General features: G+C 38.3%; 4 non-coding genes and 1 pseudogene across 4 annotated transcripts; 2 read left to right on the top strand and 3 right to left on the bottom strand.

The window, feature by feature from the left end:
- Nucleotides 1-23112: 23112 nt before the first annotated feature.
- On the bottom strand, nucleotides 23113-23223 carry LOC148695745 (small nucleolar RNA R71). The gene has a single exon (XR_015964947.1). It is a non-coding gene; the product is annotated as a small nucleolar RNA R71 (small nucleolar RNA).
- A 17262-nt stretch (nucleotides 23224-40485) lies between these two features.
- On the top strand, nucleotides 40486-40596 carry LOC148695744 (small nucleolar RNA R71). Its single transcript, XR_015964953.1, has one exon. It is a non-coding gene; the product is annotated as a small nucleolar RNA R71 (small nucleolar RNA).
- Nucleotides 40597-49037: 8441 nt separating this feature from the next.
- LOC148695743 (small nucleolar RNA R71) lies at nucleotides 49038-49148 on the bottom strand. The gene has a single exon (XR_015964956.1). It is a non-coding gene; the product is annotated as a small nucleolar RNA R71 (small nucleolar RNA).
- Nucleotides 49149-51031: 1883 nt separating this feature from the next.
- LOC148695742 (uncharacterized) lies at nucleotides 51032-106951 on the bottom strand (annotated as a pseudogene).
- An 11360-nt stretch (nucleotides 106952-118311) lies between these two features.
- LOC148695741 (small nucleolar RNA R71) lies at nucleotides 118312-118422 on the top strand. The gene has a single exon (XR_015964955.1). It is a non-coding gene; the product is annotated as a small nucleolar RNA R71 (small nucleolar RNA).
- Nucleotides 118423-144179: the final 25757 nt, after the last annotated feature.

Here is a 144179-nt window from a genome sequence, read left to right as displayed (position 1 = left end):
TGGGTTAGAAATGCATGTGGGTGAATGTTTGAATGATTAAAGGGGAAACATGACAGCTAGGTTGGTTGGTGGCTGCCATGGAGGTGTGGAATGATGGAATTGCACAAGGGGAATGCATGTGCACGGTTTTGGTGTGGAGAAATGATTATGGATGCATGTGTTGAATGATTTCTTGGTGAGGGATGTGGAGTGGCAGGAATGATGAAAGAATAAAGGGTGCATGTGGGTTAATTAATTAAAGGGAGTGCATGTGCAATGTTGTTGTTGGTGCAATGATGGAGGAACAAGTGCATGTGGCTGAAATGTGGAAGGTGTGTGGCTACTTCAAGTAGGAATCCTTGTGACATCAACTCTTCAATTTCGTCCATTCCTTTTGCTCCAAGTATAAGTTATCCCTTCCAAGTCCAATTTTGCTCCAAAATGCTCCAAAATGCATCTTTTTGCTTCCTTAGCCACATGAACCTAAAAACACACGAAAATGGCTTAAACGCCAAAAACAACTATGAATTAACAATATAAATGCACGAAAACAAGCTAAGTAAGTCGCCTAAATATGCTCCTATCAAATTCCCCCACACTTAGCTTTTGCTAGTCCTCGAGCAAAACAAAACAAAAGAAACCAAAAACAAAATAAAACGAACAAAACACAACCTACACCTTCCAACAATCGTCTCAGGGATTTCCAATGCACATGACATGTTAAAAATCATTATTCCCCCAGATTTTGGTTATCTTTACACTTAAGTACATACTTAATCATAGTCACCACATACTAATTCACAATTAAGCATTTAAAACTATATTTTGAATGTAGTAACATGCCTTAGAGAATTTGCTCAATTCCTTACAAGATATGCACTCAATTTTCACTCAGATTTTCTGACTACACACCCTAAACTAGTTATATGTGAGAAGATTGATGTAAACATAAAAACGAACACTCACATATATGTATTTCAAAGGAAGCAATTTCTGGAGTTAATAAGCATGTTTAGATATGATCTCATGAATGGAATGCTACTACTTAGATGCGAGAACCAGTGACACCATAAGCTCATATAAATTTGAAACTCCACATTTTGAAACACATAACACTCAAGATAGAAGTCAAAGGGTTGTAACGGGGCTAGGGTATTGGCTAACAATGAAAGGTGAAGGATAAACAAACATTCTTAAAGCAATAGTGAGCAAAGTATTGAATTAGGCACTTAGAATTCCCTTAAGAACGCAGAAGTCAACTTTGAACACCCAAGGGAAAGTCACACAAAACTTAGGGCCATATTCAACTTTTTGGACCCTTTCTTCAACCATCAACGCTCGTGAGTTCATTCTTACTTATTTTCACTCCTTTTTTTTTTTTCTTTTCGTCTTCTTTTTCTTTTGAATCTCAAAACATACATATAAACGTAAGAACAAACTTTTACTCCCCCACACTCATTTTCTTGCATAATGTAACTCAAAAGGAATTCATTTAAGTCATGCTCACTATACTTTAAGAACAAGGGTATAGGAAAGTCCTACTCTAGGCTAGGTAAGGGGTGATGTGGGTTAACAAAGAATAAAGGCTAAACGAGGCTCAACGGGGTTAAAACTTACAACAAATATGAAATATGGGAAGTAAGGCTATTTGGTTATGGTGGCAACTACACAACTTCATCTTGATATATGTTATGCAATTCAATGTCATGCTTTGAATGAAACGGATATAAGTTCTAGCATTTAGTTCTATCATGATACAATTGCATTCTAAGTAGCAACCAAGCAAGGAATAATGAGATCATGCAACAACTTTAGAAAACAAAGAATCACAGAAAATAACTCTCCAAAGAAGGTAATGGCTCGAGTCTCACAGGGTTGTAGCGTTTGTTTGAGTTCCTTCCTTCAAGCATGTTACAAAAACGAATTTTTTCTTTTATGATTGCATGTGAAGTCATACATTATAACCATAACCAAGCATATACCAAGAGTAAATCAAACTTTTCTCTATGTTTATAACTTTTTTTAACAGTCATGCAATTACAAACCAAATCCTTATCATTGTGTTGGAAGGTACCCTAAGACACAAACACACAAAAACGACTCAAAACACTCTTTTTAGGCTTTTTAAAACATGTTTTTCAAATTTTTATGTGATTTTCGGAGTTATAAAAACAAAACATACTAAAACACTCTAAAACAACTTAAAAACACCTTAAAACAGCAAGGAACAACATTTGAAGTTATGGGTGATAAAATCCCACGAATTTGCATCAAATATACTTGGTTACCCCCCCACACTTAAATCTAACATTGTCCTCAATGTTTTAAGCATAGATTCACACAAAACATAAGTAAACACACAAAAAGCAATTTAAACATACTAAACATGGCAGAATGTAATTAACAAAGAGAAGAGTTTAGGGACGCAAATCTGGTTATGGAGTGTAAATTCCCTCTTCTCCTTGGTAATTGCATTGAGGCTTTGATCATAGTGATTGCATTTAGGTGTTTCTTTGATTTCAATGTTAATTTCAATACTCTTTGTTTTGTACGTATGAGGAATGGAAGAGAAGAGTGCCTAAACGTTCATACAATTCAAGTTTGAGTTGTTGGAATGTTTAGGTGTTTCTTTGATTTCAAAGTTATGAGGAAATTCGAAATATATGTTTATGCTTGCATTTTGATTTGATTACTTCTAATTGCGTTTCATAAGTTGTGATTCAATTTGTTTAACCGTTTGATTGATAACTTATTTATGTATGTTTATTGAGAGTGCACGCTTAATTTTCATGCATGAATATGACGCTAGAATATAAGTGAGTTTCACCTAATAGTTACGAACTTATATTCACAAGTAGTGGAGGTTGCTTATAAACAATCGCGTTAAACGAATTCTTGGCATAAGTTTCATGCGTATTCCATAGTAACGAATGCCTCGTCAACACTTATAATTTTCATAGAGCGTAATGATTCTTGCTTGTATCTCTATTATGCAATCATGTAGGGGACTTGTGGGGAATGTTTTGAATTGTTGTATGCGCTAACCCATCCAATTCAATAACGTTAGGAAGATTTGAAGGTTAATTAGTGCATCACGGTTAACTTGGGGTGTTGAGAATTCATGGTTTATTGAAATGCAATTGGAAATCATTTTATTATGCAAGTGTAACATGTGTGGAGAAGAACCTTCTAGCTAGCATTCATCCATTCATTTTCATCGCATTCATATTTACATTCTGTCTAGTTTTTTAAACTTGTTTCGTTTTTTCAATTTTCGTCAAATTAAAATCCCCCTTTACTTTATTGTCTAATTTAGTTAGAAAGTGTCTTAGTTTGTGTTTATAAGAGTTTTGAGTCATTTTGTTACACAAATTCGTCCAGATTTGTGTTTGTGCTCAAATCTGCCCAGAAAGTGGTTTTTAGGCAGATTTGAGTGTGTTTGTGTTGTTTTGAGTCTTTTGGTTTGTTTTAGTGTTTTAAAGTTTAGTTTTGCATTCTTTGAGTCTAGTATAGTGTTTTATATTGTTATTTTACGTTTGAATCAAGCCATAATCTTAAATTCGTCCAACATTGGGTTTAAGGTCAGAAACTGCCTAGTTAGTGTTTTTAGGCAGTTTTGAGTCTTTTGAACTTGTTTTGAGTCCTTTGAGTCTTTGTGAACGTTTTTAACTTTGTTTTTATGTTTTTGAGTCAAATCCAAGTGATTAACAATCCCTCCTAATCCCCGGTCCAGAACGATCCCTACTTATACTTATACTACAATTGTCAAAAAGAGGGTTTAATTTGTGTGCGTATAAATCTCGCATCACTGCATGTTTGAATGATTAAAGGATGCATGTGGGTTGGAAATGCATGTGTAAGCATGTGTTGGCTGAATTAAAGAATGTGAGGGAATGATGAAAGGGGAAACATGACAGCTAGGTTGGTTGAATGATTATGAGTGCATGTGGCTGATTTATGAAGGGAATGCATGTGATTTAAAGGGTGGGAGTGCATGTGATTTGGTTGGAATGATTGGAATGCAATCTGAAATGGGAGATGGAATGGCTGAATGTGGTGCAATGATAATGTCTTGTGGCTGAATGGATTAAAGAATGAGAGTGCATGTAGGTGGAAATGCATGTGGGTTAAAGAGTGAATGCATGTGCAATGACAGCTAGGTTGAATTAATTAAAGGGATTGCATGTGCAAGGTTTTGGTGTGAATGATTGAATGTGCATGTGGCTGCAAGGTGTGAATGATTATGGTTGCATGTGGCTGCAATGGATTAGGAATCCTTCAATTTCGTCCATTCCTTTTGCTCCAAACATAAGCTATCCATTCCAAGTCCAATTTTGCTCCAAAATGCATCTTTTTGCTTCCTTAGCCATATGAACCTAAAAACACACGAAAATGGCTTAAACTACTAAAACAACTATGAATTAACAATATGAATGCACGAAAACAAGCTAAGTAAGTCGCCTAAATATGCTCCTATCAGGTTAACAAAGAACATGGGCTAAACAAGGCTCAACGGGGTTAAAACTTACAACATATACGAAATATGGGAAGTAAGGCTATTTGGCTATGGTGGCAACTACACAACTTCATCTTGATATATGTTATGCAATTCAATGTCATGCTTTGAATGAAACGGATATAAGTTCTAGCATTTAGTTCTATCATGATACAATTGCATTCTAAGTAGCAGCCAAGCAAGGAATAATGAGATCATGCAACAACTTTAGAAAACAAAGAATCACAGAAAATAACTCTCCAAAGAAGGTAATGGCTCGAGTCTCATAGGGTTGTAGCGTTTGTTTGAGTTCCTTCCTTCAAGCATGTTACAAAAACGAATTTTTCTTTTATGATTGCATGTGAAGTTGATGCGAGATTTATACGCACACAAATTAAACCCTCTTTTTGTTAATTGTAGTAAGTATGTAAGTAGGGATCGTTCTTAACCGGGGATTAGGAGGGATTGCAAATCACTTGGAAACTGACTCAAAAACGTAAAATAAAGTTTAAAACACTAAACTAGACTCAAAGAATGCGAAACTAAATGCTTGAAACACTAAAACAAACCAAAAGACTCAAATATCACCCAAAACACTCAAAACTGCCTTAAAACACTTTCTGGGCAGTTTTGAGCACTTTGGTGAATTTGGACGAAATTGTGAAACAAATTGAATCAAAACACTTATAAACACAAACTAATACACTTTCTAACTAAATTGGACATTAAAGTAAAGGGGGATTTAGGATTTGACGAAAATTGAAATAACGAAACAAGTTAATAAACTAGACAGAATGTAAATACGAAATTGATGAAATGGAATGAATGGATGATAGAATAGCTAAGGGGTTCATCTCCATACATGTTACTGATGCGAGATTTATACGCACACAAATTAAACCCTCTTTTCGTCAAATTGTAGTATATGTATAAGTAGGGATCGTTCTGGACCGGGGATTAGGAGGGATTGTTAATCACTTGGATTTGACTCAAAAACGTAAAAACGTAATATAAAACACTAAACTAGACTCAAAGAATGTAAAACTAAACTTTAAAACACTAAAACAAACCAAAAGACTCAAAACAACACAAACACACTCAAATCTGCCTAAAAACCACTTTCTGGGCAGATTTGAGTACAAACACAAATTTGGACGAAATTGGGAAATAAATTTAATCAAAATTCTTAAAAACACAAACTAAGATACTTTCTAACTAATTTGACATTAAAGTAAAGGGGGATTGAGTTTTATACGAAATTAAGCTAAAATGTACAGATTGTAAATTAAAGCAAAATGTAAATGTGAATGTGATAGAATGAATGGAATGAAGGCTAGCTAAGGGGTTCATCTCCATACATTTTATACTTGCACAATAAAACGATTTCCAATTGCATTTCAATAAATCATTAATTCTCAACACTCCAAGTTAACCGTGATGCACTAATTAACCTTCAAATCTTCCTAACGTTATTGAATTGGATGATTGCATACGACAACCCAAAACATTCCCCACAAGTCCCCTACATGATTGCATAATAGAGATACAAGCAAGAATCATTACGCTCTATGAAAATTATAAGTGTTGACGGGGCATTCGTTACTATGATTGCATGAAACATATGCCAAGAATTCGTTTAACGCGATTGTTTATAAGCAACCTCCACTACTTGTGAATATAAGTTCGTAACTATTAGGTGAAACTCACTTATATTCTAGCGTCATATTCATGCATGAAAATTAAGCGCGCATTCTCAATAAACATACATAAATAAGTTATCAATCAAACAGTTAAACAAATTGAATCCACAACTTATGAAACGCAATTAGAAGTAATCAAATCAAAATGCAAGCATAAACATATATTTCGAATCCCCCCCTAGCCAATGGGGGGTTTAGTTCCTCATACTTTGAAATCAAAGAAACACCTAAACATTCCAACAACTCAAACTTGAATTGTATGAACGTTTAGGCACTCTTCTCTTCCATTCCTCATATGTACAAAACAAAGATAATTGAATTTAAACATTGAAATCAAAGAAACACCTAAACATTCCAACAACTCAAACTTGAATTGTATGAATGTTTAGGCACTCTTCTCTTCCTCGTTGTTGTAGCACAAGGTCTAAGGATAGTTTGATGGTGTGAATGGTTTGGGGAGTGATGGAAATGGAAGAGGAGTGGTGTTTGGATTTGTAGGGGAAGTGTATGAATGGAATGGATGGACTTTGTGAAGGGCACGGCCCCAAGGGACCAGTTTCTGTTGTGAATGAATTGTGTATGAATGAGTGTGAATGAATGAGTATTTATAGGTGAAATGGGGGGGAACATGACAGCTAGGTTGCATGTGCACATGTTGGTTGAATGATTATGAGTGCATGTGGCTGAAATGTTAGAGGAACAAGTGCATGTGGCTGCATTGTGGTGCAATGATGGAGGAACAATCTGAAAATGCAAGGTATGGCTGGAATGATTGTGTTTGTTTGAATGTGCATGTGATTAAATTAAAGGATGCAAAGTAAATAAATAATGAATGCATGTGTTGAATTATGAAGATGCATGTGCAATGAAGTGGAATGACAATCTGAAATGGGATAGGTACCCACGGCAATGATGATTTCTGGTGGTGTTTTGGGTGCATGTGGAATGAATGATTTCTTGGTGAGTGGATGCATGTGTTGATTAAAGGGGGAATGCAAAGGAAAAGCTAGAAATGCATGTGGAGTGGCTGCAAGGTGAATGAATAATGAAATGGGAAAGCATGTGCAAGGTTTTGGTGTGAATGATTGAATGTGCATGTGGCTGCAATGGAGGAGGAATCCTTCAATTTCGTCCATCCTCTTGGCTCCAAGCATATGATATCCATTCCAATCTCTAATTTGCTCCAAAAGGCTCCAAAAGGCATCCTTTTGCATACTTTGCCCTTAGAACCTGAAAACACACAAAAGAAGCATAAAGGACTAAAATAACGAAAGAAACATAACGTAAATGCACGAGAACAAGCCATTTAAGTCGCATGAATATGCTCCTATCAAATACCCCCACACTTATCTTTTGCTAGTCCTCGAGCAAAACAAAACAACAAAAGAACACGAAACTAGACAAAACGAACAAAACACAACCTACACCTTCCAACAATCGTCTCACGGATTTCCAATGCACATGACAAGTTAAAAATCATTAGTCCCATAGATTTTTGTCATCTTCACACTTAAGTACATTCTTACTCATAGTCACCACATATTATTTCACAATTAAGCATTTAAAACTATGTTTTGAATGTAGTAACATGCCTTAGAGAATTTGCTCAAATCCTTACAAGATATGCACTCGTTTTTCACACAGATTTTCTGACTACACACCCTACACTAGGTATATGTGAGAAGATTGATGTAAACATGTAGACGAACACTCACATATGTTATAACAAGGAAAGCATTTTCTGGAATTATTAACATGTATATATATGATCTCATGAATGGAATGCCACTACTTAGAACAAGAACCAGTGATTCCATAAGCTCATATCAATTCCAAACTCCACATTTTGAAACACATAATGATCAAGATTGAAGCATACGGGTTGAAACGGGGCTAAGGGTGTTTGGCTAACAAAGAAGGGATATGGAAAACAAAGGTTCTTAAAGAAATAGCGAGCAAAGCATTTGAATTAACGTAGAATTCACTTTTGAATGAAAACTCAATCTTTTGAACAACAAGGGGGAACAAACTCTTTTTCCTTTCTTTCTTTTCTTTTCTGTTTTTCTTTTTCATATGTTTTTCACAATTTTTTTTTTCTTTTTCTTTTGACTCTCAAAACATACATAAACACTTAAGAACAAAACATTCTCTCCCCCACACTCATTTTCTTTCATAATGTACTCAAAAGGAATTCATTTAAGTCGTGCTCACTATCTTTTAAGAACAAGGGTGTAGACTGTCCTATACTAGGCTAGGTGAGGATAATGTTGTTAAACAAAGAATAAAGGCTAAACAAGGCTCAACGGGGTTAAAACTTACAACAAATACGAAATATGGGAAGTAAGGCTATTTGGCTATGGTAGCAACTACACAACTTCATCTTGATATATGTTATGCAATTCAATGTCATGCTTTGAATGAAACGGATATAAGTTCTAGCATTTAGTTCTATCATGATACAATTGCATTCTAAGTAGCAACCAAGCAAGGAATAATGAGATCATGCAACAACTTTAGAAAACAAAGAATCACAGAAAATAACTCTCCAAAGAAGGTAATGGCTCGAGTCTCACAGGGTTGTAGCGTTTGTTTGAGTTCCTTCCTTCAAGCATGTTACAAAAACGAATTTTTCTTTTATGATTGCATGTGAAGTCATACATTATAACCATATCCAAGCATATACCAAGAGTAAATCAAACTTTTCTCTATGTTTATAACTCTTTTTAACAGTCATGCAATTACAAACCAAATCCTTATCATTGTGTTGGAAGGTACCCTAAGACACAAACACACAAAAACGACTCAAAACACTCTTTTTAGGCTTTTTAAAACATGTTTTTCAACTTTTTATGTGATTTTCGAAGTTATAAAACAAAACATACTAAAAACACTCTAAGACAACTTAAAAACACCTTAAAACAGCAAGGAACAACATTTGAAGTAATGGGTGATAAAATCCCACGAATTTGCATTAAATATACTTAGTTACCCCCCCCACACTTAAATCAAACATTGTCCTCAATGTTTTAAGCATAGATTCACACAAAACATAAGTAAACACACAAAAAGCAACTAAACATACTAAACATGGCAGAATGTCACTTAACAAAGAGAAGAGTTTAGGGACGCAAATCTGGTTATGGAGTGTAAATTCCATCTTCTCCTTGGTAATTGCATTGAGGCATTGATCTTGGTGATTCCACAGGCTTTCTCTTGAACTGGTTTCTGCCCATCGTTGATTTTCCTTTGTGCTACTCTTGAACTGGGCAGCAGGATTCTTTTGGGTCTCCTCCATTTGTTGATTTTCCTTTGTGCTACTGGGCTGGAGGATTCTTTTGGTCTTCCCCGAAGGTCTGAGCTTACCCCTTTGGTCTGTTTCTTTGTTCAATCTTTCCAATTCGTATTGAAAAGGGTTGGAGGATAACTCAGCCTGTGTTTGTCTCCACATGCTTCAATGTATCATTTTCACTTGCCTTACTCGCTCCCCTTTGCAGAAGTGGTCCCTTCTCCAGAAGTTTATCAACCGTTGAAGATGACTACTCGAGAGCAACGCTAGGTAAGCAATCAGGAATAGATTCCAGGCAGTTGGCTCCAGATCGGAAGACTGACTCCAAGTGCCGGCTGATTGCTTCTTTTACTTTGCCATGCGAGTAAGAACAAGGACAAAGAAAAAGACAGGGAAAGAGCATGATATGAGATACTTTTGCTTTTGACCTTGATGATATGAGATACCTTTGCTTTTGAAGAAGCGGTGAATGAATCAGCATACTTCAATCCGCCGTTTCCTCCTGGGTCATCTGTACTCCAGGCACCTGGTATCATCTTTGGGGAAGAAGAAAGAATTGAGTATTTCGAAAGGCTTTGCTGGGAGTGCGCCCTCAGAGGTGAGGGAAAGTTGGGCATTTTCTTCAGGTTTGCCTTGCCATAAAAGACGAAGGTCGACATATATAGAGATAATATCAAGTGGTGGTACTGTTCTTTTACCCTTGTCGACAAATGTCTCTTCAATATCAGAACGACGCCTCTTCGATTTTTGAGCAGGCGCCCCTTCGATTTCTGAACGACGCCTCTTCTCTTTCTGAACGACATGTGGTAGTGCAGATGCGGCTCCTTTTGACAAAGCTGCACGCGTTTTCTGAAAAGCAGAGAAAGCGTCGCCGAACTTTGCGCTTGTCGGCTAAAGACGTGTAGTTGCGATGATGGCCTCCACGTGTTTTCAGCTTTGTCAGAAATCTTTTGACAAAGTTGAACGCGTTTTCTGAAAAGCCGAGAACGCGTCGCCTAAATTACACCGGAAATTCCGGTTTTTTTGAATTGGTGGACGCGTCGCCTTGGCTTCTTATAGAGCTATCGATCACCACAACAAACACACTCTGAAGAATTCCCATTCTTGAAAATCGACTCCGACCCTTTGAAAATTTACTCCATCAACCCTTATCTTTGAACACCTTTGAAAAATGGCAAACTCATCGAACCTTAGCTTGGAATTGAGCCTTAGCAGTGATACGGGCGCGCCGCGTCAAGGTAACGTATGGCGCCCTTCTTTCTTATCTTCTAACGGTCTTCTTACAGGTGAAGACTCCGTGATGCAGGACGCCATAACAGCTACAATAGTAGCTAGGAACCTCCTCACTCCAAAAGATAGTAGGCTGCTGTCAGGACGGTCCGATGAGTTGGCCGTTCAAGAGTCCCTCGCACTTAGTGTTCAGTGTGCGAGTTCTGTGTCCAACATGGGCCAACGCCTGCTTGCCCGCTCCCGTCAGGTGGAATCATTGATGGCAGAGGTGGAAAGTCTTAAGCAAGAGATCCAGCAGCTTAAGTACGAGAATAGAAGTTTGCACGTGCTTGCCAACAACTATTCGACGGGCATGAAGAGGAAGCTTGATGAGCTGCAAGAGTCTGAAGGTCGGATTCACAGTGACCGTCAAAGGTTTTCGTCTTTCCTCCAGAGGCACCTTTTTCCTGGCTCATCCAGCGCTTGGCCAAGTATTGAGGCCTGGAATGCTTTAGCTCCGATGCCTCCCGCTCCGATGCCTTCCGCTCCGATGCCTTCCGCTTCGATGCCTTCCACTTCGATGCCTTCCACTTCAAAGCCTTCCGCTTCGATGCCTTCCGCTACTATGCCTTCCGCTCCGATGCCTCGTAGTGGGGCTTCACGTAAACAACCTTTGTGAAGCTCCATCTGCTTTATTTTTCTTTTTATCTCTATTTTTTTATTTTTATTTTTTTTATTTTTTTTTATTTTTATTTTATTCAAATCAAACGGCCTGGAATTGGTCTTTGAATGGGCGGTGATACTTGAAATGATCCGGTAATAGTTTAAATTCTAGGGTGGATGCCTGAATCATTAACGACATATTAGTATAAAAGAAAATTGAAATTCGGGGAGGCGTCTTACCTTTGTGTTCCGACAAGAACTTAAGAATAAACACCCCTTCGAAAGTTATGACTTGTCCCGTGTCATAAAATCCAACTTCCTTGGGAATTGTGGTTGCAAATATGTCCTCTTTGATACCTTCATGAAATTCCCTATTTTGCACCTTTGGAAGGGGTTCCAAGATGTCTTTTTCACCTTCTTCTTCCTTGGAAGTCATGAATCTGCAAGGAATAGGGATATTTGTTGGAACGGGGTTAAAAATAATGAAATTTGGAACAACCATACCTGAATTAGATGGCATAGGAGCAATAGGTGCCTCCGGTCAAGGTGTTTCCACCCTTTCCGTGGGTTGGGTGTATTCCTCTTCCTTGTGATTTGATTTTGATGGTTGAGGGTCCGTTCCAACCTCTTTGTCACTTCTCAACATGATTTCCTTGGCAGTTTCAAATTCTCCCTTCGGATTTGCAATGGTTGAACTAGGGAGTTCGCCTTGGTCTCGAAACTGTCCTACGAACTCCGCGATCTGCCCAATTTGCATTTCCAAGTGGTCCAACCTTTTGTCTTGATTTTGGCCCTCCTTGACTTGATTTTGTGAGCCCTGCACCAAACAAATTAATTCATTAAGCTTTTGATTATAATCTATTGACGAACTTGAGTTTGGTTGGGCATATTGAATATGAGGTGGCTGCCAATATCCTTCTTGTTGAACATTTTGAGGTTCCCACCACATAGAAGTTGAATGATCACTCCAATCCGAATTGTAAGTATTGGAAAACACGTTATTCCTTGATTGAAGATCAAATATATCAATGCTTTGCATTTGGGACCTTTCCATGAGCTGTGACAAAAGAGAAGCATTATCAAGTGCCATGTTGTGCTTCTTTAGGACAAAACACAAATAAAAAAGTAAAACTAAAATACATAACAGAAACTAAAACTAAAACTAATAAGAAAACGAAAATAACAATCCAAAGGATTAGCAAAGTTGCTAATCCCCGGCAACGGCGCCAAAATTTGATGCGAGATTTATACGCACACAAATTAAACCCTCTTTTCGTCAAATTGTAGTATATGTATAAGTAGGGATCGTTCTGGACCGGGGATTAGGAGGGATTGTTAATCACTTGGATTTGACTCAAAAACGTAAAAACGTAATATAAAACACTAAACTAGACTCAAAGAATGTAAAACTAAACTTTAAAACACTAAAACAAACCAAAAGACTCAAAACAACACAAACACACTCAAATCTGCCTAAAAACCACTTTCTGGGCAGATTTGAGTACAAACACAAATTTGGACGAAATTGGGAAATAAATTTAATCAAAACTCTTAAAAACACAAACTAAGATACTTTCTAACTAATTTGACATTAAAGTAAAGGGGGATTGAGTTTTATACGAAATTAAGCTAAAATGTACAGATTGTAAATTAAAGCAAAATGTAAATGTGAATGTGATAGAATGAATGGAATGAAGGCTAGCTAAGGGGTTCATCTCCATACATTTTATACTTGCACAATAAAACGATTTCCAATTGCATTTCAATAAATCATTAATTCTCAACACTCCAAGTTAACCGTGATGCACTAATTAACCTTCAAATCTTCCTAACGTTATTGAATTGGATGATTGCATACGACAACCCAAAACATTCCCCACAAGTCCCCTACATGATTGCATAATAGAGATACAAGCAAGAATCATTACGCTCTATGAAAATTATAAGTGTTAACGGGGCATTCGTTACTATGATTGCATGAAACTTATGCCAAGAATTCGTTTAACGCGATTGTTTATAAGCAACCTCCACTACTTGTGAATATAAGTTCGTAACTATTAGGTGAAACTCACTTATATTCTAGCGTCATATTCATGCATGAAAATTAAGCGCGCATTCTCAATAAACATACATAAATAAGTTATCAATCAAACAGTTAAACAAATTGAATCCACAACTTATGAAACGCAATTAGAAGTAATCAAATCAAAATGCAAGCATAAACATATATTTCGAATCCCCCCCTAGCCAATGGGGGGTTTAGTTCCTCATACTTTGAAATCAAAGAAACACCTAAACATTCCAACAACTCAAACTTGAATTGTATGAACGTTTAGGCACTCTTCTCTTCCATTCCTCATATGTACAAAACAAAGATAATTGAATTTAAACATTGAAATCAAAGAAACACCTAAACATTCCAACAACTCAAACTTGAATTGTATGAATGTTTAGGCACTCTTCTCTTCCTCGTTGTTGTAGCACAAGGTCTAAGGATAGTTTGATGGTGTGAATGGTTTGGGGAGTGATGGAAATGGAAGAGGAGTGGTGTTTGGATTTGTAGGGGAAGTGTATGAATGGAATGGATGGACTTTGTGAAGGGCACGGCCCCAAGGGACCAGTTTCTGTTGTGAATGAATTGTGTATGAATGAGTGTGAATGAATGAGTATTTATAGGTGAAATGGGGGGGAACATGACAGCTAGGTTGCATGTGCACATGTTGGTTGAATGATTATGAGTGCATGTGGCTGAAATGTTAGAGGAACAAGTGCATGTGGCTGCATTGTGGTGCAATGATGGAGGAACAATCTGAAAATGCAAGGTATGGCTGGAATGATTGTGTTTGTTTGAATGTGCATGTGATTAAATTAAAGGATGCAAAGTAAATAAATAATGAATGCATGTGTTGAATTATGAAGATGCATGTGCAATGAAGTGGAATGACAATCTGAAATGGGATAGGTACCCACGGCAATGATGATTTCTGGTGGTGTTTTGGGTGCATGTGGAATGAATGATTTCTTGGTGAGTGGATGCATGTGTTGATTAAAGGGGGAATGCAAAGGAAAAGCTAGAAATGCATGTGGAGTGGCTGCAAGGTGAATGAATAATGAAATGGGAAAGCATGTGCAAGGTTTTGGTGTGAATGATTGAATGTGCATGTGGCTGCAATGGAGGAGGAATCCTTCAATTTCGTCCATCCTCTTGGCTCCAAGCATATGATATCCATTCCAATCTCTAATTTGCTCCAAAAGGCTCCAAAAGGCATCCTTTTGCATACTTTGCCCTTAGAACCTGAAAACACACAAAAGAAGCATAAAGGACTAAAATAACTAAAGAAACATAACGTAAATGCACGAGAACAAGCCATTTAAGTCGCATGAATATGCTCCTATCAGTTACACTTGCATAATAAAACGATTTCCAATTGCATTTCAATAAACCATTAATTCTCAACGCTCCAAGTTAATTAGGTCCGCTTAAATTAACTTTCAAATCTTCCTAACGTTATTGAATTGGATGATTGCATACGACAACCCAAAACATTCCCCACAAGTCCTCTACATGATTGCATAATAGAGATACAAGCAAGAATCATTACGCTCTATGAAAATTATAAGTGTTGACGAGGCATTCGTTACTATGGAATACGCATGAAACTTATGCCAAGAATTCGTTTAACGCGATTGTTTATAAGCAACCTCCACTACTTGCGAATATAAGTTCGTAACTATTAGGTGAAACTTACTTATATTCTAGCGTCATATTCATGCATGAAAATTAAGCGCGCATTCTCAATAAACATACATAAATAAGTTATCAATCAAACGGTTAAACAAATTGAATCCACAACTTATGAAACGCAATTAGAAGTAATCAAATCAAAATGCAAGCATAAACATATATTTCGAATCCCCCCCTAGCCAAAGGGGGTTTAGTTGAATTTAAACATTGGAATCAAAGAAACACCTAAACATTCCAACAACTCAAACTTGAATTGTATGAACGTTTAGGCCCTCTTCTCTTCCATTCCTCATTCGTACAAAACAAAGAGTATTGAAATTAAACATTGAAATCAAAGAAACACCTAAACATTCCAACAACTCAAACTTGAATTGTATGAACGTTTAGGCCCTCTTATCTTCCTCTTCGTTGTAGCACAAGGTCTAAGGATAGTTTGATGGTGTGAATGGTTTGGGGAGTGGTTGGAGTGGCTGCAATGGAGGAGAAAAGTGTTTTGGTGGCTGCTGTAAGGGTGTGGAGAGGTTTTGACGAATTTCTGGAATATGGAAGAGTGAATGCATGTGGCTGCAAGGTGTGAATGATTATGGGCACATGTGGCTGCAATGGATTAGGAATCCTTCAATTTCGTCCATTCCTTTTGCTCCAAACATAAGCTATCCATTCCAATTCCAATTTTGCTCCAAAATGCATCTTTTTGCTTCCTTAGCCATATGAACCTAAAACACACACGAAAATGGCTTAAACTACTAAAACAACTATGAATTAACAATATAAATGCACGAAAACAAGCCAAGTAAGTCGCCTAAATATGCTCCTATCAAATTCCCCCACACTTAGCTTTTGCTCGTCCTCGAGCAAAACAGAAAATCAAAACAAACAAAACGACACTAAACAAGTAAAACACAACCTAAACCTTCCAACAATCGTCTCAGGGATTTCCAATGCACATGACATGTTAAAAATCATTATTCCCACAGATTTTAGCCATCTTTACACTTAAGTACATTCTTACTCATAGTCACCACATACTAGTTCGCATTTAATCAATTAAAACACATTTCGAATGTAGTAACATGCCTTAGAGAATTTCCTCAATTCCTCACTAGAATGCACTCTATTTTCACACAGATTTTCTAGCTTCACACCCTACACTAGGTATATGTGAGAAGATTGATGTAAATATGAATTCTAACACTCACATATGTTATATCAAAGAAAGCATTTTCTGGAGTTAATAAGCATGTTTAGGTATGATCTCATGAATGGAATGCTACTACTTAGAAGCGAGAACCAGTGACACCATAAGCTCATACCAAGTTCAAACTCCACAAATTGAAACACATAACACTCAAGATAGAAGTCAAAGGGTTGTAACGGGGCTAGGGTATTGGCTAACAAAGAAGGGATATGGAAAACAAAGGTTCTTAAAGAAATAGCGAGCAAAGCATTTGAATCATCTTAGAATTCACTTTTGAATGAAAACTCAACTTTTGAACAAAAAGGGAGAACAAGCTCTTTTTTCTTTCTTTCTTTCTTTTCTTTTCTGTTTTTCTTTTTCATATGTTTTTCACAATTTTTTTTTTCTTTTGACTCTCAAAACATACATAAACACTTAAGAACAAAACATTCTCTCCCCCACACTCATTTTCTTTCATAATGTACTCAAAAGGAATTCATTTAAGTCATGCTCACTATCTTTTAAGAACAAGGGTGTGGATTGTCCTAAACTAGGCTAGGTGAGGATAATATGGGTTAACAAAGAATAAAGGCTAAACAAAGCTCAACGGGGGTAAAACTTACAACATATACGAAATATGGGAAGTGAGGCCATTTGGCTATGGTGGCAACTACACAACTTCATCTTGATATATGTTATGCAGTTCAATGTCATGCTTTGAATGAAACGGATATAAGTTCTAGCATTTAGTTCTATCATGATACAATTGCATTCTAAGTAGCAACCAAGCAAGGAATAATGAGATCATGCAACAACTTTAGAAAACAAAGAATCACAGATTATAACTCTCCAAAGAAGGTAATGGCTCGAGTCTCACAGGGTTGTAGCATTTGTTTGAGTTCCTTCCTTCAAGCATGTTACAAAAACTAATTTTTCTTTTATGATTGCATGTGAAGTCATACATTATAACCATAACCAAGCATATACCAAGAGTAAATCAAACTTTTCTCTATGTTTATAACTCTTTTTAACAGTCATGCAATTACAAACCAAATCCTTATCATTGTTAGGCTTTTCAAAAACACAAAAACGACTCAAAACACAAAAACACAAAAACGACTCAAAACACTCTTTTTAGGCTTTTCAAAACATGTTTTTCAAATTTTTATGTGATTTTCGGAGTTATTAAATCAAAACATACTAAAACACTCTAAAACAACTTAAAAACACCTTAAAACAGCAAGGAACAACATTTGAAGTTATGGGTGATAAAATCCCACGAATTTGTATCAAAAACAGCTTGTTTACCCCCCCCCCCCCCCCCCACACTTAAACCAAACATTGTCCTCAATGTTTCAAACTTAGATTAACACAAAAACAATCAACTAACACAACTAGCAAACATAACACAAATGGCAAAGTAATAGCAATAAAGAGATAGGTTAGGGACACAAATCTGGGTTTTGAGTGAAAGTTCCTTCTTCTCGTGTTTCAACACATGGGTTGCCTCCCAAGAAGCGCTTGCTTTAACGTCTTCCAGCCGGACGGTACCTAATCACTCCAGATTGTAGCCCACGGCACCCAAGGGAAGCTCTTCCACAACATGCTCCACAAAGTTCTCATAGTATGGCTTCAATCTATGTCCGTTCACCTTGAACTCGTGGCCACTTTTTAAGCTTTGGACTTGGACTGCACCATGAGGAAAAACATTAGTAACAACAAGAGGTCTAATCCATTTAGAACGTAACTTACCAGGGAATAACCGAAGTCTTGAATCAAAAAGCAACACTTTCTGCCCCTTGGAGAACGTTTTGGTACGAAGCATCTTATCATGATAAGTCTTCGTCTTGTCCTTGTAGATGCGAGCATTCTCGTAAGCCTCGTTCCTAATCTCCTCAAGTTCATCTAATTGGAGCTTCCTATGAACTCCAGCAGCGTCTATGTCCAAATTGATGGTTTTCACAGCCCAATGTGCCTTGTGCTCTAACTCAACGGGCAAATGACATGGCTTACCATATATAAGCCGAAAAGGTGACATGCCAAGGGGAGTTTTGTAAGCCGTACGATAGGCCCACAATGCATCGTCCAAGCGCAAACTCCAATCTCTTCTTGAGGGTCCCACGGTTTTCTCTAGGACTTGTTTGATCTCCCTATTTGAAACCTCCGCTTGCCCATTAGTTTGAGGGTGATAAGGTGTGGAAACCTTATGAGTAACGTTGTACTTCTTGAGCAAAGCTTCAATGGTGCGGTTACGAAAGTGAGAACCCCCATCACTAATTAAAACTCGTGGCATCCCAAACCTAGCAAAAATATTAGATTTCACAAAATCTGCAACAACCTTAGAATCGTTAGTACGGGTGGCTTTGGCTTCCACTGATAGGAGCATATTTATGCGCCTTAGTTAGCTAGTTCTTATGCATTTTTGTTATGTTTTCTTCGTTAAAGTAGTCTTTTAAGCTACTTTCATGTGTTTTCAGGTTTAAAGGACATATTACATGAAATGATGCAATTTGGAGCTTTTGGAGCAAAACTGAGCTGGAATGTGGTGTATGCAAATGGAGCACGAGGAATGGACGAGGTTGAAGGTCAAGGGAGCTTAAGAAATGAAGAAATGAAAGTGAAGAGCAAAGAAGTCGGAATTGGCAACCAAAGTTTCTAAAGTTGGAAGTTTCTATTTTTGGAGGTTTCCATTTTCGTGAGTTTCTATTCTTGGCTTTGGGCTTTTAGATGACCTAAACCCTAAATCCTTGTGGACCCTAAGCCCATGCCGCACCTAAACCCTAATCCTAGCCCACTTAATCAGCCGCACCCTAGGGCCTAATCATTTAATTTCTGCCAAGTTAAACCCTAATCCATCTACCCTAAGCCCATGCCGCACCTAATGTTCTAGAAACCCTATTTTCTGGTGGATTTCCAACCCTTGCCGCACCCAAACCCTAGCCCATTTGTCTAACCTGATTTCTTTAGGGTTTGGCTGCCTATATATATATGTTTTACCACCTTGCCGCAGAGACTACCCTCTCCACAAATCAGAAATTCGTCAAAATATATTCAGCCCCCTTGCCGCAGCCTTCCTCCACCAATCTGCCATATTTTCACCCTTTGCCGCAACCCCCATGTCCCCTAAGCACTACCATATCATTCCTTACCTACTCATCCATCTAAATAACCCCTAGAACCTGTCCTAGTTCTTGTGCCGCAGACAAGAGGAGAAGAGAAAGCTTGGGACGTTCATGCCATTCTATTGAGGATTGCTGGAACGTTTTAGGTGTTGTCTTTCCGTTGAATTCCATGTTTAATTTTGATATTCTTTGTGTTGTGAGTATGAGGAACTAAACCCCCCTTGGTTAGGGGGGAATTCGAAACCATGTGCATGCTTGCAGTATGATTTGATTACATTCAGTTGTTATTTCATAAGTTATGGATTCAATTCGTTCATCTATTTGATTGATAACTTATTTGTGTATGTTGATTGAGAGTGCACGCTTAGTTCTCATGCATGAATATGATGCTAGATTATGAGGGAGTTTCACCTAATAGTTACAATCTTATAATCATAAGTAGTGAAGGTTGCTTGAAAACAATCGCGTTGAATGAATTCTTAGCATAAGTTTCATGCAATTCATAGTAACGAATGCTTCATCAATGCTTATGTTTTTCATAGAACTTAATGATTCTTGCTTGTATCTCTATTATGCAATTCATATAGGGAACTTGTAGGGAATGTTTTGAGTTGTCGTATGCAATCATCCAACTTAATAACTTGTGGAAAAACTGAGGGTTAATTAGTGCAATTCACGGTTAATCTGGGGCGTTGAGTATTTATAATTTATTGGAAGAACAACTGAAAATCGTTTTGTTTGCAAGTGTGACATGTGTGGAGAAGAACCTCCAAACTAGCCTTTTATCCATCCTTTTTATCCAAAAAAAACATTCTACAATCTGTTTAGTTTAAAGTTTCTGTTTTATGTTAAATTTTCGTCCAAAACAAATCCCCCTTTAATTTGAAGTCTTAGATTAGTTAGAAAGTGTTTTGATTTGTGTTTCTAAGTATTTTGATTCAAGTTTTCACCCAATTTCGTCCAAATTAGTGTAGGTGCTCAAAACTGCCCAGAAAGTGGTTTTTAGGCAGTTTTGAGTCTTCTAGTTGCTGTTTTGGGTTTTAGGTTTGTTTAAGTGTTTTAACTTTTAGTTTTGCATTCTTTGAGTCGAGTTTAGTGTTTTAAACTTTGTTTTTGAGTTTTTAAGTCAGTTTCCAAGTGTTTAGCAATCCCTCCTAATCCCCGGTCTAGAACGATCCCTACTTACATCTTTACTACAATTTGACAAAAAGAGGGTTTAATTTGTGTGCTTAATTATTTCGCATCATCCACCCATTTGGAAACATAATCGACAGCTAGCAAGATATAAGTGATAGGAGCATATTTAGGCGACTTACTTAGCTTGTTTTCGTGCATCTATGTTGTTAATTCATAGTTGTTTTAGTAGTTTAAGCCATTTTCGTGTGTTTTTAGGTTCATATGGCTAAGGAAGCAAAAAGATGCATTTTGGAGCATTTTGGAGTAAAATTGGGCTTGGAATGGATAGCATATGCTTGGAGCCAAAGTGTTGGACGAATTTGAAAGCCTTGTATGCACTTTGGACATAAAACAAAGGGCCTAGCCCAATCAAACAATCCTTTGAGCCATGCAAAACCTCTAGCCCAATCAACAACCCTTAGCCACATGCATTTCCACCTTCCTACTTCATCATTTCATCATTCCACCACCATTCACACACACATGCACTTACTCTTTCATCATTGCACCACCATTCACACACACATGCACTTACTCTTTCATCATTGCACCACCAATTCAACACATGCATTTCCACCTTCCTACTTCATCATTTCATCATTGCCCCACCATTCACACACACATGCACTTACTCTTTCATCATTGCACCACCATTCACACACACATGCACTTACTCTTTCATCATTGCATCACAAATTCAACACATGCATTCACACACCAACAACCTAGCTCTTTTTCCATCATTATTTCATCCACATGCACTCTCAATCATAACAACCACATTCACTCTTAAACAATCACCCACATATTCTCCCATTCCCCCTATAAAAACCCATGCATTCATACACAAAAATCACATCTCATTTTCATACACAAGACACCACAAACACATCCAATCTTCCCCTTTGCCGCAAGCTCCCATTCCATTTCTACACAATCTCTTCTCGGCTTCATTCCATTCCATACACTCTCCCATTTGCAGAAACCATTCAACCTTAGCCGCTCCACCTTCATTTACAACACACTTGGAGCATCAACATCGAAGGCAACTCTTAAGGGATTTCAACATCAGTTTTGCTTCAAGGGTTCTTTCTTCTTAATCCTATGTTCACTCATGTTATATATTTTTATGTCAAACCTTTTGTAAACATGAAGTGTAACTAATCTCTCTCTAGGGATTCGATGTAGCCTTGCAAGATTGCCATGTAGTTAATTCAGAATTCTCATTTAATTTATCTATTTCTTGTTTCATTCTCCGATTTAATTGTGACTTAGTGTGTTGATTTTAATGCTTGATCATCATTTGAATTAACCACAGGTTGTTTAGCCAAGATTAAAGCACACATCATGCATAAGCTTGGTGGATATGTGAATGAATGAAGGGAATGTTTTGCAAACATCCTGCTGAGTGTTCCCTTTGGTTTTGTGAAAGTTTCTTGTGCACTACATATTCTTGATTAGGAACCAAAGTTGCACATCACAATTAGGCTCATGATTAGAGACATTTGATCAAATCCACACATCATATGGTTGATCATATCTAAGTGAAACAAACTCAAGAAATAGGTAGATGACTGAGTATAAACTGATTTAACAAACATGGCCTTGGGTTAGCAATGGTAAAATCGAATCCCTAGCTTCATCTCCATTGGTACTATCTCATTTTATTAGTTGTTGATTCATTTATTTGTGTTTACTTCATTTCCTTATGCTTTCAAGTTACAACAACAAATCTGCCTACATTGATTAGTTTTATTTCTCTAGTAAAAAGTTCTTGCAAAACAAGTGATTATATAGGTCCAATTAGTCCCTGTGGATTCGACACCCTTACTTGTGCCATTATACTAAACATATTCTAGCACGAAGAAGGAAAACCTCAATTAAAATGGCGCCGTTGCCGAGGACTGATTTCAGTCCCTTATAATTGCTTGTTTTGATATTAAACCTTGTTCTTTTCATTTTAAGTAGATTTCTGATTTTTATTCAAACTTGTTTTATCTTGTTTCAGGTAGTATATGTCAAATAGACTTGCTGAATTAGGCCAAAGAATTGAACGGTTAAAGGGCAACACTTTGGAAAGCTTTGTGCCAACAAGTTCCTCCATTGTCCGTGAAGAAGAGGAAGGGAAACCGTCTAGTCCAACAAGTGAAGGATCGGAGCACTTTAATTGGGAAAGAGAAGAAGAGATGGCGGGCGACCAAGATGATCTTCGAGCTTTGGAGGATTTTGCTCAACCAATCATACCAAATTCACCTTCATGCATCTTGCTGCCCACAGAAGCTAGAAACTATGATCTTAAATCTTCACATTTCCATATGTTTCCTTCTTTTTATGGCTTACCTAATGAAGATCCTTTAGCTCATATTAAAGAATTTTACAATGTTGTGAGTGGTTTACCTTTACAGGGAGTAAGTGAAGCAAATCTGAGGATGAGAGTGTTCCCTTACACCTTGAAAGATAGGGCCAAGGGTTGGTTAATGACTCTAGTACCTGGTTCACTCACCACATGGGATGCCGTGGCTAAGAAGTTTTTGGAAAAGTTCTTTTCCACTCAAAAGACAGCCACATTAAGGGGACAAATCTTCAACTTCAAACAAGATGATGGAGAACCTTTCAATGAGTGTTGGGAGCGCTTTAAAGGCCTTTTGTTGCAATGTCCACACCATGGGTTACCTCTTCACTTACAAATGCAAATTTTCTACGATGGACTAACCCAAACATGTCAATCAACTGTTGATAATGCAGCAGGTGGAGCTTTGAAGAAAAAGAATGCTCAAGAGTCATATAACATTTATGAGATGTTGGGATCTAATGCTCAACACAAAGATGTAAGGGGTAAGAGAGTTGGAGTATATGAAATAAGCTCTAATCATGATCTTTCTTTGCAGGTAGCTAACCTAGAAAAGAAGCTTGAATCCGTGCTCAACATGGTGCCAAAAGCAAGTGAAGTGTGTGCCATTTGCAACATACCAAGCCACCTTACTCATCAATGTCCATCTAGGGAGGCTTACCCCGAGTATGTCCAAGAGCAAGTGAACCTCATGAATTCTTACAATCAAAGGCCAAGGAATGATGTGTATTCTAATACATATAACCCAAGTTGGAGAGATCATCCCAATCTTTCGTGGAAGAACAACAATCAATTCCAAAACTTCCAACCAAAACCTACTCTTGAGGATACGGTTAAATTGTTAGCCCAAAATACCTTGCAATTCCAACAAACCACCAATAACACTCTCCAACAACATTCGGCGGCTCTAACCAAAATGGAGACACAATTGGGGCAGATTGCAGATGCCTTGAGCCAAAGAGAGGTTGGAAAGTTTCCAAGCCAACCTGTGATACTCCAAAGGAACCAAGAGCAAGCCAAAGCAATCACTACACTTAAAAGTGGTAAGGTTATCAATAATATAGTTGGTAATGAAGTTACTAATGAATCTGATCATGTGAATGCAGGGGTTACTCAAGGAGAAAATGAGAAACCAAATGAGGAACCAAGCCATGCTACTCCCTCGTTTGAAGCACCAAATCTTCACAAGGCCGAGAAACCTTACACTCCACCAATACCATTCCCTGGAAGACTTGCCAAGAGCAAGCAGGATAAGTCATTTAAGGAGATTTTTGATATTCTAAGTAAGGTGAATGTTAACTTACCTTTGCTTGATGTCATTAGGAACATGCCAGCTTATGGGAAGTTCTTCAAAGAGTTAAACAACTACAAAAGGAAGTATGGACCACATGAGAAGGTAGTGGTGTCCGAGAATGTAAGTGTCGTGTTGCAAAGAAAACTTCCACCAAAGCTCAAGGATCCAGGAAGTTTTTCTATCAACATCACCATAGGAGAAAAGAAGGTAGAGAAGGCGATGCTTGACTTAGGTGCTAGCATCAACTTAATGCCTTATTCCGTATACCTTCAACTAGGTTTGGGGGAATTGAAAGCCACCACCATCTCATTACAACTTGCGGATAGATCCGTGAAATATCCAAGAGGTATAGTAGAGGATATTCTAGTTCAAATTGATAAACTAATCTTGCCTGCGGATTTTGTAGTGTTGGACATGGAAGAAGCTCCTATACATGACCGAGAATTGCCTATTTTGCTTGGGAGACCGTTTATGGCCACGGCCAAGACCATCATTGATGTGCAAAATGGACTCCTCACTATGACAGTGCTAGGAGAGACCCTTCAATTCAAAGTGTTTGCGTCTCTTTCACATCCTTCTTCATCTCTTGATTGTTATGCCATTGATGTGCTTGATTCGCTTGTTTTCTCTAAGTTCTTGCAGGCACAATCTAATGAACCATTACAAACTGTTTTGAGTCAATCTCAAGATGAGTTTGATGAAGAAGATGCACTCATGGAAGAGGTAGCGGCCTTGGAAGCATTAGCACCGTATCCTTTGAATATTTTACCTCTTTTAGAGCCTTTAGAACCATCGAGGTCACATTTAACCCCTTCCACTGTTAAGGCACCAAAACTTGAACTTAAACCACTTCCACCACATCTAAAGTATGCATATCTAGCTGAATTTGAAACTCTTCCAGTTATCATAACTTCTGACCTCACCCCAAATGAAGAAGATAAACTAATTAGGGTGTTAAAAGAGTTCAAATCAGTTATTGGTTGGTCTATTGCAGATATCAAGGGAATAAGCCCTACCATGTGCATGCATAGGATTCTTTTGGAAGAAGGAGCAAAGTCAACCCGTGAACCACAAAGGAGGCTCAATCCACACATGAAGGAAGTTGTGAGGAATGAAGTGTTGAAGTTGTTAGATGTGGGGATCATATATCCCATTTCTGATAGCAAATGGGTGAGTGCTATTCAGGTGGTACCTAAGAAGGTGGGAATCACGGTGATGAAGAATGAAAACAAAGAGCTTGTGCCCACAAAACCCACGGCTAGTTGGCGTGTTTGCACCGATTACAGGAAGTTGAATTCTAGCACTAGAAAAGATTACTTTCCTATGCCTTTCATAGATCAAATGCTTGAGAGATTGGCAGGTTACTCACACTATTGTTTTCTTGATGGTTACTCAGGTTACAATCAAATTGCAATTGCTCCGGAGGATCAAGAGAAAACTACCTTTACTTGCCCGTTTGGCACATTTGCATATAGAAGAATGCCTTTTGGACTTTGCAATGCTCCAGCAACATTCCAAAGATGCATGTTGGCAATCTTTTCTGACATGGTAGAAAGATTCATTGAGGTATTTATGGATGACTTTTCAGTGTTTGGTTCCTCTTTTGATGAATGTCTTAACCATCTCTCTTTAGTACTTCAAAGATGTCAGGAAACTGATAGGAGCATATTCATGCGACTTAAATGGCTTGTTCTCGTGCATTTACGTTATGTTTCTTTAGTTATTTTAGTCCTTTAAGCTATTTTCGTGTGTTTGTAGGTCCAAAGGGCTAAAGGAGCAAAAAGATGCATTTTGGAGACTTTTGGAGCACTTTTGGGCTAAGGATGGATAGCTTATGCTTGGCGCCAAAATGTTGGACGAAATTGAAGACCAAAGTGTTGGAACTTTGTTCCCTTTAGTTTTAGGACATTTAAACCTTCCAATTCCCTTATGCCGTGCATCTCCACCTTTCTCCCAAAACCATACACATGCATTCATTATTCATTCCCTCACATGCTCCCATTACTTATCATTCATCACTTATCATTCACCACTTATCACTTATCATATCATTCACCACTTATCATTCATCACTTATCATTCACCACTTATCACTTATCATATCATTCACCACTTATCATTCATCAAACACATGCATTCACATGTTTTCACAATCTGCCATCATTCCAACCAAAACCGTGCACATGCTATCACCATGCATTCACATGCACTTGTTCCTCCATCATTGCACCAACAACAACATTGCACATGCACTCCCTTTAATTAATTAACCCACATGCACCCTTTATTCTTTCATCATTCCAGCCACTCCACAATCCCATTCATCAACACATGCATCCACATGCATTCACCCTTTAAACCATTAAATCCACATGCCTTCCTATTCAATTAAATCAGCCACATGCATTCATCATCATAACCTAGCTGTCATTCCACTTCATTGCACATGCATCTTCAAATAAATCAGATTTCCATCATATTCACATGCATTCCATCCTTTAAAACATTGCACATGCACTCCCTTTAATTAATTAAGCCACATGCACTCCCATCCATTTCATCATTGCAGCCAACACATGCTTTCACATGCATTTTCAGATTGTCCCCTTGCACATGCAGCCACATTCCCTCCTAGCTGTCATGTTCCCCCCATTTCACCTATAAATAAGCATCCATTGCATTCATACTCATTCATTCACTCTTCCATATTCCAGAAATTCGTCAAAACCTCTCCACACCCTTGCAGCAGCCACCAAAACACTTTTCTCCTCCATTGCAGCCACTCCAACCACTCCCCAAACCATTCACACCATCAAACTATCCTTAGACCTTGTGCTACAACGAAGAGGAAGATAAGAGGGCCTAAACGTTCATACAATTCAAGTTTGAGTTGTTGGAATGTTTAGGTGTTTCTTTGATTTCAATGTTTAATTTCAATACTCTTTGTTTTGTACGAATGAGGAATGGAAGAGAAGAGGGCCTAAACGTTCATACAATTCAAGTTTGAGTTGTTGGAATGTTTAGGTGTTTCTTTGATTCCAATGTTTAAATTCAACTAAACCCCCCTTGGCTAGGGGGGGGATTCGAAATATATGTTTATGCTTGCATTTTGATTTGATTACTTCTAATTGCGTTTCATAAGTTGTGGATTCAATTTGTTTAACCGTTTGGTTGATAACTTATTTATGTATGTTTATTGAGAATGCGCGCTTAATTTTCATGCATGAATATGACGCTAGAATATAAGTGAGTTTCACCTAATAGTTACGAACTTATATTCGCAAGTAGTGGAGGTTGCTTATAAACAATCGCGTTAAACAAATTCTTGGCATAAGTTTCATGCAATCATAGTAACGAATGCCTCGTCAACACTTATAATTTTCATAGAGCGTAATGATTCTTGCTTGTACCTCTTCTATGCATTCATGTTGAGGACTTATGGGGAATGTTTTGAATTGTCGCATGCATCATCCAATTCAATAACGTTAGGAAGATTTGAAGGTTAATTAGTGCATCACGGTTAACTTGGGGTGTTGAGTATCATAGTTTATTGAAATGCAATTGGAAATCATTTTATTATGCAAGTATAACATGTATGGAGATGAACCCCTTAGCTAGGTTCCCATCCATTCAATTCCATCAAATTCATCTTTACATTCTGTCTAGTTTATTAACTTGTTTCGTTATTTCAATTCTCGTCAATTTAAAACCCCCCTTTACTTTCTTGTTCTTTAGTGTTTAGACTTTGTTTAGTTTATGTTTTAAAGTGTTTTGATTCAATTTATTTCCCAAAATTCGTCCAAATTCACCAAAGTGCTCAAAACTGCCCAGAAAGTGATTTTAAGGCTGTTTTGAGTGTTTTCGGTGATGTTTGAGTCTTTTGGTTTGTTTTAGTGTTTTAAAGTTTAGTTTTGCATTCTTTGAGTCTAGTATAGTGTTTTATATTGTGTTTTTACGTTTGAATCAAACCATAATCTTAAATTCGTCCAACATTGGGTTTAAGGTCAGAAACTGCCTAGTTAGTGTTTTTAGGCAGTTTTGAGTCTTTTGAACTTGTTTTGAGTCCTTTGAGTCTTTGTGAACGTTTTTAACTTTATTTTACGTTTTTGAGTCAGTTTCCAAGTGATTTGCAATCCCTCCTAATCCCCGGTCCAGAACGATCCCTACTTATACTTATACTACAATTGACAAAAAGAGGGTTTAATTTGTGTGCGTATAATTCTTGCATCAGAAACAAATTTGGTTCTCAATTGGGAAAAGTGCCAATTTATGGTGAAACAAGGAATTGTGTTGGGGCATGTAATCTCTAGCCAAGGAATGGAGGTGGACAAAGCCAAAATTGACATCATCACCAATATGGCAGCTCCCACAACCGTGAAGGGAGTAAGAAGTTTTTTGGGACATGCGAGTTTTTATCGTCGTTTCATTAAGAACTTTTCAATGATCACTCGTCCATTATGCAATCTGTTAGCTAAAGATGTTGTATTTCATTTTGATAAAGCTTGTATGGATGCATTCAATACTTTGAAACATGAATTAACCTCGACCCCTATTATTATGGCACCAGATTGGTCTTTACCTTTTGAACTAATGTGTGATGCCTCTGACTATGCTATTGGTGCAGTTTTAGGGCAAAGGGTGAACAAGCTCCCACACGTGATCTACTATGCAAGCCGGACTCTAAATGATGCTCAACTTAACTATTCCACAACTGAAAAGGAGTTGCTTGCTATTGTTTTTGCCTTAGAGAAGTTTCGGTCATATCTTGTTGGATCTAAAGTTATTGTGTTTTCTGATCATGCAGCCCTTAGGTACTTGATGACAAAAAAGGATGCTAAGCCACGCTTAATTAGATGGATACTCTTACTACAAGAGTTTGACTTGGAAATTCGAGATAAGAAGGGAAGTGATAATGTTGTGGCTGACCATTTGTCACGGCTCAATGAAAACCATGGAGTTGGACAACCTTTGCCTCTAAATGAATCATTTCCTGATGAACAACTCCTTGTTATTCAAGAAAAAGAACCATGGTATGCTGATTTTGTTAATTATCTTGTTTGTGGTATAATTAGAAATGACCTTTCTTTTCAGGAAAGAAAGAAGTTCCTTGCCATGGTAAAGCACTACGTTTGGGACGAACCATATTTGTTTAAATATTGCCCTGACCAAATCATTAGGAGGTGTGTCCCAGAGAGTGAGCAACAAAGCATTCTAACGTTCAGCCATACATTGGAATGTGGAGGACATTTTGGTGCCAAAAAGACATCTCTAAAGGTTTTACAATCTGGTTTCTTTTGGCCTAATTTATTCAAAGATGCTTTTGATTTTTGTTCTAAGTGTGATAGGTGCCAGAAAATGGGGAACATTAGCCGAAGAAATGAGATGCCATTGAACAACATTTTGGTGGTGGAGCTCTTTGATGTTTGGGGAATCGATTTCATGGGACCATTTCCATCCTCTTTTGGTTACTTATACATATTAGTGGCAGTAGATTATGTATCCAAATGGGTTGAAGCCATTGCTACAATAACTAATGATCATAAGGTTGTTTTGAATTTTCTTAAAGATGTGATTTTTTGTAGGTTTGGAACCCCAAGAGCTATTATTAGTGATGGTGGCAGCCATTTCTGCAACTAACCCTTTGAATCCTTGATGAAGAAGTACAACATCAACCACAAAGTGGCAATCCCGTACCATCCTCAAACCTCAGGACAAGTGGAGATTAGCAATAGGGAGATCAAGAACATTTTGATGAAGACCGTAAGCCCTACAAGGAAGGATTGGTCACTGAGGTTGAATGATGCACTATGGGCATATAGAACAGCATATAAGACCCCCATTGGCATGAGTCCTTATCGCCTTGTGTTTGGGAAAGCTTGTCATTTGCCAATGGAGCTTGAACACCGTGCATATTGGGCCATCAAGAAGTTCAACTTTGATTACAAGGATGCTGGAATAGCAAGGAAGCTCCAACTTAATGAGTTGGAAGAACTCAGAAATGAAGCATATGAGAATGCCAAAATCTACAAGGAACGGACTAAGCTCTATCATGACAAGGCCATCCTACGGAAGGAGTTTCACCAAGGTATGAAAGTACTGTTGTATGACTCACGCTTGAGACTTTTTCCAGGTAAATTGAAGTCTAGGTGGGTGGGACCATTTAAGGTGCTGCAAACATTTCCCCACGGAGCTGTAGAGATAGAGAACATGAAGAATGGCACCTCTTTTAAAGTCAATGGGCAGCGATTGAAACCATATTTGGAGAAAGTGGAGGAAGAGCAAGTTTATCAAGTTGTAGATTTTCTTGAGTTTACAACACCGTGAACAAGCTACCATGTCTTGCCTAGACATTAAATAAAGCGCTTACTAGGAGGCAACCTAGTGTGGTTTGTGTTCTTTCCTCATTTTGTGTTTATGTTGTCACCATTCCATATTTTTTGCCTACTTGCCTTGTGTTAGTTGTGGTTAAGTGTGTTTTTGCTTACACGAATGTATATGAGGGTTATGTTTGTAGACAAACTATTGGGTTGCTTTGAAAAAGGGTTTTATGACACGGGACATGTCATAACTTTCGAGGGGGTGTTTATTTGTAAGTTCATGTCGGAGCACAAAGGTAAGCCGCCTCCCCGAATTTCAATTTTCTTTTATACTAATATGTTGTTAATGATTCAGGCATCCACTCTAGAATTTAAACCATTACCGGATCATTTCAAGTATCACCCTCCATTCATGGAGAAAGATGGCGCTTCACAAAGGTTGTTTACGTGAAGCCCCACTACGAGGCGTCGGAGCGGAAGGCATAGAAGCGGGAGGCATAGAAGCGGGAGGCATCGGAGCGGAAGGCATCGGAGCTAGAGCATTCCAGGCCTCAATACTTGGCCAAGCCATTGATGTGCTTGATTCACTTGTATTCTCTAAATTCTTACAGGCATAATCGAATGAACCATTACAAACTGTTTTGAGTCAATCTCAAGATGAGTTTGATGAGGAAGATGCACTCATGGAAGAAATAGCTGCCTTGGAAGCATTAGCATTGTATCCTTTGAATGTTTCACCTCTTTTAGAGCCTTTAGAATCATCAATGTCACATCTAACTCCTCCCACTGTTAAGGCACCAAAACTTGAACTTAAACCACTTCCACCACATCTAAAATATGCATATCTAGCTGAATTTGAAACTCTTCCAGTTATCATAGCTTCTGACCTCACCCCAAATGAAGAAGATAAACTAATTAGGGTGTTAAAAGAGTTCAAATTGGTTTTTGGTTGGTCTATTGCAGATATCAAGGGAATAAGCCCTACCATGTGCATGCATAGGATTCTTTTGGAGGAAGGAGCAAAGTCAACCCGTGAGCCACAAAGAAGACTTAATCCACACATGAAGGAGGTTGTTAGGAATGAGGTGTTGAAATTGTTAGATGTGGGGATCATATATCCCATTTCTGATAGCAAATGGGTGAGTGCTATTCAAGTGGTTCCTAAGAAGGTGGGAATCACTGTGATGAGGAATGAAAACAATGAGCTTGTGCCCACAAAGCCCACGGCCAGTTGGCGTGTTTGCACCGATTACAGGAAGTTGAATTCTAGCACTAGAAAAGATTACTTTGCTATGCCTTTCATAGATCAAATGCTTGAGAGATTGGTAGGTTACTCACATTATTGTTTTCTGGATGGATACTCATGTTACAATCAAATTGCAATCGCTCCGGAGGATCAAGAGAAAACAACCTTTACTTGCCCCTTTGGCACATTTGCATACAGGAGAATGCCTTTTGGACTTTGCAATGCTCCAGCAACATTCCAAAGATGCATGTTGGCCATCTTTTTTGACATGGTAGAAAGGTTCATTGAGGTATTTATGGATGATTTCTCAGTGTTTGGTTCCTCTTTTGATGAATGTCTTAACCATCTCTCCTTAGTACTTCAAAGATGTCAGGAAACAAATTTGGTTCTCAATTGGGAAAAGTGCCAATTTATGGTGAAACAAGGAATTGTGTTGGGACATGTAATCTCTAGCAAAGGAATGGAGGTGGACAAAGCCAAAATTGACGTCATCACCAATATGGTAGCCCCCACCACTGTGAAGGGAGTAAGAAGTTTCTTGGGCCATGCGGGTTTTTATCGTCGTTTCATTAAGAACTTTTCAATGATCACTCGTCCATTATGCAATCTGTTAGCTAAAGATGTTGTATTTCATTTTGATAAGGCTTGTATGGATGCATTCAATACCTTGAAATATGAACTAACCTCGGCCCCTATTATTATGGCACCAGATTGGTCATTACCTTTTGAATTAATGTGTGATGCCTCTGACTATGCTATTGGTGCAGTTTTAGGGCAAAGGGTGAACAAGCGTCCACATGTGATCTACTATGCAAGCAGGACTCTGCATGATGCCCAACTTAACTATTCCACAACTGAGAAGGAGTTGCTTGCTGTTGTTTTTGCCTTAGAAAAGTTTAGGTCATATCTTGTGGGATCTAAAGTTATTGTGTTTTCTGATCATGCAGCCTTTAGGTACTTGATTACAAAGAAGGATGCTAAACCACGCTTGATTAGATGGATACTCTTACTACAAGAGTTTGACTTGGAAATTCGAGATAAGAAGGGCAGTGATAATGTTGTGGCTGACCATTTGTCCAGGCTTAATGAAAACCATGGAGTTGGACAACCTTTGCCCCTAAATGAATCATTTCCAGATGAGCAACTCCTTGTTGTTCAAGAACAAGAACCATGGTATGCAGATTTTGTTAATTATCTTGCTTGTGGTATAATGAGAAATGACCTTTCTTTTCAGGAAAGAAAGAAGTTCCTTGCCATGGTAAAGCACTACGTTTGGGACGAACCATATTTGTTTAAATATTGCCCTGATCAAATCATTAGGAGGTGTGTCCCTGTTGATGAAATATTTCCTTCCTAATGCTAGAATATATTTAGTATAATGGCACAAGCAAGGGTGTCGAATCCACAGGGACTAATTGGACCTATGTAACTACTTGTTTTGCTTAAAACTCTAAGAAATGAATCAAACTATTCTAAATAGGCAGATTTGAATCAAACTAATCAAACTATGCAAATTTGTTGTTGTAACTTGAAAGCATAAAAGAATGAAATAAACACAAATCAATGAATCAACAACCAATATAATGAGATAGTATCAATGGAAATGAAACTAGGGATTCGATTTCACCATTGCTCAATTAAATCCATGTTTGTTAAGTTGGTTTATACTCATTCATCTACCTATTTCTTGAGTTTGTTTCACTTGGATATGATCAACCATATGATGTGTGGATTTGATCAAATGTCTCTAATCTTGAACCTAATTGTGATGTGCAACTTTGATTCATAATCTAGAGTATGTAATGCACAAGAAACGTTCACTAAACCAAAGGGAACACTCGGCAGGATGTTTGCCAAGCTTTCCCTTCATTCATTCACAAATCCACCAATATTAGACATGATGTATGCTTTAATCTTGGCTAAATAACTTGTGGTTAACTCAAATGGAGATCAAGCATACAAATCAACTCACAAATTCACAATTATAACAGAGAATGAAGCAAGAACTAGGTAGACAAACTGAGCATTCTAACTTAATTACATAGCAAACTTTGCAAGGTTACATCGAATCCCTAGAGGAAGCTTAGTTACAATTCATGTCTACAAAAGATTTGACATAAAAGTATAAAACATGAATGAACATAGAATTTATAAGAATGAACCCTTGAAGCAAAACTGATGTTGAAATCCTTGAAGAGTTCCTTGGTGTTGCTTCTCCAAATGTGGTGCGGATGAAGTAGATTGGTTTGGTTTGGATGATTTCTGCCCTTAGGACAGAAATGGAGTGAAATGGAGAGAATGACAATGGACAGAAATGGAGTGAAATGGAGTGAAATGGATGTGTAATGGACTGGTTGAAGAAGCAAACTTGTGGATGGTAGATGAAATGGACAGTTTCTGTGAAAGGAAAAGAATGTAGAATGCAATGGTATGGAGGGGAAGAAATGAGTGAGTATGATGGACGGAAAATGGAGCCCAATAGAGTGTGTGTGATCCCCCAACATTCAGATTGGATCTAGGATTTGTTTAACTCAGATGGCAGAGCATAAATCAGATGGAATGATGGGTTTCTGAGTGTTGTTCTCACGGCATGGACAAGGTCTGCACAGATGTGGTTTCTTTAATTAAAATGCATGTGCCCTTGCTGCCATAAGTGAGTGGAACCTGCAAAGGTCAATTGGAGCACCAGAAAATGTTTATACAAATCTGAAAATGGGAAGAACACACGGCATGGACAAAGGGATGGGTTGGATTTCTGAAATGATGGCTGCAAGGAGTTACTTGTTTAATCACAATGCATGTGAATTTCTGTAAAGATGAAGAGTAGAAATGTAATGGAGTGCACGGAATGGATGTTTGTGTTTGTTGGTGTCAAAATGGCTGAAATGAATTAAGTGATGGAAATGGGATTGTGAGGAATCTGATTTGGTGTTAGAATTGCATCAAATGATGGGATGATATGGGAACACACGGCCAAGGTTGTGACATGCATGTGAATGCATGTTTCGGTGTTGGAACCACATAATTGACTTCAATGTTTTTGCCTTGTTTAAAATCACCCAATATGGCCGAATTACATCTCTTAACACTTCACATCTTTTTTGGAATGTTTTTACTTCATTTGCCTTCCCATTGATCCAAGTTCACCCTTGGCTGCACACTAACACCGAATAATGTAAAATGCAACTAGTTCAATCTAAAACAATCACAAAAACGGCAAATAAGGAGGATATAAATGCATGCAAAGTGTGACTTATCAAATACCCCCAAACCTGGTTTTTGCTAGTCCTCGAGCAAACTTAAAACTAAAACACATAAAACACAAACATCTAACTAAACCACTTTCGCTGGCCAAACGATTGCACTGAGCATGTGCAACAAGCCTTTGAACCCCTAGATGTCCCTAGTTGGAGGAGTTGTGTCTCCTGAGGGTTTACAGTGATGACACCCACAAACATTTACAAAATCTGCAAACAACTTGGTTAAAACATGCTTTAAACAAACTAATAAGAACCAATGAAGATTTTGTCATTCATTCAACTCAAAAGATTGCCACTTCAAAGAATCGTATCAATTGTAACGTATAAAGATATTTCTCCATGTCTTACGACTTCAAAGTCACCATACCCAAATGCTTAAGATAGAATTCGCCTCAACTCTACTCCTCACAGCTTCCACTCAAGTTTTCACTCAGATCTTAAGGTTTAGTCTCTCAACAACATATATGAGTGAAATTATGTAAAGGAAATCAAAATTCTCACATATGAAATCTGAAATGGAAGCACAGTTTCTGAGTAGATCTCATGAAATGAATCAAATGCTAAGAATATAGATAACACACACACTTACCATCACCCATGAATACGTCCTCAATGATCAGCTAGGTCTTTCTCAAGATTGTAATGTAAGGCTTAGGTTATAGGTTACGAGAGAAATGATATGAAATACTAGAGCTTGGGGCATACCAAAGTGTTCTTGAGGATCATGCTCTTCACTTGCATTTGTTTTCTTTCTTCTTTGTTTTTGGCATCCAGGCCCTATGTCTTATAATGAGGAGATTTGGAACTTGTATCCATTTTAATTCTCTTCTTTTTTTTTTTTTTTTTATAACCCCTTTTTTTTTAGAAGCATCTTCAACATAGGTGCCCTCGGTACATGCCACAATCTTGTTCTAAGCTTAATTTACCTTTAGTCTTCATCACCTTGGTATTCCCCAAACTATAAGGTATGGCTTGTAATGGGCTAGAATGTGGTGTGGGTGATGAAAGAATTGGGCTAAAGTGTTTGGCTGCAACGAGGGTGAATGGAGCACACAAATGGGTAGGATTTAAGCCTTTTAGTAGTTAAACATGCATAGCCTAACATCATCTCATTGAGTTCATTCACGAATGATACTAAACACATGGTATCTGCAAAGAGAGTAATTCTTAGTATCCAATCAAAATAGAAGTAATGAGATCATTTAAAGTGAAATTGAAAGAAAGAGATAGGAGTAGAAACACTTTAAACCCTCTCAAAGAAGCAAATAGGCTCAAAATAACTCACTAGGGTAGTCTCCACTATTCTTCTTCCAGAATTTGAGTATGGTACCTCTATCATCACAATTTCAAGAGTTATAGCTTTATAAATGACAACAAGATGCAACTCTTTTCCATAGCAACCCAATCGTTTGTTTTCAAACATAACCTTCATATACATTCATATTAGTAAGCAAAACACACTTAACTAAAACAAACCCACACAAATTGAACAAAATGAAAGCAAAACACTCTTAACCAAACTAACACAAAAAAAACAAATATAAACACAAACTTTCCATCCCACACCCCCAAACCTAATCTAAACATTGTCCTCGATGTTTAAACTTGTATCCAATGCAAGTAGGCAAAGAATATGGAATGGTAACAAAATAAACACAACATAAAGAAAGAACACAAACCACACTAGGTTGCCTCCTAGCAAGCGCTTTATTTAATGTCTAGGCAAGACATGGTAGCTTGCTCATGGTGTTGTAAATTCAAGAACATCCACCACTTGATACACTTGCTCTTCCTCCCCTTTATCCAAGTATGGTTTCAAACGCTGCCCATTGACTTTAAAAGAGGTGCCATTCTTAATGTTCTCTATCTCCACAGCTCCGTGGGGAAATGTTTGTAATACTTTGAATGGTCCCACCCACCTAGACTTCAATTTTCCTGGAAAAAGTCTCAAACGTGAGTCAAACAAAAGTACTTTCATACCTTGGTGAAACTCCTTCCGTAGGATGGCCTTGTCATGATAGAGCTTAGTCCGTTCCTTGTATATTTTGGCATTCTCATATGCTTCATTTCTAAGCTCTTCCAACTCATTAAGTTGGAGCTTCCTTGCTATTCCAGCATCCTTGTAATCAAAGTTGAACTTCTTGATGGCCCAATATGCACGGTGTTCAAGCTCCATTGGCAAGTGACAAGCTTTCCCAAACACCAGGCGATAAGGACTCATGCCAATGGGGGTCTTGTATGCTGTTCTATATGCCCATAGTGCATCATTTAACCTCAATGACCAATCCTTCCTTGTAGGGCTCACAGTCTTCATCAAAATGTTCTTGATCTCCCTATTGCTAATCTCCACTTGTCCTGAGGTCTGAGGATGGTACGGGGTTGCCACTTTGTGGTTGATGTTGTACTTCTTCATTAAGGATTCAAAGGGTTTGTTGCAGAAATGGCTGCCACCATCACTAATAATAGCTCTTGGGGTTCCAAACCTACAAAAAATCACATCTTTAAGAAAATTCAACACAACCTTATGATCATTAGTTCTTGTAGCAATGGCTTCAACCCATTTGGATACGTAATCCACTGCCACTAATATGTATAAGTAGCCAAAAGAGGATGGAAATGGTCCCATGAAATCGATTCCCCAAACATCAAAGAGTTCTACCACCAAAATGTTGTTCAATGGCATCTCATTTCTTCGGCTAATGTTCCCCATTTTCTGGCACCTATCACACTTAGAGCAAAAATCAAAAGCATCTTTGAATAAAGTAGGCCAAAAGAAACCAGATTGTAAAACCTTTAGAGATGTCTTTTTGGCACCAAAATGGCCTCCACATGCCAATGTGTGGCTAAACGTTAGAATGCTTTGTTGCTCACTCTCTGGGACACATCTCCTAATGATTTGATCAGGGCAATATTTAAACAAATATGGTTCGTCCCAAACGTAGTGCTTTACCATGGCAAGGAACTTCTTTCTTTCCTGAAAAGAAAGGTCATTTCTCATTATACCACAAGCAAGATAATTAACAAAATCTGCATACCATGGTTCTTTTTCTTGAACAACAAGGAGTTGTTCATCTGGAAATGATTCATTTAGGGGCAAAGGTTGTCCAACTCCATGGTTTTCATTAAGCCTGGACAAATGGTCAGCCACAACATTATCACTGCCCTTCTTATCTCGAATTTCCAAGTCAAACTCTTGTAGTAAGAGTATCCATCTAATCAAGCGTGGTTTAGCATCCTTCTTTGTCATCAAGTACCTAAGGGATCTTTGGAATGTTGCTGGAGCATTGCAGAGTCCAAAAGGCATTCTCCTATATGCAAATGTGCCAAAGGGGCAAGTAAAGGTTGTTTTCTCTTGATCCTCCGGAGCGATTGCAATTTGATTGTAACCTGAGTATCCATCAAGAAAACAATAGTGTGAGTACCCCGCCAATCTCTCAAGCATTTGATCTATGAAAGGCATAGGAAAGTAATCTTTTCTAGTGCTAGAATTCAACTTCCCGTAATCGGTGCAAACACGCCAACTGGCCGTGGGCTTGGTGGTCACAAGCTCATTGTTTTCATTCCTCATCACAGTGATTCCCACCTTCTTAGGCACCACCTGAATAGCACTCACCCATTTGCTATCAGAAATGGGATATATGATCCCCACATCTAACAATTTCAACACCTTATTCCTAACAACTTCCTTCATGTGTGGATTGAGTCTTCTTTGTGGCTCACGGGTTGATTTTGCTCCTTCCTCCAAAAGGATCCTATGCATGCACATGGTAGGGCTTATTCCCTTGATATCTGCAATAGACCAACCAAAAACAGATTTGAACTCTTTTAACACCCTAAGTAGTTTATCTTCTTCATTTGGGGTGAGATCAGAAGCTATGATAATTGGAAGAGTTTCAAATTCAGCTAGATATGCATATTTTAGATGTGGTGGAAGTGGTTTAAGTTCAAGTTTTGGTGCTTTAACAGTAGAAGGAGTTAGATGTGACATTGATGATTCTAAAGGCTCAAAACGAGGTGAAACATTGAAAGGATACAATGCTAATGCTTCCAAAGCAGCTACTTCTTCCATGAGTGCATCTTCCTCATCAAACTCATCTTGAGATTGACTCAAAACAGTTTGCAATGGTTCATTCGATTGTGCCTCTTGGATATTTCACGGATCTGTCTGCAAGTTGTAATGAAATGGTGGTGGCTTTCAAATCTCCCAAACCTAGTTGAAGGTACACTGAATAAGGCATTAAGTTGATGCTAGCACCCAAATCAAGCATTGCCTTCTCTACTTTCTTATCCCCTATGGTGATGTTGATAGAGAAACTTCCTGGATCCTTGAGCTTTGGTGGAAGTTTTCTTTGCAAAACTGCACTCACATTTTCAGACACCACAACCTTCTCATGTGGTCCATACTTCCTTTTGTAACTGTTTAACTCCTTGAAGAACTTCCCATATGCCGGCATATTCCTAATGACATCAAGCAAAGGTAAGTTAACATTCACTTTGCTTAGTATATCAAAAATTTCTTTGAATGACTTATCCTGCTTGCTCTTGGCAAGTCTTCCAGGGAATGGTATTGGTGGAGTGTATGGTTTCTCGGCCTTGTGAAGATTTGGTGCTTCTAGTGAGGAAGTGGCATGGCTTGGTTCCTCAATTGATTTCTCATTGTCTCCTTGAGTGACACCTGCATTCACATGATCATATTCATTAGTAACTTCATTGCCAACTCTATTATCAATAACCTTACCACTTCTAAGTGTAGTGATTGCTTTGGCTTGCTCTTGGTTCCTTTGGAGTATCACGGGTTGGCTTGGAAACTTCCCAACCTCTCTTTGGTTCAAGGCATCTGCAATCTGCCCCAATTGTGTCTCCATTTTGGTTAGGGCGGCTGAATGTTATTGGAGTGCGCTATTGGTGGAATGTTGGAATTGCAAGGTGTTTTGGGCTAACAATTTAACCGTGTCCTCAAGGGTAGTGGCAGGTTTTGGTTGGAAATTTTGGATTGGATTGTTGTTCTTCCATGAAAAGTTGGGATGATCTCTCCAACTCGGGTTATATGTGTTGGAATACATATCATTCCTTGGCCTTTGGTTGTAAGAATTCATGAGGTTCACTTGCTCTTGAACATACTCGGGGTAAGCTTCCCTAGATGGACATTGGTGAGTAGGATGGCTTGGTATGTTGCAAATGGCACACACTTCATTAGCTTTTGGCACCATGTTGAGCACGGATTCAAGCTTCCTTTCTAGGTTAGCTACCTGCAACAAAAGCTCATGATTAGAACTTGTTTCATAAACTCCAACTTTCTTACCCCTTAAATCTTTGTGTTGAGCATTAGACCCCAACATCTCATAAATGTTATATGATTCTTGAGCATTCTTTTTCTTCAATGCTCCACCTGCTGCATTATCCACAGTTGATTGACAATTTTGGGTTAGTCCATCATAGAAAATTTGCATTTGTAAATGAAAAGGTAACCCATGGTGTGGACATTGTATCAAGAGGCCTTTAAAACGCTCCCAACACTCATTGAAAGGTTCACCATCATCTTGTTTGAAGTTGAAGATTTGTCCCCTTAATGTGGCTGTCTTTTGAGTGGAAAAGAACTTCTCCAAGAACTTCTTAGCCACGGCATCCCATGTAGTGAGGGAACCTGGTGTTAGAGTCATCAACCAACTCTTGGCCTTATCTTTCAAGGTGTAAGGAAACACTCTCATCCTCAAATTCGCTTCACTCACTCCCTGCAAAGGTAAACCACTCACAACATTGTAAAATTCTTTAATATGAGCTAAAGGGTCTTCATTGGGTAAGCCATAAAATGAAGGAAACATATGGAAATGTGAAGATTTGAGATCATAGTTTCTAGCTTCTGTGGGCAGCAAGATGCATGAAGGTGAATTTGGTATGATTGGTTGAGCAAAGTCCTCCAAAGCACGAAGTTCATCTTCGTTGCCCGCCATCTCTTCTTCTCTTTCCCAATTGAATTGCTCAGATTCTTTACTTGTTGAACTAGGTGAATTCCCTTCCTCTTCCTCACGGTCAAAGGGTGAACTTGATGGCACAAAGTTGTCCAAAGTGTGGCCCTTCAACCGTTCAATTCTTTGGCCTAACTCAACAAGTTTATTTGACATATACTACCTGAAACAAAGTAACACAAGTGTGAATGAAAATCAAGAAGCAAACAACAATGAAAAGAACAAAAATAAACTTAAAAACGTTTGAAAAGACTCAAGGGATGTGGAACTAAACTCTTAGAACACTTAAACAATCCTAAAACCCAAAACAGCAACTAGAAGACTGAAAATTGCCTAAAAACCACTTTCTGGGCAGTTTTGAGCACCTACACTAATTTGGACGAAATTGGATGGAAACTTGAATCAAAACACTTATAAACACAAATCAAAACACTTTCTAACTAATTTGGACAAAACAAAGACTCAAAGGACTCAAAACAGATTCACAAGACTCAAAACAAGCTAAAAACTCTCAAAACTGCCTAAAAACACAAATTGGGCAGTTTTGACACTAAACTCAATTTTGGACGAAAATGAGGTTTGAGCTTGACTCAAAATGCTTCAAAACACAAGATAAGACAGATTCTAAGCCTAAAACTTAACAAAATATGGGGGAAATTGGATTTGGACGAAATGCAATTAAATGGACAGATTATAAAGAAAACAGATTGTAAAGCAAATTGATGTAAACCAATGGATAATGGAATGGCTAAGGTCTTCTTTTCCACACATGAAATATATGCAACTTAAACCAACTTCCAGTTATCAATTCGACAATTTATTAACCTTGACACTAATCAAAATAGCAAACAAGCAAACAAGCAATTACAAGGGACTGAAATCAGTCCCCGGCAACGGCGCCATTTTTGTTGATGAAATATTTCCTTCCTAATGCTAGAATATATTTAGTATAATGGCACAAGCAAGGGTGTCGAATCCACAGAGGAAGCTTAGTTACAATTCATGTCTACAAAAGATTTGACATAAAAGTATAAAACATGAATGAACATAGAATTGATAAGAATGAACCCTTGAAGCAAAACTGATGTTGAAATCCTTGAAGAGTTCCTTGGTGTTGCTTCTCCAAATGTGGTGCGGATGAAGTAGATTGGTTTGGTTTGGATGATTTCTGCCCTTAGGACAGAAATGGAGTGAAATGGATGTGTAATGGACTGGTTGAAGAAGCAAACTTGCGGATGGTAGATGAAATGGACAGTTTCTGTGAAAGGAAAAGAATGTAGAATGCAATGGTATGGAGGGGAAGAAATGAGTGAGTATGATGGACGGAAAATGGAGCCCAATAGAGTGTGTGTGATCCCCCAACATTCAGATTGGATCTAGGATTTGTTTAACTCAGATGGCAGAGCATAAATCAGATGGAATGATGGGTTTCTGAGTGTTGTTCTCACGGCATGGACAAGGTCTGCACAGATGTGGTTTATTTAATTAAAATGCATGTGCCCTTGCTGCCACAAGTGAGTGGAACCTGCAAAGGTCAATTGGAGCACCAGAAAATGTTTATACAAATCTGAAAATGGGAAGAACACACGGCATGGACAAAGGGATGGGTTGGATTTCTGAAATGATGGCTGCAAGGAGTTACTTGTTTAATCACAATGCATGTGAATTTCTGTAAAGATGAAGAGTAGAAATGTAATGGAGTGCACGGAATGGATGTTTGTGTTTGTTGGTGTCAAAATGGCTGAAATGAATTAAGTGATGGAAATGGGATTGTGAGGAATCTGATTTGGTGTTAGAATTGCATCAAATGATGGGATGATATGGGAACACACGGCCAAGGTTGTGACATGCATGTGAATGCATGTTTTGGTGTTGGAACCACATAATTGACTTCAATGTTTTTGCCTTGTTTAAAATCACCCAATATGGCCGAATTACATCTCTTAACACTTCACATCTTTTTTGGAATGTTTTTACTTCATTTGCCTTCCCATTGATCCAAGTTCACCCTTGGCTGCACACTAACACCAAATAATGTAAAATGCAACTAGTTCAATCTAAAACAATCACAAAAACGCCAAATAAGGAGGATATAAATGCATGCAAAGTGTGACTTATCAGTCCCAGAGAGTGAGCAACAAAGCATCCTAACATTTAGCCATACATTGGCATGTGGAGGCCATTTTGGTGCCAAAAAGACATCTCTAAAGGTTTTACAATCTGGTTTCTTTTGGCCTACTTTATTCAAAGATGCTTTTGATTTTTGCTCTAAGTGTGATAGGTGCCAGAAAATGGGGAACATTAGCCGAAGAAATGAGATGCCATTGAACAACATTTTGGTCGTGGAACTCTTTGATGTTTGGGGAATCGATTTCATGGGACCATTTCCATCCTCTTTTGGCTACTTATACATATTAGTGGCAGTGGATTACGTATCTAAATGGGTTGAAGCCATTGCTACAAGAACTAATGATCATAAGGTTGTGTTGAGTTTTCTTAAAGATGTGATTTTTTGTAGGTTTGGAACCCCAAGAGCTATTATTAGTGATGGTGGCAGCCATTTCTGCAACAAACCTTTTGAATCCTTGCTGAAGAAGTACAACATCAACCACAAAGTGGCAACCCCGTACCATCCTCAAACCTCAGGACAAGTGGAGATTAGCAATAGGGAGATCAAGAACATTTTGATGAAGACTGTGAGCCCTACAAGGAAGGATTGGTCATTGAGGTTAAATGATGCACTATGGGCATATAGAACAGCATACAAGACCTCCATTGGCATGAGTCCTTATCGCCTTGTGTTTGGGAAAGCTTGTCATTTGCCAATGGAGCTTGAACACCGTGCATATTGGGCCATCAAGAAGTTCAACTTTGATTACAAGGATGCTGGAGTAGCAAGGAAGCTCCAACTTAATGAGTTGGAAGAGCTTAGAAATGAGGCATATGAGAATGCCAAAATCTACAAGGAACGGACTAAGCTCTATCATGACAAGGCCATCCTAAGGAAGGAGTTTCACCAAGGTATGAAGGTACTTTTGTATGACTCACGTTTGAGACTTTTTCCAGGAAAACTGAAGTCTAGGTGGGTGGGACCATTCAAAGTGCTGCAAACATTTCCCCATGGAGCTGTGGAGATAGAGAACATGAAGAATGCCACTTCTTTTAAAGTCAACGGGCAGCGATTGAAACCATACTTGGATAAAGTGGAGGAAGAGCAAGTGTATCAAGTCGTAGATTTTCTTGAATTTACAACACCATGAACAAGCTACCATGTCTTGCCTAGACATTAAATAAAGCGCTTGCTAGGAGGCAACCTAGTGTGGTTTGTGTTCTTTCCTTATGTTGTGTTTATTTTGATACCATTCCTTATTCTTTGCCTAATTGCATTGCATACAATTTTAAACATCGAGGACAATGTTTAGGTTAGGTTTGGGGGTGGGATGGAAGGTTTGTTTTTTGTTATGTTTGTTTGAGGTGTTAGTTTCGGTTAAGAGTGTTTTTGCATGCTAATACGAATGTATATGAGGACTATGTTTGGAAACAAACGATTGAGTTGCTATGGAAAAGAGTTGCATCTTGTTGTCATTTATAAAGCTATAACTCTTGAAATTATGATGATAGAGGTACCATACTCAAATTCTGGAAGAAGAATAGTGGAGACTACCCTAGTGAGTTATTTTGAGCCTAATTGCTTCTTTGAGAGGGTTTAAAGTGTTTCTACTCCTATTTTTTTTCTTTCATTTTCACTTTAAATGATCTCATTACTTCTATTTCGTTTGGATGCTAAGAATCATTCTCCTTTGCAGATACCATGTATTTAGTATCATTCATGAATGAACTCAATGAGATGATGTTAGGCTATGCATGTTTAACTACTAAAAGGCTTAAATCCTACCCATTTGTGTGCTCCATTCACCCTCGTTGCAGCCAAACACTTTAGCCTAACTCTTTTATCACCCACACCATACTCTACCCATTCTAGCCCATTACAAGCCATACCTTATAGTTTGGGGAATACCAAGGTGATGAAGACTAAAGGTAAATTGAGCTTAGAACAAGATTGTGGCATGTACCGAGGGCACCTATGTTGAAGATGCTTCTAAAAAAAGTTATAAAAAAAAAAAAAAAAAAGAGAATTAAAATGGATACAAGTTCCAAATCTCCTCATTTTAATGCATAGGACCTGGACGCCAAAAACAAAGAAAAAGAAGACAAATGCAAGTGAAGAGCATGATCCTCAAGGACACTTTGGTATGCCCCAAGCTCTAGTATTTCAGATCACTTCTTTCGTAACCTATAACCTAAGCCTTACATTACAATCTTGAGAAAGACCTAGCTGATCATTGAGGATGTATTCATGGGTGATGGTAAGTGTGTGTGTTATCTATATTCTTAGCATTTGATTCATTTCATGAGATCTACTCAGAAATTGTGCTTCCATTCCAGATTTCATATGTGAGAATTTTGATTCCCTTTACATAATTTCACTCATATATGGTTGTGGAGAGACTAAACCTTAGGATCTGAGTGAAAATTTGAGTGAAATCTGTGAGGAGTAGAGTTGAGGCGAATTCTACCTTAAGCATTTGGGCATGGTGACCTTGAAGTTGTAAGACATGAAGAAATATCTTTATACTTTACAATTGATACGATTTTTTTGAAGTGGCAAACTTTTGAGTTTGATTGTATAACAAGACTATCATTGGTTCTTATTAGTTTGTTTAAAGCATGTTTTAACCAAGTTGTTTGCAGTTTTTGTAGATGTTTGTGGGTTCATCACTGTAAACCCTCAGGAGACACAACTCCTCCAACTAGGGACACCTAGGGGTTCAAAGGCTTGTTGCACATGCTCAGTGCAATCGTTTAGCCAGCGAAAGTGGTTTAGTTAGATGTTTGAGTTTTGTGTGTTTTAGTTTTAAATTTGCTCGAGGACTAGCAAAAACCAGGTTTGGGGGTATTTGATAAGTCACATTTTGCATACATTTATATCTTCCTTATTTGGCTTCTTTGTGATTGTTTTGGATTAAACTAGTTGCATTTTACATTATTTGGTGTTAGTGTGCAGCCAAGTGTGAATTTGGATCAATGGGAAGGCAAAATCATTGAAGTCAGCTATGTGGTTCCAACACCAAAACATGCATTCACATGCATGTCACAACCTTGGCCGTGTGTTCCCATATCATCCCATCATTTTATGCACTTCTAGCACCAAATCAGATTCCACACAATCATGCCGTGCACTCCCATGTGATTGCAAGTCAGATTATGCATCCCATTACCTTTCTCCATTTCATCTTTGCAGAAATCCACATGCATCTTGATTAAATATACCACATACCTGCAGATCATGTCCATTCCTTGCATCCTTTATTCCAGAAATTCACTCATTCCATCATTCCATGCCGTGTGCTTTCTTCACCTTTCCAGAATTTGTACAAACAATTCAGCCTTGCAGAAATCCACATGCATGAGTCAATTAAAATAGCCACATGCTTGGACATTGCCCATGCCGTGCGTCCACCACCTCAGAAACACATGCATTCCCAGCTCTCTTATGCATTCCCAACACCTAAACAGATCACCTTTGCATTTCCTAATCCTTCATGTCCATCCCGTGCACTTCCATACCATTTCCAGATTATTATAACCAATTTCAGGTTACCCACTTCATGCTTGCAGACATTCCACATGTGTCTTGAATAAAATAAACCACATACCTGCAGATCATGTCCATGCTTTGCAGGTATCACGCCAGAAATCCACTCATCCAACCATTTCATGCGATTCCAAATCCCTCATGCCCATACCGTGCACATTCACACCCTTTTCAGCATTCCTTTCACATGGATCATGTCAGCTTTCACATGCATTCTGATTGTTTTTCCATCATTAACCATTTTCAGAAATGCACTAAGGGACTCACTCACTCTCTCTCTCGGATTGGATTCCATTACACACACCCAATTTGCTCCACTTCGGTGCATTATTCATTACACATTCTCTCCATTCCATTGCATTCGACATTCTCTCCCATTCACAGAAAACTATCTACATTTTATTCCATTACACATTCTCTTCCATCTGCATTGTGGTTCTTCATTCAGTCCATTACACACACATAGCCGCTCCATTCCCACTCCATTTCTCTCCATTTCTGTCCCATTGGCAGCAACCATTCAACCATCATCGATCAACCCCCATTTACATCACATTTGGAGAACCAACACCGAAGGCACTCCTCAAGGAATTCAACATCAATTTTGCTTCAAGGGTTTCTTCTTATTAATTCTATGTTCATTCATGTTTTATATTTTTATGTTAAATCTTTTGTAAACATGAATTGTAACTAATCCTCCTCTAGGGATTCGATGTAACCTTGCAAAGTTTGCCATGTAATTAAGTTAGAATGCTCAGTTTGTCCATCTATTTCTTGTTTCATTCTCTGATTTAATTGTGACTTAGTGTGTTGATTTTAATGTTTGATCATCATTTGAATTAATCACTAAGTTGTGTAGCCAAGATTAAAACACACATCATGCATAATCTTGGTGGAAATGTGAATGAATGAAGGGGATGTTTAGCATACATCCTGCCGAGTTATTCCCTTTGATCAAATCCACACATCATATGGTTGATCATGTCCAAGTGAAACAAACTCAAGAAATAAGTAGATGAATGAGTATAAACTAACTTAACAAACATGGACTTGGTTTAGCAATGGTGAAACCGAATCCCTAGTTTCATCTCCATTGGTACTATCTCATTTTATTAATTGTTGAATCATTTATTTATGTTTACTTCACTTTCTTATACTTTCAAGTTACAACAACAAATCTGCCTATTCTGTTTAGTTTGATTCATTTCATAGAGTTCTTGCAAAACAAGTCATTACATAGGTCCAATTAGTCCCTGCGGATTCGACACCCTTGCTTGTGCCATTATACTAAATATATTCTAGCATTAGGAAGGAATAATACATCAACAAAAATGGCGTCGTTGCCGGGGATTGATTTCAGTCCCTTGTAATTGCTTGTTTGCTTGTTTGCTATTTTGATTAGTGTCAAGGTTCATAACTTGTCGAATTGGTAACTGGAAGTTGGTTTAAGTTGCATATATTTCGTGAGTAGAGAGGAATCCCTTAGCCATTCCATTATCCATTGGTTTACATCAATTTGCTTTACAATCTGTTTTCTTTACAATATGTCCATTTAATTAAATTTCGTCCAAATACAAATTCCCTCCCATATTTTGTTAAGTCTTAAGCTTAGAATCTGTCTTATCTTGTGTTTTGAAGCATTTTGAGTCAAGCCCAAACCTAATTTTCGTCCAAAGTTGAGTTTAGTGTCAAAACTGCCCAGTTTGTGTTTTTAGGCAGTTTTGAGTCTTGTGAATCTGTTTTGAGTCCTTTGAGTCCTTTCAAACGTTTTTAAGTTTATTTTTGTTCATTTCATTGTTGTTTGCTAGTAGATTTTCATTCACACTTGTGTTATTTTATTTCAGGTAGTATATGTCAAATAGACTTGTTGAGTTAGGCCAAAGAATTGAACGGTTGAAGGGCCACACTTTGGACAACTTTGTGCCATCAAGTTCATCCATTATCCGTGAGGAAGAGGAAGGGAATTCACCTAGTTCAACAAGTAAAGAATCTGAGCAATTTAATTGGGAAGGAGAAGAGGAGATGGCGGGCAATGAAGATGAGCTTCGAGCTTTGGAGGACTTTGCTCAACCAATCATACCAAATTCACCTTCATGCATCTTGCTGCCCACAGAATCTAGAAACTATGATCTCAAATCTTCACATTTCCATATGTTTCCTTCATTTTATGGCTTACCTAATGAAGACCCTTTAGCTCATATTAAAGAGTTTTACAATGTTGTGAGTGGTTTACCTTTGCAGGGAGTAAGTGAAGCAAATTTGAGGATGAGAGTGTTTCCTTACACCTTGAAAGATAGGGCCAAGAGTTGGTTGATGACTCTAACACCAGGTTCCCTCACTACATGGGATGCCGTGGCTAAGAAGTTCTTGGAGAAGTTCTTTTCCACTCAAAAGACAGCCACATTAAGGGGACAAATCTTCAACTTCAAACAAGATGATGGAGAACCTTTCAATGAGTGTTGGGAGCGTTTTAAAGGCCTCTTGATACAATGTCCACACCATGGGTTACCTTTTCACTTACAAATGCAAATTTTCTATGATGGACTAACCCAAACTTGTCAATCAACTGTTGATAATGCAGCAGGTGGAGAATTGAAGAAAAAGAATGCTCAAGAGTCATATAACATTTATGAGATGTTGGGGTCTAATGCTCAACACAAAGATTTAAGGGGTAAGAAAATTAGAGTCTATGAAACAAGTTCTAATCATGAGCTTTTGTTGCAGGTAGCTAACCTAGAAAGGAAGCTTGAATCCGTGCTCAACATGGTGCCAAAAGCAAATGAAGTGTGTGCCATTTGCAACTTACCAAACCACCCTACTCATCAATGTCCATCTAGGGAGGCTTATCCCGAGTATGTTCAAGAGCAAGTGAACCTCATGAATTCTTACAATCAAAGACCAAGGAATGATATGTATTCCAATACATATAACCCGAGTTGGAGAGATCATCCCAACCTTTCATGGAAGAACAACAATCAATTCCAAACTTTCCAACCAAAACCTGCCACTACCCTTGAGGATACGGTTAAGTTGTTAGCCCAAAACACTTTGCAATTCCAACATTCCACAAATAGCACTCTCCAACAACATTCAGCAGCCCTAACCAAAATGGAGACACAATTGGGGCAGATTGCAGATGCCTTGAACCAAAGAGAGGTTGGGAAGTTTCCAAGCCAACCCGTGATACTCCAAAGGAACCAAGAGCAAGCCAAAGCAATCACTACACTTAGAAGTGGTAAGGCTATTGATAATAGAGTTGGCAATGAAGTTACTAATGAATATGATCATGTGAATGCAGGTGTTACTCAATGAGACAATGAGAAACCAAATGAGGAACCAAGCCATGCTACTTCCTCATTTGAAGCACCAAATCTTCACAAGGCCGAGAAACCATACACTCCACCAATACCATTCCCTGGAAGACTTGCCAAGAGCAAGCAGGATAAGTCATTTAAGGAGATTTTTGATATACTAAGCAAAGTGAATGTTAACTTACCTTTACTTGATGTCATTAGGAACATGCCGGCATATGGGAAGTTCTTCAAGGAGTTAAACAGCTACAAAAGGAAGTATGGACCACATGAGAAGGTTGTGGTGTCTGAGAATGTGAGTGCAGTTTTGCAAAGAAAACTTCCACCAAAGCTCAAGGATCCAGGAAGTTTCTCTATCAACATCACCATAGGGGACAAGAAAGTAGAGAAGGCAATGCTTGATTTGGGTGCTAGCATCAACTTAATGCCTTATTCAGTGTACCTTCAACTAGGTTTGGGAGATTTGAAAGCCACCACCATTTCATTACAACTTGCAGACAGATCCGTGAAATATCCAAGAGGTATAGTAGAAGATATTCTAGTTCAAGTTGATAAACTAATCTTGCCTGCAGATTTTGTAGTGTTGGACATGGAAGAAGCTCCTATACATGATCGTGAGTTGCCTATATTACTTGGGAGACCTTTCATGGCCACGGCCAAAACCATCATTGATGTGCAAAATGGACTCCTCACTATGACAGTGTTAGGAGAGACAGTTCAATTCAAAGTGTTTGAATCTCTTTCTCATCCTTCGTCATCTCTTGATTGTTATGCCATTGATGTGCTTGATTCACTTGTATTTTCTAAGTTCTTGCAGGCACAATCAAATGACCCATTACAAACGGTTTTGAGTCAATCTCAAGATGAGTTTGATGAAGAAGATGCACTCATGGAAGAAGTAGCTGCCTTGGAAGCATTAGCATTGTATCCTTTGAATGTTTCACCTCTTTTAGAGCCTTTAGAATCATCAATGTCACATCTAACTCCTTCCACTGTTAAGGCACCAAAACTTGAACTTAAACCACTTCCACCACATCTAAAATATGCATATCTAGCTGAATTTGAAACTCTTCCAGTTATCATAGCTTCTGACCTTACCCCAATTATCATAGCATATTAGGCCAATAATAGCTGAATTTGAAACTCTTCCAGTTATCATAACTGAATTTGAAACTCTTCCAGTTATCATAGCATATTAGGCCAATAAAATCCAGATTGTAACACCTTTAGGGCTGTCCTTTGGGTGCCAAAATGTCCCCCACATGCATAAGTATGGCAGAACGTAAGAATGGAATTAAATTCAGATTCGGGCACACATCTACCCACAATCTGATCTGGGCAGAATTTCCATAAATATGGATCATCCCAAACATAAAAACATGCATCATGAACAAGTTTATCACGTTGGAACTTGTTTAGGGTACTAGGAACTTGCTTAGACACCAAGAAATTGACCAAATCGGCATACCAAGGGGTTCTTACCTCAATGGACAGAAGTTGCTCGTCCGGAAACGTTTCTAAAATGGGGGTGGACTCTTCCTCACGCACCATTCTACTTAGGTGGTCAGCCACCACGTTTTCACACCCTTTCTTGTCTCGGATTTCAAGATCGAACTCTTGAAGTAGGAGCATCCAACGAATGAGTCTTGGCTTAGCCTCCTTTTTGGTGAGAAGATACTTCAAGGCTGCATGGTCAGTGAAAACAATTACTTTAGTACCAAGAAGATATGATCTAAACTTATCTAATGCAAATACAATAGCCAAGAGTTCTTTTTCGGTTGTGGAATAATTAAGTTGAGCATCATTCAACGTCCGTGAGGCGTAGTAGATGACATGCGGCCTCTTGTCCTTTCTTTGTCCTACAACTGCTCCTAAAGCATAGTCGGACGCATCACACATAAGCTCGAACGGGAGGCTCCAATCCGGGGGAACAATAATGGGTGCCGTGGTCAACAACTCCTTGAGTTGGTTGAATGATGCCGTGCACTCCTTAGTGAATTCAAACGCCACTTCTTTTTGTAGGAGACGGCATAGTGGTTGTGCAATTTTAGAAAAATCCTTGATAAATCGTCTATAGAATCCTGCATGGCCAAGAAAAGAACGGACCTCTCTAACCGAAGTAGGAGAGGGTAAGTGACGTATAAGATCTATTTTAGACTTATCAACTTCAATTCCTTTTTCAGAGATGATATGACCCAAAACTATACCTTGTTTAACCATAAAATGACATTTTTCCCAATTCAAAACAAGGTTAGTTTCCATGCATCTTTTCAAGATTAAAGTGAGATTATGCAAACAAGCATCAAATGAGTCTCCAAACACACTAAAATCGTCCATAAATACTTCAATTATCTTTTCAACATAATCAGAGAAGATACTTACCATGCATCGTTGGAAAGTGGCCGGTGCATTGCATAAACCAAATGGCATACGACGATATGCAAAAGTACCAAATGGACAAGTAAAGGTGGTCTTTTCTTGATCATCCGGCGCTATGACAATTTGATTGTAACCCGAATAACCATCAAGAAAGCAATAAAAAGAATGACCGGCTAACCTTTCAAGCATTTGATCAATGAATGGTAAAGGGAAGTGATCTTTCCTTGTTGCGGCATTTAGCTTCCTATAGTCAATGCACACCCTCCAACTGGTTTGAATGCGTGTAGGCACAAGTTCATCTTCTTCATTCTTCACCACAGTGACTCCGGACTTTTTGGGAACCACTTGGACCGGTGAAACCCAACAACTATCCGAGATGGGATAGATGACGCCACAATCTAGTAACTTGATGATTTCCTTCTTCACTACTTCCATCATTGGTGGGTGGAGTCGACGTTGGGCTTCCCTTGATGGTTTGGCGCCTTCTTCCATGAGAATTCGATGCATGCACGTGGTAGGGCTTATACCCTTGATATCGGCCAAAGTCCACCCAATGGCTGTTTTGTGCTCTTTGAGAACCCTCACCAACTTCTCCTCCTCTTGTTCCGTGAGTGATGAAGCTATAATGACGGGCAATGTGTCTTGCTCTCCCAAAAACACATACTTCAAGTGATTTGGCAACGGTTTGAGCTCAAGGGTAGGTGGTTGTTCTATAGAAGGAAGCAACTTATTAGTTGAAATTGGAATGGAAATTGGACTAGGGGACTTACCTTGGAGCCGTGGCAATGACTCTAGGGCTGCCACGGTCTCTATTACATCTTCATCAAAGGCCACGGCATAATTGTTCATTTGTATGTCGTGGGTTGCTATGGTGCCATTCATGTGACCCTTCGTTTCTATGCCATTTGTAATGACCGTTTCAAGTGCATCGCCATGTAATTGATCAAGGTGTGCCTGCGCCAAAGAATCAAGAATATCAATAGAGAAACATGAGTGATCATCTTTAGGAAATCTCATAGTTTCAGAAATATTAAAATCAATCACTTCCCCATCGAATTCCATTGTTAAAGTGCCTTTAAACACGTCTATCTTAGTTCGGGCTGTCTTCATGAATGGCCTCCCAAGAAGAATCGGCAAGGATGGAGCATGGGTGGTTTCCTCCATTTCAAGGACATAGAAATCCGCCGGGAAGATCAAATTATTCACCTGCACTAAGACATCTTCCAATACGCCCTTTGGATAGGCATTAGATCTATCGGCCAACTGAATAATCACACCATCATTTTTCAATTCACCAAGGTTTATTGAAGCATAAATAGAGTATGGCATGACGTTAATTGAAGCTCCTAAGTCTAACATAGCATGTTCGAACTTAGTTTGACCAATAATACAAGGGATTGTAAAGCTACCTGGATCTTTGCACTTTGGTGGTAACTTTCTTTGTAAAACAGCGGAAACGTTCTCACTTACCCTTACTACCTCTTTATGTGACGCCCTCTTCCTTGTAGTGCACAATTCCTTTAAGAACTTAGCGTATTTGGGCACTTGCTTTATGGCATCTAGGAGCGGGATATTGACTTGAACTTTCCTAAACGTCTCAAGAATGTCCTTCTCATGCTCCTCCTTCTTTGTTTGCAAAAATCTGTGAGGAAAAGGCACGTTTAGTGGAATAGAACTTGACAAAGTCGAATTTGGACTTACCTTAGGCATGTTGGACGGTTTTGGCACAATAGGGGGCTGCGGCAAAGTTTCTTTCACCCTTGTCGTGGCCTTCTTTGCTTGTTCCTCCTCTTCTTGCAGCAACATGTCCTCTTCTTGACTTGTTTTGGATGGCCTTGAGGTGGTTCCGACCTCCTTACCACTTCTCAACATGATTGCCTTGGCAGATTCGCACCCTCCCCTTGGATTGACAATGGTTGAGCTAGGGAGCTTGCCTTTGTCTCGGAATTGTCCGCCAAATTCCGCAATCTGCCCAATTTGTTTCTCCAAGTGATCCACCCTTTTGTCTTGGTTTTGCATGGCTTTGGTTTGATCCTCTTGCCCCTGAGACAAATTGGTAAGTGTTTCATTGCCCAACGACGTACCTTGATTGTTTTGGGTAGGTTGTGCTTGGTTTGGATTGGGGCCGAATGGCTTGGTGTAGAACCCCGGGGGTTGTTGTCTAAAGCCTCCTTGTTGTTGAGGTTGTTGAGGTTCCCTCCACTTGAAGTTTGGATGGTCTCTCCAACCCGGATTGTATGTGTTGGAATATGGATCATTCCTTGGTTGATTGTGGCTAGGAAATCCAATGGCATTTGCACTCTCCCATCCCCCATTCTCAATCAATTGAGGGCATTTTTCCGAAGGGTGTCCTTGGATAGAACATACACCACATACAATCGGTCCTTGTATCTTCATTCCTTCGGCCATCTGAGACACAATAGAAGTAAGATTAGCTATCTGAGATTGAATATCGGATTGAGAACTTACCTTATTCAAGTGTTGCCGTGGAGGGTCCCTTTGCCCAAGTCCTTCATATTGTTGTGCATTTAGAGCACGGTTTGCAATTAGGGTCTTGGCTGACATAGGAGTTTTGTCCACCAATGCACCTCCCGCCGAAGCATCGAGCATTTGCCTTTCAATGGGAAGAAGGCCCTCATAGAAATATTGAAGGAGAAGCTCCTCCTTCATTTGATGTTGAGGACATGATGCAACAAGGGCTTTAAAACGCTCGTAGTATGCCGGAAAAGATTCTCCTTGACTTTGTTGGATTCCGCTAATTTTCTTCGTCAAGAGAATGACTCTTGAAGTAGGGAAGAACTTCTCCAAGAACGCTCTCTTCATGCTCTCCCAAGAAGTAACGGTCCTGGGTGCCAATTCATAAAGCCAATCCTTAGCCTTTTCCACAAGAGAGAATGGAAAAGCTTTCATCATTAGAATGTTCCCATCGACATTTATGGGTGTCATGCTCGAACAAACAACCTCGAACTCCTTGAGATGCTTGTTGGGATCTTCCATGGAAAGCCCATGGTATTTCGGAATGTGGTGCAACAAGCTTGACTTCAACTCGAATTCATCAGTCTTGCCTTGGGCAGCCGCGGGGTATTGAATGCATAATGGTGCGGCATTGGTCAACCCCGAGGTCGAAAGCTCTTTAATGGTCCGATTGTCCGCTGCCATAACTTCTTCTTCCACACTTTCAAACTCAGATTCGGCCTCTGAACTTGAACTAGGTTCACTAGGTTCGGGATGCCTCCTCTTTCTTCTCAAATCACGTTCAAAATCGTCGTTAAAGTCCAAGATATGTGCATGCACAGTTTGAGAACTCCACGTCATGCACTAGTACCTAAACCAAGAAAACAAAACAAAATAAGAAAACTAGGTAAATTACACTAAAAACATACGGCAAAAACACAAGGGATTAGCAATTTTGCTAATCCCCGGCAACGGCGCCAAAATTTCATGCGAGATTTATACGCACACAAATTAAACCCTCTTTTTGTCAATTGTAGTAAGTATGTAAGTAGGGATCGTTCTTAACCGGGGATTAGGAGGGATTGCAAATCACTTGGAAACTGACTCAAAAACGTAAAATAAAGTTTAAAACACTAAACTAGACTCAAAGAATGCGAAACTAAATGCTTGAAACACTAAAACAAACCAAAAGACTCAAATATCACCCAAAACACTCAAAACTGCCTTAAAAACACTTTCTGGGCAGTTTTGAGCACTTTGGTGAATTTGGACGAAATTGTGAAACAAATTGAATCAAAACACTTATAAACACAAACTAATACACTTTCTAACTAAATTGGACATTAAAGTAAAGGGGGATTTAGGATTTGACGAAAATTGAAATAACGAAACAAGTTAATAAACTAGACAGAATGTAAATACGAAATTGATGAAATGGAATGAATGGATGATAGAATAGCTAAGGGGTTCATCTCCATACATGTTACACTTGCATAATAAAACGATTTCCAATTGCATTTCAATAAACCATTAATTCTCAACGCTCCAAGTTAATTAGGTCCGCTTAAATTAACTTTCAAATCTTCCTAACGTTATTGAATTGGATGATTGCATACGACAACCCAAAACATTCCCCACAAGTCCCCTACATGATTGCATAATAGAGATACAAGCAAGAATCATTACGCTCTATGAAAATTATAAGTGTTGACGAGGCATTCGTTACTGTGGAATACGCATGAAACTTATGCCAAGAATTCGTTTAACGCGATTGTTTATAAGCAACCTCCACTACTTGCGAATATAAGTTCGTAACTATTAGGTGAAACTTACTTATATTCTAGCGTCATATTCATGCATGAAAATTAAGCGCGCATTCTCAATAAACATACATAAATAAGTTATCAATCAAACGGTTAAACAAATTGAATCCACAACTTATGAAACGCAATTAGAAGTAATCAAATCAAAATGCAAGCATAAACATATATTTTGAATCCCCCCTAGCCAAAGGGGGTTTAGTTGAATTTAAACATTGGAATCAAAGAAACACCTAAACATTCCAACAACTCAAACTTGAATTGTATGAACGTTTAGGCCCTCTTCTCTTCCATTCCTCATTCGTACAAAACAAAGAGTATTGAAATTAAACATTGAAATCAAAGAAACACCTAAACATTCCAACAACTCAAACTTGAATTGTATGAACGTTTAGGCCCTCTTCGTTGTAGCACAAGGTCTAAGGATAGTTTGATGGTGTGAATGGTTTGGGGAGTGGTTGGAGTGGCTGCAATGGAGGAGAAAAGTGTTTTGGTGGCTGCTGTAAGGGTGTGGAGAGGTTTTGACGAATTTCTAGAATATGGAAGAGTGAATGCATGTGGCTGCAAGGTGTGAATGATTATGGACACATGTGGCTACAATGGATTAGGAATCCTTCAATTTCGTCCATTCCTTTTGCTCCAAACATAAGCTATCCATTCCAAGTCCAATTTTGCTCCAAAATGCTCCAAAATGCATCTTTTTGCTTCCTTAGCCATATGAACCTAAAAACACACAAAAATGGCTTAAACTACTAAAACAACTATGAATTAACAATATAAATGCACGAAAACAAGCTAAGTAAGTCGCCTAAATATGCTCCTATCAGAAGTCATACATTATAACCATAACCAAGCATATACCAAGAGTAAATCAAACTTTCTCTATGTTTATAACTCTTTTTAACCGTCATGTAATTACAAACCAAATCCTTATCATTGTGCTGGAAGGTACCCTAAGACACAAACACACAAAAACGACTCAAAACACTCTTTTTAGGCTTTTCAAAACTTGTTTTTTTTTTTTTTTTTCAAATTTTTATGTGATTTTCGGAGTTATAAAAACAAAACATACTAAAACACTCTAAAACAACTTAAAAACACCTTAAAACAGCAAGGAACAACATTTGAAGTAATGGGTGATAAAATCCCACGAATTTGCATTAAATATACATAGTTAGCCCCCCCCCCCCCCACACTTAAATCAAACATTGTCCTCAATGTTTTAAGCATAGATTCACACAAAACATAAGTAAACACACAAAAAACAACTAAACATACTAAACATGGTAGAATGTAACTTAACAAAGAGAAGAGTTTAGGGACGCAAATCTGGTTATGGAGTGTAAATTCCATCTTCTCCTTGGTAATTGCATTGAGGCATTGATCTTGGTGATTCCACAGGTTTTCTCTTGAACTGGTTTCTGCCCATCGTTAATTTTCCTTTGTGCTACTTCTTGAACTGGGCAGCAGGATTCTTTTGGTCTTCCCCGAAGGTCTGAGCTTCCTCCTTTTATCTGTTTCTTTGTTCAATCTTTCCAATTCGTATTGAAGAGGGTTAGAGGATAGCTCAGCATATGCAGTTGTTGCTTGTCTCCATATGCTTCAATGTATCATTTTTACTTGCCTTACTTGCTCCGTTGAAGATGACTACTCGAGAGCAACGCTAGGTAAGCAACCAGGAATAAATTCCAGGCAGTTGGCTCCAGATCGAAAGACTGACTCCAAGTGCCGGCTGATTGCTTCTTTCACTTTGCCATGCGAGTAAGAACAAGGACAAAGAAAAAGACAAGGAAAGAGCATGATATGAGATACTTTTGCTTTTGACCTTGATGATATGAGATACCTTTGCTTTTGAAGAAGCGGTGAATGAATCAGCACATGTATTTGTTGTGCTGTTTCCTCCTGGGTCATCTGTACTCCAGGCATCTGGTATCATCTTTGGGGAAGAAGAAAAAAATGAGTATTTCGAAAGGCTTTGCGGCCTCAGAGGTGAGGAAGAGTTGGGCATTTTCTTCAGGTCTGCCTTGCCATAAAAGACGAAGGTCGACATATATAGAGATAATATCAAGTGGTGGTACTGTTCTTTTACCCTTGTCGACAAACGTTTTGATCCCGCAAATCCGGCTTTTTGAAATAGTGGCGCCTCTTCGATTTCTGAACGACGCCCCTTCGATTTCTAAACGACGCCCCTTCGTTTTCTGAACGACACGTAGTAATGCGGATGCGGCTCCTTTTGACAAAGCTGCACATGTTTTCTGAAAAGCAGAGAAAGCGTCGCCGAACTTTGCGCTTGTCGGCTAAAGATGTGTAGTTGCGATGATGGCCTCCACGTGTTTTCTGAAAAGAAGAAATCTTTTGACAAAGTTGAACACGTCCTCTGAAAAGCCGAGAAAGCGTCGCCTAAATTACGCCGGAAATTCCGGCTTTTTGAATCGATGGACGCGTCGCCTTGGCTTCTTATAGAGGTATCGATCACCGCCAACATACACTCTGAAGATTTCCCATTCTTGAACATCGTCTCCGGCCCTTTGAAATTTTAACTCCATCCACCCCTTCTCTTTGAACACTTTTGAAAAATGGCAAACCCATCGAACCTTAGCTTAGAATTGAGTCTCAGCAGTGATACGGGCGTGCCGCGTCAAGGTAACGTATGGCGCCCTTCTTTCTTATCTTCTAACGGTGATAGGAGCATATTTAGGCGACTTAACTAGCTTATTCTTGTGCATTTGTGCTATTATTTCTTAGTTAATGTCGTATTACAACTCAATTTCGTGTGTTTGTAGGTCCTATGGGTCAAAGTATCAAGAAAGTGCATTTTGGTGCATTTTGGAGCTATTTTGGACACTATGGGGATAGCTTGCATATGGGCTAACATGGATGGACGAATTTGAACTTCAAGAGGCTAGATATGTGATGAAAAGAGGAAGGAACTAAGCTAAGGACAAAGTGGATAAGGAAGGAGCTCAAAAGAGGAAACCTTATCCAAAACATTATCTAAACATTATCCAACCTTATCCAACATTATCCAATTATCCAAAACATTATCCAAACCTTATCTCATCTTATCCTATCCAAACCTTATCATGTCTTACTCCTAATTACATGGGGACTTAAATGGATCATTCTAGAACCTATTTCTAGAAGCATTCTATTCTAGAAGGCCCAAATCTGCCACAAAACCTACTCTTTCTAGAAACCCTAGAAAAGTGGCGCCCCAAAGCTTTCTAGAAGGCTTTGGCTTGCCTTGCAAGCCAAGCAACCCTCTCCCCTAAGTCAGCCACACCTCCCTAGGCCCAATCCCTTTGGGATTCTGATTTCCAAGGCCTAATCCTTGTGGATTGGGGTATACAATTCCTTTTATAAAACTATGTGGGCCAAAAACCTCTTCCTAGGTGGATTTGACAACCCATGACTGAATTCTAGGGCCCTAATCCACCAAATCTGCTAAGTAAACCCTAATCTAATAAACCCTAGGACTATATAAACATATTTTCAGCCACAAATTCGGACCACCCCTTATGCTATTCAGAAACCCTTGTGCCGCACCTCCATTCTCCATTCTAAGCCTCCATAGACCTCCCTACACATCCATATATCTCTGCCGCACCCTTCCCCACCATAATCAACCATCCTCCATCCCTCCAAACTAGAAAACACCATCCAAAACCCCCAATTCCATCACCCACACTTTGTGCCGCAACAAGGTGGAGGAAGAGGAGCCAATCTGTGCATCGAATTCATCTTGGATTGCTGAGCATTTAGGTGTATTCTTTCTTATGATTTCAATGTTTAAATTCAATACTTTTTGTTGTGCAAGCATGAGGAACTAATCCCCCCTTTGGCTAGGGGGGAATTTCGAAACCATGGTTATATTTGCATGATGATTTGATTACTTTCAGTTGTGATTTCATGAATGATGAATTCAATTTACTTATCTATTTTAATTAAAACTTGCTTATGTATATGAATTGAGAGTGCACGCTTGATTTGCATGCATAAACATGATGCTAGGATATGAGGGAACTTCACCTAATCGTTGGGAACTCACATCCATGAGTAGTTAAGATTGTTGGTCGCAATTATGTTAAGTAAATTCTTGGCATAAGTATCATGCGCTTTCATAGTTACGAATGCCTCGTCAACACCTATGATTTCCATAGAACCTAATGATCTTTGATTGTCTTTCTATTATGCGCTTTCATATAGAAAACTTTTAAGGAATAATTTGATTGCAATGCGCTATTTCCATTCAATTCAATGACCTAAGGGAAATCTGAGAGTTAATTTAAGCGTACCTAATTAACTTGGGGTGTTGAGGTTCATAAATTCATCGAATAAGCAACTGGAGATTATTTTGTATGCAAGTATGCCATGTGTGTAGAAAAACCTCCTAGCCATCTCACCATCCATTTAATTCCACCAATTTCGTTAAAATCTGCCTAGTTTACATATTTGTTTTGTTTCGTTTGATTTTCGTCAAAAACCAATCCCCCAAGTGTCTTAGAGTGTCTAATTAGTTAGAATATGTTTTAGAATGTGTTTTTGAGTGTTTTGATTCAAGTTGTTACCCAAATTCGTCCAAATTAGTGAAAGTGCTCAAAACTGCCCAGAAAGTGTTTTTAAGGCAGTTTTGAGTGTTTTGGGGCTGTTTTGAGTCTTTGGGTTTGTTTTAGTGTTTTTATTGTTTAGCTTTGCATTCTTTGAGTCTAGTTTAGTGTTTTAACCTTTGTTTTACGTTTTTGAGTCAGTTTCCAAGTGATTTAGCAATCCCTCCTAATCCCCGGTTTAGAACGATCCCTACTTATTTATATGCTACAATTGTCAAAAGAGGGTTAATTTGTGTGTTAAGCTAATTTTCACATCAAATTTTGGCGCCGTTGCCGGGGATTAGCAACTTTGCTAATCCCTTGGTTCTTTTCTTTTTGGTTTAGTTGTTTTCGTTTTAGTTTCTAACTTAGTGTTGTTTTCTTTGTTTGTTGTTACTTTTGATATGTGATTTAGTTCTCTTTCTTTGATTTTAGGTACTAGAGAAGTAAGATATGGATTTTGCTAGCATTCAAGCTCAATTGGCAAATCTTACTTCTCAATTGTCGCCGTATGCCGAAAGGACCACAATGCAAAGTGTCCCTACATTTGGTGCTTCATATAGGCAAGGATTTCAAGCCAATCAATGTCCACAAAGAGATTGGAGGGATCATTCAAACTCTATGTGGTGGGCAGCCATATGAGGAGTTCTATTCAACACCTATGCAGCCACCACAACTTCATATGCAATATGCTCAATTAAATTCAAGTTCGTCAATAGATTATAATCAAATTCTTAATGAATTAAATTCTTTGGTGCAGGGGTCACAAAATCAAGCCAAGGAGGCTCAACAAGAAGCATATTGGCAACCATATGAGGAGTTCTATTCAACACCTATGCAGCCACCACAACCTCCCCCACAACAATTCCAATCAAGTTCAAGTATGTCCATGGATAATGATAGAAATTTTCAATTACTAACCTCTTTGACGCAGGACGAACAAAATCAAGACAAGAAGTTGGGTAAATTGGAGGAGCAAATTGGGCAGATTATGGAGTTCATGAAACAAATTCAAGAGCAAAGTGAACTCTCCAACTCAACTATTGAAAACGCAAAGGAAGATTTTGAAATCCATAATGCTATCACTTTGGGAAGTGCTATGGAGGTTGGAGCTGACCTAAAAATGTCCAAACATAGCCTAGAAGTGGATGAGGAGCTGCTAATTGAGGAGGAGGAAGAAGACATGCACACGGCAAGGGTAGAACAACCCTTGCCGCAGCCCCCTATGTCCTCTAAATCACCCACCACAAGTAAGGACGTCCCAATTCCATGGGATTCTGATGTTATTCCACCCAATGTCCCTTTTCCTAGCAGGTTTTTGATTCCCAACCAAGAAGAGAGTAAAAAGGACATCGTGGAAGCCTTCCCAAAGGTGCAAAATGCTATTCCAATTCTTGGTGCAACACAGCAAGTTTTAGATGGTGTTGAATTCTTCAAAGGACTTTGTACACCAAGACGAATGATTCAAGAGAAGGTAATGGCTGGAGAAGATGTAGAAGGCATCAAAGAGGACATATTTGAAACCACAAAACCCAAAGAAGTTGAATTTGATGACATTGGACAAGTCATAACCATCACATGCAATCTGGCCAAGTCCAATATCCCTGAAACTTTCAAAGGAGTGGTGTTTGTCATTGAGTTCTTGTCGGACAAAACAAGTAAGTCATCTTCTTCAAATTCCATTACATTTTATACTAACTTGCTGATTTTGATGAATCAGGCACCTACACTAGAATTCAAACCAATGCCGGTTCACTTCAAGTATCACCTTCCATTCAAGGATCAATTCCATGCCGTGGGACCTAGGGAAGTTTGAAGGGAAGCATCGTCCGGCTGCAAGACGTTAAAGCAAGCGCTACTTGGGAGGCAACCCATGCAATCAACAAAGGAAGAACTTGGGAATCGCTCCACATCAGATTTGCGTCCCTAACCCCTTTCCTTTGTTGCTTACTTTATGTTATGTGTAATGTGTTTAATTGTGCTTAAAACATTGAGGACAATGTTTAGTTTAAGTGTGGGAGGGTAACATTCTGTTTTGAGATATTTTTGCATGAAATTCGTAGGGTATTACCACCTAACATATCTAAACTTGTTTCCCACTGTTTTTAAGTGTTTTTAAGCTATTTTAGAGTGTTTTAGAGTGTGTTGACTTAAAAATCCGAAAATACCATAAAAATTTGAAAGATTGTTTTGAAAAACCCAAAAAGAGTTGTTTTTGTGTGTTTGTTTGTGTCGTAGGTCACCTTCCAACACAATGATGAGGATTTGGTTTTTAATGCATGACTGTTAAAGAAAGTTACAAACAATGATGGACGTGTGAATTGCTCTTTGGTTTATGCTTGGTTGTAGTTATAGTTTACGAATTCACATGTAATCATAAAGGATAAAATCAGTTTTGTAACATGCTTGAAGGAAGGAACTCAAACAAACGCTACATCCCTGAGAGATTTGAGCCTAAACGTTTATTTGGAGAGTTATTAATCTGTGCATTCTTGTTTTCTAAAGTCGTTGCATGATCTCATTATTCTTTGCTTGGTTGCTACTTAGAATGCGTTTCATCACTATAGTTCCAAATACTAGAACTCATACCCGTTTCATTCAAAGCATGAAATTGATTAGCATAACAAATAACAAGATGAAGTTGTGTAGTAGTCACCACCATAGCCAAACAGCCGAATCCACCCTTGTCACTTGTATTGTAGGTTTAAACCCCTTTGAGCCTTATTTAGCCTATTTTCTTGTTAACCACATCATCCTTACCTAGCCTAGAATAGGACTTCCCATACCTTTGTTCTTAAAGTATAGTGGAGCATAATGTAGAAGGAATTCCTTTTGAGTGACATTTGTGCAGAAAACGAGTGTGGGGGAAGGGATTTTGTGAGTGTGTGTGTGCCAAAGTCTTAAAAGGGGCACGAGAAAAAGAAAGGAAAAAAAAAAACGAAAAGAAAAAAAAATTGTGAAAAAGAAGAAAAAGAAGAAGAAAAGAAAGAAAAAGAGTGAAAATAAGTGAGAATGAACTCACAAGTGTTGGTTGTTGAAGAAAGGGTCCAAAAAGTTTGAATATGGCCCTAAGTTTTGTGTGATTTCCCCTTGGGTGATCAAAGTTGACTTCCGCGTTCTAAAGGGAATTCTAAGTGCCTAATTCAATACTTTGCTCACTATTGCTTTAAGAATGTTTGTTATCCTTTACCTTTCGTTGTTAGCCAATACCCTAGCCTCGTTACAACCCTTTGACTTCTATCTTGATTGTTATGTGTTTCAATATGTGGAGTTCAAAGTGGGTTTGAGCATATGGTATCCCTGGTTCTCGCGTCTAAGTAGTGGCATTCCATTCATGAGATCATATATATACATGTTAATAATTCCAGAAAGTGTTTTCCTTGTTATAACATATGTGAGTGTTCGTCTACATGTTTACATCAATCTTCTCACATATACCTAGTGTAGGGAGTGTAGTTAGAAAATCTGTGTGAAAATTGAGAGTACACCTAGTAAGGAATTGAGGGAATTCTCTAAGGCATGTTACTACATTCAAAATGTTGTTTTAATTGATTAAATGCGAGCTAGTGAATGGTGACTATGATTAAGTATGCTCGAGGGTAAGGATTGCTTAAATCTATGTGAGTAGTGATCTTTAACATGTTATGTTTCATTGGAAATCCCTGAGGCAACGTTGGAAGGTTTAGAGTTATGTTTTGTTTCTTTTGTTTATTTGTTTTGCTCGAGGACTAGCAAAAGATAAGTGTGGGGGAATTTGATAGGAGCATATTTAGGCGACTTAACTAGCTTATTCTTGTGCATTTGTGCTATTATTTCTTAGTTAATGTCGTATTACAACTCAATTTCGTGTGTTTGTAGGTCCTATGGGTTAAAGTATCAAGAAAGTGCATTTTGGTGCATTTTGGAGCTATTTTGGACACTAGGTGGTGAGCTTGCATGTGGGCTAACATGGATGGACGAATTTGGACTTCAAGAAGGTGGAAATGTGATAAGAAGAGGAAGGAACTAAGCTAAGGACAAAGTGGATAAGGAAGGAGCTCAAAAGAGGAAACCTTATCCAAAACATTATCTAAACATTATCCAACCTTATCCAACATTATCCAATTATCCAAAACATTATCCAAACCTTATCTCATCTTATCTTATCCAAACCTTATCATGTCTTAATCCTAATTGCATGGGGACCTAAATGGATAATTCTAGAACCTATTTCTAGAAGCATCCTATTCTAGAAGGCCCAAATCTGCCACAAAACCTATTCTTTCTATAAGCCCTAGAAAAGTGGCGCCCCAATCCATTCTAGAAGGCTTTGGCTTGCCTTGCAAGCCAAGCAACCCTCTCCCCTAAGTTAGCCGCACCTCCCTAGGCCCAATCCCTTTGGGATTCTGATTTCCAAGGCCTAATCCTTGTGGATTTGGGTATACAATTCGTTTTATAAAACTATGTGGGCCAAAAACCTCTTCCTAGGTGGATTTGACAACTCATGGCCGAATTCTAGGGCCCTAATCCACCAAATCTGCTAAGTAAACCCTAATCTAATAAACCCTAGGACTATATAAACATATTTTCAGCCACAAATTCGGACCACCCCCTTATGCTATTCAGAAACCCTTGTGCCGCACCTCCATTCTCCATTCTAAGCCTCCATAGACCTCCCTACACATCCATATATCTCTGCCGCACCCTTCCCCACCATAATCAACCATCCTCCATCCCTCCAAACAAGAAAACACCATCCAAAACCACCAATTCCATCACCCAAACTTTGTGCCGCAGCAAGGAGGAGGAAGAGGAGCCAATCTATGCATCGAATTCATCTTGGATCGCTGAGCAATTAGGTGTATTCTTTCTTATGATTTCAATGTTTAAAGTCAATACTTTTTGTTGTGCAAGCATGAGGAACTAATCCCCCTTTTGGCTAGGGGGGAATTTCGAAACCATGGTTATATTTGCATGATGATTTGATTACTTTCAGTTGTGATTTCATGAATGATGAATTCAATTTACTTATCTATTTTAATTAAAACTTGCTTATGTATATGAATTGAGAGTGCACGCTTGATTTGCATGCATAAACATGATGCTAGGATATGAGGGAACTTCACCTAATCGTTGGGAACTCACATCCATGAGTAGTTAAGATTGTTGGTCGCAATTATGTTAAGTAAATTCTTGGCATAAGTATCATCCGCTTTCATAGTTACGAATGCCTCGTCAACACCTATGATTTCCATAGAACCTAATGATCTTTGATTGTCTTTCTATTATGCGCTTTCATATAGAAAACTTTTAAGGAATAATTTGATTGCAATGCGCTAATTCCATTCAATTCAATGACCTAAGGGAAATCTGAGAGTTAATTTAAGCGTACCTAATTAACTTGGGGTGTTGAGGTTCATAAATTCATCGAATAAGCAACTGGAGATTATTTTGTATGCAAATATGCCATGTGTGGAGAAAAACCTCCTAGCCATCTCACCATCCATTTAATTCCACCAATTTCGTCAAAATCTGCCTAGTTTACATATTTGTTTTGTTTTGTTTATTTTCGTCCAAAACCAAATCCCCAATTGTCTTAGAGTGTCTAATTGGTCCAAATATGTTTTAGATTGTGTTTTTTAGAGTTTTGAGTCAAGTTAGAACCAATTTTCGTCCAAGTTTGTGTTTAGGCTCAAAACTGCCCAGATTGTGTTTTTAAGGCAGTTTTGAGTGTTTTAAGCCTATTTTGAGTTTTGTAAACGTGTTTGAGTCTTTTTAAGTGAGTTTAAGTGTTTTAAAGGTTAGTTTTATTTATTTGAGTCAATTTAGAGTGTTTAGCAAGCCCTCCTAATCCCCGGTGTAAGAACGATCTCTACTTATTTATATGCTACAATTGTCAAAAGAGGGTTAATTTGTGTGTTAAGCTAATTTTCACATCAAACGGTCCTCTTACAGGTGAAGACTCCGTGATGCAGGACGCCACAACAGCTACAATAGTAGCTAGGAACCTCCTCACTCCAAAAGATAGCAGGCTGCTGTCAGGACGGTCCGATGAGTTGGCCGTTCAAGAGTCCCTCGCTCTTAGTGTTCAGTGTGCGAGCTCTGTGTCCAACATGGGCCAACGCCTGCTTGCCCGCTCCCGTCAGGTGGAATCATTGATGGCAGAGGTGGAAAGTCTTAAGCAAGAGATCCAGCAGCTTAAGTACGAGAATATGAGTTGGTCGCATGAATATGCTCCTATCACTTGTTTGAGTAGGAATCCTCGTTGGAGTAGGAATTCATCGTTTCTTCAAGTCTTCAACTCATTCATTCCTCTTTTGCTCCAAAAGGCTCCAATTTGCATCTTCTTGCACACTTTGGCTTTATAATCTGAAAATGCACAAAAGTGACTTTAAACACTAGAATAACTAAGGAAACACAACATAAATGCATGAGAACAAGCTAATTAAGTCGCATGAATATGCTCCTATCAAATTCCCCCACACTTAGCTTTTGCTAGTCCTCGAGCAAAACAAAACAACTAAAGAAAACAAAACAAAACGAAACAAAACAATCAAAACATAACCTAAACCTTCCAACGTTTGCCTCAGGGATTTCCAATGAAACATGACATGTCAAAGATCATTATCACATAGCTTTTAGTCTTCCTTCCCCTCGAGCACATTCTTAATCATAGTCACCATTCACTAGTTCGCATTTAATCAATTAAAACACATTTTGAATGTAGTAACATGCCTTAGAGAATTCCCTCAATTCCTCACTAGTTATGCACTCAATTTTCACTCAGATTTTCTGACTACACACCCTACACTAGTTATATGTGAGAAGATTGATTTAAACATGAAAGACTAGTACTCACATATATTATAACAAAGATCGCAATTTCTGGAGTAATTAAACATGTTTAGATATGATCTCATGAATGGAATGCTACTACTTAGATGCGAGAACCAGTGACACCATATGCTCATACCAAATTCAAACTCCACAATTGAAATGCACAACACTCAAGATAGAAGTCAAGGGTTGTAACGGGGCTTGGGGTATTGGCTAACAAGGAAAAATAGGGATAAACAAAAGTTCTTTAAGCAATAGTGAGCAAAGTAATGAATTAGATACTTAGAATTCCCATTAGAACGCAAAAATCAACTTTGAACACCCAAGGGGAAGTCACACAAAACTTAGGGCCATATTCATTGTTTTGGGCCCTTACTTCAACACACAATACTTTGGAACTCTTTTCACTTTTTTTTTTTTTTTTTTTCTTTTCTCCTTTTTTTTTTCTTTTTTTTCACAACTTTTTCTTCTAGCCGTGCCTATGGCACATAAACTCACATAAATACTCCTTCCCCCACACTTATTTTCTGCAACACCTTAATCACATGGAATTCATTTTCAGTCATGCTTACTATGCTTCAAGAACAAGGGTATGGGTGGTCCTAATCTAGGCTAGGTGAGGATGATATGGGTTAACAAAGAACCTGGCTAACACGGCTCAATGGGGTTAAACTTAAACAGAAAATGAGTGAAGGGCACACGGCTATTTGGCTTTGATGGTGGTCACTACACAACTTCATCTTGAATATGTGTTATACAATTCAATAACATGCTTTGAATGAAATGGGCATGAGTTCTAGCATTTGGAACTAAATGATGAAACGCCTTCTAAGTTGTAACCAAGCAAAGAATAATGAGATCATGCAACGACTTTAGAAAACAATAATGCACAGATTTTAACTCTCCAAATAACGTTTAGGCTCAAGTCTCACAAGGTTGTAGCGTTAGTTTGAGTTCATTCCTTCAAGCATGTTACAAAAACTAATTTTCCTTTGTAATCACATGTGACTTCGTAAACTATAACTACAAACAAGCATAAACTATAGAGTATATCAAACGTCCATCCATGTTTGTAACTTTCTTTAACCATCATGCAATTAAAAACCAAATCCTCATCATTGCGTTGGAAGGTACACTACGACACAAACAAACACACAAAAACAACTCTTTTTGGGTTTTTCAAAACACTTTTTCAAATTTTTATGGGTTTTTCGGATTTTTAAGTCAACACACACTAAAACACTCCAAAATAGCTTAAAAACACTTAAAAACAGCAAGGAACAACATTGGAAGTTATGGGTGATAAAATCCCACGAATTTGCATCAACAACATTAGTTACCCCCCCACACTTAAATCAAACATTGTCCTCAATGTTTCAAGCCTAAAATCACATCAAACACAAGTAAACACAAAAACAGCAATTAAACACACTAAACATGGCAGAATGTAAATAACAAAGAGAAGAGGTTAGGGATGCAAATCTGGTTATTGATGCGTAAATTTATACGCACACAAATTAAACCCTCTTTTCGTCAAATTGTAGTATATGTATAAGTAGGGATCGTTCTAGACCGGGGATTAGGAGGGATTGTTAACCACTTGGATTTGACTCAAAAACGTAAAATAACAATATGAAACACTATACTAGACTCAAAGAATGCAAAACTAAACTTTAAAACACTAAGACAAACCAAAAGACTCAAAACAACACAAACACACTCAAATCTGCCTAAAAACCACTTTCTGGGCAGATTTGAGCACAAACACAAATTTGGACGAAATTGGGAAATAAAATTGAATCAAAACACTTTAAAACATAAACTAAACAAATTCTAAACACTAAAGAACAAGAAAGTAAAGGGGGGTTTTAAATTGACGAGAATTGAAATAACAAAACAAGTTAATAAACTAAACAGATTGTAAAACGAATTTGATGGAATGGAATGAATGGATGATAGAATGGCTAAGGGGTTCATCTCCATACATGTTATACTTGCATAATAAAATGATTTCCAATTGCATTTCAATAAACCATGAAACTCAACACCCCGGGTTAACCGTGATGCACTAATTAACCTTCAAATCTTCCTAACGTTATTGAATTGGATGGGTTAGCGCATACAACAATTCAAAACATTCCCCACAAGTCCTCAACATGAATGCATAGAAGAGATACAAGCAAGAATCATTACGCTCTATGAAAATTATAAGTGTTGACGAGGCATTCGTTACTATGATTGCATGAAACTTATGCCAAGAATTTGTTTAACGCGATTGTTTATAAGCAACCTCCACTACTTGCGAATATAAGTTCGTAACTATTAGGTGAAACTCACTTATATTCTAGCGTCATATTCATGCATGAAAATTAAGCGCGCATTCTCAATAAACATACATAAATAAGTTATCAATCAAACGGTTAAACAAATTGAATCCACAACTTATGAAACGCAATTAGAAGTAATCAAATCAAAATGCAAGCATAAACATATATTTCGAATCCCCCCCCAGCCAAGGGGGGTTTAGTTGAATTTAAACATTGGAATCAAAGAAACACCTAAACATTCCAACAACTCAAACTTGAATTGTATGAACGTTTAGGCCCTCTTCTCTTCCATTCCTCATTCGTACAAAACAAAGAGTATTGAAATTAAACATTGAAATCAAAGAAACACCTAAACATTCCAACAACTCAAACTTGAATTGTATGAACGTTTAGGCCCTCTTATCTTCCTCTTCGTTGTAGCACAAGGTCTAAGGATAGTTTGATGGTGTGAATGGTTTGGGGAGTGGTTGGAGTGGCTGCAATGGAGGAGAAAAGTGTTTTGGTGGCTGCTGCAAGGGTGTGGAGAGGTTTTGACGAATTTCTGGAATATGGAAGAGTGAATGAATGAGTATGAATGCAATGGATGCTTATTTATAGGTGAAATGGGGGGAACATGACAGCTAGGAGGGAATGTGGCTGCATGTGCAAGGGGACAATCTGAAAATGCATGTGAAAGCATGTGTTGGCTGCAATGATGAAATGGATGGGAGTGCATGTGGCTTAATTAATTAAAGGGAGTGCATGTGCAATGTTTTAAAGGATGGAATGCATGTGAATATGATGGAAATCTGATTTATTTGAAGATGCATGTGCAATGAAGTGGAATGACAGCTAGGTTATGATGATGAACGTTTAGGCACTCTTCTCTTCCTCTTCGTTGTAGCACAAGGTCTAGGGATAGTTTGATGGTGTGAATGGTTTGGGGAGTGGTGGAGGAATGGAAGAGGAGTGGTGGAATATGGAAGGATGGTGTTTGGATTGTAAGGGAGAGCACGGCACAAGGGAGTTTTATGGTCTACATTTCTGCAATGGATGAGTGTTTATGAATGGAATGGATGGACTTGTGAAGGGCACGGCCCCAAGGGACCAATTTCTGTTGTGAAATGAATTGTGTTTGAATGAGTGTGAATGAATGAGTATTTATAGGTGAAATGGGGGGAACATGACAGCTAGGTTGCATGTGCACATGTTGGTTGAATGATTATGAGTGCATGTGGCTGAAATAGCATGTGGAATGGCTGGAAATGCAAGGAGAAGGCATGTGCACGGTTTTGGGAGAGAATGGGAGTGCAAGTGGCTGAAATGTTAGAGGAACAAGTGCATGTGGCTGCATTGTGGTGCAATGATGGAGGAACAATCTGAAAATGCAAGGTATGGCTGGAATGATTGTGTTTGTTTGAATGTGCATGTGATTAAATTAAAGGATGCAAAGTAAATAAATAATGAATGCATGTGTTGAATTATGAAGATGCATGTGCAATGAAGTGGAATGACAATCTGAAATGGGATAGGTACCCACGGCAATGATGATTTCTGGTGGTGTTTTGGGTGCATGTGGAATGAATGATTTCTTGGTGAGTGGATGCATGTGTTGATTAAAGGGGGAATGCAAAGGAAAAGCTAGAAATGCATGTGGAGTGGCTGCAAGGTGAATGAATAATGAAATGGGAAAGCATGTGCAAGGTTTTGGTGTGAATGATTGAATGTGCATGTGGCTGCAATGGAGGAGGAATCCTTCAATTTCGTCCATCCTCTTGGCTCCAAGCATATGATATCCATTCCAATCTCTAATTTGCTCCAAAAGGCTCCAAAAGGCATCCTTTTGCATACTTTGCCCTTAGAACCTGAAAACACACAAAAGAAGCATAAAGGACTAAAATAACTAAAGAAACATAACGTAAATGCACGAGAACAAGCCATTTAAGTCGCATGAATATGCTCCTATCAGTTATGGAGTGTAAATGCCATACTCTCCTTGGTGATTGCATGGGTTGCCTCCCACGAAGTGCTTTCTTTAACGTCTTGCAGCCGGACGATGGTATGCTCATTCCCCATTGCTTAGAACCCACGGCATGGAGGGTGATGTCCTCCACAACCTGCCCTTATACACTTTCATCATATGGCTCAAAGAATGGGAGGGGATAGTGATCCTCCCTGATGGTGTTGTTTTGGTTCCGAAAGTCCATGTACATGTTCCCACCACCTTGAAATCGGTTGGGCACCTGCACCAAAGAAGGTAACAACCTATTAGTTGAAATGGGAATTGACATTGGGATCGACAACTTACAAACATATTGTAGTGAAGGTTCAAAATCGGCAGCCTTATCAACAATGTCACCATGGCTACTTTCGGCCATATTGGGTGGTTGTAGGGCAATCACTCCAAGTTCCTCTCCAATGGTGGTTCTTGATACATCCTTCGTGATAAGTGTGGATCCTTTCGGCCCTATGTCCTTAGGCACATCTATGACAAAACAAGAATGACTATCGTTAGGATTCTTATTAGAGTCATAAACATTGAATTTAATTACATCACCACCAAACTCCATTGTTAGTGCTCCCTTGGCCTCATCAATCTTTGTTTGGGCCGTTTTCATGAACGGACGGCCTAGCAAGAGTGGCAATGATGGAGCATGGCTCGAATCCTCCATTTCTAAGACATAAAAATCTGCAGGGAAGATAAGATGATTGACCTGCACTAAAACATCCTCAAGGACTCCCTTGGGATAAACATTAGAACGATAGGCCAATTGAATTACAACGCCATCTTGTTTTAACTCACCAAGGTTCATAGATGCATAAATGGAATATGGCATGACATTAATAGAAGCACCTAAATCTAACATGCATTGTTCAAATTTAGTGTTTCCAATTATGCATGGGATAGTAAAGCTCCCTAGATCCTTACATTTTGTAGGTAACTTTCGTTGCAAAACCGCGGATACATTTTCACTTACTTTCACAACTTCTTTGTTTGCAATTCTTTTCCTAGTTGTGCATAACTCTTTTAAAAACTTTGCATACCTGGGCACTTGCTTAATGGCATCAAGTAAAGGAATGTTTACTTGAACCTTCCTAAACGTCTCAAGAATGTCTTTCTCCTGCTCCTCCTTCTTTGTTTGCATGAACCTACTAGGAAAAGGCACATTCAAATGAAAAACATTAGTAGGAACCGAATTTGACACATTCTTACCCTTTTTGGCCGAATTGGACATTTTTGGATCAATAAAAGCTTGCGGCAAAGGTGTTTCCACCTTTGCCGTGGGTTGTCCTATTTCCTCCTCTTCAATTCTCAATTTTTCGTCCTCGTTAAGACCTGATGGTGATGTGATGCGAGAATTATACGCACACAAATAAAACCCTCTTTTTATCAATTGTAGTGAAGAATGTAAGTAGGGATCGTTCTGGACCGGGGATTAGGAGGGATTGTTAATCACTTGGAAACTGACTCAAATACGTAAAAACAAGTTTAAAACACTATACTAGACTCAAAGAATGCAAAACTAAACTTTAAAACACCAAAACAAACCAAAAGACTCAAAACAGCACCAAAACACTCAAAACTGCCTTAAAAACACAATCTGGGCAGTTTTGAACACTAGACACAACTTTGGACGAAATTGGTTTTACTTTGACCTAAGACACTTAAAAACACAAACTAAAGTGATTTCTAACTACTATGACTCAACAAAGTAAAGGGGGATTGGTTTTGGACGAATTTAAAAACAAAACAAACTTTTTAAATTAGAACAGATTGTAAAAACGAATTTGATGGAATTAAATGGATGGGAAGCTAGCTAAGGGGTTCATCTCCACACATGTTATACTTGCATATAAAACGATTTCCAATTGCTTTTCAATAACCCATGAATTCTCAACGCCCCAAGTTAATTAGGTTCGCTTAAATTAACCTTCAGATTTTCCTAACGTTATTGAATTGGATGATTGCATACGACAACCCAAAACATTCCCCACAAGTCCCCTACATGATTGCATAATAGAGATACAAGCAAGAATCATTAAGTTCTATGAAAACCATAAGCATTGACGAAGCACTTGTTACTATGATTGCATGAAACTTATGCCAAGAATTTACTTAACGCGATTGAGATCATCAACCTTTACTACTTGTGAATATAATTCCATAACGATTAGGTGAAATTTCCTTATATCCTAGCATCGAATTTATGTATGATAATTAAGCGTGCACTCTCAACCAACACACACAAATCAATGTAATTCACATAGATAAGTAAATTGAATTCACAACTTATGAAACGCAATTAGAAGTAATCAAATCATATCGCAAGCATAAACATGTATTCCGAATCCCCCCCTAGCCAAGGGGGGGTTTAGTTCCTCATACGCACAAAACAAAGAGAATTGAATTTAAACATTGAAATTAAAGGAAAAGAAACACCTAGAAATTCCAGCGACGCGAATGTTGATGTAATATTCCTTCCTAATGCTAGAATATGTTTAATATAATGGCACAAGTAAGGGTGTCGAATCCACAGGGACTAATTGGACCTATGTAATCACTTGCTTTGCAAGAACTTCTATGAAATGAACCAAACTAATCAAATTGAGCAGATTTGTTGTTGTTTCTTGAAAGCATAAATAAAAGAAGTAAACACAACTAAATGAATCAACAACTAATAGAATGAGATAGTACCAATGGAGATGAAACTAGGGATTCGGTTTCACCATTGCTCAACTAAGTCCATGTTTGTCAAGTTAGTTTATACTCATTCATCTACCTATTTCTTGAGTTTGTTTCACTTGGATATGATCAACCATATGATGTGTGGATTTGATCAAATGTCTCTAATCATGAACCTAATTGTGATGTGCAACTTTGGTTCATAATCAAGATTATGTAATGTACAAGAAACTTTCATAAAACCAAAGGGAAAAACTCGGCAGGATGTGTGCTAAACACTCCCTTCATTCATTCACATATCTACCAAGATTATGCATGATGTGTGTCTTAATCTTGGCTACACAACTTAGTGATTAATTCAAATGATGATCAAACATTAAAATCAACACACTAAGTCACCATTAAATCAGAGAATGAAACAAGAAATAGATAGACAAACTGAGCATTCTAACTTAATTACATGGCAAACTTTGCAAGGTTACATCGAATCCCTAGAGGAGGATTAGTTACACTTCATGTTTACAAAGATTTAACATAAAAATAAATAACATGAGCGAACATAAGATTAAGAAGGAGAAACCCTTGAAGCAAAACTGATGTTGAAGTCCTTGAAGAGTTCCTTGGTGTTGCTTCTCCAAATGTGGTGCGGATGAAGGTAGAATGGCTTGGTTGAATGGTTTCTGCCCTTGGGACAGAAAATGGACAGAGAATGGGGTGAAATGGGAGAGGTTATGGGTGTGTGGAAGAGAATGGATAGTTTCTGTAAGATGGAGAGAGTATCGAATGCAATGGGATGGAGAGGGAGAATGAGAGTGAAAATGATGGACAGAAAATGGAGCCAAATAATCGTGTGTAATGGAATTGTTCAAGAAGAAAACTTGCGGACCTTTCCTATGTCCAATGAGACTTGTTTTATCAAAAAGAATGTGTCTCCAACAATCAGATTGGATCTTGCATTTGTTTAACTCAGATGGCTGAGCATAAATCAGATGGAATGATGGGTTTCTGAGGTAGTGGACGCATGGCATGGACAAGGTCTGCAAGCATGTGGTTTGTTTAATCAAAATGCATGTGCCCTTGCTGCAACAAGTGAGTGGAACCTGCAAAGGTGAATTGGAGCACCAGAAAATGTTTATACAAATCTGGAAATGGGAAGAACACACGGCATGGACAAAGGGATGAGTTGGATTTCTGAAATGATGGCTGCAAGGAGTTACTTGTTTAATCACAATGCATGTGAATTTCTGTAAAGATGAAGTGTAGAAATGTAATGGAGTGCACGGAATGGATGTTTGTGTTTGTTGGTGTCAAAATGGCTGAAATGAATTAAGTGATGGAAATGGGATTGTGAGGAATCTGATTTGGTGCTAGAATTGCATCAAATGATGGGATGATATGGGAACACACGGCCAAGGTTGTGACATGCATGTGAATGCATGTTTTGATGTTGGAACCACATAGGTGACTTCCATGCTTTTGCTTTGTTTAGAATCACCCAATATGGCCGAATTGCATCTCTTAACACTTCACATCTTTTCTGGAATGTTTTTACTTCATTTGCCTTCCCATTGATCCAAGTTCACCCTTGGCTGCACACTAACACCAAATAGTGTAAAATGCAACTAGTTTAATCCAAAACAACCACAAAGACACCAAATAAGGAAGATATAAATGCATGCAAAATGTGACTTATCAAATACCCCCAAACCTGGTTTTTGCTAGTCCTCGAGCAAACTTAAAACTAAAACACACAAAACACAAACATCTAACTAAACCACTTTCGCTGGCCAAACGATTGCACTGAGCATGTGCAACAAGCCTTTGAACCTCTAGGTGTCCCTAGTTGGAGGAGTTGTGTCTCCTGAGGGCTTACAGTGATGACACCCACAAACATTTACAAAATCTGCAAACAACTTGGTTAAAACATGCTTTAAACAAACTAATAAGAACCAATGAAGATTTTGTCATTCATTCAACTCAAAAGATTTCTACTTCAAAGAATCGTATCAATTGTAACGTATAAAGATATTTCTCCATGTCTTACAACTTCAAGGTCACCATACCCAAATGCTTCAGATAGAATTCGCCTCAACTCTACTCCTCACAGATTTCACTCAAATTTTTCACTCAGATCCTAAGGTTTAATCTCTCCACAGCCATATATGAGTGAAATTATGTAAAGGGAATCAAAATTCTCACATATGAAATCTGGAATGGAAGCACAATTTCTGAGTAGATCTCATGAAATGAATCAAATGCTAAGAATATAGATAACACACACACTTACCATCACCTCATGAATACATCCTCAATGATCAGCTAGGTCTTTTCTCAAGATTGTAATGTAAGGCTTAGGTTATAGGTTACGAAAGAAGTGATATGAAATACTAGAGCTTGGGGCATACCAAAGTGTTCTTGAGGATCATGCTCTTCACTTGCATTTGTTTTCTTTCTTCTTTGTTTTTGGCATCCAGGCCCTAAGCCTTATAATGAGGGGATTTGGAACTTGTATCCACTTTAATTCTCTTCTCTTCTTTTTTTTTTTATAACTTTCTTTTTTTTTTTTTTTTTTTAGAAACATCTTCAACATAGGTGCCCTCGGTACATGCCACAATCTTGTTCTAAGCTCAATTTACCTTTAGTCTTCATCACCTTGGTATTCCCCAAACTATAAGGTATGGCTTGTAATGGGCTAGAATGGGTAGAGTATAGTGTGGGTGATGAAAGAATTAGGCTAAAGTGTTTGGCTGCAACAAGGGTGAATGGAGCACACAAATGGGTATGATTTAAGCCTTTTAGTAGTTAAAACATGCATAGCCTAACATCATCTCATTGAGTTCATTCATGAATGATACTAAGCACATGGTATCTGCAAAGAGAGTAATTCTTAGTATCCAATCAAGATAGAAGTAATGAGATCATTTAAAGTGAAATTGAAAGAAAAAGATAGAAGTAGAAACAATTTAAACCCTCTCAAAGACGCAATTAAGCTCAAAATAACTCACTAGGGTAGTCTCCACAATTCTTCTTCCAGAATTTGAGTATGGTAACTCTATCATCATAATTTCAAGAGTTATAGCTTTATACATGACAACAAGATGCAACCCTTTTTCATAGCAACCCAATCGTTTGCTTTCAAACATAGTCCTCATATACATTCGTATTAGCATGCAAAAACACCCTTAACCAAAACTAACACTTAAAACAAACACAAAAAAACAAACCTTCCATCCCACACCCCCAAACCTATCCTAAACATTGTCCTCGATGTTTAAAATTGTATGCAATGTAAGTAGGCAAAGAATATGGAATGGTAAGAACAAAAACACAACATAAAGAAAGAACACAAACCACACTAGGTTGCCTCCTAGTAAGCGCTTTATTTAATGTCTAGGCAAGACACGGTAGCTTGCTCATGGTGTTGTAAATTCAAGAACATCCACGACTTGATACACTTGCTCTTCCTCCCCTTTATCCAAGTATGGTTTCAAACGCTGCCCATTGACTTTAAAAGAGGTGCCATTCTTAATGTTCTCTATCTCCACAGCTCCGTGGGGAAATGTTTGTAATACTTTGAATGGTCCCACCCACCTAGACTTCAATTTTCCTGGAAAAAGTCTCAAACGTGAGTCAAACAAAAGTACTTTCATACCTTGGTGAAACTCCTTCCTTAGGATGGCCTTGTCATGATAGAGCTTAGTCCGTTCCTTGTAGATTTTGGCATTCTCATATGCTTCATTTCTAAGCTCTTCCAACTCATTAAGTTGGAGCTTCCTTGCTATTCCAGCATCCTTGTAATCAAAGTTGAACTTCTTGATGGCCCAATATGCACGGTGTTCAAGCTCCATTGGCGAATGACAAGCTTTCCCAAACACAAGGCGATAAGGACTCATGCCAATGGGGGTCTTGCATGCTGTTCTATATGCCCATAGTGCATCATTCAACCTCAATGACAATTCCTTCCTTGTAGGGCTCACGGTCTTCATCAAGATGTTCTTAATCTCCCTATTGCTAATCTCCACTTGTCCTGAGGTTTGAGGATGGTACGGGGTTGCCACTTTGTGGTTGATATTGTACTTCTTCATCAAGGATTCAAAGGGTTTGTTGCAGAAATGGCTGCCACCATCACTAATAATAGCTCTTGGGGTTCCAAACCTACAAAAAATCACATCTTTAAGAAAATTCAACACAACCTTATGATCATTAGTTCTTGTAGCAATGGCTTCAACCCATTTGGATACGTAATCCACTGCCACTAATATGTATAAACAGCCAAAGGAGGATGGAAATGGTCCCATGAAGTCAATTCCCCAAACATAAAAGAGCTCCACTACCAAAATGTTGTTCAATGGCATTTCATTTCTTCGACTAATGTTCCCCATCTTCTGGCACCTATCACACTTAGAGCAAAAATCAAACGCATCTTTGAATAAAGTAGGCCAAAAGAAACCAGATTGTAAAACCTTTAGAGATGTCTTTTTGGCACCAAAATGTCCTCCACACGCCAATGTATGGCTAAATGTGATAGGAGCATATTCATGCGACTTAAATGGCTTGTTCTCGTGCATTTACGTTATGTTTCTTTAGTTATTTTAGTACTTTAAGCTATTTTCGTGTGTTTGTCGGTCCAAAGGGCTAAAGGAGCAAAAAGATGCATTTTGGAGACTTTTGGAGCACTTTTGGGCTAAGGATGGATAGCTTATGCTTGGCCCCAAAGTGTTGGACGAAATTGAAGACCTAATTGAAGACCAAAGTGTTGGAACCTTGTTCCCTTTAGTTTTAGGACATTTAAACCTTTCCAATTTCCTTAGCCGTGCATAACATTCCAACATTCCACTCCTTCATTTCAGCCACACTCCCACATATCATTACTTATCATCACCACTTATCATATCATAACCACATATCATATCACTCATCACTTATCACTTATCACTTATCATATCACTTATCATAATCACTTATCACTTATCATCATCACTTATCACTTATCACTTAACATGCATAACACACATCCATTCTAACACATTGTCATTGCACATGCATTTCCTTCATTAATTAACCCACATGCACCCTTTATTCTTTCATCATTTCAGCCATCTTCCACACCCTTTAATCATTCAAACATTCACCCACATGCATTTCTAACCCACATGCACCCTAGATTTTAATCACCCATTCACATTTAATCATTCATTCCCATCAGATTTCTAGCATATTCACATGCATTCCATCCTTTAAAACATTGCACATGCACTCCACATGCATTCATCCTAGCTGTCATGTTTCCCCTTTCATCATTCCCTCACATTCTTTAAATCAGCCAACACATGCATCCACCTTTCTCCCATCAGATTTCCAACATTGCACATGCATTCCCCTTACAATTTCAGCCATCCTAGCTGTTTTGCACATGCATTCACTTAACCTAGCTGTCATGTTCCCTCTCCCATCCATTCATCTCCCTATAAAAACCATACACACTTCACACAACACTCATTCACACACAATTCACTCTTCCGTATTCCAGAAATTCGTCAAAACCTCTCCACACCCTTGCAGCAGCCACCAAAACACTTTTCTCCTCCATTGCAGCCACTCCAACCACTCCCCAAACCATTCACACCATCAAACTATCCTTAGACCTTGTGCTACAACGAAGAGGAAGATAAGAGGGCCTAAACGTTCATACAATTCAAGTTTGAGTTGTTGGAATGTTTAGGTGTTTCTTTGATTTCAATGTTTAATTTCAATACTCTTTGTTTTGTACGAATGAGGAATGGAAGAGAAGAGGGCCTAAACGTTCATACAATTCAAGTTTGAGTTGTTGGAATGTTTAGGTGTTTCTTTGATTCCAATGTTTAAATTCAACTAAACCCCCCTTGGCTAGGGGGGGGATTCGAAATATATGTTTATGCTTGCATTTTGATTTGATTACTTCTAATTGCGTTTCATAAGTTGTGGATTCAATTTGTTTAACCGTTTGATTGATAACCCCCCTTTACTTTCTTGTTCTTTAGTGTTTAGACTTTGTTTAGTTTATGTTTTAAAGTGTTTTGATTCAATTTATTTCCCAAAATTCGTCCAAATTCACCAAAGTGCTCAAAACTGCCCAGAAAGTGATTTTAAGGCTGTTTTGAGTGTTTTGGGTGATGTTTGAGTCTTTTGGTTTGTTTTAGTGTTTTAAAGTTTAGTTTTTCATTCTTTGAGTCTAGTATAGTGTTTCATATTGTTATTTTACGTTTGAATCAAGCCATAATCTTAAATTCGTCCAACATTGGGTTTAAGGTCAGAAACTGCCTAGTTAGTGTTTTTAGGCAGTTTTGAGTCTTTTGAACTTGTTTTGAGTCCTTTGAGTCTTTGTGAACGTTTTTAACTTTATTTTACGTTTTTGAGTCAGTTTCCAAGTGATTTGCAATCCCTCCTAATCCCCGGTTAAGAACGATCCCTACTTATTGATAGGAGCATATTTATGCGACTTAAATGGCTTGTTCTCGTACATTTACGTTATGTTTCTTTAGTTATTTTAGTTCTTTATGCTTCTTTTGTGTGTTTTCAGGTTCTAAGGGCAAAGTATGCAAAAGGATGCCTTTTGGAGCCTTTTGGAGCAAAGATCAAAGCCTCAATGCAATCACCAAGGAGAAGAGGGAATTTACACTCCATAACCAGATTTGCGTCCCTAAACTCTTCTCTTTGTTAATTACATTCTGCCATGTTTAGTATGTTTAAATGTTTTTTGTGTGTTTACTTATGTTTTTGTGTGAACCATATGCTTAAAACATTGAGGACAATGTTTGATTTAAGTGTGGGGGGGTAACTAAGTTTATTTAATGCAAATTCGTGGGATTTTATCACCCATAACTTCTAATGTTGTTCCTTGCTGTTTTAAGGTGTTTTTAAGTTGTTTTAGAGTGTTTTATATTGTTTTGTTTTATAACTCCGAAAAACACATAAAAATTTGAAAAACTTGTTTTAAAAACCCTAAAAAGAGTGTTTTGAGTCGTTTTTGTGTGTTTGTGTCTTAGGGTACCTTCCAACACAATGATAAGGATTTGGTTTATAATTGCATGACGGTTAGAAAGAGTTATAAACATAGAGAAAAGTATGATTTACTCTTGGTATATGCTTGGTTATGGTTATAATGTATGACTTCACATGCAATCATAAAAGAAAGAAAAAATTCGTTTTTGTAACATGCTTGAAGGAAGGAACTCAAACAAACGCTACAACCCTGAGAGACTTGAGCCTATAACGTTCTTTGGAGAGTTTAATCTGTGATTTCTTGTTTTCTAAAGTCGTTGCATGATCTCATTATTCTTTGCTTGGTTACTACTTAGAAGGCGTTTCATCATATAGTTCCAAATGCTAGTTTATTAACTTCTTTCGTTATTTCAATTCTCGTCAATTTAAAACCCCCCTTTACTTTCTTGTTCTTTAGTGTTTAGACTTTGTTTAGTTTATGTTTTAAAGTGTTTTGATTCAATTTATTTCCCAAAATTCGTCCAAATTCACCAAAGTGCTCAAAACTGCCCAGAAAGTGATTTTAAGGCTGTTTTGAGTGTTTTGGGTGATGTTTGAGTCTTTTGGTTTGTTTTAGTGTTTTAAAGTTTAGTTTTGCATTCTTTGAGTCTAGTATAGTGTTTCATATTGTTATTTTACGTTTGAATCAAGCCATAATCTTAAATTCGTCCAACATTGGGTTTAAGGTCAGAAACTGCCTAGTTAGTGTTTTTAGGCAGTTTTGAGTCTTTTGAACTTGTTTTGAGTCCTTTGAGTCTTTGTGAACGTTTTTAACTTTATTTTATGTTTTTGAGTCAGTTTCCAAGTGATTTGCAATCCCTCCTAATCCCCGGTTAAGAACGATCCCTACTTATACTTATACTACAATTGACAAAAAGAGGGCTTAATTTGTGAGCGTATAAATCTCGCATCAAATTTTGGCGCCGTTGTCGGGGATTAGAAAATTTGCTAATCCCTTGGATTGTTTGTTTCTGTTATGTATTTTAGATTTAGTTTTTTTTATTTGTGTTTTGTTTGTTGAATTCAAGTACTAGAGAAGAACAACATGGCACTTGATAATGCTTCTCTTTTGTCACAGCTCATGGAAAGGTCCCAAATGCAAAGAGTTGATATATTTAATCTTCAATCAAGGAATAACGTGTTTTCCAATACTTACAATTCGGATTGGAGTGATCATTCAAACTCTATGTGGTGGGAACCTCAGAATGCTCAACAAGGAGGATATTGGCAGCCACCACAACCTCATATTCAATATGCCCAACCAAACTCAAGTTCGTCAATAGATTATAATCAAAAGCTTAATGAATTAATTTGTTTGGTGCAGGGCTCACAAAATCAAGACAATGAGGCTCAACAAGAAGGATATTGGCAGCCATATGAGGAGTTCTATTCAACGCCTATGCAGCCACCACAAGGGTTGGACCATTTGGAAATGCAAATTGGGCAGATCGCGGAGTTCGTAGGACAGTTTCGAGACCAAGGCGAACTCCCTAGTTCAACCATTGCAAATCCGAAGGGAGAATTTGAAACTGCCAAGGAAATCATGTTGAGAAGTGACAAGGAGGTTGGAACGGACCCTCAACCATCAAAATCAAATCACAAGGAAGAGGAATACACCCAACCCACGGCAAGGGTGGAAACACCTTTACCGGAGGCACCTATTGCTCCTATGCCATCTAATACAGGTATGGTTGTTCCAAATTTCATTATTTTTAACCCTGTTCCAACAAGTATCCCTATTCCTTGCAGATTCATGACTTCCAAGGAAGAAGAAGGTGAAAAAGACATCTTGGAAGCCCTTCCAAAGGTGACAAGTAGGGAATGTCATGAATTCATCAAAAATGACGTTCTTGAAACCGCAAAATCCAAAGAAGTTAAATTTGATGACATTGGACAAGTCATAACCATCACTTGCAATCTGGCCAAGTCCAATATCCCTGAAAATTTCAAAGGAGTGGTGTTTGTCATTGAGTTCTTGTCGGACAAAACAAGTAAGTCCTCTTTTCCAAATTCCATTACATTTTATACTAACTTGTTGTTTTTTATGAATCAGGCACCTACACTAGAATTCAAACCAATGCCGGTTCACTTCAAGTATCACCTTCCATTCAAGGACCAATTCCATGCCGTTTGATTTTATTTATGTTCATAAAAAAAAAATAAAAAAATAAAAAATAAAAAATAAAAAATTTATTTAGTAAATAAAATACTAAACATGGAGAAAGATGGAGCCTTCACAGAGGTTGTTTACGTGAAGCCCCACTACGAGGCGTCGAAGCAGAAGGCATAGAAGCGGAAGGCATAGAAGCGGAAGGCATCGGAGCAGAAGACATAGGAGCGGAAGGCATCGGAGCGGGAGGCATCGGAGCTAGAGCATTCCAGGCCTCAATACTTGGCCAAACGCTGGATGACCCAGGAAAAAGGTGCCTCTGGAGATAAGCCGCAAACCTTTGACGGTCACTTTGAATTCGACCCTCAGATTCCTGCAGCTCATCAAGCTTCCTCTTCATGCCCGACGAATAGTTATTTGCAAGCACATGCAAACTTCTATTCTCGTACTTAAGCTGCTGGATCTCTTGCTTAAGACTTTCCACCTCTGCCATCAATGATTCCACCTGACGGGAGCGGGCAAGCAGGCGTTGGCCCATGTTGGACACAGAGCTCGCACACTGAACACTAAGTGCGAGGGACTCTTGAACGGCCAACTCATCGGACCGTCCTGACAGCAGCCTACTATCTTTTGGAGTGAGGAGGTTCCTAGCTACTATTGTAGCTGTTGTGGCGTCCTGCATCACGGAGTCTTCACATGTAAGAAGACCTTTAGAAGATAAAAAAGAAGGGCGCCATACATTACCTTGACGGGGCGCAACCGGATCGCTGCTGAGACTCAAATCTAAGCTAAGGTTCGATGAGTTAGTCATTTTTCAAAGGTGTTCAAAGATAAGGGTTGATGGAGTAAATTTTCAAAGGGCCGGAGTCGATTTTCAAAAATGGGCAATCTTCAGAGTGTGTATGTTGGCGGTGATCGATAGCTCTATAAAAAGCCAAGGCGACGCGTCCACCGATTCAAAGAGCCGGATTTTCCGGCATAAGTTAAGCGACGCTCCTTCGGCTTTTCAGAAAACGCGTTCAACTTTGTCAAAAGATTTCTGACAAAGCTGAAAACACGTGGAGGCCATCATCGCAACTACACGTCTTTAGCCGACAAGCGCAAAGTTCGGCGACGCTTTCTCTGCTTTTCCGAAAACGCGTGCAGCTTTGTCAAAAGGAGCCGCATCTGCACTACCACGTGTCGTTCAGAAAATGAAGGGGCGCCTGCTCAGAAATCGAAGAGGCGTCGTTCAGAAATCAAAGAGGCGTATTCAAAAATCGAAGAGGCGCCACTATTTCAAAAAGCCGGATTTGCAGGATCGAAGAGACGTTTGTCGACAAGGGTAAAAGAACAGTACCACCACTTGATATTTTCTCTATATATGTCGACCTTCATCTTTTGTGGCAAGGCAGACATGAAGAAAATGCCCAACTCTTCCTCAACTCTGAGGGCGCACTCCCAGCAAAGCCTTTCGAAATACTCAAATTCCTCTTCTTCCCCAAAAATGATACCGGATGCCTGGAGTACAGATGACCCAGGAGGAAACGGCAGATTAAAGTGTGCTGATTCATTCACCGCTTCTTCAAAAGCAAAGGTATCTCATATCATGCTCTTTCCCTGTCTTTTTCTTTGTCCTTGTTCTTACTCGCATGGCAAAGTAAAAGAAGCAATCAGCCGGCACTTGGAGTCAGTCTTCCGATCTGGAGCCAACTGCCTGGAATCTATTCCTGATTGCTTACCTAGCGTTGCTCTCGAGTAGTCATCTTCAACGGTTGATACACTTCCGGAGAAGGGACCACTTCTGCAAAGGGGAGCGAGTAAGGCAAGTGAAAATGATACATTGAAGCATGTGGAGACAAACATAGGCTGAGTTATCCTCCAACCCTTTTCAATACGAATTGGAAAGATTGAACAAAGAAACAGACCAAAGGGGTAAGCTCAGACCATCGGGGAAGACCAAAAGAATCTTCCAGCCCAGTAGCACAAAGGAAAATCAACAAGTGGAGGAGACCAAAAGAATCATGCAGCCCAGTTCAAGAGTATGCCTGTGGAATCACCAAGATCAATGCCTCAATGCAATCACCAAGGAGAAGAGGGAATTTACACTCCATAACCAGATTTGCGTCCCTAAACTCTTCTCTTTGTTAAATACATTCTGCCATGTTTAGTATGTTTATGTGTTTTTTGTGTATTTACTTATGCTTTGTGTGAATCTATGCTTAAAACATTGAGGACAATGTTTGATTTAAGTGTGGGGGGGGGGGGGGGGTAACTAAGTATATTTGATGCAAATTCGTGGGATTTTATCACCCATTACTTCAAATGTTGTTCCTTGCTGTTTTAAGGCGTTTTTAAGTTGTTTTAGAGTGTTTTAGTATGTTTTATTTTTATAACTCCGAAAATGTAACTAAGTATATTTGATGCAAATTCGTGGGATTTTATCACCCATTACTTCAAATGTTGTTCCTTGCTGTTTTAAGGCGTTTTTAAGTTGTTTTAGAGTGTTTTAGTATGTTTTATTTTTATAACTCCGAAAATCACATAAAAATTTGAAAAACATGTTTTAAAAAAGCCTAAAAAGAGTGTTTTGAGTCGTTTTTGTGTGTTTGTGTCTTAGGGTACCTTCCAACACAATGTTAAGGATTTGGTTTGTAATTGTATGACGGTTAAAAAGAAGTTATAAACATAGAGAAAAGTTTGATTTACTCTTGGTATATGCTTGGTTATGGTTATAATGTATGACTTCACATGCAATCATAAAAGAAAAATTCGTTTTTGTAACATGCTTGAAGGAAGGAACTCAAACAAACGCTACAACCCTGTGAGACTCGAGCCATTACCTTCGTTGGAGAGTTATTTTCTGTGATTCTTTGTTTTCTAAAGTTGTTGCATGATCTCATTATTCCTTGCTTGGTTGCTACTTAGAATGCAATTGTATCATGATAGAACTAAATGCTAGAACTTATATCCGTTTCATTCAAAGCATGACATTGAATTGCATAACATATATCAAGATGAAGTTGTGTAGTTGCCACCATAACCAAATAGCCTTACTTCCCATATTTCGTATTTGTTATTAGTTTTAACCCCGTTGAGCCTCGTTTAGCCTATTTTTCTTTGCTAACCACATCACCCCTTACCTAGCCTAGATTAGGACCATCCGTACCCTTGTTCTTGAAGCATAGTAAGCATGACGGATAATGAATTCCTTTTGATTAATATGTTGCAGAAAATAAGTGTGGGGGAAGGGATTTTTGTGTGTATGTATGTGCCTAAGTCTTAAAGGAGGCACGGAAAAAAGAAAAAAAAAATGTGAGAAAAAGAAAAAGAAAAGAAAGAAAAAAAAAAAAGAGTGAAAATAAGTGAGAATGGACTCACAAGTGTGATTGTTGAAGAAAGGGCCCAAAAAGTTTGAATATGGCCCTAAGTTTTGTGACTTCCCCTTGGGTGTTCAAAGTTGAGTTCTGCGGTCTAAAGGGAATTCTAAGTGCCTAATTCAATACTTTGCTCACTATTGCTTGAAGAATGTTTGTTTATCCTTCACCTTTCATTGTTAGCCAGACACCTTTAGCCCCGTTTCAACCCTTATGCTTCTATCTTGAGTGTTATGTGTTTCAATTTGTGGAGTTTGGAATTGATATGAGCTTATGGAATCACTGGTTCTCATTCTAAGTAGTAGCATTCCATTCATGAGATCATATTCATGTCATTATCGTAAATCCAGAAAATGCTTTCCTTGTTATAACATATGTGAGTGTTCGTCTACATGTTTACATCAATCTTCTCACATATACCTAGTGTAGGGTGTGTAGTCAGAAAATCTGTGTGAAAATTGAGTGCATATCTTGTAAGGATTTGAGCAAATTCTCTAAGGCATGTTACTACATTCAAATCATGGTTTTAAATGCTTAATTGTGAGCTAGTATGTGGTGACTATGAGTAAGAATGTACATAAGTGTAAAGATGGCTAAAATCTGTGGGAATAATGATTTTTAACTTGTCATGTGCATTGGAAATCCCTGAGACGATTGTTGGAAGGTGTAGGTTGTGTTTTGTTCGTTTTGTCTAGTTTCGTGTTCTTTTGTTGTTTTGTTTTGCTCGAGGACTAGCAAAAGATAAGTGTGGGGGTATTTGATAGGAGCATATTCATGCGACTTAAATGGCTTGTTCTCGTGCATTTACGTTATGTTTCTTTAGTTATTTTAGTACTTTAAGCTATTTTCGTGTGTTTGTAGGTCCAAAGGGCTAAAGGAGCAAAAAGATGCATTTTGGAGACTTTTGGAGCACTTTTGGGCTAAGGATGGATAGCTTATGCTTGGCCCCAAAGTGTTGGACGAAATTGAAGACCTAATTGAAGACCAAAGTGTTGGAACCTTGTTCCCTTTAGTTTTAGGACATTTAAACCTTTCCAATTTCCTTAGCCGTGCATAACATTCCAACATTCCACTCCTTCATTTCAGCCACACTCCCACATATCATTACTTATCATCACCACTTATCATATCATAACCACATATCATATCACTCATCACTTATCACTTATCACTTATCATAATCACTTATCACTTATCATCATCACTTATCATCATCACTTATCACTTATCACTTATCATCATCACTTATCACTTATCACTTAACATGCATAACACACATCCATTCTAACACATTGTCATTGCACATGCATTTCCTTCATTAATTAACCCACATGCACCCTTTATTCTTTCATCATTTCAGCCATCTTCCACACCCTTTAATCATTCAAACATTCACCCACATGCATTTCTAACCCACATGCACCCTAGATTCTAATCACCCATTCACATTTAATCATTCATTCCCATCAGATTTCTAGCATATTCACATGCATTCCATCCTTTAAAACATTGCACATGCACTCCACATGCATTCATCCTAGCTGTCATGTTTCCCCTTTCATCATTCCCTCACATTCTTTAAATCAGCCAACACATGCATCCACCTTTCTCCCATCAGATTTCCAACATTGCACATGCATTCCCCTTACAATTTCAGCCATCCTAGCTGTTTTGCACATGCATTCACTTAACCTAGCTGTCATGTTCCCTCTCCCATCCATTCATCTCCCTATAAAAACCATACACACTTCACACAACACTCATTCACACACAATTCACTCTTCCATATTCCAGAAATTCGTCAAAAACCTCTCCACACCCTTGCAGCAGCCACCAAAACACTTTTCTCCTCCATTGCAGCCACTCCAACCACTCCCCAAACCATTCACACCATCAAACTATCCTTAGACCTTGTGCTACAACGAAGAGGAAGATAAGAGGGCCTAAACGTTCATACAATTCAAGTTTGAGTTGTTGGAATGTTTAGGTGTTTCTTTGATTTCAATGTTTAATTTCAATACTCTTTGTTTTGTACGAATGAGGAATGGAAGAGAAGAGGGCCTAAACGTTCATACAATTCAAGTTTGAGTTGTTGGAATGTTTAGGTGTTTCTTTGATTCCAATGTTTAAATTCAACTAAACCCCCCTTGGCTAGGGGGGGGATTCGAAATATATGTTTATGCTTGCATTTTGATTTGATTACTTCTAATTGCGTTTCATAAGTTGTGGATTCAATTTGTTTAACCGTTTGATTGATAACTTATTTATGTATGTTTATTGAGAATGCGCGCTTAATTTTCATGCATGAATATGACGCTAGAATATAAGTGAGTTTCACCTAATAGTTACGAACTTATATTCGCAAGTAGTGGAGGTTGCTTATAAACAATCGCGTTAAACAAATTCTTGGCATAAGTTTCATGCAATCATAGTAACGAATGCCTCGTCAACACTTATAATTTTCATAGAGCGTAATGATTCTTGCTTGTACCTCTTCTATGCATTCATGTTGAGGACTTGTGGGGAATGTTTTGAATTGTCGCATGCATCATCCAATTCAATAACGTTAGGAAGATTTGAAGGTTAATTAGTGCATCACGGTTAACTTGGGGTGTTGAGTATCATAGTTTATTGAAATGCAATTGGAAATCATTTTATTATGCAAGTATAACATGTATGGAGATGAACCCCTTAGCTAGGTTCCCATCCATTCAATTCCATCAAATTCATCTTTACGTTCTTTCTAGTTTATTAACTTCTTTCGTTATTTCAATTCTCGTCAATTTAAAACCCCCCTTTACTTTCTTGTTCTTTAGTGTTTAGACTTTGTTTAGTTTATGTTTTAAAGTGTTTTGATTCAATTTATTTCCCAAAATTCGTCCAAATTCACCAAAGTGCTCAAAACTGCCCAGAAAGTGATTTTAAGGCTGTTTTGAGTGTTTTGGGTGATGTTTGAGTCTTTTGGTTTGTTTTAGTGTTTTAAAGTTTAGTTTTGCATTCTTTGAGTCTAGTATAGTGTTTCATATTGTTATTTTACGTTTGAATCAAGCCATAATCTTAAATTCGTCCAACATTGGGTTTAAGGTCAGAAACTGCCTAGTTAGTGTTTTTAGGCAGTTTTGAGTCTTTTGAACTTGTTTTGAGTCCTTTGAGTCTTTGTGAACGTTTTTAACTTTATTTTACGTTTTTGAGTCAGTTTCCAAGTGATTTGCAATCCCTCCTAATCCCCGGTTAAGAACGATCCCTACTTATTGATAGGAGCATATTTATGCGACTTAAATGGCTTGTTCTCGTACATTTACGTTATGTTTCTTTAGTTATTTTAGTTCTTTATGCTTCTTTTGTGTGTTTTCAGGTTCTAAGGGCAAAGTATGCAAAAGGATGCCTTTTGGAGCCTTTTGGAGCAAAGATCAAAGCCTCAATGCAATCACCAAGGAGAAGAGGGAATTTACACTCCATAACCAGATTTGCGTCCCTAAACTCTTCTCTTTGTTAATTACATTCTGCCATGTTTAGTATGTTTAAATGTTTTTTGTGTGTTTACTTATGTTTTTGTGTGAACCATATGCTTAAAACATTGAGGACAATGTTTGATTTAAGTGTGGGGGGGTAACTAAGTTTATTTAATGCAAATTCGTGGGATTTTATCACCCATAACTTCTAATGTTGTTCCTTGCTGTTTTAAGGTGTTTTTAAGTTGTTTTAGAGTGTTTTATATTGTTTTGTTTTATAACTCCGAAAAACACATAAAAATTTGAAAAACTTGTTTTAAAAACCCTAAAAAGAGTGTTTTGAGTCGTTTTTGTGTGTTTGTGTCTTAGGGTACCTTCCAACACAATGATAAGGATTTGGTTTATAATTGCATGACGGTTAGAAAGAGTTATAAACATAGAGAAAAGTATGATTTACTCTTGGTATATGCTTGGTTATGGTTATAATGTATGACTTCACATGCAATCATAAAAGAAAGAAAAAATTCGTTTTTGTAACATGCTTGAAGGAAGGAACTCAAACAAACGCTACAACCCTGAGAGACTTGAGCCTATAACGTTCTTTGGAGAGTTTAATCTGTGATTTCTTGTTTTCTAAAGTCGTTGCATGATCTCATTATTCTTTGCTTGGTTACTACTTAGAAGGCGTTTCATCATATAGTTCCAAATGCTAGAACTCATGCCCATTTCATTCAAAGCATGTTATTGATTTGCATAACACATATTCAAGAAGAAGTTGTGTAGTGACCACCACCATAGCCAAATAGCCTTACTTCCCATACTTCGTATATGTTGTAAGTTTTAACCCCGTTGAGCCTTGTTTAGCCTTTATTCTTTGTTTACCCACATTTTCCTCACCTAGCCTAGTTTAGGACAATCCCCACCCTTGTTCTTAAAAGATAGTGAGCATGACTTAATTGAATTCCTTTTGAGTTACATTATGAAAGAAAATAAGTGTGGGGGAGAGAATGTTTAAGTGTTGATGTTTTGAGATTCAAAAGAAAAAAAAAAAAAAAAAAAAAAAAAAAAAAAAAAAAAAGAGAAAAGAAAAAAATGAAAGAATAAGTGATTGAAGAAAGGTTCCAAAACACCAATTCTGGGTGTAAATTGTCTAAACTCTCCCTTTTTGTTCAAAAGTTGAGTTTTCATTCAAAAGTGAATTCTAAGTTGATTCAAATGCTTTGCTCACTATTTCTTTAAAAACCTTTGTTTTCCATATCCCTTCTTTGTTATCCACATACCCCAAGCCCCGTTACAACCCTTGACTTCTATCTTGAGTGTTGTGTATTTCAATTTGTGGAGTTTGAACTTGGTATGGGCTTATGGTGTCACTGGTTCTCGCGTCTAAGTAGTAGCATTCCATTCATGAGATCATATCTAAACATGCTTATTAACTCCAGAAAATGCTTTCCTTATTATAACATATGTGAGTGTTCGTCTACATGTTTACATCAATCTTCTCACATATACCTAGTGTAGGGTGTGTAGTCAGAAAATCTGTGTGAAAAACGAGAGTACATCTAGTAAGAAATTAAGGGAATTCTCTAAGGCATGTTACTACATTCAAAACATGGTTTTAAATGCTTAATTGTGAACTAGTATGTGGTGACTATGAGTAAGAATGTACTTAAGTGTAAAGATGGCTCAAATCTGTGAGAATAATGATTTTTAATTTGTCATGTGCATTGGAAGTCCCTGATACGATTGTTGGAAGGTGTAGGTTGTGTTTTGTTCTTTTTGTTTTGTTTTTCTGTTTTGCTCGAGGACTAGCAAAAGCTAAGTGTGGGGGTATTTGATAGGAGCATATTTATGCGACTTAAATGGCTTGTTCTCGTACATTTACGTTATGTTTCTTTAGTTATTTTAGTTCTTTATGCTTCTTTTGTGTGTTTTCAGGTTCTAAGGGCAAAGTATGCAAAAGGATGCCTTTTGGAGCCTTTTGGAGCAAATTAGAGATGGGAATGGATATCATATGCTTGGAGCCAAAAGGATGGACGAAATTGAAGACTTGAAGTAGGAAAGTTAAATCCTAAAAAGACCTCATGTTTGAGCATCATTGAAAACTCCTACGCATTTTAGAACACAAAAACAACATTCCTAGCAACCTTAGGACATTGTCGTGTGTTTCCTTGTGTCTCCCTTCCTTGCCATGCAAGGAAGGGCTTTGTTCCCTATTTTAAATACTTAAACACTACCACTTATCATTCACCACATATCATTCACCACTTATCATATCATACATTCATTTATCACTTATCATAATCATTCACTTATCACTTAACATATCATACACTTATCACTTATCACTCATAATCACCTACAACATCCACCTACTTCACCTACAACATCCACCTACTTCACCTACAACATCCACCTACTTCACCTACAACACCCACCTACTTCACCTACAACATCCACCTACTTCACCTACAACATCCACCTACTTCACCTACAACACCCACCTACTTCACCTACAACATCCACCTACTTCACCTACAAATGACATAGCCATATGTTCCCTCCACTACTCCTATAAATACCCTTGCATTCATTCATTCAAAGACATCTCATTTTCATACACAACACACCACAAATACCTCCATTCTTGTCGTGCATATCCCTTCATTTTCTGCATATTTTCTCTTCATTCCAACCACTCCAACCACTCCTCATCCCCCAAAAAACTCACCTTAGACCTTGTGCTACAACAACGAAGAAGAGAAGAGTGCCTAAACGTTCATACAATTCAAGTTTGAGTTGTTGGAATGTTTAGGTGTTTCTTTGATTTCAATGTTTAAATTCAATTTTCTTTGTTTTGTAATGGAAGAGAAGAGTGCCTAAACGTTCATACAATTCAAGTTTGAGTTGTTGGAATGTTTAGATGTTTCTTTGATTTCAAAGTTATGAGGAACTAAACCCCCCTTTAGCTAGGGGGTGATTCAAAATACATGTTTATGCTTGCAATATGAATTGATTACTTTTGGTTGGAATTTCATAAATTGTGGATTCAATTTGTTTAACCATTTGAATGAATATGACGCTAGAATATAAGTGAGTTTCACCTAATAGTTACGAACTTGTATTCACAAGTAGTGGAGGTTGCTTATAAACAATCGCGTTAAACGAATTCTTGGCATAAGTTTCATGCGTATTCCATAGTAACGAATGCCTCGTCGATGTTTATGATTTCCGTTGAACTTAATGATCTTTGTTGAATGTCTCTATCATGCGTATTCCATAGTTAGGGACTTTGATTAAGAATAATTTGGTTGTAATGCGTATTCCATTCAATCCAACGAATCTAGGGAAATCTGAAAGTTAATTTAAGCGGACCTAATTAACTTGGAGCATTGAGTTTCATAATTTATCGAAAGACCAACTGAGAATCAATCTTGTATGCAAGTGTAACATGTGTGGAGAAGAACCCCTTGGCTATTCCATCATCCATATTTTATTCACATTCATATTTACATTCTGTTTTAATTGCAATTTGTTCATTTAGTTTAATTTTGTCAAAACCTAAATCCCCCTTTACTTTAATGTCAAATTAGTTAGAAATCAATTTAGTTTGTGTTTTTAAGAGTTTTGAGTCTTTTGAACTTGTTAGAATCTGTTTAGTTTATGTTTTAAAGTATTTTTGAATTCTTTGAGTCTAGTTTAGTGTTTTATATTGTTTTTACGTTTTTAAGTCAGTTTCCAAGAGATTAACAATCCCTCCTAATCCCCGGTCCAGAACGATCCCTACTTGCACCTATACTACAATTTGACAAAAAGAGGGTTTAATTTGTGCGCGTATAAAACTCGCATTAAATTTTGGCGCCGTTGCCGGGGATTAGCAACTTTGCTAATCCCTTGGTTCTTTTCTTTTTTTTGGTTTAGTTGTTTTCGTTTTAGTTTCTAACTTAGTGTTGTTTTCTTTGTTTGTTGTTACTTTTGATATTTGATTTAGTTCTCTTTCTTTGATTTTAGGTACTAGAGAAGTAAGATATGGATTTTGCTAGCATTCAAGCTCAATTGGCAAATCTTACTTCTAAATTGTCGTCGTATGCCGAAAGGACCACAATGCAGAGTGTCCCTACATTTGGTGCTTCATATAGGCAAGGATTTCAAGCCAATCAATGTCCACAAAGAGATTGGAGGGATCATTCAAACTCTATATGGTGGGAAGATCAACAAGTTCAACGTGAAGCATATTGGCAACCATATGAGGAGTTCTATTCAAGACCTATGCAGCCACCACAACTTCATATGCAATATGCTCAATTAAATTCAAGTTCGCCAATAGATTATAATCAAATTCTTAATGAAATAAATTCTTTGGCGCAGGGGTCACAAAATCAAGCCAAGGAGGCTCAACAAGAAGCATATTGGCAACCATATGAGGAGTTCAATACAACACCTATGCAGCCACCACAACCTCCCCCACAACAATTCCAATCAAGTTCAAGTATGTCCATGGATAATGATAAAAATTTTCAATTACTAACCTCTTTGACGCAGGACGAACAAAATCAAGACAAGAAGTTGGGTAAATTGGACGAGCAATTTGGGCAGATTATGGAGTTCATGAAACAAATTCAAGAGCAAAGTGAACTCTCCAACTCAACTATTGAAAACTCGAAGGAAGATTTTGAAATCCATAATGCTATCACTTTGGGAAGTGCTATGGAGGTTGGAGCTGACCTAAAAATGTCCAAACATAGCCTAGAAGTGGATGAAGAGCTGCTAATTGAGGAGGAGGAAGAAGACATGCACACGGCAAGGGTAGAACAACCCTTGCCGCAGCCCCCTAAGCCCTCTAAACCACCCACCACCAGTAAGGACGTCCCAATTCCATGTTATTCTGATGTTATTCCACCCAATGTCCCTTTTCCTAGCAGGTTTTTGATTCCCAACCAAGAAGAGAGTAAAAAGGACATCGTGGAAGCCTTCCCAAAGGTGCAAAATGTTATTCAAATTCTTGGTGCAACACAGCAAGTTTTAGATGGTGTTGAATTCTTCAAAGGACTTTGTACACCAAGAAGAATGATTCAAGAGAAGGTAGTGGCTGGAGAAGATGTAGAAGGCATCAAAGAGGACATATTTGAAACCACAATTCCCAAGGAAGTTGGATTTTATGACACGGGACAAGTCATAACTTTCGAAGGGGTGTTTATTTTGGAGTTCATTTTGGAGCACACAGGTAAGCCGCCTCCCCGAATTTCAATTTTCTTTTATACTAACATGTGGTTAATGATTCAGGCACCCAATCTGGAATTTAAACTATTACCGGATCATTTCAAGTATCACCGCCCATTCAAAGATAAATTCCATGCCGTTTGATTTTATTTATGTTAAAAAAAAAAAAAAAAAAAAAAAAAAGATACTAAACATGGAGAAAGATGGAGCCTTCACAGAGGATGTTTACGTGAAGCCCCGCTACGAGGCGTCGAAGCAGAAGGCATAGGAGCGGAAGGCGCAGAAGCGGGAGGCATCGGAGCGGAAGCCATCGGAGCTAAAGCATTCCAGGCCTCAATACTTGGCCAAGCGCTGGATGACCCAGGAAAAAGGTGCCTCTAGAGACAAGCCGCAAGCCTTTGACGGTCACTGTGAATTCGACCCTCAGATTCTTGCAGCTCATCAAGCTTTCTCTTCATGCCCGACGAATAGTTATTTGCAAGCACATGCAAACTTCTATTCTCGTACTTAAGCTGCTGGATCTCTTGCTTAAGACTCTCCACCTCTGCCATCAATGATTCCACCTGACGGGAGCGGGCAAGCAGGCGTTGACCCATGTTGGACACAGAACTCGCACACTGAACACTAAGTGTGAGGGACTCTTGAATGGCCAACTCATCGGACCGTCCTGACAGCAGCCTACTATCTTTTGGAGTGAGGAGGTTCCTAGCTACTATTGTAGCTGTTGTGGCGTCCTGCATCACGGAGTCTTCACCTGTAAGAAGACCGTTAGAAGATAAGAAAGAAGGGCGCCATACGTTACCTTGACGCGGCGCGCCCGTATCACTGCTAAGGCTCAATTCCAAGCTAAGGTTCGATGAGTTTGCCATTTTTCAAAAGTGTTCAAAGAAAAGGGATGGAGTTAAATTTCAAAGGGCCGGAGTCGATCTTCAAGAATGGGAAATCTTCAGAGAGTGTTTGTTGTGGTGATCGATAGCTCAATAAAAAAGCCAAGGCGACGCGTCCATCGATTCAAAAAGCCGGAATTTCCGGCGTAATTTTGGCGACGCTTTCTCGGCTTTTCAGAAGACGCATTCAACTTTGTCAAAAGATTTCTTCTTTTCAGACAACACGTGGAGGCCATCACCGCAACTACATATCTTTAGCCGACAAGCGCAAAGTTCGGCGACGCTTTCTCTGCTTTTCAGAAGACGCGTGCAGCTTTGTCAAAAGGAGTCGCATCTGCACTACCACGTGTCGTTCAGAAAGCGAAGAGGCGTCGTTCAGAAATCGAAGGGGCGCCTGCTCAGAAATCGAAGAGGCGTATTCAGAGATTGATGCGAAATAAATAAGCACACAAATTAAACCCTCTTTTTGTCAAATTGTAGTAAAGATGTAAGTAGGGATCGTTCTAGACCGGGGATTAGGAGGGATTGCTAAACACTTGGAAACTGACTTAAAAACTCAAAAACAAAGTTTAAAACACTAAACTCGACTCAAAGAATGCAAAACTAAAAGTTAAAAAACTTAAACAAACCTAAAAACCAAAACAGCAACTAGAAGACTCAAAACTGCCTAAAAACCACTTTCTGGGCAGTTTTGAGCACCTACACTAATTTGGACGAAATTGGGTGAAAACTTGAATCAAAATACTTAGAAACACAAATCAAAACACTTTCTAACTAATCTAAGACTTCAAATTAAAGGGGGATTTGTTTTGGACGAAAATTTAACATAAAACAGAAACTTTAAACTAAACAGAGTGTAGAATGTTTTTGGATAAAAAGGATGGATAAAAGGCTAGTTAGGAGGTTCTTCTCCACACATGTCACGCTTGCAAACAAAACGATTTTCAGTTGTTCTTCCAATAAATTATAAATACTCAACGCCCCAGATTAACCGTGAATTGCACTAATTAACCCTCAGTTTTTCCACAAGTTATTAAGTTGGATGATTGCATACGACAACTCAAAACATTCCCTACAAGTTCCCTATATGAATTGCATAATAGAGATACAAGCAAGAATCATTAAGTTCTATAAAAAAAACATAAGCATTGACGAAGCATTCGTTACTATGAATTGCATGAAACTTATGCTAAGAATTCATTCAACGCGATTGTTTTCAAGCAACCTTCACTACTTATGATTATAAGATTGTAACTATTAGGTGAAACTCCCTCATAATCTAGCATCATATTCATGCATGAAAACTAAGCGTGCACTCTCAATCAACATACACAAATAAGTTATCAATCAAATAGATGAACGAATTGAATCCATAACTTATGAAATAACAACTGAATGTAATCAAATCATATTGCAAGCATGCACATGGTTTCGAATTCGCCCCTAACCAGGGGGTTTAGTTCCTCATACTCACAACACAAAGAATATCAAAATTAAACATGGAATTCAACGGAAAGACAACACCTAAAACGTTCCAGCAATCCTCAATAGAATGGCATGAACGTCCCAAGCTTTCTCTCCTCCTCTTGTCTGCGGCACAAGAACTAGGACATGTTCTAGGGGTTATTTAGATGGATGAGTAGGTAAGGAATGATATGGTAGTGTTTAGGGGACATGGGGGTTGCGGCAAAGGGTGAAAATATGGCAGATTGGTGGAGGAAGGCTGCGGCAAGGGGGATGAATATATTTTGACGAATTTCTGATTTTTGGAGAGGGTGATATCTGCGGCAAGGTGGTAAAACATATATATATAGGCAGCCAAACCCTACAGAAATCAGGTTAGACAAATGGGCTAGGGTTTGGGTGCGGCAAGGGTTGGAAATCCACCAGAAAATAGGGTTTATAGAACATTAGGTGCGGCATGGGCTTAGGGTAGATGGATTAGGGTTTAACTTGGCAGAAATTAAATGATTAGGCCCTAGGGTGCGGCTGATTAAGTGGGCTAGGATTAGGGTTTAGGTGCGGCATGGGCTTAGGGTCCACAAGGAGTTAGGGTTTAGGTCATCTAAAAGCCCAAAGCCAAGAATAGAAACTCACGAAAATGGAAACCTCCAAGAATAGAAACTTCCAACTTTAGAAACTTTGGTTGCCAATTCCGACTTCTTTGCTCTTCACTTTCATTTCTTCATTTCTTAAGCTCCTTTGACCTTCAACCTCGTCCATTCCATGTGCTCCATTTGCATACACCACATTCCAGCTCAATTTTGCTCCAAAAACTCCAAATTGCATCATTTCATGTAATATGTCCTTTAAACCTGAAAACACATGAAAGTAGCTTAAAAGACTACTTTAACGAAGAAAACATAACAAAAATGCATAAGAACTAGCTAACTAAGGCGCATAAATATGCTCCTATCAAATTCCCCCACACTTAGCTTTTGCTAGTCCTCGAGCAAAACAAAACAACTAAAGTAAACAAGACGAAACAAAACAAACAAAACATAACCTAAACCTTCCAACGTTTGCCTCAGGGATTTCCAATGAACATGATTTGTCAAAGATCATTACTCACATAGTTTTTAGTCTTCCTTCCCCTCAAGCACATACTTAATCATAGTCACCATTCACTAATTCACATTTAATCAATTAAAACACATTTTGAATGTAGTAACATGCCTTAGAGAATTCCCTCAATTCCTCACTAGTTACGCACTCAATTTTCACTCAGATTTTCTGACTACACACCCTACACTAGTTATATGTGAGAAGATTGATGTAGATATGAAAACGAATGCTCACATATATGTTTCACAACGAATGCAATTTCTAGAGTTAAGAAGCATGTTTAGATATGATCTCATGAATGGAATGCTACTACTTAGATGCGAGAACCAGTGACACCATATGCTCATACCAAATTCAAACTCCACAAATTGACACACATAACACTCAAGATAGAAGTTAAGGGTTGTAATGGGGCTTGGGGTGTTGGTTAACAAGGAAAGGATAGGGAAAACAAACGTTCTTCAAGCAATAGTAAGCAAAGCAATGAAATTGAGACTTAGAATTCACTTAGATTGCAGAAATTAACTTTAAATCACAAGGGAAAGATTTAGACAACTCCTTAGGGCCGAATTCATTGTTTTGGACCCTTACTTCAACAAACAATACTTTGGAACTCTTTTTCTCAACTTTTCAACTTTTTCTTCATTTTTTTTTTTTTTTTTTTCTCTTTTTTTTTTTTTTTTTTCTTTTTTTTCCGTGCCTATAGCACACAATTCCTCATGAAAAACACTTCCCCCACACTTGTTTTCTGCCAACATAAATCAAAAGGACTTCAATTTGAATCATGCTTTGCTATGCTTCAAGAACAAGAGTATGGATAGTCCTAATCTAGGCTAGGTGAGGAAAACATGAGTTAACAAATAATGAAGGCTAACAAGGCTCAATGGGGTTAAAAACCTACAAAACATAATGACATAGGGCACACGGCTTTTTGGCTAAGGTGGTGGTCACTACACAACTTCATCTTGAATGTGTGTTATGCAAATCAATAACATGCTTTGAATGAAATGGGCATGAGTTGTAGCATTTGGAACTAAATGATGAAACGCCTTCTAAGTAGCAACCAAGCAACGAATAATGAGATCATGCAACGACTTTAGAAAACAAAGAATGCACAGATTTTAACTCTCCAAATAAACGTTTAGGCTCAAGTCTCACAAGGATGTAGCGTTAGTTTGAGTTCATTCCTTCAAGCATGTTACAAAAACTGATTTTTATCATTTGTGATTACATGTGCATTCGTAAATTATAACTACAAACAAGCATAAACTAAAGAGTATATCAAACGTCCATCCATGTTTGTAACATTCTTTAACCATCATGCAATTAAAAACCAAATCCTCATCATTGCGTTGGAAGGTGACCTATGACACAAACAAACACACAAAAACAACTCTTTTTGGGTTTTTCAAAACAATTTTTCAAATTTTTATGGTATTTTCGGATTTTTAAGTCAACACACTCTAAAATAGCTTAAAAACACTTAAAAACAGTGGGAAACAAGTTTAGACATGTTAGGTGGTAATACCCTACGAATTTCATGCAAAAATATCTCAAAACAGAATGTTACCCCCCCACACTTAAACTAAACATTGTCCTCAATGTTTTAGACACAATTAAACACATTACACATAACATAAAGTAAGCAACAAAGGAAAGGGTTTAGGGACGCAAATCTGAGTGTGGAGCGCTTTCTAGGTCTTCCTTTGTTGAATGCATGGGTTGCCTCCCAAGTAGCGCTTGCTTTTACGTCGTACAGCCGGACGAAGACCTCATTCACTCCTTACTAGGGCCCACGGCTTCCAAGGGTATGTCATCCACGGCATGCTCCACAAAGGTGTCATAATAGGGCTTCAAACGATGCCCGTTCACCTTGAATTCATGTCCCGTTTTCAAGCTTTGGATTTGGACTGCACCATGAACAAAAACATTAGTAATAACAAATGGTCCAATCCACTTAGAGCGTAGCTTACCGGGAAACAAACGTAATCGGGAATTGAACAATAACACTTTCTGCCTAATTGAGAATGATTTCCCACGGATCATGTTGTCATGGAAAGCTTTGGTCTTTTGCTTGTAAATGCTTGCGTTATCATACGCCTCGTGCCTTATCTCATCAAGCTCATTTAATTGCCATCTCCTTTGACTTCCCGCTTCACCGAGGTTCATGTTAAACTTCTTGATGGCCCAAAGTGCTTTGTGCTCCAATTCAACGGGAAGATGGCACGCCTTGCCATAGACAAGTCGAAAGGGGGACATCCCAATGGGGGTTTTGTACGCCGTACGATACGCCCAAAGTGCATCATCTAACCGTAAGCTCCAATCCTTCCTTGTTGGCCCAACGGTCTTCTCAAGTATTTGCTTGATCTCTCGGTTGGAAACCTCGGCTTGGCCATTCGTTTGAGGATGGTAAGGTGTAGAAACCTTATGGGTGACATGGTATTTCCTCAATAACGCTTCAATGGTCCGATTGCAAAAGTGTGACCCTCCATCACTAATGATCACTCGTGGCATTCCAAACCTTGCAAAAATGTTAGTTCTAATAAAATCTGCAACCACTTTAGAATCATTAGTCCGGGTGGCCTTGGCTTCCACCCATTTTGACACATAATCAACCGCAAGCAAAATATACATGAAACCATACGATGAAGGGAAGGGACCCATAAAATCAATACCCCAAACATCAAAAATTTCAACATTTAGGATAGAAACCTGCGGCATTTGGTCCTTTGCACTAATGCCACCCATTCTTTGGCATTTATCACATGTTAAGCAAAACGTTCTAGCATCCTTAAAAATACTAGGCCAATAAAATCCACATTGTAACACTTTGAGGGCCGTGCGTTGTGTGCCAAAGTGCCCTCCACATGCATATGTATGACAAAAACTCAAAATTGAATGACATTCAGAATCATGCACACATCGACGTATAATCTGATCGGGACAAAATTTCCATAAGTATGGATCATCCCACACATAAAACCGTGCATCATGCCTAAGTTTGTCACGTTGGTGCCTATTGAACTCACTTGGAATACGTTTTGACACCAAAAAATTAACTATATCAGCATACCAAGGTGTACTAACCTTTATGGACAGCAATTGTTCATCGGGGAATGTCTCTGCAATGGGTAGGGACTCCTCATTATGCACCATGCGGCTTAGGTGGTCAGCCACCACATTCTCCACGCCCTTCTTATCCCGAATCTCAATGTCAAACTCTTGTAGAAGCAATAGCCATCGAATTAGTCTAGGCTTGGCCTCTTTTTTTGTAAGCAAATACTTGAGAGCTGCATGATCAGTAAAAATAATAACTTTAGTCCCAAGTAAATATGACCGAAACTTATCTAATGCAAATACCACAGCAAGTAATTCTTTTTCAGTTGTTGAGTAATTTAATTGAGCATCATTTAATGTTCTAGAAGCATAATAAATAACATGAGGTTGTTTGTTCTTTCACTGCCCCAAAACAGCACCAATCGCATAATCCGAAGCATCGCACATCAACTCAAATGGAAGGCTCCAATCTGGAGGTGTGATAATGGGAGCCGAAGTGAGAGCCTCCTTGAGATGGTTGAATGCTTTCTCACACACCTCGTTGAACTCGAAAACCACCTCCTTTTGAAGCAATCGGCATAGTGGCTGCGCAATCTTGGAAAAATCCTTTATGAACCGCCTATAAAAACCTGCGTGACCAAGAAACGAACGAACCTCTCTAACCGAAGTTGGAGAGGGTAAGTGACGAACAAGGTCTACCTTAGATTTATCTACTTCAATGCCTTTTTCAGAAATAATATGGCCTAGAACAATACCTTTTTTAACCATGAAGTGACATTTTTCCCAATTAAGCACAAGATTTGTTTCAACACAACGATTCAATATCAAGCTAAGATTACTCAAACAACCATCAAATGAATTACCAAACACACTGAAATCATCCATAAAAACCTCAATAATTTTCTCAACATAATCTGAAAATATGCTCATCATGCATCTTTGAAATGTAGCAGGTGCATTACATAAACCAAATGGCATGCGACAATAAGCAAATGTACCAAAGGGGCATGTAAAAGTAGTCTTTTCTTGATCATCTGGTGCAATAACAATTTGATTATAACCAGAGTATCCATCAAGAAAACAATAAAATGAATGACCCGCTAACCTTTCCAACATTTGATCTAGGAACGGCAATGGGAAGTGGTCCTTCCTCGTGGTGGCGTTTATCTTCCTATAATCAGTGCATACGCGCCAACCGGTTTGGACTCGAGTGGGCACTAGCTCATTCTCTGCGTTCTCCACAACCGTCACTCCAGATTTCTTCGGCACGCATTGGATAGGCGAAACCCACTTACTATCCGAGATAGGATAGATAACTCCACAATCTAACAGCTTGATTATCTCCTTCTTCACAACTTCCATCATCGGAGGGTTAAGACGGCGTTGAGCCTCTCTAGTTGGTTTGGCCCCCTCCTCAAGAAATATATGATGCATGCATGTGGCGGGACTAATACCTTTGATATCGGCCAATGTCCAACCTAGGGCAGCTTTGAATTCCTTCAAAACACGCACTAGTTTCTCCTCTTCTTGTGCCGTGAGTGATGAAGAAATGATGGCCGGTAATGTCTCCTTTTCCCCCAAGAAAATGTACTTCAAATGGCCCGGTAATGGTTTGAGATCAAGGGTAGGTGCCTGAACTATAGATGGAAGTAATTTGTCAGTCGAAATGGGAATGGACTCACGGTTAGTATACTTACCATCAAGCTTAGGTGAGGACTCAAGGGCAGCCACAACTTCAAGTAATTCCTCACTAGGGGGCACGGCATGGAATGACTCTTGTATGCCGTGGGCATGCATGCAATCTGCCCCCTTTGTTTTGAGTTCCATGCCTCGTGTAATGACTTTTTCAAGCGCATCGTCATTCAAATCGTCGAGATATCCCTGCGCCAAAGAGTCAATTATATCAATAGAAAAGCATGAATGGTCCTCACTAGGGTATTTAATGGAATCAGAAAGATTAAAATTAACAACTTCCCCATCGAATTCCATGGACAAAGTTCCACTATACACGTCAATCTTCATCCGGGCCGTCTTCATGAATGGCCTTCCAAGTAGAATGGGCAGCGAAGGAGCATGGTCCGATTCATCCATTTCGAGGACATAGAAATCCGCCGGGAAGACCAAATGATTAACCTGCACAAGAACATCTTCCAAAACTCCCTTTGGATAGGCGTTAGATCTATCGGCCAATTGTATTATTACCCCATCATTTTTCAATGCTCCTAAGTTCATAGATGCATAAATGGAATATGGCATAACATTTATAGAAGCACCTAAATCAAGCATGGCAGATTCAAATCTAGTATTCCCAATAACACAAGGAATGGTAAAGCTACCTGGATCCTTGCATTTGGGAGGTAGTTTGCGTTGCAAGATGGCGGACACATTCTCACTTACCTTTACCACTTCCTTAGTCGACATCCTCTTCCTAGTGGTACACAACTCCTTCAAGAACTTAGCATACCTCGGAACTTGCTTGATTGCATCTAACAAAGGTATGTTAACTTGAATTTTCCTAAAGGTTTCAAGGATATCCTTTTCTGCCTCTTCTTTCTTCGTTTGCATGAACCTACTAGGAAAAGGCACATTTGAAGGGAAAACATTAGTATGAACCGAATTTGACCCATTTTTACCTTTATTGGCCGAATTGGACAGATTTGGGATCATAGGGACTTGCGGCAAAGGTGGAATCACCTTTGCCGTGGGCAACCTTGTTTCTTCCTCTTCCATTTGCAAAATTTCATCCTCGTTATGACCTGTTTTTGATGTAGGAACTGCCCCAACTTCCTTACCACTTCTTAGGGTGATTGCTTTGGCTGATTCGAAACCTCCCTTCGGATTTGGAATGGTGGAACTAGGGAGTTGTCCGGGATCTCGAAACTTACCTACAAACTCGGCAATCTGCCCAATTTGTTTCTCAAGTTGATCCACCCTCTTATCTTGGTTTTGCATAGCCTTCGCTTGATCTTCCTGCCCATTAGACAACTTAGTTAGTATCTTAAGAAGTGCATCATTGTCAAGAGACGTACCTGAGGCACTTGGGCCGGATTGGGCTTGATTTTGGGGTGGGCCGTAGGTTTTGGGAAAAAACCCCGGGGGTTGTTGCTTAAAGCCTCCTTGGTTCTGAGGTTGCTGGGAATCCCTCCACTTGAAATTTGGGTGGTCTCGCCACCCCGGATTATACGTGTTGGAGTATGGATCATGTCTTGACTGATTTTGGCTTTGAAACCCAATGGCATTCGCACTCTCCCATCCGCCATTCTCGATGAGTTGAGGACACTTTTCGGAGGCATGTCCTTGGATAGAACATACGCCACATACCACAGGTCCTTGCATCTTCATTCCCTCGGCCATCTGTGAAACAATAGAAGTAAGATTAGCCAATTGTGAATGAAGATCGGACGTTGAACTTACCTCATGTACTTAGTGCCGTGGAGGTCCTCTTTGGCCTACTCCCTCATACTGTTGAGCGTTCAATGCTCGGTTAGCGATCAAGACCTTGGCATCCCTGGGTGTTTTGTCCACCAATGCTCCACCCGCCGATGCGTCAAGCATTTGACGTTCTAGAGGTAGGAGACCCTCGTAGAAATATTGCAAGAGCAACTCCTCCTTCATCTGATGCTGTGGACAAGAAGCAACAAGTGATTTAAATCGTTCATAATACGTAGGAAAAGACTCACCTTCTTCTTGCTGGATTCCGCTTATCTTTTTGCGTAGGAGGATGATGCGAGAAGTTGGAAAGAACTTCTCCAAGTACGCTCTCTTCATACTCTCCCAAGATGTGACAGTGCCGGGAGCTAACTCATATAACCAATCTTTGGCTTTATCCATCAAAGAGAATGGAAAAGCCTTCATCTTCAAAATATTTCCGTCAACAGTGACGGGAGTCATACTAGAGCAAACTACTTCAAATTCTTTCAAATGTTTGTTAGGATCTTCCATGGACAAGCCATGGTATTTAGGAATATGATGAAGCAAACTTGACTTTAATTCAAACTCATCCGTCTTACCTTGGGCAGCCGTGGGGTATTGAATGCACAAGGGTGCGGCATTACCCAATCCCGAAGCCGCAAGCTCCTTGAGTGTCCGGGTGTCCACCGCCATGCCTTGTGGTTCTTCAAATACTCTTGCCATGGGTTCCTCCTCCTCCTCTAGGACTTGTTCCTCGAGGTCAGATTTCGGGCTTGGTGGATTTGGTTCGTGTTGCTTCCTTGTCCGTCTCAAAGTCCTCTCAAAATCGTCGTCAAAATCCAAGATATGCTCACGAATCGGTTGAGAACTCCAAGTCATACACTAATACCTAAAACAAGGAAAACAAAACTAGGTCAGAGACTTAACAAAAATAAAGTAAACAGAAAATAACAATCCAAGGGATTAGCAAAGTTGCTAATCCCCAGCAACGGCGCCAAAAATTTGATGCGAAATAAATAAGCACACAAATTAAACCCTCTTTTTGTCAAATTGTAGTAAAGATGTAAGTAGGGATCGTTCTAGACCGGGGATTAGGAGGGATTGCTAAACACTTGGAAACTGACTTAAAAACTCAAAAACAAAGTTTAAAACACTAAACTCGACTCAAAGAATGCAAAACTAAAAGTTAAAACACTTAAACAAACCTAAAAACCAAAACAGCAACTAGAAGACTCAAAACTGCCTAAAAACCACTTTCTGGGCAGTTTTGAGCACCTACACTAATTTGGACGAAATTGGGTGAAAACTTGAATCAAAATACTTAGAAACACAAATCAAAACACTTTCTAACTAATCTAAGACTTCAAATTAAAGGGGGATTTGTTTTGGACGAAAATTTAACATAAAACAGAAACTTTAAACTAAACAGAGTGTAGAATGTTTTTGGATAAAAAGGATGGATAAAAGGCTAGTTAGGAGGTTCTTCTCCACACATGTCACGCTTGCAAACAAAACGATTTTCAGTTGTTCTTCCAATAAATTATAAATACTCAACGCCCCAGATTAACCGTGAATTGCACTAATTAACCCTCAGTTTTTCCACAAGTTATTAAGTTGGATGATTGCATACGACAACTCAAAACATTCCCTACAAGTTCCCTATATGAATTGCATAATAGAGATACAAGCAAGAATCATTAAGTTCTATAAAAAAAACATAAGCATTGACGAAGCATTCGTTACTATGAATTGCATGAAACTTATGCTAAGAATTCATTCAACGCGATTGTTTTCAAGCAACCTTCACTACTTATGATTATAAGATTGTAACTATTAGGTGAAACTCCCTCATAATCTAGCATCATATTCATGCATGAAAACTAAGCGTGCACTCTCAATCAACATACACAAATAAGTTATCAATCAAATAGATGAACGAATTGAATCCATAACTTATGAAATAACAACTGAATGTAATCAAATCATATTGCAAGCATGCACATGGTTTCGAATTCCCCCCTAACCAAGGGGGGTTTAGTTCCTCATACTCACAACACAAAGAATATCAAAATTAAACATGGAATTCAACGGAAAGACAACACCTAAAACGTTCCAGCAATCCTCAATAGAATGGCATGAACGTCCCAAGCTTTCTCTCCTCCTCTTGTCTGCGGCACAAGAACTAGGACAGGTTCTAGGGGTTATTTAGATGGATGAGTAGGTAAGGAATGATATGGTAGTGTTTAGAGGACATGGGGGTTGCGGCAAAGGGTGAAAATATGGCAGATTGGTGGAGGAAGGCTGCGGCAAGGGGGATGAATATATTTTGACGAATTTCTGATTTTTGGAGAGGGTGATATCTGCGGCAAGGTGGTAAAACATATATATATAGGCAGCCAAACCCTACAGAAATCAGGTTAGACAAATGGGCTAGGGTTTGGGTGCGGCAAGGGTTGGAAATCCACCAGAAAATAGGGTTTATAGAACATTAGGTGCGGCATGGGCTTAGGGTAGATGGATTAGGGTTTAACTTGGCAGAAATTAAATGATTAGGCCCTAGGGTGCGGCTGATTAAGTGGGCTAGGATTAGGGTTTAGGTGCGGCATGGGCTTAGGGTCCACAAGGAGTTAGGGTTTAGGTCATCTAAAAGCCCAAAGCCAAGAATAGAAACTCACGAAAATGGAAACCTCCAAGAATAGAAACTTCCAACTTTAGAAACTTTGGTTGCCAATTCCGACTTCTTTGCTCTTCACTTTCATTTCTTCATTTCTTAAGCTCCTTTGACCTTCAACCTCGTCCATTCCATGTGCTCCATTTGCATACACCACATTCCAGCTCAATTTTGCTCCAAAAACTCCAAATTGCATCATTTCATGTAATATGTCCTTTAAACCTGAAAACACATGAAAGTAGCTTAAAAGACTACTTTAACGAAGAAAACATAACAAAAATGCATAAGAACTAGCTAACTAAGGCGCATAAATATGCTCCTATCAGAGATCAAAGAGGCGCCACTATTTCAAAAAGCCGGAATTGCGGGATCAAAACGTTTGTCGACAAGGGTAAAAAGTACCACCACTTGATATTATCTCTATATATGTCGACCTTCGTCTTTTATGGCAGGGCAAACCTGAAGAAAATGCCCACCTCTCCCTCACCTCTGAGGGCGCACTCCCAGCAAAGCCTTTCAAAATACTCAATTCTTTCTTCTTCCCCAAAGATGATACCAGATGCCTGGAGTACAGATGACCCAGGAGGAAACAGCACAACAAATACATGTGCTGATTCATTCACCGCTTCTTCAAAAGCAAAGGTATCTCATATCATCAAGATCAAAAGCAAAAGTATCTCATATCATGCTCTTTCCCTGTCTTTTTCTTTGTCCTTGTTCTTACTCGCATGGCAAAGTAAAAGAAGCAATCAGCCGGCACTTGGAGTCAGTCTTCCGATCTGGAGCCAACTGCCTGGAATCTATTCCTGATTGCTTACCTAGCGTTGCTCTCGAGTAGTCATCTTCAACGGTTGATACACTTCCGGAGAAGGGACCACTTCTGCAAAGGGGAGCGAGTAAGGCAAGTGAAAATGATACATTGAAGCATGTGGAGACAAACATAGGCTGAGTTATCCTCCAACCCTTTTCAATACGAATTGGAAAGATTGAACAAAGAAACAGACCAAAGGGGTAAGCTCAGACCTTCGGGGGAGACCAAATGAACCATCATGCTGCCCAGTTCAAGAAGTAGCACAAAGGAAAATCAACGATGGGCAGAAACCAGTTCAAGAGTAAGCCTGTGGAATCACAAAGATCAAAAGCCTCAATGCAATTACCAAGGAGAAGATGGAATTTACACTCTATAACCAGATTTGCGTCTCTAAACTCTTCTCTTTGTTAATTACATTCTGCCATGTTTAGTATGTTTAAATGTTTTTTGTGTGTTTACTTATGTTTTGTGTGAACCATATGCTTAAAACATTGAGGACAATGTTTGATTTAAGTGTGGGGGGGGGGGGGGGGGTAACTAAGTTTATTTAATGCAAATTCGTGGGATTTTATCACCCATAAATGTTGTTCCTTGCTGTTTTAAGGTGTTTTTAAGTTGTTTTAGAGTGTTTTAGTGTGTTTTGTTTTATAACTCCGAAAATCACATAAAAATTTGAAAAATTTGTTTTAAAAACCCTAAAAAGAGTGTTTTGAGTCGTTTTTGTGTGTTTGTGTCTTAGGGTACCTTCCAACACAATGATAAGGATTTGGTTTATAATTGCATGACGGTTAGAAAGAGTTATAAACATAGAGAAAAGTATGATTTACTCTTGGTATATGCTTGGTTATGGTTATAATGTATGACTTCACATGCAATCATAAAAGAAAAAAAAAATTCGTTTTTGTAACATGCTTGAAGGAAGGAACTCAAACAAACGCTACAACCCTGAGAGACTTGAGCCTATAACGTTCTTTGGAGAGTTTAATCTGTGATTTCTTGTTTTCTAAAGTCGTTGCATGATCTCATTATTCTTTGCTTGGTTACTACTTAGAAGGCGTTTCATCATATAGTTCCAAATGCTAGAACTCATGCCCATTTCATTCAAAGCATGTTATTGATTTGCATAACACATATTCAAGAAGAAGTTGTGTAGTGACCACCACCATAGCCAAATAGCCTTACTTCCCATACTTCGTATATGTTGTAAGTTTTAACCCCGTTGAGCCTTTATTCTTTGTTTACCCACATTTTCCTCACCTAGCCTAGTTTAGGACAATCCCCACCCTTGTTCTTAAAAGATAGTGAGCATGACTTAATTGAATTCCTTTTGAGTTACATTATGAAAGAAAATAAGTGTGGGGGAGAGAATGTTTAAGTGTTGATGTTCTGAGATTCAAAAGAAAAGAAAAAAAAAAAAAAAGAGAAAAGAAAAAAATGAAAGAATAAGTGATTGAAGAAAGGTTCCAAAACACCAATTCTGGGTGTAAATTGTCTAAACTCTCCCTTTTTGTTCAAAAGTTGAGTTTTCATTCAAAAGTGAATTCTAAGTTGATTCAAATGCTTTGCTCACTATTTCTTTAAAAACCTTTGTAATCCATATCCCTTATTTGTTATCCACATACCCCAAGCCCCGTTACAACCCTTGACTTCTATCTTGAGTGTTGTGTATTTCAATTTGTGGAGTTTGAACTTGGTATGGGCTTATGGTGTCACTGGTTCTCGCGTCTAAGTAGTAGCATTCCATTCATGAGATCCTATCTAAACATGCTTATTAACTCCAGAAAATGCTTTCCTTATTATAACATATGTGAGTGTTCGTCTACATGTTTACATCAATCTTCTCACATATACCTAGTGTAGGGTGTGTAGTCAGAAAATCTGTGTGAAAAACGAGAGTACATCTAGTAAGAAATTGAGGGAATTCTCTAAGGCATGTTACTACATTCAAAACATGGTTTTAAATGCTTAATTGTGAACTAGTATGTGGTGACTATGAGTAAGAATGTACTTAAGTGTAAAGATGGCTCAAATCTGTGAGAATAATGATTTTTAATTTGTCATGTGCATTGGAAGTCCCTGATACGATTGTTGGAAGGTGTAGGTTGTGTTTTGTTCTTTTTGTTTTGTTTTTCTGTTTTGCTCGAGGACTAGCAAAAGCTAAGTGTGGGGGTATTTGATAGGAGCATATTTATGCGACTTAAATGGCTTGTTCTCGTACATTTACGTTATGTTTCTTTAGTTATTTTAGTTCTTTATGCTTCTTTTGTGTGTTTTCAGGTTCTAAGGGCAAAGTATGCAAAAGGATGCCTTTTGGAGCCTTTTGGAGCAAATTAGAGATTGGAATGGATATCATATGCTTGGAGCCAAAAGGATGGATGAAATTGAAGACTTGAAGTAGGAAAGTTAAATCCTAAAAAGACCTCATGTTTGAGCATCATTGAAAACTCCTACGCATTTTAGAACACAAAAACAACATTCCTAGCAACCTTAGGACATTGTCGTGTGTTTCCTTGTGTCTCCCTTCCTTGCCATGCAAGGAAGGGCTTTGTTCCCTATTTTAAATACTTAAACACTACCACTTATCATTCACCACTTATCATATCATACATTCATTTATCACTTATCATAATCATTCACTTATCACTTAACATATCATACACTTATCACTTATCACTCATAATCATCTACACATTTCAACCATTTAAACACATGTACTTCACCTACAACATCCACCTACTTCACCTACAAATGACATAGCCATATGTTCCCTCCACTACTCCTATAAATACCCTTGCATTCATTCATTCATGGACATCTCATTTCATACACAACACATTACAAACACATTCTCCCTTCCCTAGCCGTGAGCTTCCCATCCATTCCCTTATAATCCAAACACCACTCCTCATCCATTTCCATAATCCCCCAAACCTCACCTTAGACCTTGTGCTACAACAACGAGGAAGATAAGAGGGCCTAAACGTTCATACAATTCAAGTGTGAGTTGTTGGAATGTTTAGGTGTTTCTTTGATTTCAAAGTTTAAATTTAATTCTCTTTGTTTTGTACGTATGAGGAATGGAAGAGAAGAGTGCCTAAACGTTCATACAATTCAAGTTTGAGTTGTTGGAATGTTTAGGTGTTTCTTTGATTTCAAAGTTATGAGGAACTAAACCCCCTTTAGCTAGGGGGTGATTCAAAATACATGTTTATGCTTGCATTATGAATTGATTACTTTTGGTTGGAATTTAATAAGTTGTGGATTCAATTTGTTTAACCGTTTGATTGATAACTTATTTATGAATGTTTATTAAGAATGCGCGCTTAATTTTCATGCATAAATATGACGCTAGAATATAAGTGAATTTCACCTAATCGTAATGAACTTATATTCACAAGTAGTGGAGGTTGCTTATACACAATCGCGTTAAACGAATTCTTGGCATAAGTTTCATGCGTATTCCATAGTAACGAATGCCTCGTCGATGTTTATGATTTCCGTTGAACTTAATGATCTTTGTTGAATGTCTCTATCATGCGTATTCCATAGTTAGGGACTTTGATTAAGAATAATTTGGTTGTAATGCGTATTCCATTCAATCCAACGAATCTAGGGAAATCTGAAAGTTAATTTAAGCGGACCTAATTAACTTGGAGCATTGAGTTTCATAATTTATCGAAAGACCAACTGAGAATCAATCTTGTATGCAAGTGTAACATGTGTGGAGAAGAACCCCTTGGCTATTCCATCATCCATATTTTATTCACATTCATATTTACATTTTGTTTTAATTGCAATTTGTTCATTTAGTTTAATTTTGTCAAAACCTAAATCCCCCTTTACTTTAATGTCAAATTAGTTAGAAATCAATTTAGTTTGTGTTTTTAAGAGTTTTGAGTCTTTTGAACTTGTTAGAATCTGTTTAGTTTATGTTTTAAAGTATTTTTGAATTCTTTGAGTCTAGTTTAGTGTTTTATATTGTTTTTACGTTTTTAAGTCAGTTTCCAAGAGATTAACAATCCCTCCTAATCCCCGGTCCAGAACGATCCCTACTTGCACCTATACTACAATTTGACAAAAAGAGGGTTTAATTTGTGCGCGTATAAAACTCGCATCATAACTATTAGGTGAAACTCACTTATATTCTAGCGTCATATTCATGCATGAAAATTAAGCGCGCATTCTCAATAAACATACATAAATAAGTTATCAATCAAACGGTTAAACAAATTGAATCCACAACTTATGAAACGCAATTAGAAGTAATCAAATCAAAATGCAAGCATAAACATATATTTCGAAAGGGGGGTTTAGTTGAATTTAAACATTGGAATCAAAGAAACACCTAAACATTCCAACAACTCAAACTTGAATTGTATGAACGTTTAGGCCCTCTTCTCTTCCATTCCTCATTCGTACAAAACAAAGAGTATTGAAATTAAACATTGAAATCAAAGAAACACCTAAACATTCCAACAACTCAAACTTGAATTGTATGAACGTTTAGGCCCTCTTATCTTCCTCTTCGTTGTAGCACAAGGTCTAAGGATAGTTTGATGGTGTGAATGGTTTGGGGAGTGGTTGGAATGGCTGCAATGGAGGAGAAAAGTGTTTTGGTGGCTGCTGCAAGGGTGTGGAGAGGTTTTGACGAATTTCTGGAATATGGAAGAGTGAATTGTGTGTGAATGAGTGTGAATGAATGTTGTGTGAAGTGTGTATGGTTTTTATAGGGAGATGAATGGATGGGAGAGGGAACATGACAGCTAGGTTAAGTGAATGCATGTGCAAAACAGCTAGGATGGCTGAAATTGTAAGGGGAATGCATGTGCAATGTTGGAAATCTGATGGGAGAAAGGTGGATGCATGTGTTGGCTGATTTAAAGAATGTGAGGGAATGATGAAAGGGGAAACATGACAGCTAGGATGAATGCATGTGGAGTGCATGTGCAATGTTTTAAAGGATGGAATGCATGTGAATATGCTAGAAATCTGATGGGAATGAATGATTAAATGTGAATGGGTGATTAGAATCTAGGGTGCATGTGGGTTAGAAATGCATGTGGGTGAATGTTTGAATGATTAAAGGGTGTGGAAGATGGCTGAAATGATGAAAGAATAAAGGGTGCATGTGGGTTAATTAATGAAGGAAATGCATGTGCAATGACAATGTGTTAGAATGGATGTGTGTTATGCATGTTAAGTGATAAGTGATAAGTGATGATGATAAGTGATAAGTGATAAGTGATGATGATAAGTGATAAGTGATTATGATAAGTGATATGATAAGTGATGATGATAAGTGATAAGTGATAAGTGATGAGTGATATGATATGTGGTTATGATATGATAAGTGGTGATGATAAGTAATGATATGTGGGAGTGTGGCTGAAATGAAGGAGTGGAATGTTGGAATGTTATGCACGGCTAAGGAAATTGGAAAGGTTTAAATGTCCTAAAACTAAAGGGAACAAGGTTCCAACACTTTGGTCTTCAATTAGGTCTTCAATTTCGTCCAACACTTTGGGGCCAAGCATAAGCTATCCATCCTTAGCCCAAAAGTGCTCCAAAAGTCTCCAAAATGCATCTTTTTGCTCCTTTAGCCCTTTGGACCTACAAACACACGAAAATAGCTTAAAACTAAAATAACTAAAGAAACATAACGTAAATGCACGAGAACAGGCCATTTAAGTCGCATGAATATGCTCCTATCAAGCATCATGCAGAGTCCGGCTTGCATAGTAGATCACATGTGGAAGCTTGTTCACCCTTTGCCCTAAAACTGCACCAACAGCATAGTCAGAGGCATCACACATTAATTCGAAAGGTAACGACCAATCTGGTGCCATAATAATAGGGGCCGAGGTTAGTTCATTTTTCAAAGTATTGAATGCATCCATACAAGCCTTATCAAAATGAAATACAACATCTTTAGCTAACAGATTGCATAATGGACGAGTGATCATTGAAAAGTTCTTAATGAAACGACGATAAAAACCCGCATGGCCCAAAAAACTTCTTACTCCCTTCACAGTGGTGGGGGCTACCATATTGGTGATGACGTCAATTTTGGCTTTGTCTACCTCCATTCCTTTGCTAGAGATTACATGCCCCAACACAATTCCTTGTTTCACCATAAATTGGCACTTTTCCCAATTGAGAACCAAATTTGTTTCCTGACATCTTTGAAGTACTAACGATAGATGGTTAAGACATTCATCAAAAGAGGAACCAAACACTGAGAAGTCATCCATAAATACCTCAATGAATCTTTCTACCATGTCAGAAAAGATGGCCAACATGCATCTTTGGAATGTTGCTGGAGCATTGCAAAGTCCAAAAGGCATTCTCCTGTATGCAAATGTGCCAAAAGGGCAAGTAAAGGTTGTTTTCTCTTGATCCTCCGGAGCGATTGCAATTTGATTGTAACCTGAGTATCCATCCAGAAAACAATAATGTGAGTAACCTGCCAATCTCTCAAGCATTTGATCTATGAAAAGCATAGGAAAGTAATCTTTTCTAGTGTTAGAATTCAACTTCCTGTAATCGGTGCAAACACGCCAACTGGCCGTGGGCTTTGTGGGCACAAGCTCATTGTTTTCATTTCTCATCACAGTGATTCCCACCTTCTTAGGTACCACTTGAATAGCACTCACCCATTTGCTATCAGAAATGGGATATATGATCCCCACATCTAACAATTTCAACACCTCATTCCTCACGACCTCCTTCATGTGTGGATTGAGTCTTCTTTGGGGCTCACGAGTTGACTTTGCCCCTTCCTCCAAAAGAATCCTATGCATGCACATGGTAGGGCTTATTCCCTTGATATCTGCAATAGACCAACCAAAAACTGATTTGAACTCTTTTAACACCCTAATTAGTTTATCTTCTTCATTTGGGGTGAGATCAGAAGCTATGATAATTGGAAGAGTTTCAAATTCAGCTAGATATGCATATTTTAGATGTGGTGGAAGTGGTTTAAGTTCAAGTTTTGGTGCCTTAATAGTGGAAGGAGTTAGATGTGACATTGATGGTTCTAAAGGCTCTACAATAGGTGAAACATTCAAAGGATACAATGCCAATGCTTCCAAGGCAGCTACTTCTTCCATGAGTGCATCTTCTTCATCAAACTCATCTTGAGATTGACTCAAAACAGTTTGTAAGGGTTCATTCGATTGTGCCTGCAAGAACTTAGAGAATACAAGTGAATCAAGCACATCAATGGCATAACAATCAAGAGATGAAGAAGGATGAGCAAAAGATTCAAACACTTTGAATTGAACTGTCTCTCCTAACACTGTCATAGTGAGGAGTCCATTTTGCACATCAATGATGGTCTTGGCCGTGGCCATGAAAGGTCTCCCAAGCAATATTGGCAACTCACGATCATGTATAGGAGCTTCTTCCATGTCCAACACTACAAAATCTGCAGGCAATATTAGTTTATCAACTTGAACTAGGATATCTTCAACTATACCTCTTGGATATTTAACTGATCTGTCTGCAAGTTGTAATGAAATGGTGGTGGCTTTCAAATCTCCCAAACCTAGTTGAAGGTACACTGAATAAGGCATTAAGTTGATGCTAGCACCCAAATCAAGCATTGCCTTCTCTACTTTCTTGTCCCCTATGGTGATGTTGATAGAGAAACTGCCTGGATCCTTGAGTTTTGGTGGAAGTTTTCTTTGCAAAACTGCACTCACATTCTCAGACACCACTACCTTCTCATGTGGTCCATACTTCCTTTTGTAGCTGTTTAACTCCTTGAAGAACTTCCCATATGCCGGCATGTTCCTAATGACATCAAGCAAAGGTAAGTTAACAGTCACTTTGCTTAGTATATCAAAAATTTCTTTGAATGACTTATCCTGCTTGCTCTTGGCAAGTCTTCCAGGGAATGGTATTGGTGGAGTGTATGGTTTCTCGGCCTTGTGAAGATTTGGTGCTTCTAGTGAGGAAGTGGCATGGCTTGGTTCCTCAATTGATTTCTCATTGTCTCCTTGAGTGACACCTGCATTCACATGATCATATTCATTAGTAACTTCATTGCCAACTCTATTATCAATAACCTTACCACTTCTAAGTGTAGTGATTGCTTTGGCGTGCTCTTGGTTCCTTTGGAGTATCACGGGTTGGCTTGGAAACTTCCCAACCTCTCTTTGGTTCAAGGCATCTGCAATCTGCCCCAATTGTGTCTCCATTTTGGTTAGGGCTGCTGAATGTTGTTGGAGAGTGCTATTTGTGGAATGTTGGAATTGCAAAGTGTTTTGGGCTAACAACTTAACCGTATCCTCAAGGGTAGTGGCAGGTTTTGGTTGGAAAGTTTGGAATTAATTGTTGTTCTTCCATGAAAGGTTGGGATGGTCTCTCCAACTCGGGTTATATGTATTGGAATACATATCATTCCTTGGTCTTTGATTGTAAGAATTCATTAGGTTCACTTGCTCTTGAACATACTCGGGATAAGCCTCCCTAGATGGACATTGGTGAGTAGGATGGCTTGGTATGTTGCAAATGGCACACACTTCATTTGCTTTTGGCACCATGTTGAGCACGGATTCAAGCTTCCTTTCATAGACTCCAACTTTCTTACCCCTTAAATCTTTGTGTTGAGCATTAGACCCCAACATCTCATAAATGTTATATGACTCTTGAGCATTCTTTTTCTTCAATGCTCCACCTGCTGCATTATCAACAGTTGATTGACAAGTTTGGGTTAGTCCATCATAGAAAATTTGCATTTGTAAGTGAAAAGGTAACCCATGGTGTGGACATTGTATCAAGAGGCCTTTAAAACGCTCCCAACACTCATTGAAAGGTTCTCCATCATCTTGTTTGAAGTTGAAGATTTGTCCCCTTAATGTGGCTGTCTTTTGAGTGGAAAAGAACTTCTCCAAGAACTTCTTAGCCACGGCATCCCATGTGGTGAGGGAACCTGGTGTTAGAGTCATCAACCAACTCTTGGCCTTATCTTTCAAGGTGTAAGGAAACACTCTCATCCTCAAATTCGCTTCACTCACTCCCTGCAAAGGTAAACCACTCACAACATTGTAAAATTCTTTAATATGAGCTAAAGGGTCTTCATTAGGTAAGCCATAAAATGAGGGAAACATATGAAAATGTGAAGATTTGAGATCATAGTTTCTAGCTTCTGTGGGCAGCAAGATGCATGAAGGTGAATTTGGTATGATTGGTTGAGCAAAGTCCTCCAAAGCTCGAAGTTCATCTTCGTTGCCCGCCATCTCTTCTTCTCTTTCCCAATTAAATTGCTCAGATTCTTTACTTGTTGAACTAGGTGAATTCCCTTCCTCTTCCTCACGGCTAAAGGATGAACTTGATGGCACAAAATTGTCCAAAGTGTGGCACTTCAACCGTTCAATTCTTTGGCCTAACTCAACAAGTTTATTTGACATATACTACCTGAAATAAAATAACACAATTGTGAATGAAAATCTACTAGCAAACAACAATGAAATGAACAAAAATAAACTTAAAAACGTTTGAAAGGACTCAATGGACTCAAAACAGATTCACAAGACTCAAAACAAGCTAAAAACTCTCAAAACTGCCTAAAAACACAAACTGGGCAGTTTTGACACTAAACTCAATTTTGGACGAAAATTAGGTTTGAGCTTGACTCAAAATGCTTCAAAACACAAGATAAGACAGATTCTAAGCCTAAAACTTAACAAAATATGGGGAGAAATTGTATTTGGACGAAATGCAATTAAATGGACAGATTATAACGAAAGCAGATTGTAAAGCAAATTGATGTAAACCAATGGATAATTGAATGGCTAAGGGATTCTTTTCCACACATGAAATTGTATGCAACTTAAATCAACTTCCAGTTATCAATTTGACAAGTTATGAACCTTGACACTAATCAAAATAGCAAACAAGCAAACAAGCAATTACAAGTGACTGAAATCAGTCCCCGGCAACGGCGCCATTTTTGTTGATGTAATATTCCTTCCTAATGCTAGAATATGTTTAATATAATGGCACAAGTAAGGGTGTCGAATCCACAGGGACTAATTGGACCTATGTAATCACTTGTTTTGCAAGAACTTCTATGAAATGAACCAAACTAATCAAATTGAGCAGATTTGTTGTTGTTTCTTGAAAGCATAAATAAAAGAAGTAAACACAACTAAATGAATCAGCAACTAATAGAATGAGATAGTACCAATGGAGATGAAACTAGGGATTCGGTTTCACCATTGCTCAACTAAGTCCATGTTTGTCAAGTTAGTTTATACTCATTCATCTACCTATTTCTTGAGTTTGTTTCACTTGGATATGATCAACCATATGATGTGTGGATTTGATCAAATGTCTCTAATCATGAACCTAATTGTGATGTGCAACTTTGGTTCATAATCAAGATTATGTAATGTACAAGAAACTTTCATAAAACCAAAGGGAAAAACTCGGCAGGATGTGTGCTAAACACTCCCTTCATTCATTCACATATCTACCAAGATTATGCATGATGTGTGTCTTAATCTTGGCTACACAACTTAGTGATTAATTCAAATGATGATCAAACATTAAAATCAACACACTAAGTCACCATTAAATCAGAGAATGAAACAAGAAATAGATAGACAAACTGAGCATTCTAACTTAATTACATGGCAAACTTTGCAAGGTTACATCGAATCCCTAGAGGAGGATTAGTTACACTTCATGTTTACAAAGATTTAACATAAAAATAAATAACATGAGCGAACATAAGATTAAGAAGGAGAAACCCTTGAAGCAAAACTGATGTTGAAGTCCTTGAAGAGTTCCTTGGTGTTGCTTCTCCAAATGTGGTGCGGATGAAGGTAGAATGGCTTGGTTGAATGGTTTCTGCCCTTGGGACAGAAAATGGACAGAGAATGGGGTGAAATGGGAGAGGTTATGGGTGTGTGGAAGAGAATGGATAGTTTCTGTAAGATGGAGAGAGTATCGAATGCAATGGGATGGAGAGGGAGAATGAGAGTGAAAATGATGGACAGAAAATGGAGCCAAATAATCGTGTGTAATGGAATTGTTCAAGAAGAAAAATTGCGGACCTTTCCTATGTCCAATGAGACTTGTTTTATCAAAAAGAATGTGTCTCCAACAATCAGATTGGATCTTGCATTTGTTTAACTCAGATGGCTGAGCATAAATCAGATGGAATGATGGGTTTCTGAGGTAGTGGACGCATGGCATGGACAAGGTCTGCAAGCATGTGGTTTGTTTAATCAAAATGCATGTGCCCTTGCTGCAACAAGTGAGTGGAACCTGCAAAGGTGAATTGGAGCACCAGAAAATGTTTATACAAATCTGGAAATGGGAAGAACACACGGCATGGACAAAGGGATGAGTTGGATTCTGAAATGATGGCTGCAAGGAGTTACTTGTTTAATCACAATGCATGTGAATTTCTGTAAAGATGAAGTGTAGAAATGTAATGGAGTGCACGGAATGGATGTTTGTGTTTGTTGGTGTCAAAATGGCTGAAATGAATTAAGTGATGGAAATGGGATTGTGAGGAATCTGATTTGGTGCTAGAATTGCATCAAATGATGGGATGATATGGGAACACACGGCCAAGGTTGTGACATGCATGTGAATGCATGTTTTGATGTTGGAACCACATAGGTGACTTCCATGCTTTTGCTTTGTTTAGAATCACCCAATATGGCCGAATTGCATCTCTTAACACTTCACATCTTTTCTGGAATGTTTTTACTTCATTTGCCTTCCCATTGATCCAAGTTCACCCTTGGCTGCACACTAACACCAAATAGTGTAAAATGCAACTAGTTTAATCCAAAACAACCACAAAGACACCAAATAAGGAAGATATAAATGCATGCAAAATGTGACTTATCAGCGAACTTGAATTGCATGAACTCCCGAGCTTCCTTCTCCTCCTCCTTGGTGCGGCAAGGGTCTAGGGACAGGTTTAGGGCCTTAGGTGTATGGATGCATGGTTATGGAGGGGTGTAGTAGTGTTTAGGGGAAGGGGATGGTGCGGCAAAGCTTAAAACTAAGGAGAAAGGTGTTTGGTGACTGCGGCAAGGGTGTGGAGAGGGTTGGACGAATTTCTGGAATTAATGAATGTGTATGAGAGGTGGTGATCTGATCTAGGGGTTAATATGAGTATATATAGGCACTTAAAACCCTAGTGTAATCAGATATGGACTTGAATAACCCAAATCCACAAGGAAATAGGCTTAGAAATCAGAATTAAAAAGGGATAATGCTTCCTAGGTGCGGCAGGTAAGGAGATAAGGTGATAAGGCTTCTAGAATGCCTTGCAAGGCAAGGGAAATCAGCTTTCTAGAAGGATTTGGGGCGCCACTTTTGTAGGAGATAAGATAAGGTTCCTAGAATCATGTTTTAAGGGCCAAATTTGTAGGGAAAAAGGGATAAGGGTGCGGCACCTTTGTAGGGATAATGTTAGGGCTTCTAGAAAGCCTAAAAACTAAGGGGATTTGGATAAAACCCACAGCAAAGATAGGATAGGGCATCTAAGGCTTCTAGAAACCCTCCAAGATAAGGTAAAGTGCATGGCATCCCTATAGGATTAGGATAAGGTGTCCTAAAGTGTTTAGGACTCCTCTTTGTGGCTGAAAACCTTGTGCATTAGGATTAGGAAAGCTAATCCTTCTTCATCTTGGAATTCTTCTCCTTCTTGGACTTGGAAAGCTTCTTTGTTGCTTCACTTGAGACCATATGGATTTTGAGTTTCCTTCATCAAGTAGGAAACCTTATTTGAGTAGGAATCTTCATTCTTCTAGGAATCCTAATTCAACTAGGAAACCCATCTTCCATTTAGGGACTTTCCTACTTCAACTAGGAAACCTTGCTCAAATAGGAAACATCATCTTCAAGTCTTCAATTTCGTCCATCCTCTTGGCTCCAAGCATATGATGTCCATTCGAAGCTCTAATTTGCTCCAAAAGGCTCCAAAATGCATCATTTTGCATACTTTGCCCTTAAAACCTGAAAACACATAGAACTAGCTTAAAAGACTACTTTACTAAGGAAAAACACTATAAATGCACAAAAACAAGCTAAACTAAGGTGCGTAAATATGCTCCTATCATGATGGTGTAGGACCTGCCCCAACTTCTTTTCCACTTCTCAAGATGATTACATTGGCCGTTTTGAACCCTCCCTTTTGGTTTGGAATAGTTGAGCTTGGGAGCTTGCCTTGGTCTCGAAATTTCCCTACAAACTCCGCAATCTGCCCAATTTGTTTCTCCAATTGATCCACCCTTTTTTTTGATTTTGCATTGCTTTGGCTTGATTCTCTTGCCCCTGAGACAAATTAGTTAGTAACTTAAGAAGTGTATCATTGTCTAGGGACGTACCTGAAGCATTTGGGGCAGATTGTTGTGGAGCATGTGTGGGTGCGTATGGCTTAGTGAAGAAACCCGGGGGTTGTTGTCTAAAGCCTCCTTGTTGTGGTGGTTGTTGGGGCTCCCTCCATTTGAAGTTTGGGTGGTCTCTCCAACCTGGATTATATGTGTTAGAATATGGATCGTTCCTCGGTTGGTTTTGGCCTTGAAACCCAATTGCATTTGCGCTTTCCCATCCACCATTTTCAATGAGTTGTGGGCACTTCTCAGAAGCAAGTCCTTGGATAGAACACACTCCGCACGCAATTGGTCCTTGCATCCTCATTCCTTCGGCCATCTGAGACACAATGGAAGTAAGATTAGCTAATTGTGAATGAATGTCGGGTGTGGAACTTACCTCATTTACTTGCTGCCGTGGGGGTCCTCTTTGGCCTACTCCTTCGTATTGTTGAGCGTTCAACGCTCAGTTAGCAATCAAGACCTTGGCCGCCATGGGTGTCTTGTCTACCAATGCTCCACCCGCCGAGGCATCGAGCATTTGACGTTCAATTGATAGGAGCCCCTCGTAGAAGTATTGCAGAAGTAATTCCTTCTTCATCTGATGCTGTGGACAAGAAGCAACAAGGGATTTAAAACGTTCATAATACGTAGGGAAAGACTCACCTTCTTCTTGCTGTATTCCACTTATCCTTTTACGTAGAAGGATGATTCGAGAAGTTGGGAAAAACTTCTCCAGATATGCTCTCTTCATACTCTCCCATGATGTGACGGTTCCGGGAGCTAACTCGTACAACCAATCTTTGGCTTTGTCCATTAAAAAGAATGGAAAATCCTTCATCTTCAAAATGCTTCCATTGACGTTGAAAGGAGTCATGCTTGAACACACCACCTCGAATTCCTTCAGATGCTTGTTCGGATCCTCCATGGACAACCCATGGTATTTCGGAATATGGTGGAGCAAACTTGACTTCAACTCGAACTCTTCGGTCTTCCCTTGGGCAGGTGGGGGATATTGGAAACACAAGGGTGTGGCATTATCCAATCCCGAGGCCGAAAGCTCCTTGAGTGTCCGATTGTCCATGGCCATGACTTGTGGTTCTTCAAAAACCCTTGCCGTGGGTTCCTCCTCCTCCTCTAGGACTTGTTCTTCGAGGTCAGGTTCCGGGCTTGGTGGATTTGATTCGTGTTGCTTCCTCTTTTGTCTCAAAGTCCTCTCAAAATCGCTGTCAAAGTCCAAGATATGCTCACGAATCGATTGAGAACTCCGAGTCATGCACTAATACCTAAAACAAGAAAAACAAAACAAGGTCAGAATCTTTAACAAATTAAACTAAACAGAAAGCAACAATCCAAGGGATTAGCAAAGTTGCTAATCCCCGGCAACGGCGCCAAAAATTTGATGCGAAATATATAAGCACACAAATTAAAACCCTCTTTTGACAATTCTAGTATATGTATAAGTAGTTCTAGACCGGGGATTAGGAGGGATTGCTAAATCACTTGGAAACTGACTCGAAAACGTAAAACAAAGGTTAAAACAGTAAACTAGACTCAAAGAATGCAAAACTAAACAATAAAACACTAAAACAAACCAAAAGACTCAAAACAGTCCCAAAACACTCAAAACTGCCTTAAAAACACTTTCTGGGCAGTTTTGAGCACTTTCACTAAATTGGACGAATTTGGGTAAGAACTTGAATCAAAACACTTAGAAACACAAACTAAGACACTTTCTAACTAAATTGGACACTAAAGTAAAGGGGGATTTAGTTTTTGACGAAATTAAATAAAATGCACAGATTGTAATTAAAACAGATTGTAAAGATGAATTTGATGAAAATATGGAAGGAATGCTAGCTAGAAGGTTCTTCTCCACACGTCACACTTGCATATAAGGTAATTTTCAGTTGGTCTTTCGATGAATTATGAAACTCAACACCCCGGGTTAATTAGGTCCGCTTAAATTAACCTTCAAGTGCTCCTTAAGTTAATGAATTGGATGGGACAGCGCATACTTATAGGAGCATATTTAGGCGACTTAGTTGGCTTGTTCTTGTGCATTTACGTTGTTATTTCTTAGTTCTTTAAGCCTTTTAAGCGATTTTCGTATGTTTTCAGGTTTTGAGGGCTAAAGGAGCAAAGAAGTGCATTTTGGAGCCTTTTGGAGCATTTTTGGGCTAAGGATGGATAGCTTATGCTTGGAGCCAAAGTGTTGGACGAAATTGAAGACTAAGTGAGCCTAGAATCGAAGGAAGAAGGAGGAATCAAGAATTGGAAACTAGTTTCCATTATGGGAAGTTTCTATTCTTGAAAGGTTTCCAATTGTGCAAGTTTCCAAATAATGTTGGTTGCCTAAATCACATGTTCTAGAAACCCTAGACATGTCCTAAATTGTGCCACACCTTACCTTCCTTTTCTCTCCCAAAATCTGCAAGATTATGTCACAATCCCTTTCTTAAAGGTCTTAGCCGCACCTATACATTCCTTTTCACTCAAAATCTGCAAGTTTTGCACTTTCCCCTTCTTCTCCTCCCTTTTGCCGCAAGACTTAGCCTTTTCCCCCTAATTCCTGATTTCGATTACCTATTCTAAAGGGATTTAACTTAATTCCTGATTCTTAGAATTGATTTAGGGAATTAAACACTTACCTATTTCTTAAAAGCCTTGCCGTGCACCTCCATTAACCTTTCCTCTTCCTTGCCGTGCAAGGGAGATGATTCTTTCTTATTTCATTGCATTTAAACACCTCTTGTGTTTAATTCCTTTGCTGCAACTTTTAGGTAGTTTCCTTCACTTTTCTGATTTGATTTCCTATTTCTAAAAGCTTTTGACTTAATTTCTGATTACCTAAATAACCTAGGGTTTTAATTCCTGAAATCCTATTAATAAACCTCCTTATTGCAGCCACAAAACATTCATTCATTCACCATTCACGCCAGAAATTCATCCCTTCCCTCTAACACATCCATACTTCACCATTCTCCATATTTTTCTGCCCAAAACTTCCCTTGCCGTCCCCTACATCCATCCCAACCCTAAACACATCATTCTACATCATCCATAACCCCCAAAACTCATCAAAAACACTTGTGCCGCAGCAATTAGGAGAGGAAGGAGGCCTTGAACGTTTCATGCTCGCAGATTGGAGCGTTCTTAGGTGTACTTCGTTCTTGTGTTCAATGTTTATTTTGTTATTAATCTATGAGTTCGCTGTAATCATGAGTGGCGAAACCCCTAATTAGTTAGGGGAAAGTTTGAAGCCATGAACATGTTTGAAATATGAATTGATTTCTTCCAATTGTGATTTGTTAGGTTGTGATTGCAATTCAATTATCTGTTTATTAAAAACGTGTTCTTGTATGTTGATTAAGGATGCATACTTAGTTTTCATGCATGAACTCGACGCTAGTTTATAAACGAGTTTCACCTAATCGTGATAGGAGCATTTTTATGCGACTTAATTGGTTTGTTCTCATGCATTTATGTTGTTTTTCCTTAGTTAGTTTAAGTGTTTAAAGTCATTTTCGTGCAATTTCAGGTTTTAGTGTCAAAGTATGCAAAAAGAAGCAATTTGGAGCATTCTAGAGCATTTTTGGGCCAAGATTGGATAGGGCAAGCATGGAGGCATGAGGATGGACGAATTTGAAGGCTTGAATTCAGTTAGGGAGCTGCAAGGGGGCCTAAAAAAAACCTTATTTCTAGAAGGCTTTATCTATTCACACATGGTGCCTAATTTCTGTATTGGAAGAACAAGCCGTCCTAGCTTGTCACTAGCCGTCCTAGCTTGTCTCCTAGCCGTCCTAGCTTGTCTCCTAGCCGTCCTAGCTTGTCACTAGCCGTCCTACCTTGTCTCCTAGCCGTCCTAGCTTGTCTCCTAGCCGTCCTAGCTTGTCTCCTAGCCGTCCTAGCTTGTCACTAGGCGTCCTAGCTTGTCTCCTAGCCGTCCTAGCTTGTCTCCTAGCCGTCCTAGCTTGTCTCCTAGCCGTCCTAGCTTGTCACTAGCCGTCCTACCTTGTCTCCTAGCCGTCCTACCTTGTCACTAGCCGTCCTACCTTGTCACTAGCCGTCCTAGCTTGTCTCCTAGCCGTCCTACCTTGTCTCCTAGCCGTCCTATCTTGTCTCCTACCTTGTCCAAGCTACACACATATATCCTTTAAGTGTTTCATGTATAGAATTTCTGGTACAAAAAACCTTTTGGTTTCAACTAAGTTCAAAACCTTTCCTAGCCCTATAAATAAAGCTTTGCAGCAAGGCACTTGGGGGATCACTCATTCACCCAATTTTCGTCCATTCATCTAGCCACACCACTCTACACATCCGAAAATCCTAGAAACACAATTCCAGCCAAACATTACACCTTGCCGTGCCTATCCTCCATCCAATTCCATAATCCCTGATCCTAAAACACATCCCAACCATCCCATCCACCTTTGTGCCGTAGCAAGGAGAAAGAAGGAAAGACTCTTGGATGCTCAAGCTTCGTCGTTGGTGCATTCTAGGTGTAATTCGTTTTATGATTTCAATGTTTAATTTATTTTCCTTTCATTTTGCTATGAACATGAGTGGCTAAACCCCTATTGGTTAGGGGTGATTTCGAAGCCATAACTATGTGTGCAAGTTGATTTGATAAATTCCAGTTATGAGTTCTTGAATCGTGAATGCAATTGGCTTAACTGTACGAGTAATAACGTATTTGTGTTTGTTAATTAGGGGTCGACACTTAATTGGCTTGCATGAATATGATGCTAGAATATAAGTTTGTTTCACATAATTTGGGGCATTGTCATTCATAATTCTATGAAGGAATAACTGGAAATCGAGTCATTTGCATACTTGTCATGTGTGGAGAAAGAACCCCTAACTAGTCCATCATCCATTAAAAACCCCAAAAACATTTCAAAATCAGTTTTACTTTGCAATCTGTTTTCTCAACTTTAATTTCGTCCAAATCAAATCCCCCTTTACTTTGAAGTCTCAATTTAGTTAGAAATTGTTTTGGTTCATGTTTTTAAGTGTTTTGAGTCAAGTTTTCAACCAATTTCTTCCAAATTAGTGTAGGTGCTCAAAACTGCCCAGAAAGTGGTTTTTAGGCAGTTTTGAGTCTTCTAGTTGCTGTTTTGAGTTTTTGTTTTGTTTTAGTGTTTTAACTTTGGTTTTTCATTCTTTGAGTCCAAATTAGTGTTTTTAACTTTGTTTTGGAGTTCTTAGGTCAGTTTTCAAGAGTTTAGCAATCCCTCCTAATCCCCGGTTTTGAACGATCCCTACTTACATACTTTGCTACAATTGTCAGAAGAGGGTTTAATTTGTGTGCTTAATATATTTCGCATCAAATCGTCATGAATTTATAAACATGAGTAGTGAAGGTTGCTAGTCACAACCGCGTTAATTGAATTCTTGGCAAAAGTTTCATGCTTTTCATAGTAACAATTGCCTCGTCAATACTTATAGTTTTCATGGAACTTAATGATCTTTGATTGTACCTTTATTGTGCTTTTCACGTAAGGGACTTTTAGAGAATGTTTTGAGTTGTTGTATGCGGATTCCCATCCAATTCAATAACTTAAGGAAAACTTGAAAGTTAAAAAAAAAAGTGCTGTTCACGGTTAACTTGGGGTGTTGAGCATCATAGTTAGTGAAAAGCAATTGGAAAATCGATTCATATACAAATATGTCATGTGTGAAGAATGGACCTCTAACTAATCCATCCATCATCTTGTTTTCAAAATTCGTTTTACAATCTGCCTAGTTTTATAATTTGTTTTGTTTTTTCAATTTTCGTCAAATCAAAACCCCCCTTTACTTTCTTGTTCTAGAGTGTTTAGAATCTGTTTAGTTTGTGTTTTAAAGTGTTTTGATTCAACCCATAACCTTAAATTCGTCCAAAATTGTGTTTAAGGTCAGAAACTACCTATTTAGTGTTTTTAGGCAGTTTTGAGTCTTTTGAACCTGTTTTGACTTTGAGTCTTTGTGAACGTTTTTAACTTTGTTTTTATGTTTTTAAGTTAGTTTAGAGGTTTTAGCAAGCCCTCCTAACCCCCGGTCCTGAACGATCCCTACTTGCATCCTTACTACAATTTGACAACAAGAGGGTTAATTTGTGTGTTAAGTAATTTTCGCATCACATACACAATTCAAAACATTCTCCAAAAGTCCTTTACGTGAAAAGCACAATAAAGATACAATCAAAGATCATTAAGCAACATGAAAACTATAAGTGTTGACGAGGCATTCGTTACTATGATGAGCATGAAACTAGTGCCAAGAATTCATTTAACGCGATTGTTTATAAGCAACCTCTACTACTTGTGAATATAAGTTTGTAAATATTAGGTGAAACTCACTTATATTCTAGCATCATATTCATGCATGAAAATTAAGCGTGCACTCTCAATAAACATACACAAATAAGTTATCAATCAAGCAGTTAAACAAATTGAATCCACAACTCATGAAATTCCAACCAAAGGTAATCAATTCATATTGCAAGCATAAACATGGTTTTGAATCACCCCCTAGCTAACTAGGGATTTAGCCTCTCATGTTCACAGAAAGAGAAATAAAATTGAAATTAAACATAAAGAACAAAGGATTGATTACACCTAGAACGCCCAACGAATCCACTTGAATTTCTGCACGTTTAAGCTCCTCTTTCTTCTTCTCCTTGCTACTTTCCTACTTCAAGTAGGAAACCTTGTTTGAGTAGGAATCCTCGTTGGAGTAAGAATTCATCGTTGGAGTAGGAATTCATCGTTTCTTCAAGTCTTCAACTCATTCATTCCTCTTTTGCTCCAAAAGACTCCAATTTGCATCTTCTTGCACACTTTGGCTTTATAATCTGAAAATGCACAAAAGTGACTTTAAACACTAGAATAGCTAAGGAAACACAACATAAATGCATGAGAACAAGCTAATTAAGTCGCATGAATATGCTCCTATCAGGGGCATGGTCAGATTCATCCATCTCAAGCACATAAAAGTCCGCCGGAAAGATTAAATGATTTACCTGCACTAATACATCTTCCAAAACTCCCTTTGGATAGGCATTAGATCTATCGGCCAATTGTATGATCGCACCATCTTTTTTCAATACTCCTAGGTTCATAGATGCATAAATTGAATATGGCATGACATTTATAGAGGCACCTAGGTTTAACATGGCAGATTCAAAACGAGTGTTACCTATCACACAAGGAATGGTAAAACTACCCGGATCTTTGCATTTGGGGGGTAGTTTGCGTTGCAAGATGGCGGAGACATTTTCACCTACCTTTACCACCTCTTTGGTCGACATCCTCTTCCTAGTGGTGCAAAGCTCCTTTAAAAACTTGGCGTACCTCGGGACTTGCTTGATTGCATCCAAAAGGGGTATGCTTACTTGAACTTTCCGAAATGTCTCAAGTATGTCCGTCTCGGCTTCTTCTTTCTTTGTGATAGGAGCATATTCATGCGACTTAAATGGCTTGTTCTCGTGCATTTGCGTTATGTTTCTTTAGTTATTTTAGTCCTTTAAGCTATTTTCGTGTGTTTGTAGGTCCAAAGGGCTAAAGGAGCAAAAAGATGCATTTTGGAGACTTTTGGAGCATTTTTGGGCTAAGGATGGATAGCTTATGCTTGGCGCCAAAGTGTTGGACGAAATTGAAGACCTAATTGAAGACCAAAGTGTTGGAACCTTGTTCCCTTTAGTTTTAGGACATTTAAACCTTTCCAATTTCCTTAGCCGTGCATAACATTCCAACATTCCACTCCTTCATTTTAGCCACACTCCCACATATCATTACTTATCATCATCACTTATCACTTATCACTTAACATGCACCCATCACCTAACACAACACCTTTAATTCACATGCATACCTATTCTTTAAACCACCCACATGCACCCATAAGCACTCATCATAACCATGCCGTGCATCCCCTTTACATTTCAGCCATTCCACATGCACTCATTGTCATTCCAACCTTTAATCCACATACACTCCCATCCATTTCATCATTGCATTTGCAGAAAATCCATTTCCTTTGCACATGCATTCATCATCATCACTCTAGTTTTAATTCACATGCAAAACACCTTCACCCACATGCACCATTCAAACATACACCCAAACACCACCAGAAATCATCATTGCCGTGGCTCCTCCTCCAGATTTCCAACATCCCATAATCATTTCTTCATCCTTGCCGTGGGTTCCTATCCCATTTCAGATTGTCATTCCACTTCATTGCACATGCATTCCCTTCATAAATAATTCACATGCATTCATCATCATTCACCACACCTTGCAGCCACATGCATCCTTTAATTCAATTCCAGAAAATCAACAACCCATGCCGTGCACATTCATACACTTTCACATGCATCTTGGCAGCTTTCACATTCACACACATGCATTTCCAGCTCATCCACACTCAATGCCGTGCACAACCCATCAGTTTTCCAGCATTTGCACATGCAACCTAGCTGTCATGTTCCCCCCATTTCACCTCTAAATAAGCATTCATACACACCTCAATTCATACCACATTCCCATATTCAGAAATTCTCATTCATTCTTCCATTTCAGAAATTCACCCATTCACACATCAAAACTGCCCTTTGGCCGTGAGTTCCCTATTAATCCAAAGACCACCAGAAATTCAGCCATTCCACCACTCCCCAAACCATTCACACCATCAAACTATCCTTAGACCTTGTTCTACAACGAAGAGGAAGATAAGAGGGCCTAAACGTTCATACAATTCAAGTTTGAGTTGTTGGAATGTTTAGGTGTTTCTTTGATTTCAATGTTTAATTTCACTACTCTTTGTTTTGTACGAATGAGGAATGGAAGAGAAGAGGGCCTAAACGTTCATACAATTCAAGTTTGAGTTGTTGGAATGTTTAGGTGTTTCTTTGATTCTCTTTGTTTTGTACGTATGAGGAACTAAACCCCCCTTGGCTAGGGGGGGATTCGAAATATATGTTTATGCTTGCATTTTGAGTTGATTACTTCTAATTGCGTTTCATAAGTTGTGGATTCAATTTGTTTAACTGTTTGATTGATAACTTATTTATGTATGCTTATTGAGAGTGCACGCTTGACTTTCATGCATAAATATGACGCTAGAATATAAGTGAGTTCCACCTAATCGTTACAAACTTATATTCACAAGTAGTGGAGGTTGCTTATAAACAATTGCGTTAAACGAATTCTTGGCATAAGTTTCTGATGCGTGAATTATACGCACACAAATTAAACCCTCTTTTCGTCAAATTGTAGTATATGTATAAGTAGGGATCGTTCTGGACCGGGGATTAGGAGGGATTGTTAATCACTTGGATTTGACTCAAAAACGTAAAAACGTAATATAAAACACTAAACTAGACTCAAAGAATGCAAAACTAAACTTTAAAACACTAAAACAAACCAAAAGACTCAAACAGTACCCAAAGCACTCGAAACTGCCTTAAAAACACTTTCTGGGCAGTTTTGAGCACCTTGAGTACTTTGGACGAATTTGGGAAACAAAACGAAACAAAACACTTATAAACACAAACTAAATGTATTTCTAACTAATCTAACACTTTAAAATAAATGGGGGATTGGTTTTGGATGAATTTAAACTAAATGCACAGATTCTAATTAAAACAAATTATAAAAACGAAATTGATAAAATAGAATGATGAAAAACTAGTTAGAGGGTTCCTTCTCCACACATGAACATAAGCATATAATTTGACTCCCAGTTATGACTTCAACAAACGATGAATGACATTGCTCCAAGTTAATTAGGTTCGCTTAAACTAACTTTCAGATTTCCCTAGATTCATTGGATTGAATGGGATACGCATTACAACCAAATTATTCCTAATCAAAGTCCCTAACCATGGAATACGCATGATAGAGACATTCAACAAAGATCATTAAGTTCAACGGAAATCATAAACATCGACTAGGCATTCATAACTATGGAATATGCATGTTAATCCAGCCTAGGGTTTACTAAACACAATCGTGACTAGCGATCTTTACTACTCATGAATATAAGTTCATAACGATTAGGTGAAATTCCCTTATATCCTAGCATCAAGTTTAGGCATGCAAATTAAGTGTCGATCCTCAACCCACATACATAAACAAGTTCTTAATCAAAACAGAAAAGTAAACCACATCTAAAGTTCATGAATTCATAAATGGAGTAAATCAAATCATAACCAACATATGTCCATGGTTTCAAATTCGCCTCTAACTAAAAAGAAATTAGTTCCACATGTTTAACATAATTGAACAACAAGTTAAATTAAACATGAAAACAGAAACAAAAGAAGAAAGAAAACACAAATTGATGGAAAGTTAGCTACGGGGTTCATCTCCACATATGTTATACTTGCATAATAAAATGATTTCCAATTGCGTTTCAATAAACCATTAATTCTCAACGCTCCAAGTTAATTAGATCCGCTTAAATTAACTTTCAAATCTTCATAACGTTATTGAATTGGATGATTGCATACGACAACCCAAAACATTCCCCACAAGTCCCCTACATGATTGCATAATAGAGATACAAGCAAGAATCATTACGTTCTATGAAAATTATAAGTGTTGACGAGGCATTCGTTACTATGGAATACGCATGAAACTTATGCCAAGAATTCTGATGCGAGAATTTATACGCACACAAATTAAACCCTTTTTTCATCAAATTGTAGTATATGTATAAGTAGTGATCGTTCTAGACCGAGGATTAGGAGGGATTGTTAACCACTTGGAAACTGACTCAAAAACGTAAAATAACAATATAAAACTCTATACTAGACTCAAAGAATGCAAAACTAAACTTTAAAACACTAAAACAAACCAAAAGACTCAAACATCACCCAAAACACTCAAAACTGCCTTAAAATCACTTTCTGGGCAGTTTTGAGCACTTTGGTGAATTTGGACGAAATTGGGAAATAAATTTAATCAAAACTCTTAAAAACACAAACTAAGACACTTTCTAACTAAACTAACACTTTAAAATAAATGGGGGATTGGTTTTGACGAAATTTAAACTAAAGCACAGATTGTAAATTAAAGGCAAAACGTAAATATGAATGTGATGGAATTGAATGAATGGATGCTAGCCAAGGGGTTCATCTCCACACATGTTACACTTGCATAATAAAACGATTTCCAATTGCATTTCAATAAATTATGAAACTCATCACCCAGGGTTAATTAGGTCCGCTTAAATTAACCGTCAAGTTTTCCTTAAGTTAATGAATTGGATGATTGCATACGACAACCCAAAGCATTCCCCACAAGTTCCCTACATGAATTGCATAATAGAGATACAAGCAAGAATCATTAAGTTCTTTGAAAACTATAAGTGTTGACGAGGCATTCGTTACTATGATTGCATGAAACTTATGCCAAGAATTTATTTAACGCGATTGTTTATAAGCAACCTCCACTACTTGTGAATATAAGTTCATAACTATTAGGTGAAACTCACTTATATTCTAACGTCATATTCATGCATGAAAATTAAGCGTGCACTCTCAATAAACATACATAAATAGGTTATCAATAAAACAGTTAAACAAATTGAATTCACAACTTATGAAACGTAATTAGAAGTAATCAAATCAAAATGCAAGCATAAACATGTATTTCAAATTACCCCCTGATGCGAGATTTATACGCACACAAATTAAACCCTCTTTTCGTCAAATTGTAGTATATGTATAAGTAGGGATCGTTCTGGACCGGGGATTAGGAGGGATTGTTAATCACTTGGATTTGACTCAAAAACGTAAAAACGTAATATAAAACACTAAACTAGACTCAAAGAATGTAAAACTAAACTTTAAAACACTAAAACAAACCAAAAGACTCAAAACAACACACCACACTCAAATCTGCCTAAAAACCACTTTCTGGGCAGATTTGAGTACAAACACAAATTTGGACGAAATTGGGAAATAAATTTAATCAAAACTCTTAAAAACACAAACTAAGATACTTTCTAACTAATTTGACATTAAAGTAAAGGGGGATTGAGTTTTATACGAAATTAAGCTAAAATGTACAGATTGTAAATTAAAGCAAAATGTAAATGTGAATGTGATAGAATGAATGGAATGAAGGCTAGCTAAGGGGTTCATCTCCATACATTTTATACTTGCACAATAAAACGATTTCCAATTGCATTTCAATAAATCATTAATTCTCAACACTCCAAGTTAACCGTGATGCACTAATTAACCTTCAAATCTTCCTAACGTTATTGAATTGGATGATTGCATACTGATAGGAGCATATTCATGCGACTTAAATGGCTTGTTCTCGTGCATTTACGTTATGTTTCTTTAGTTATTTTAGTACTTTAAGCTATTTTCGTGTGTTTGTAGGTCCAAAGGGCTAAAGGAGCAAAAAGATGCATTTTGGAGACTTTTGGAGCACTTTTGGGCTAAGGATGGATAGCTTATGCTTGGCCCCAAAGTGTTGGACGAAATTGAAGACCTAATTGAAGACCAAAGTGTTGGAACCTTGTTCCCTTTAGTTTTAGGACATTTAAACCTTTCCAATTTCCTTAGCCGTGCATAACATTCCAACATTCCACTCCTTCATTTCAGCCACACTCCCACATATCATTACTTATCATCACCACTTATCATATCATAACCACATATCATATCACTCATCACTTATCACTTATCACTTATCATCATCACTTATCATAATCACTTATCACTTATCATCATCACTTATCACTTATCACTTAACATGCATAACACACATCCATTCTAACACATTGTCATTGCACATGCATTTCCTTCATTAATTAACCCACATGCACCCTTTATTCTTTCATCATTTCAGCCATCTTCCGCACCCTTTAATCATTCAAACATTCACCCACATGCATTTCTAACCCACATGCACCCTAGATTCTAATCACCCATTCACATTTAATCATTCATTCCCATCAGATTTCTAGCATATCCACATGCATTCATCCTAGCTGTCATGTTTCCCCTTTCATCATTCCCTCACATTCTTTAAATCAGCCAACACATGCATCCACCTTTCTCCCATCAGATTTCCAACATTGCACATGCATTCCCCTTACAATTTCAGCCATCCTAGCTGTTTTGCACATGCATTCACTTAACCTAGCTGTCATGTTCCCTCTCCCATCCATTCATCTCCCTATAAAAACCATACATACTTCACACAACATTCATTCACACTCATTCACACACAATTCACTCTTCCATATTCCAGAAATTCGTCAAAACCTCTCCACACCCTTGCAGCAGCCACCAAAACACTTTTCTCCTCCATTGCAGCCACTCCAACCACTCCCCAAACCATTCACACCATCAAACTATCCTTAGACCTTGTGCTACAACGAAGAGGAAGATAAGAGGGCCTAAACGTTCATACAATTCAAGTTTGAGTTGTTGGAATGTTTAGGTGTTTCTTTAATTTCAATGTTTAATTTCAATACTCTTTGTTTTGTACGAATGAGGAATGGAAGAGAAGAGGGCCTAAACGTTCATACAATTCAAGTTTGAGTTGTTGGAATGTTTAGGTGTTTCTTTGATTCCAATGTTTAAATTCAACTAAACCCCCCTTGGCTAGGGGGGGGATTCGAAATATATGTTTATGCTTGCATTTTGATTTGATTACTTCTAATTGCGTTTCATAAGTTGTGGATTCAATTCGTTTAACCGTTTGATTGATAACTTATTTATGTATGTTTATTGAGAATGCGTGCTTAATTTTCATGCATGAATATGACGCTAGAATATAAGTGAGTTTCACCTAATAGTTACGAACTTATATTCGCAAGTAGTGGAGGTTGCTTATAAACAATCGCGTTAAACAAATTCTTGGCATAAGTTTCATGCAATCATAGTAACGAATGCCTCGTCAACACTTATAATTTTCATAGAGCGTAATGATTCTTGCTTGTACCTCTTCTATGCATTCATGTTGAGGACTTGTGGGGAATGTTTTGAATTGTCGCATGCATCATCCAATTCAATAACGTTAGGAAGATTTGAAGGTTAATTAGTGCATCACGGTTAACTTGGGGTGTTGAGTATCATAGTTTATTGAAATGCAATTGGAAATCATTTTATTATGCAAGTATAACATGTATGGAGATGAACCCCTTAGCTAGGTTCCCATCCATTCAATTCCATCAAATTCATCTTTACATTCTGTCTAGTTTATTAACTTCTTTCGTTATTTCAATTCTCGTCAATTTAAAACCCCCCCTTTAATTTCTTGTTCTTTAGTGTTTAGACTTTGTTTAGTTTATGTTTTAAAGTGTTTTGATTCAATTTATTTCCCAAAATTCGTCCAAATTCACCAAAGTGCTCAAAACTGCCCAGAAAGTGATTTTAAGGCTGTTTTGAGTGTTTTGGGTGATGTTTGAGTCTTTTGGTTTGTTTTAGTGTTTTAAAGTTTAGTTTTGCATTCTTTGAGTCTAGTATAGTGTTTTATATTGTGTTTTTACGTTTGAATCAAACCATAATCTTAAATTCGTCCAACATTGGGTTTAAGGTCAGAAACTGCCTAGTTAGTGTTTTTAGGCAGTTTTGAGTCTTTTGAACTTGTTTTGAGTCCTTTGAGTCTTTGTGAACGTTTTTAACTTTATTTTACGTTTTTGAGTCAGTTTCCAAGTGATTTGCAATCCCTCCTAATCCCCGGTTAAGAACGATCCCTACTTATACTTATACTACAATTGACAAAAAGAGGGTTTAATTTGTGTGCGTATAAATCACGCATCACATACGACAACCCAAAACATTCCCCACAAGTCCCCTACATGATTGCATAATAGAGATACAAGCAAGAATCATTACGCTCTATGAAAATTATAAGTGTTGACGGGGCATTCGTTACTATGATTGCATGAAACTTATGCCAAGAATTCGTTTAACGCGATTGTTTATAAGCAACCTCCACTACTTGTGAATATAAGTTCGTAACTATTAGGTGAAACTCACTTATATTCTAGCGTCATATTCATGCATGAAAATTAAGCGCGCATTCTCAATAAACATACATAAATAAGTTATCAATCAAACGGTTAAACAAATTGAATCCACAACTTATGAAACGCAATTAGAAGTAATCAAATCAAAATGCAAGCATAAACATATATTTCGAATCCCCCCCTAGCCAAGGGGGGGTTTAGTTCCTCATACTTTGAAATCAAAGAAACACCTAAACATTCCAACAACTCAAACTTGAATTGTATGAACGTTTAGGCACTCTTCTCTTCCATTCCTCATATGTACAAAACAAAGATAATTGAATTTAAACATTGAAATCAAAGAAACACCTAAACATTCCAACAACTCAAACTTGAATTGTATGAATGTTTAGGCACTCTTCTCTTCCTCGTTGTTGTAGCACAAGGTCTAAGGATAGTTTGATAGTGTGAATGGTTTGGGGAGTGATGGAAATGGAAGAGGAGTGGTGTTTGGATTTGTAGGGGAAGACTCACGGCACAAAGGTGGTTTATGGTCTACATTTCTGCAATGGATGAAGTGTATGAATGGAATGGATGGACTTTGTGAAGGGCACGTGATGCGGGATTTATACGCGCACAAATTAAACCCTCTTTTCGTCAAATTATAGTATATGTATAAGTAGGGATCGTTCTGGACCGGGGATTAGGAGGGATTGTTAATCACTTGGATTTGACTCAAAAACGTAAAAACACAATATAAAACACTAAACTAGACTCAAAGAATGTAAAACTAAACTTTAAAACACTAAGACAAACCAAAGACTCAAAATGCTTTTAAAAACACAAACTAAAATGATTTCTAACTAAATTGACATTAAAGTAAAGGGGGATTTAAGTTTATACGAAAATTGAAATAACGAAACAAGTTAAATAAACTAGACAGAATGTAAATATGAAATTGATGAAATGGAATGAATGGATGATAGAATAGCTAAGGGGGTCATCTCCACATATGTTACACTTGCATAATAAAAAGATTTCCAATTGCATTTCAATAAATTATGAATTCTCATCACCCCAAGTTAATTAGGTCCGCTTAAATTAACCGTCAAGTTTTCCTTAAGTTAATGAATTGGATGGGTTAGCGCAACGCAATTCACAACATTCTCCAAAAGTCCTTTACGTGAACAGCACAATAAAGATACAATCAAAGATCATTAAGCATTATGAAAACTATAAGTGTTGACGAGGCATTCGTTACTATGATGAGCATGAAACTCGTGCCAAGAATTCATTTAATGCGATTGTTTATAAGCAACCTCCACTACTTGTGAATATAAGTTCATAACGATTAGGTGAAAATCACTTATATTCTAGCGTCATATTCATGCATGAAAATTAAGCGCGCATTCTTAATAAACATACATAAATAAGTTATCAATCAAACGGTTAAACAAATTGAATCAACAACTTATGAAATGCAATTAGAAGTAATCAAATCAAAATGCAAGCATAAACATATATTTCGAATCACCCCCTAGCTAAGGGGGGGTTTAGTTCCTCATACAAAACAAAGAGAATTAAAATTAAACATTGAAATCAAAGAAACACCTAAACATTCCAACAACTCAAACTTGAATTGTATGAACGTTTAGGCCCTCTTCTCTTCCTCTTTATTGTAGCATAAGGTCTAAGGATAGTTGGTTTGGGGGAATGGAAGTGTGGAATGGAGTGAGGAGTGATGGAAATGGAAAGATGGTTTTTGGATTCTAAGGGAGACTCACGGCTAAGAGAGAAAGGGATGTGTTTGTGGTGTGTTGTGTATGAAATGAGATGTGAATGAAAATGAGATGTTGAATGAATGAATGAATGCAAGGGTATTTATAGGAGTAGTGGAGGGAACATATGGCTATGTCATTTGTAGGTGAAGTAGGTGGATGTTGTAGGTGAAGTAGGTGGATGTTGTAGGTGAAGTGGATGTTGTAGGTGAAGTAGGTGGATGTTGTAGGTGAAGTAGGTGGATGTTGTAGGTGAAGTGGATGTTGTAGGTGAAGTAGGTGGATGTTGTAGGTGAAGTAGGTGGATGATATGTTAAGTGATAAGTGATAAGTGATATGATATGTGGTTATGATATGATAAGTGGTTAAGTGGTGATGATAAGTGATAAGTGATTAAGTGATATGATATGTGGTGATGATAAGTGATAAGTGCATGTGGGTTAACTAATGAAGGAAATGCATGTGCAATGACAATGTGTTAGAATGGATGTGTGTTATGCATGGCATGATTGGGATTAGGAAAGGTTTAAATGTCCTAAAACTAAAGAGAACAAGGTTCCAACACTTTGGCTCCAATTAGGTCTTCAATTTCGTCCAACACTTTGGCTTCAAGCATAAGTTATCCGTCCTTAGCCCAAAAGTGCTCCAAAAGTCTCCAAAATGCATCTTTTTGCTCCTTTAGCCCTTTGGACCTATAAACACACGAAAAGAGCTTAAAGTACTAAAATAACTAAAGAAACATAACGTAAATGCACGAGAACAAGCCATTTAAGTCGCATGAATATGCTCCTATCAAATACCCCCACACTTAGCTTTTGCTAGTCCTCGAGCAAAACAAAACAACAAGAGAACACGAAACTAGACAAAACGAACAAAACACAACCTACACCTTCCAACAATCGTCTCACGGATTTCCAATGCACATGACAAGTTAAAAATCATTAGTCCCATAGATTTTAGTCATCTTCACACTTGAGTACATTCTTAATCATAGTCACCACATACTATTTCACAATTAAGCATTTAAAACCATGTTTTGAATGTAGTAACATGCCTTAGAGAATTTGCTCAATTCCTTACAAGATATGCACTCGATTTTCACTCAGAATTTCTAACTACACACCCTAATCTAGTCATATGTGAGAAGATTGATGTAACATGAAAATGAACACTCACATATATGTATCACAAAGAATGCAATTTCTGGAGTTAATAAGCATGTTTAGATATGATCTCATGAATGGAATGCTACTACTTAGACGCGAGAACCAGCGACACCATATGCTCATACCAAGTTCAAACTCCACAATTGAAATACATAACACTCAATATAGAAGTCAAAGGGTAGTAACGGGGCTAGGGTATTGGCTAACAATGAAAGGTGAAGGATAAACAAACATTCTTAAAGCAATAGTGAGCAAAGTATTGAATTAGGCACTTAGAATTCCCTTAAGAATGCAGAAGTCAACTTTGAACACCCAAGGGAAAATCACACAAAACTTAGGGCCATATTCAACTTTTTGGACCCTTTCTTCAACCATCAACGCTCGTGAGTTCATTCTTACTTATTTTCACTCCTTTTTTTTTTTTTTTTTTTTTTTTTTTTTCTTTTGAATCTCAAAACATACATATAAACGTAAGAACAAACTTTTACTCCCCCACACTCATTTTCTTGCATAATGTAACTCAAAAGGAATTCATTTAAGTCATGCTCACTAAACTTTAAGAACAAGGGTATAGGAAAGTCCTACTCTAAGCTAGGTAAGGGGTGATGTGGGTAAACAAGGAATAAAGGCAAAACGAGGCTCAACGGGGTTAAAACTTACAACATATACGAAGTATGGGAAGTAAGGCTATTTGGCTATGGTGGTGGTCACTACACAACTTCTTCTTGAATATGTGTTATGCAAATCAATAACATGCTTTGAATGAAATGGGCATGAGTTCTAGCATTTAGAACTATATGATGAAACGCCTTCTAAGTAGTAACCAAGCAAAGAATAATGAGATCATGCAACGACTTTAGAAAACAAGAAATCACAGATTATACTCTCCAAAGAACGTTATAGGCTCAAGTCTCTTAGGGTTGTAGCGTTTGTTTGAGTTTCTTCCTTCAAGCATGTTACAAAAACGAATTTTTTTCTTTTATGATTGCATGTGAAGTCATACATTATAACCATAACCAAGCATATACCAAGAGTAAATCAAACTTTTCTCTATGTTTATAACTCTTTCTAACCGTCATGCAATTATAAACCAAATCCTTATCATTGTGTTGGAAGGTACCCTAAGACACAAACACACAAAAACGACTCTTAAAAAAACTCTTTTTGGGTTTTTCAAAACAATTTTTCAAATTTTTATGGGATTTTCGAATTATAAAACAAAACACACTAAAACACTCTAAAACAACTTAAAAACACCTTAAAACAGCAAGGAACAACATTAGAAGTTATGGTGGATAAAACCCTACGAATTTGCATCAAAACACTTTAGTTACCCCCCCACACTTAAATCAAACATTGTCCTCAATGTTTTAAGCATAGATTCACACAAAACATAAGTAAACACATAAAAAGCAACTAAAACATATTAAACATGGCATAATGTAATTAACAAAGAGAAGAGTTTAGGGACGCAAATCTGGTTATGGAGTGTAAATTCCCTCTTCTCCTTGGTGATTGCATTGAGGCTTTGATCTTTGTGATTCCACAGGCTTACTCTTGAACTGGTTTCTGCCCATCGTTGATTTTCCTTTGTGCTACTTCTTGAACTGGGCAGCAGGATGGTTCTTTTGGTTTCCCCCGAAGGTCTGAGCTTATCCCTTTTATCTGTTTCTTTGTTCAATCTGTGCAGGAGTGGTCCCTTCTCTGGAAGTGTATCAACCGTTGAAGATGACTACTCGAGAGCAACGCTAGGTAAGCAATCAGGAATAGGTTCCAGGCAGTTGGCTCCAGATCGGAAGACTGACTCCAAGTGCTGGCTGATTGCTTCTTTTACTTTGCTATGCGAGTAAGAACAAGGACAAAGAAAAAGACAGGGAAAGAGCATGATATGAGATACTTTTGCTTTTGACCTTGATGATATGAGATACCTTTGCTTTTGAAGAAGCGGTGAATGAATCAGCACATGTATTTGTTGTGCTGTTTCCTCCTGGGTCATCTGTACTCCAGACATCTGGTATCATCTTTGGGGAAGAAGAAAGAATTTAGTATTTCGAAAGGCTTTGCTGGGAGTGCACCCTCAGAGGTGAGGGAGAGTTGGACATTTTCTTCAGGTTTGCCCTGCCATAAAAGACGAAGGTCGACATATATAGAGATAATAGCAAGTGGTGGTACTTTTTACCTTTGTCGACAAACGTTTTGATCCCGCAACTCTGGCTTTTTTGAAATAGTGGCGCCTCTTCGATTTTTGAATACGCCTCTTCGATTTCTGAGCAGGCGCCCCTTCGATTTCTGAGCGACACGTGGTAGTGCAGATGCGGCTCCTTTTGACAAAGCTGCACGCGTCTTCTGAAAAGCAGAGAAAGCTTCGCCGAACTTTGCGCTTGTCGGCTAAAGATGTGTAGTTGTGATGATGGCCGCCACGTGTTGTCTGAAAAGAAGAAATCTTTTGACAAAGTTGAACGCGCCTTCTGAAAAGCCGAGAAAGCGTTGCCTAAATTACGCCGGAAATTCCGGCTTTTTGAATTGGTGGACGCGTCGCCTTGGCTTTTTTATTGAGCTATCGATCACCACAACAAACACACACTCTGAAGATTTCCCATTCCTGAAACTCGACTCCGGCCCTTTGTGAAATTTTAACTCCATCCACCCCTTCTCTTTGAACACTTTTGAAAAAAATGGCAAACTCATCGAACCTTAGCTTAGATTTGAGTCTCAGCAGCGATCCGGTTGCGCCCCGTCAAGGTAATGTATGGCGCCCTTCTTTTTTATCTTCTAACGGTCCTCTTTCAGGTGAAGACTCTGTGATGCAGGACGCCACAACAGCTACAATAGTAGCTAAAAACCTCCTCACTCCAAAAGATAGTAGGCTGCTGTCAGGACGGTCCGATGAGTTGGCCGTTCAAGAGTCCCTCGCACTTAGTGTTCAGTGTGCGAGTTCTGTGTCCAACATGGGCCAACGCCTGCTTGCTCGGTCCCGCCAAGTGGAATCGTTGATGGCAGAGGTGGAAAGACTTAAGCAAGAGATCCAGCAGCTTAAGTACGAGAATAGAAGTTTGCATGTGCTTGCAAATAACTATTCGTCGGGGATGAAGAGGAAGCTTGATGAGCTGCAAGAATCTGAGGGTCGAATTCACAGTGACCGTCAAAGGCTTGCGTCTTATCTCCAGAGGCACCTTTTTCCTGGGTCATCCAGCGCTTGGCCAAGTATTGAGGCCTGGAATGCTCTAGCTCCGATGCCTCCCGCTCCGATGGCTTCCGCTCCGATGCCTCCCGCTTCTATGCCTCCCGCTTCTATGCCTTCCGCTTCTGCGCCTCGTAGTGGGGCTTCACGCAAACAACCTTTGTGAAGCTCCACCTTTCTCCATGTTTAGTAT

Source organism: Pyrus communis, chromosome 7 (genome assembly GCF_041283825.1).
Source record: "Pyrus communis isolate YQ-2024b chromosome 7, ASM4128382v1, whole genome shotgun sequence".
NCBI classification, from domain to species: Eukaryota; Viridiplantae; Streptophyta; class Magnoliopsida; order Rosales; family Rosaceae; genus Pyrus; species Pyrus communis.
The sequence above is the reverse complement of the archived record's forward strand: the minus strand, read 5'-3'. Positions and strand labels throughout refer to the sequence as shown.